The 133549-nt window shown below is 47.0% G+C and overlaps 66 non-coding genes across 66 annotated transcripts; all 66 read left to right on the top strand.

Annotated features, from left to right (window-relative positions):
• The first annotated feature begins 1143 nt into the window (after nucleotides 1–1143).
• Nucleotides 1144–1216, top strand: TRNAV-AAC (transfer RNA valine (anticodon AAC)). The gene has a single exon. It is a non-coding gene; the product is annotated as a tRNA-Val (tRNA).
• Nucleotides 1217–1504: 288 nt separating this feature from the next.
• TRNAL-CAA (transfer RNA leucine (anticodon CAA)) lies at nucleotides 1505–1616 on the top strand. The gene is made up of 2 exons: nucleotides 1505–1542; nucleotides 1571–1616. It is a non-coding gene; the product is annotated as a tRNA-Leu (tRNA).
• A 2365-nt stretch (nucleotides 1617–3981) lies between these two features.
• TRNAV-AAC (transfer RNA valine (anticodon AAC)) lies at nucleotides 3982–4054 on the top strand. The gene has a single exon. It is a non-coding gene; the product is annotated as a tRNA-Val (tRNA).
• A 288-nt stretch (nucleotides 4055–4342) lies between these two features.
• On the top strand, nucleotides 4343–4454 carry TRNAL-CAA (transfer RNA leucine (anticodon CAA)). Its single transcript has 2 exons — nucleotides 4343–4380; nucleotides 4409–4454. It is a non-coding gene; the product is annotated as a tRNA-Leu (tRNA).
• A 2365-nt stretch (nucleotides 4455–6819) lies between these two features.
• TRNAV-AAC (transfer RNA valine (anticodon AAC)) lies at nucleotides 6820–6892 on the top strand. Its single transcript has one exon. It is a non-coding gene; the product is annotated as a tRNA-Val (tRNA).
• A 288-nt stretch (nucleotides 6893–7180) lies between these two features.
• Nucleotides 7181–7292, top strand: TRNAL-CAA (transfer RNA leucine (anticodon CAA)). Its single transcript has 2 exons — nucleotides 7181–7218; nucleotides 7247–7292. It is a non-coding gene; the product is annotated as a tRNA-Leu (tRNA).
• Nucleotides 7293–9657: 2365 nt separating this feature from the next.
• TRNAV-AAC (transfer RNA valine (anticodon AAC)) lies at nucleotides 9658–9730 on the top strand. Its single transcript has one exon. It is a non-coding gene; the product is annotated as a tRNA-Val (tRNA).
• A 288-nt stretch (nucleotides 9731–10018) lies between these two features.
• On the top strand, nucleotides 10019–10130 carry TRNAL-CAA (transfer RNA leucine (anticodon CAA)). Its single transcript has 2 exons — nucleotides 10019–10056; nucleotides 10085–10130. It is a non-coding gene; the product is annotated as a tRNA-Leu (tRNA).
• A 2365-nt stretch (nucleotides 10131–12495) lies between these two features.
• On the top strand, nucleotides 12496–12568 carry TRNAV-AAC (transfer RNA valine (anticodon AAC)). The gene has a single exon. It is a non-coding gene; the product is annotated as a tRNA-Val (tRNA).
• Nucleotides 12569–15332: 2764 nt separating this feature from the next.
• On the top strand, nucleotides 15333–15405 carry TRNAV-AAC (transfer RNA valine (anticodon AAC)). The gene has a single exon. It is a non-coding gene; the product is annotated as a tRNA-Val (tRNA).
• Nucleotides 15406–15693: 288 nt separating this feature from the next.
• On the top strand, nucleotides 15694–15805 carry TRNAL-CAA (transfer RNA leucine (anticodon CAA)). The gene is made up of 2 exons: nucleotides 15694–15731; nucleotides 15760–15805. It is a non-coding gene; the product is annotated as a tRNA-Leu (tRNA).
• Nucleotides 15806–18169: 2364 nt separating this feature from the next.
• Nucleotides 18170–18242, top strand: TRNAV-AAC (transfer RNA valine (anticodon AAC)). Its single transcript has one exon. It is a non-coding gene; the product is annotated as a tRNA-Val (tRNA).
• Nucleotides 18243–18530: 288 nt separating this feature from the next.
• TRNAL-CAA (transfer RNA leucine (anticodon CAA)) lies at nucleotides 18531–18642 on the top strand. Its single transcript has 2 exons — nucleotides 18531–18568; nucleotides 18597–18642. It is a non-coding gene; the product is annotated as a tRNA-Leu (tRNA).
• A 2365-nt stretch (nucleotides 18643–21007) lies between these two features.
• Nucleotides 21008–21080, top strand: TRNAV-AAC (transfer RNA valine (anticodon AAC)). The gene has a single exon. It is a non-coding gene; the product is annotated as a tRNA-Val (tRNA).
• Nucleotides 21081–21368: 288 nt separating this feature from the next.
• TRNAL-CAA (transfer RNA leucine (anticodon CAA)) lies at nucleotides 21369–21480 on the top strand. The gene is made up of 2 exons: nucleotides 21369–21406; nucleotides 21435–21480. It is a non-coding gene; the product is annotated as a tRNA-Leu (tRNA).
• Nucleotides 21481–23845: 2365 nt separating this feature from the next.
• On the top strand, nucleotides 23846–23918 carry TRNAV-AAC (transfer RNA valine (anticodon AAC)). Its single transcript has one exon. It is a non-coding gene; the product is annotated as a tRNA-Val (tRNA).
• Nucleotides 23919–24206: 288 nt separating this feature from the next.
• TRNAL-CAA (transfer RNA leucine (anticodon CAA)) lies at nucleotides 24207–24318 on the top strand. The gene is made up of 2 exons: nucleotides 24207–24244; nucleotides 24273–24318. It is a non-coding gene; the product is annotated as a tRNA-Leu (tRNA).
• A 2365-nt stretch (nucleotides 24319–26683) lies between these two features.
• Nucleotides 26684–26756, top strand: TRNAV-AAC (transfer RNA valine (anticodon AAC)). Its single transcript has one exon. It is a non-coding gene; the product is annotated as a tRNA-Val (tRNA).
• A 288-nt stretch (nucleotides 26757–27044) lies between these two features.
• On the top strand, nucleotides 27045–27156 carry TRNAL-CAA (transfer RNA leucine (anticodon CAA)). Its single transcript has 2 exons — nucleotides 27045–27082; nucleotides 27111–27156. It is a non-coding gene; the product is annotated as a tRNA-Leu (tRNA).
• A 2365-nt stretch (nucleotides 27157–29521) lies between these two features.
• Nucleotides 29522–29594, top strand: TRNAV-AAC (transfer RNA valine (anticodon AAC)). Its single transcript has one exon. It is a non-coding gene; the product is annotated as a tRNA-Val (tRNA).
• Nucleotides 29595–32359: 2765 nt separating this feature from the next.
• Nucleotides 32360–32432, top strand: TRNAV-AAC (transfer RNA valine (anticodon AAC)). The gene has a single exon. It is a non-coding gene; the product is annotated as a tRNA-Val (tRNA).
• Nucleotides 32433–35197: 2765 nt separating this feature from the next.
• Nucleotides 35198–35270, top strand: TRNAV-AAC (transfer RNA valine (anticodon AAC)). Its single transcript has one exon. It is a non-coding gene; the product is annotated as a tRNA-Val (tRNA).
• Nucleotides 35271–38036: 2766 nt separating this feature from the next.
• On the top strand, nucleotides 38037–38109 carry TRNAV-AAC (transfer RNA valine (anticodon AAC)). Its single transcript has one exon. It is a non-coding gene; the product is annotated as a tRNA-Val (tRNA).
• A 2766-nt stretch (nucleotides 38110–40875) lies between these two features.
• Nucleotides 40876–40948, top strand: TRNAV-AAC (transfer RNA valine (anticodon AAC)). Its single transcript has one exon. It is a non-coding gene; the product is annotated as a tRNA-Val (tRNA).
• A 288-nt stretch (nucleotides 40949–41236) lies between these two features.
• TRNAL-CAA (transfer RNA leucine (anticodon CAA)) lies at nucleotides 41237–41348 on the top strand. Its single transcript has 2 exons — nucleotides 41237–41274; nucleotides 41303–41348. It is a non-coding gene; the product is annotated as a tRNA-Leu (tRNA).
• Nucleotides 41349–43713: 2365 nt separating this feature from the next.
• Nucleotides 43714–43786, top strand: TRNAV-AAC (transfer RNA valine (anticodon AAC)). Its single transcript has one exon. It is a non-coding gene; the product is annotated as a tRNA-Val (tRNA).
• A 288-nt stretch (nucleotides 43787–44074) lies between these two features.
• On the top strand, nucleotides 44075–44186 carry TRNAL-CAA (transfer RNA leucine (anticodon CAA)). Its single transcript has 2 exons — nucleotides 44075–44112; nucleotides 44141–44186. It is a non-coding gene; the product is annotated as a tRNA-Leu (tRNA).
• A 2365-nt stretch (nucleotides 44187–46551) lies between these two features.
• Nucleotides 46552–46624, top strand: TRNAV-AAC (transfer RNA valine (anticodon AAC)). Its single transcript has one exon. It is a non-coding gene; the product is annotated as a tRNA-Val (tRNA).
• Nucleotides 46625–49389: 2765 nt separating this feature from the next.
• On the top strand, nucleotides 49390–49462 carry TRNAV-AAC (transfer RNA valine (anticodon AAC)). The gene has a single exon. It is a non-coding gene; the product is annotated as a tRNA-Val (tRNA).
• A 2765-nt stretch (nucleotides 49463–52227) lies between these two features.
• Nucleotides 52228–52300, top strand: TRNAV-AAC (transfer RNA valine (anticodon AAC)). Its single transcript has one exon. It is a non-coding gene; the product is annotated as a tRNA-Val (tRNA).
• A 2765-nt stretch (nucleotides 52301–55065) lies between these two features.
• On the top strand, nucleotides 55066–55138 carry TRNAV-AAC (transfer RNA valine (anticodon AAC)). The gene has a single exon. It is a non-coding gene; the product is annotated as a tRNA-Val (tRNA).
• Nucleotides 55139–57902: 2764 nt separating this feature from the next.
• On the top strand, nucleotides 57903–57975 carry TRNAV-AAC (transfer RNA valine (anticodon AAC)). The gene has a single exon. It is a non-coding gene; the product is annotated as a tRNA-Val (tRNA).
• Nucleotides 57976–58263: 288 nt separating this feature from the next.
• Nucleotides 58264–58375, top strand: TRNAL-CAA (transfer RNA leucine (anticodon CAA)). The gene is made up of 2 exons: nucleotides 58264–58301; nucleotides 58330–58375. It is a non-coding gene; the product is annotated as a tRNA-Leu (tRNA).
• Nucleotides 58376–60740: 2365 nt separating this feature from the next.
• TRNAV-AAC (transfer RNA valine (anticodon AAC)) lies at nucleotides 60741–60813 on the top strand. The gene has a single exon. It is a non-coding gene; the product is annotated as a tRNA-Val (tRNA).
• A 288-nt stretch (nucleotides 60814–61101) lies between these two features.
• Nucleotides 61102–61213, top strand: TRNAL-CAA (transfer RNA leucine (anticodon CAA)). Its single transcript has 2 exons — nucleotides 61102–61139; nucleotides 61168–61213. It is a non-coding gene; the product is annotated as a tRNA-Leu (tRNA).
• Nucleotides 61214–63578: 2365 nt separating this feature from the next.
• Nucleotides 63579–63651, top strand: TRNAV-AAC (transfer RNA valine (anticodon AAC)). The gene has a single exon. It is a non-coding gene; the product is annotated as a tRNA-Val (tRNA).
• Nucleotides 63652–66416: 2765 nt separating this feature from the next.
• TRNAV-AAC (transfer RNA valine (anticodon AAC)) lies at nucleotides 66417–66489 on the top strand. The gene has a single exon. It is a non-coding gene; the product is annotated as a tRNA-Val (tRNA).
• A 2766-nt stretch (nucleotides 66490–69255) lies between these two features.
• TRNAV-AAC (transfer RNA valine (anticodon AAC)) lies at nucleotides 69256–69328 on the top strand. The gene has a single exon. It is a non-coding gene; the product is annotated as a tRNA-Val (tRNA).
• Nucleotides 69329–69616: 288 nt separating this feature from the next.
• TRNAL-CAA (transfer RNA leucine (anticodon CAA)) lies at nucleotides 69617–69728 on the top strand. The gene is made up of 2 exons: nucleotides 69617–69654; nucleotides 69683–69728. It is a non-coding gene; the product is annotated as a tRNA-Leu (tRNA).
• Nucleotides 69729–72093: 2365 nt separating this feature from the next.
• Nucleotides 72094–72166, top strand: TRNAV-AAC (transfer RNA valine (anticodon AAC)). The gene has a single exon. It is a non-coding gene; the product is annotated as a tRNA-Val (tRNA).
• A 2765-nt stretch (nucleotides 72167–74931) lies between these two features.
• TRNAV-AAC (transfer RNA valine (anticodon AAC)) lies at nucleotides 74932–75004 on the top strand. The gene has a single exon. It is a non-coding gene; the product is annotated as a tRNA-Val (tRNA).
• A 2764-nt stretch (nucleotides 75005–77768) lies between these two features.
• TRNAV-AAC (transfer RNA valine (anticodon AAC)) lies at nucleotides 77769–77841 on the top strand. Its single transcript has one exon. It is a non-coding gene; the product is annotated as a tRNA-Val (tRNA).
• A 288-nt stretch (nucleotides 77842–78129) lies between these two features.
• On the top strand, nucleotides 78130–78241 carry TRNAL-CAA (transfer RNA leucine (anticodon CAA)). The gene is made up of 2 exons: nucleotides 78130–78167; nucleotides 78196–78241. It is a non-coding gene; the product is annotated as a tRNA-Leu (tRNA).
• A 2365-nt stretch (nucleotides 78242–80606) lies between these two features.
• Nucleotides 80607–80679, top strand: TRNAV-AAC (transfer RNA valine (anticodon AAC)). Its single transcript has one exon. It is a non-coding gene; the product is annotated as a tRNA-Val (tRNA).
• A 288-nt stretch (nucleotides 80680–80967) lies between these two features.
• On the top strand, nucleotides 80968–81079 carry TRNAL-CAA (transfer RNA leucine (anticodon CAA)). Its single transcript has 2 exons — nucleotides 80968–81005; nucleotides 81034–81079. It is a non-coding gene; the product is annotated as a tRNA-Leu (tRNA).
• A 2365-nt stretch (nucleotides 81080–83444) lies between these two features.
• On the top strand, nucleotides 83445–83517 carry TRNAV-AAC (transfer RNA valine (anticodon AAC)). Its single transcript has one exon. It is a non-coding gene; the product is annotated as a tRNA-Val (tRNA).
• Nucleotides 83518–86282: 2765 nt separating this feature from the next.
• TRNAV-AAC (transfer RNA valine (anticodon AAC)) lies at nucleotides 86283–86355 on the top strand. The gene has a single exon. It is a non-coding gene; the product is annotated as a tRNA-Val (tRNA).
• Nucleotides 86356–89119: 2764 nt separating this feature from the next.
• Nucleotides 89120–89192, top strand: TRNAV-AAC (transfer RNA valine (anticodon AAC)). Its single transcript has one exon. It is a non-coding gene; the product is annotated as a tRNA-Val (tRNA).
• A 288-nt stretch (nucleotides 89193–89480) lies between these two features.
• TRNAL-CAA (transfer RNA leucine (anticodon CAA)) lies at nucleotides 89481–89592 on the top strand. The gene is made up of 2 exons: nucleotides 89481–89518; nucleotides 89547–89592. It is a non-coding gene; the product is annotated as a tRNA-Leu (tRNA).
• Nucleotides 89593–91957: 2365 nt separating this feature from the next.
• On the top strand, nucleotides 91958–92030 carry TRNAV-AAC (transfer RNA valine (anticodon AAC)). The gene has a single exon. It is a non-coding gene; the product is annotated as a tRNA-Val (tRNA).
• Nucleotides 92031–92318: 288 nt separating this feature from the next.
• Nucleotides 92319–92430, top strand: TRNAL-CAA (transfer RNA leucine (anticodon CAA)). Its single transcript has 2 exons — nucleotides 92319–92356; nucleotides 92385–92430. It is a non-coding gene; the product is annotated as a tRNA-Leu (tRNA).
• Nucleotides 92431–94795: 2365 nt separating this feature from the next.
• On the top strand, nucleotides 94796–94868 carry TRNAV-AAC (transfer RNA valine (anticodon AAC)). Its single transcript has one exon. It is a non-coding gene; the product is annotated as a tRNA-Val (tRNA).
• Nucleotides 94869–97633: 2765 nt separating this feature from the next.
• TRNAV-AAC (transfer RNA valine (anticodon AAC)) lies at nucleotides 97634–97706 on the top strand. The gene has a single exon. It is a non-coding gene; the product is annotated as a tRNA-Val (tRNA).
• A 2766-nt stretch (nucleotides 97707–100472) lies between these two features.
• Nucleotides 100473–100545, top strand: TRNAV-AAC (transfer RNA valine (anticodon AAC)). Its single transcript has one exon. It is a non-coding gene; the product is annotated as a tRNA-Val (tRNA).
• Nucleotides 100546–100833: 288 nt separating this feature from the next.
• TRNAL-CAA (transfer RNA leucine (anticodon CAA)) lies at nucleotides 100834–100945 on the top strand. The gene is made up of 2 exons: nucleotides 100834–100871; nucleotides 100900–100945. It is a non-coding gene; the product is annotated as a tRNA-Leu (tRNA).
• Nucleotides 100946–103308: 2363 nt separating this feature from the next.
• Nucleotides 103309–103381, top strand: TRNAV-AAC (transfer RNA valine (anticodon AAC)). Its single transcript has one exon. It is a non-coding gene; the product is annotated as a tRNA-Val (tRNA).
• A 2765-nt stretch (nucleotides 103382–106146) lies between these two features.
• On the top strand, nucleotides 106147–106219 carry TRNAV-AAC (transfer RNA valine (anticodon AAC)). Its single transcript has one exon. It is a non-coding gene; the product is annotated as a tRNA-Val (tRNA).
• A 2766-nt stretch (nucleotides 106220–108985) lies between these two features.
• TRNAV-AAC (transfer RNA valine (anticodon AAC)) lies at nucleotides 108986–109058 on the top strand. Its single transcript has one exon. It is a non-coding gene; the product is annotated as a tRNA-Val (tRNA).
• A 2765-nt stretch (nucleotides 109059–111823) lies between these two features.
• Nucleotides 111824–111896, top strand: TRNAV-AAC (transfer RNA valine (anticodon AAC)). The gene has a single exon. It is a non-coding gene; the product is annotated as a tRNA-Val (tRNA).
• Nucleotides 111897–114660: 2764 nt separating this feature from the next.
• On the top strand, nucleotides 114661–114733 carry TRNAV-AAC (transfer RNA valine (anticodon AAC)). Its single transcript has one exon. It is a non-coding gene; the product is annotated as a tRNA-Val (tRNA).
• Nucleotides 114734–117498: 2765 nt separating this feature from the next.
• On the top strand, nucleotides 117499–117571 carry TRNAV-AAC (transfer RNA valine (anticodon AAC)). The gene has a single exon. It is a non-coding gene; the product is annotated as a tRNA-Val (tRNA).
• A 2765-nt stretch (nucleotides 117572–120336) lies between these two features.
• Nucleotides 120337–120409, top strand: TRNAV-AAC (transfer RNA valine (anticodon AAC)). The gene has a single exon. It is a non-coding gene; the product is annotated as a tRNA-Val (tRNA).
• Nucleotides 120410–123174: 2765 nt separating this feature from the next.
• On the top strand, nucleotides 123175–123247 carry TRNAV-AAC (transfer RNA valine (anticodon AAC)). Its single transcript has one exon. It is a non-coding gene; the product is annotated as a tRNA-Val (tRNA).
• A 2765-nt stretch (nucleotides 123248–126012) lies between these two features.
• On the top strand, nucleotides 126013–126085 carry TRNAV-AAC (transfer RNA valine (anticodon AAC)). Its single transcript has one exon. It is a non-coding gene; the product is annotated as a tRNA-Val (tRNA).
• Nucleotides 126086–128850: 2765 nt separating this feature from the next.
• On the top strand, nucleotides 128851–128923 carry TRNAV-AAC (transfer RNA valine (anticodon AAC)). Its single transcript has one exon. It is a non-coding gene; the product is annotated as a tRNA-Val (tRNA).
• A 2765-nt stretch (nucleotides 128924–131688) lies between these two features.
• Nucleotides 131689–131761, top strand: TRNAV-AAC (transfer RNA valine (anticodon AAC)). Its single transcript has one exon. It is a non-coding gene; the product is annotated as a tRNA-Val (tRNA).
• Nucleotides 131762–133549: the final 1788 nt, after the last annotated feature.

Here is a 133549-nt window from a genome sequence, read left to right as displayed (position 1 = left end):
GTTTCAGGTATGGTTTTAAAATCGCCTTTTGGAATAAAAGGGGTCCTCGTTCCTTTCTTCCAAAGAAAGAGATCGGGTAAGGAGGGTCCAACTTTGAGCTTCATGGACATTGGCCCTTGGTCTGTGCATTCCAGCCCACTACATGCCAAGAAGATTCCTGCAAGCGTGTCTGTTTCTGTAGTGTAGTGGTTATAACGTTCGCTTTACACGCGAAAGGTCCCTGGTTCGAGACCGGGCAGAAAGAGCAGTTTTCTGTTTTTCACACAGTTTGCATTTACTCTCTCAATTTATAGGAAAGCTGAGATAATGGAAGCTGTCTATCCCTCACCAGCGTGACGTACTGTGCTCCAGGGGTATCAGTGACAGCTCAAAAAGAGAAGTGACGATAGTTTGCGCTATTCGTTTGCACGTCCTTGTGTACTGAAGGTTGGGCCTACTTCATGAAAGCAAGGCATGAGAGCAGAAATGGTTTTATTGACCTCACTGAGAGCATACACCTAGAACAAACAAAATGTCTGAAGGATAGAGGCATTTTCATTTCTTGTTCGATGACGGCCATGGAAAAGACAGCAACCATATTGCAGAAGAGAGCAGCATGTGCAGTTGCTTGCTTTGGGTGAAGCATTCACTAACTCGCTGCCAATAACCCCCGGAGCCGGTGCGAAAGGCAACTCTTGTGTGCCTCGGCTCGTTGGTCTAGGGGTATGATTCTCGATTAGGGTGCGAGAGGTCCCGGGTTCAAATCCCGGACGAGCCCTTTTTCAGAGGTAAACATACGAATCCTACTCAAAACTCACAATGCCTGACTATTTCTCATTACACTCGCCGCATTGTTGCACAAAATATTTTGAACCTCATAAGAAACATGGATCACCGTGCTTTTTCTGCCTTCATGCTTAGTCTGTGTGTGTCCCAGGTGATGCTTTCCCAAGCTGTACTTGCTGGCATTTAGGCATCAGATATTTGTCTGTCGATGCCTGCATAAGTCAATTTTTAATACGTCTAATTGCAAGTATGTTGGCTGATATCTCTGCAGTTTTCACACTTGCTCCTCGCTTTCTGAGTGGCTGCTGATACAGCAGAATAGAAGTAGAGAGAACCCTTGAGAGGAACCTTGCTCTAACATTAAAACACAGCAAGTGAGTTTCTGTAGTGCAGTGGTCATCACGTTCGCCTAACACGCGAAAGGTCCCCGGTTCGAGACCGGGCAGAAACACTGTGCATGAGCTGCTTTTATGTGCACCCTCTAAAACTCTATTATCTCAATGCAAGCTTAAGAAGAGGCGGTCCTTGAACCCAGCGAGCCATGGGAAACTTCCTTTACTTTTGCAAGACGAAACAAAGTAATCCGCATCCATCAGTGGTCGCTCTTGTGCCTAGCTTTTTTTTTGTCATGCCATGTTGTATTGTGGGGTCTTTACACTTGTGACATTGCTGTGAACGTTGTAAGTGCAAACATTGGCAGGTGCAGTCAGAAGAGTCAGATCTGTGCACACCCAGGGCTGTCAGGATGGCCGAGTGGTCTAAGGCGCCAGACTCAAGAGAGCTTGATCTTCAGTGCAACTGAGACTTCTGGTCTCCTCATGGAGGCGTGGGTTCAAATCCCACTTCTGACAGGTTTCTTTTACACCCTTAAATCTTCCTGTTTTTTGCAGTGCATTCCCCACACACCACAATCTTTGCACGGACCTGTAACATATGACGAGAAATCCACCAACGATCAGGCTGGGCCCTCAATCACAATTCCATGTATTCCTGGAAGGGACACCTCAGGCACACCTTCCGTTAAATTTGCACTCCATCACACAAACTGCCGTGCTGGTTTCTCATTAAGCAGTTGATCCCATCTTTGTTGTGAGGCTCTCCTGCCACCTTTTGGGCGGAGAAGGCACTGTCCCTGCAACAACACAGGCAGACATGTTCAACAGGGCTTCCTGGTTATGTGGGAGGAGCAGATTGTCATTGGTCCCCCCTTGCGAATTTTAATTTACATAAGGAAGACAGAGAGGTATCTGGGAGTAGGCAGTACACACGGACATTGAACTCTATCTTGTGATTTGCAGCCAATTCTAGATTGAGGCAGGAGGAAAGGAGGTGACTTGCCCAAAAATGGCCATCCTGGGAATTTAGCCACCCTGGGGCTCCCAGGTTAGTGTTTCAGTCCTGCGAGCCACTCATATAAATCTCGCCTGATCGAGCCTGATCGAGCGCTGAGTGAGCGTGTTTGAATCCAAGAATCAAATGCCTCTGTCTTAGGAGCAAGAATTGGCAAGCCCTCCCTTGCATCTGGGGTGGAAGTCTATGGGGCAAGTGTCCAGGACTTGCAGAGGAGTACAAGTGCCAGAAAGTGCCACAGTTCTCATCAGCGCCTTTTTTCTGCTCTCTGGCAGCTAGGATATCGACTGATCCCTTCCTTGCAAGAGTGAAAAAAACAACACCTTGAGAGAAAACATGACTTTTTGTGGTTCACATAGAGAGAGAGCAGCCAAATAGCCCTGCTTTGTTTCTGAAAGACGCATCAGAAATTGCTTAAAATGCCAACTGGGGAATCAGGCTCGTTGGTCTAGGGGTATGATTCTCGCTTCGGGTGCGAGAGGTCCCGGATTCAAATCCCAGACGAGCCCATGCTGTGGAATTATTTTTAGGCTTCTTATTATATAGGGCCATTTCTTCTTTTCAATGCTATAAGACGCCGTGTATGGTGAGAAAGTTCCTTTCCCTCTACGCTATTTCCCACTTTTGGCGTATAGAATTTCAGTGCCGGACTTCTTTGCAACTGCTTTTCTGGGGTGGACCATCAGTGTAGGAAAATTAAATGCAAAGTGTTTTTCTAGTGTGGTTTCAGGTATGGTTTTAAAATCGCCTTTTGGAATAAAAGGGGTCCTCGTTCCTTTCTTCCAAAGAAAGAGATCGGGTAAGGAGGGTCCAACTTTGAGCTTCATGGACATTGGCCCTTGGTCTGTGCATTCCAGCCCACTACATGCCAAGAAGATTCCTGCAAGCGTGTCTGTTTCTGTAGTGTAGTGGTTATAACGTTCGCTTTACACGCGAAAGGTCCCTGGTTCGAGACCGGGCAGAAAGAGCAGTTTTCTGTTTTTCACACAGTTTGCATTTACTCTCTCAATTTATAGGAAAGCTGAGATAATGGAAGCTGTCTATCCCTCACCAGCGTGACGTACTGTGCTCCAGGGGTATCAGTGACAGCTCAAAAAGAGAAGTGACGATAGTTTGCGCTATTCGTTTGCACGTCCTTGTGTACTGAAGGTTGGGCCTACTTCATGAAAGCAAGGCATGAGAGCAGAAATGGTTTTATTGACCTCACTGAGAGCATACACCTAGAACAAACAAAATGTCTGAAGGATAGAGGCATTTTCATTTCTTGTTCGATGACGGCCATGGAAAAGACAGCAACCATATTGCAGAAGAGAGCAGCATGTGCAGTTGCTTGCTTTGGGTGAAGCATTCACTAACTCGCTGCCAATAACCCCCGGAGCCGGTGCGAAAGGCAACTCTTGTGTGCCTCGGCTCGTTGGTCTAGGGGTATGATTCTCGATTAGGGTGCGAGAGGTCCCGGGTTCAAATCCCGGACGAGCCCTTTTTCAGAGGTAAACATACGAATCCTACTCAAAACTCACAATGCCTGACTATTTCTCATTACACTCGCCGCATTGTTGCACAAAATATTTTGAACCTCATAAGAAACATGGATCACCGTGCTTTTTCTGCCTTCATGCTTAGTCTGTGTGTGTCCCAGGTGATGCTTTCCCAAGCTGTACTTGCTGGCATTTAGGCATCAGATATTTGTCTGTCGATGCCTGCATAAGTCAATTTTTAATACGTCTAATTGCAAGTATGTTGGCTGATATCTCTGCAGTTTTCACACTTGCTCCTCGCTTTCTGAGTGGCTGCTGATACAGCAGAATAGAAGTAGAGAGAACCCTTGAGAGGAACCTTGCTCTAACATTAAAACACAGCAAGTGAGTTTCTGTAGTGCAGTGGTCATCACGTTCGCCTAACACGCGAAAGGTCCCCGGTTCGAGACCGGGCAGAAACACTGTGCATGAGCTGCTTTTATGTGCACCCTCTAAAACTCTATTATCTCAATGCAAGCTTAAGAAGAGGCGGTCCTTGAACCCAGCGAGCCATGGGAAACTTCCTTTACTTTTGCAAGACGAAACAAAGTAATCCGCATCCATCAGTGGTCGCTCTTGTGCCTAGCTTTTTTTTTGTCATGCCATGTTGTATTGTGGGGTCTTTACACTTGTGACATTGCTGTGAACGTTGTAAGTGCAAACATTGGCAGGTGCAGTCAGAAGAGTCAGATCTGTGCACACCCAGGGCTGTCAGGATGGCCGAGTGGTCTAAGGCGCCAGACTCAAGAGAGCTTGATCTTCAGTGCAACTGAGACTTCTGGTCTCCTCATGGAGGCGTGGGTTCAAATCCCACTTCTGACAGGTTTCTTTTACACCCTTAAATCTTCCTGTTTTTTGCAGTGCATTCCCCACACACCACAATCTTTGCACGGACCTGTAACATATGACGAGAAATCCACCAACGATCAGGCTGGGCCCTCAATCACAATTCCATGTATTCCTGGAAGGGACACCTCAGGCACACCTTCCGTTAAATTTGCACTCCATCACACAAACTGCCGTGCTGGTTTCTCATGAAGCAGTTGATCCCATCTTTGTTGTGAGGCTCTCCTGCCACCTTTTGGGCGGAGAAGGCACTGTCCCTGCAACAACACAGGCAGACATGTTCAACAGGGCTTCCTGGTTATGTGGGAGGAGCAGATTGTCATTGGTCCCCCCTTGCGAATTTTAATTTACATAAGGAAGACAGAGAGGTATCTGGGAGTAGGCAGTACACACGGACATTGAACTCTATCTTGTGATTTGCAGCCAATTCTAGATTGAGGCAGGAGGAAAGGAGGTGACTTGCCCAAAAATGGCCATCCTGGGAATTTAGCCACCCTGGGGCTCCCAGGTTAGTGTTTCAGTCCTGCGAGCCACTCATATAAATCTCGCCTGATCGAGCCTGATCGAGCGCTGAGTGAGCGTGTTTGAATCCAAGAATCAAATGCCTCTGTCTTAGGAGCAAGAATTGGCAGGCCCTCCCTTGCATCTGGGGTGGAAGTCTATGGGGCAAGTGTCCAGGACTTGCAGAGGAGTACAAGTGCCAGAAAGTGCCACAGTTCTCATCAGCGCCTTTTTTCTGCTCTCTGGCAGCTAGGATATCGACTGATCCCTTCCTTGCAAGAGTGAAAAAAACAACACCTTGAGAGAAAACATGACTTTTTGTGGTTCACATAGAGAGAGAGCAGCCAAATAGCCCTGCTTTGTTTCTGAAAGACGCATCAGAAATTGCTTAAAATGCCAACTGGGGAATCAGGCTCGTTGGTCTAGGGGTATGATTCTCGCTTCGGGTGCGAGAGGTCCCGGATTCAAATCCCAGACGAGCCCATGCTGTGGAATTATTTTTAGGCTTCTTATTATATAGGGCCATTTCTTTTTTTCAATGCTATAAGACGCCGTGTATGGTGAGAAAGTTCCTTTCCCTCTACGCTATTTCCCACTTTTGGCGTATAGAATTTCAGTGCCGGACTTCTTTGCAACTGCTTTTCTGGGGTGGACCATCAGTGTAGGAAAATTAAATGCAAAGTGTTTTTCTAGTGTGGTTTCAGGTATGGTTTTAAAATCGCCTTTTGGAATAAAAGGGGTCCTCGTTCCTTTCTTCCAAAGAAAGAGATCGGGTAAGGAGGGTCCAACTTTGAGCTTCATGGACATTGGCCCTTGGTCTGTGCATTCCAGCCCACTACATGCCAAGAAGATTCCTGCAAGCGTGTCTGTTTCTGTAGTGTAGTGGTTATAACGTTCGCTTTACACGCGAAAGGTCCCTGGTTCGAGACCGGGCAGAAAGAGCAGTTTTCTGTTTTTCACACAGTTTGCATTTACTCTCTCAATTTATAGGAAAGCTGAGATAATGGAAGCTGTCTATCCCTCACCAGCGTGACGTACTGTGCTCCAGGGGTATCAGTGACAGCTCAAAAAGAGAAGTGACGATAGTTTGCGCTATTCGTTTGCACGTCCTTGTGTACTGAAGGTTGGGCCTACTTCATGAAAGCAAGGCATGAGAGCAGAAATGGTTTTATTGACCTCACTGAGAGCATACACCTAGAACAAACAAAATGTCTGAAGGATAGAGGCATTTTCATTTCTTGTTCGATGACGGCCATGGAAAAGACAGCAACCATATTGCAGAAGAGAGCAGCATGTGCAGTTGCTTGCTTTGGGTGAAGCATTCACTAACTCGCTGCCAATAACCCCCGGAGCCGGTGCGAAAGGCAACTCTTGTGTGCCTCGGCTCGTTGGTCTAGGGGTATGATTCTCGATTAGGGTGCGAGAGGTCCCGGGTTCAAATCCCGGACGAGCCCTTTTTCAGAGGTAAACATACGAATCCTACTCAAAACTCACAATGCCTGACTATTTCTCATTACACTCGCCGCATTGTTGCACAAAATATTTTGAACCTCATAAGAAACATGGATCACCGTGCTTTTTCTGCCTTCATGCTTAGTCTGTGTGTGTCCCAGGTGATGCTTTCCCAAGCTGTACTTGCTGGCATTTAGGCATCAGATATTTGTCTGTCGATGCCTGCATAAGTCAATTTTTAATACGTCTAATTGCAAGTATGTTGGCTGATATCTCTGCAGTTTTCACACTTGCTCCTCGCTTTCTGAGTGGCTGCTGATACAGCAGAATAGAAGTAGAGAGAACCCTTGAGAGGAACCTTGCTCTAACATTAAAACACAGCAAGTGAGTTTCTGTAGTGCAGTGGTCATCACGTTCGCCTAACACGCGAAAGGTCCCCGGTTCGAGACCGGGCAGAAACACTGTGCATGAGCTGCTTTTATGTGCACCCTCTAAAACTCTATTATCTCAATGCAAGCTTAAGAAGAGGCGGTCCTTGAACCCAGCGAGCCATGGGAAACTTCCTTTACTTTTGCAAGACGAAACAAAGTAATCCGCATCCATCAGTGGTCGCTCTTGTGCCTAGCTTTTTTTTTGTCATGCCATGTTGTATTGTGGGGTCTTTACACTTGTGACATTGCTGTGAACGTTGTAAGTGCAAACATTGGCAGGTGCAGTCAGAAGAGTCAGATCTGTGCACACCCAGGGCTGTCAGGATGGCCGAGTGGTCTAAGGCGCCAGACTCAAGAGAGCTTGATCTTCAGTGCAACTGAGACTTCTGGTCTCCTCATGGAGGCGTGGGTTCAAATCCCACTTCTGACAGGTTTCTTTTACACCCTTAAATCTTCCTGTTTTTTGCAGTGCATTCCCCACACACCACAATCTTTGCACGGACCTGTAACATATGACGAGAAATCCACCAACGATCAGGCTGGGCCCTCAATCACAATTCCATGTATTCCTGGAAGGGACACCTCAGGCACACCTTCCGTTAAATTTGCACTCCATCACACAAACTGCCGTGCTGGTTTCTCATTAAGCAGTTGATCCCATCTTTGTTGTGAGGCTCTCCTGCCACCTTTTGGGCGGAGAAGGCACTGTCCCTGCAACAACACAGGCAGACATGTTCAACAGGGCTTCCTGGTTATGTGGGAGGAGCAGATTGTCATTGGTCCCCCCTTGCGAATTTTAATTTACATAAGGAAGACAGAGAGGTATCTGGGAGTAGGCAGTACACACGGACATTGAACTCTATCTTGTGATTTGCAGCCAATTCTAGATTGAGGCAGGAGGAAAGGAGGTGACTTGCCCAAAAATGGCCATCCTGGGAATTTAGCCACCCTGGGGCTCCCAGGTTAGTGTTTCAGTCCTGCGAGCCACTCATATAAATCTCGCCTGATCGAGCCTGATCGAGCGCTGAGTGAGCGTGTTTGAATCCAAGAATCAAATGCCTCTGTCTTAGGAGCAAGAATTGGCAAGCCCTCCCTTGCATCTGGGGTGGAAGTCTATGGGGCAAGTGTCCAGGACTTGCAGAGGAGTACAAGTGCCAGAAAGTGCCACAGTTCTCATCAGCGCCTTTTTTCTGCTCTCTGGCAGCTAGGATATCGACTGATCCCTTCCTTGCAAGAGTGAAAAAAACAACACCTTGAGAGAAAACATGACTTTTTGTGGTTCACATAGAGAGAGAGCAGCCAAATAGCCCTGCTTTGTTTCTGAAAGACGCATCAGAAATTGCTTAAAATGCCAACTGGGGAATCAGGCTCGTTGGTCTAGGGGTATGATTCTCGCTTCGGGTGCGAGAGGTCCCGGATTCAAATCCCAGACGAGCCCATGCTGTGGAATTATTTTTAGGCTTCTTATTATATAGGGCCATTTCTTCTTTTCAATGCTATAAGACGCCGTGTATGGTGAGAAAGTTCCTTTCCCTCTACGCTATTTCCCACTTTTGGCGTATAGAATTTCAGTGCCGGACTTCTTTGCAACTGCTTTTCTGGGGTGGACCATCAGTGTAGGAAAATTAAATGCAAAGTGTTTTTCTAGTGTGGTTTCAGGTATGGTTTTAAAATCGCCTTTTGGAATAAAAGGGGTCCTCGTTCCTTTCTTCCAAAGAAAGAGATCGGGTAAGGAGGGTCCAACTTTGAGCTTCATGGACATTGGCCCTTGGTCTGTGCATTCCAGCCCACTACATGCCAAGAAGATTCCTGCAAGCGTGTCTGTTTCTGTAGTGTAGTGGTTATAACGTTCGCTTTACACGCGAAAGGTCCCTGGTTCGAGACCGGGCACAAAGAGCAGTTTTCTGTTTTTCACACAGTTTGCATTTACTCTCTCAATTTATAGGAAAGCTGAGATAATGGAAGCTGTCTATCCCTCACCAGCGTGACGTACTGTGCTCCAGGGGTATCAGTGACAGCTCAAAAAGAGAAGTGACGATAGTTTGCGCTATTCGTTTGCACGTCCTTGTGTACTGAAGGTTGGGCCTAATTCATGAAAGCAAGGCATGAGAGCAGAAATGGTTTTATTGACCTCACTGAGAGCATACACCTAGAACAAACAAAATGTCTGAAGGATAGAGGCATTTTCATTTCTTGTTCGATGACGGCCATGGAAAAGACAGCAACCATATTGCAGAAGAGAGCAGCATGTGCAGTTGCTTGCTTTGGGTGAAGCATTCACTAACTCGCTGCCAATAACCCCCGGAGCCGGTGCGAAAGGCAACTCTTGTGTGCCTCGGCTCGTTGGTCTAGGGGTATGATTCTCAATTAGGGTGCGAGAGGTCCCGGGTTCAAATCCCGGACGAGCCCTTTTTCAGAGGTAAACATACGAATCCTACTCAAAACTCACAATGCCTGACTATTTCTCATTACACTCGCCGCATTGTTGCACAAAATATTTTGAACCTCATAAGAAACATGGATCACCGTGCTTTTTCTGCCTTCATGCTTAGTCTGTGTGTGTCCCAGGTGATGCTTTCCCAAGCTGTACTTGCTGGCATTTAGGCATCAGATATTTGTCTGTCGATGCCTGCATAAGTCAATTTTTAATACGTCTAATTGCAAGTATGTTGGCTGATATCTCTGCAGTTTTCACACTTGCTCCTCGCTTTCTGAGTGGCTAGTGATACAGCAGAATAGAAGTAGAGAGAACCCTTGAGAGGAACCTTGCTCTAACATTAAAACACAGCAAGTGAGTTTCTGTAGTGCAGTGGTCATCACGTTCGCCTAACACGCGAAAGGTCCCCGGTTCGAGACCGGGCAGAAACACTGTGCATGAGCTGCTTTTATGTGCACCCTCTAAAACTCTATTATCTCAATGCAAGCTTAAGAAGAGGCGGTCCTTGAACCCAGCGAGCCATGGGAAACTTCCTTTACTTTTGCAAGACGAAACAAAGTAATCCGCATCCATCAGTGGTCGCTCTTGTGCCTAGCTTTTTTTTTGTCATGCCATGTTGTATTGTGGGGTCTTTACACTTGTGACATTGCTGTGAACGTTGTAAGTGCAAACATTGGCAGGTGCAGTCAGAAGAGTCAGATCTGTGCACACCCAGGGCTGTCAGGATGGCCGAGTGGTCTAAGGCGCCAGACTCAAGAGAGCTTGATCTTCAGTGCAACTGAGACTTCTGGTCTCCTCATGGAGGCGTGGGTTCAAATCCCACTTCTGACAGGTTTCTTTTACACCCTTAAATCTTCCTGTTTTTTGCAGTGCATTCCCCACACACCACAATCTTTGCACGGACCTGTAACATATGACGAGAAATCCACCAACGATCAGGCTGGGCCCTCAATCACAATTCCATGTATTCCTGGAAGGGACACCTCAGGCACACCTTCCGTTAAATTTGCACTCCATCACACAAACTGCCGTGCTGGTTTCTCATTAAGCAGTTGATCCCATCTTTGTTGTGAGGCTCTCCTGCCACCTTTTGGGCGGAGAAGGCACTGTCCCTGCAACAACACAGGCAGACATGTTCAACAGGGCTTCCTGGTTATGTGGGAGGAGCAGATTGTCATTGGTCCCCCCTTGCGAATTTTAATTTACATAAGGAAGACAGAGAGGTATCTGGGAGTAGGCAGTACACACGGACATTGAACTCTATCTTGTGATTTGCAGCCAATTCTAGATTGAGGCAGGAGGAAAGGAGGTGACTTGCCCAAAAATGGCCATCCTGGGAATTTAGCCACCCTGGGGCTCCCAGGTTAGTGTTTCAGTCCTGCGAGCCACTCATATAAATCTCGCCTGATCGAGCCTGATCGAGCGCTGAGTGAGCGTGTTTGAATCCAAGAATCAAATGCCTCTGTCTTAGGAGCAAGAATTGGCAAGCCCTCCCTTGCATCTGGGGTGGAAGTCTATGGGGCAAGTGTCCAGGACTTGCAGAGGAGTACAAGTGCCAGAAAGTGCCACAGTTCTCATCAGCGCCTTTTTTCTGCTCTCTGGCAGCTAGGATATCGACTGATCCCTTCCTTGCAAGAGTGAAAAAAACAACACCTTGAGAGAAAACATGACTTTTTGTGGTTCACATAGAGAGAGAGCAGCCAAATAGCCCTGCTTTGTTTCTGAAAGACGCATCAGAAATTGCTTAAAATGCCAACTGGGGAATCAGGCTCGTTGGTCTAGGGGTATGATTCTCGCTTCGGGTGCGAGAGGTCCCGGATTCAAATCCCAGACGAGCCCATGCTGTGGAATTATTTTTAGGCTTCTTATTATATAGGGCCATTTCTTCTTTTCAATGCTATAAGACGCCGTGTATGGTGAGAAAGTTCCTTTCCCTCTACGCTATTTCCCACTTTTGGCGTATAGAATTTCAGTGCCGGACTTCTTTGCAACTGCTTTTCTGGGGTGGACCATCAGTGTAGGAAAATTAAATGCAAAGTGTTTTTCTAGTGTGGTTTCAGGTATGGTTTTAAAATCGCCTTTTGGAATAAAAGGGGTCCTCGTTCCTTTCTTCCAAAGAAAGAGATCGGGTAAGGAGGGTCCAACTTTGAGCTTCATGGACATTGGCCCTTGGTCTGTGCATTCCAGCCCACTACATGCCAAGAAGATTCCTGCAAGCGTGTCTGTTTCTGTAGTGTAGTGGTTATAACGTTCGCTTTACACGCGAAAGGTCCCTGGTTCGAGACCGGGCACAAAGAGCAGTTTTCTGTTTTTCACACAGTTTGCATTTACTCTCTCAATTTATAGGAAAGCTGAGATAATGGAAGCTGTCTATCCCTCACCAGCGTGACGTACTGTGCTCCAGGGGTATCAGTGACAGCTCAAAAAGAGAAGTGACGATAGTTTGCGCTATTCGTTTGCACGTCCTTGTGTACTGAAGGTTGGGCCTAATTCATGAAAGCAAGGCATGAGAGCAGAAATGGTTTTATTGACCTCACTGAGAGCATACACCTAGAACAAACAAAATGTCTGAAGGATAGAGGCATTTTCACTTCTTGTTCGATGACGGCCATGGAAAAGACAGCAACCATATTGCAGAAGAGAGCAGCATGTGCAGTTGCTTGCTTTGGGTGAAGCATTCACTAACTCGCTGCCAATAACCCCCGGAGCCGGTGCGAAAGGCAACTCTTGTGTGCCTCGGCTCGTTGGTCTAGGGGTATGATTCTCGATTAGGGTGCGAGAGGTCCCGGGTTCAAATCCCGGACGAGCCCTTTTTCAGAGGTAAACATACGAATCCTACTCAAAACTCACAATGCCTGACTATTTCTCATTACACTCGCCGCATTGTTGCACAAAATATTTTGAACCTCATAAGAAACATGGATCACCGTGCTTTTTCTGCCTTCATGCTTAGTCTGTGTGTGTCCCAGGTGATGCTTTCCCAAGCTGTACTTGCTGGCATTTAGGCATCAGATATTTGTCTGTCGATGCCTGCATAAGTCAATTTTTAATACGTCTAATTGCAAGTATGTTGGCTGATATCTCTGCAGTTTTCACACTTGCTCCTCGCTTTCTGAGTGGCTGCTGATACAGCAGAATAGAAGTAGAGAGAACCCTTGAGAGGAACCTTGCTCTAACATTAAAACACAGCAAGTGAGTTTCTGTAGTGCAGTGGTCATCACGTTCGCCTAACACGCGAAAGGTCCCCGGTTCGAGACCGGGCAGAAACACTGTGCATGAGCTGCTTTTATGTGCACCCTCTAAAACTCTATTATCTCAATGCAAGCTTAAGAAGAGGCGGTCCTTGAACCCAGCGAGCCATGGGAAACTTCCTTTACTTTTGCAAGACGAAACAAAGTAATCCGCATCCATCAGTGGTCGCTCTTGTGCCTAGCTTTTTTTTTGTCATGCCATGTTGTATTGTGGGGTCTTTACACTTGTGACATTGCTGTGAACGTTGTAAGTGCAAACATTGGCAGGTGCAGTCAGAAGAGTCAGATCTGTGCACACCCAGGGCTGTCAGGATTGCCGAGTGGTCTAAGGCGCCAGACTCAAGAGAGCTTGATCTTCAGTGCAACTGAGACTTCTGGTCTCCTCATGGAGGCGTGGGTTCAAATCCCACTTCTGACAGGTTTCTTTTACACCCTTAAATCGTCCTGTTTTTTGCAGTGCATTCCCACACACCACAATCTTTGCACGGACCTGTAACATATGACGAGAAATCCAGCAACGATCAGGCTGGGCCCTCAATCACAATTCCATGTATTCCTGGAAGGGACACCTCAGGCACACCTTCAGTTAAATTTGCACTCCATCACACAAACTGCCGTGCTGGTTTCTCATTAAGCAGTTGATCCCATCTTTGTTGTGAGGCTCTCCTGCCACCTTTTGGGCGGAGAAGGCACTGTCCCTGCAACAACACAGGCAGACATGTTCAACAGGGCTTCCTGGTTATGTGGGAGGAGCAGATTGTCATTGGTCCCCCCTTGCGAATTTTAATTTACATAAGGAAGACAGAGAGGTATCTGGGACTAGGCAGTACACACGGACATTGAACTCTATCTTGTGATTTGCAGCCAATTCTAGATTGAGGCAGGAGGAAAGGAGGTGACATGCCCAAAAATGGCCATCCTGGGAATTTAGCCACCCTGGGGCTCCCAGGTTAGTGTTTCAGTCCTGCGAGCCACTCATATAAATCTCGCCTGATCGAGCCTGATCGAGCGCTGAGTGAGCGTGTTTGAATCCAAGAATCAAATGCCTCTGTCTTAGGAGCAAGAATTGGCAGGCCCTCCCTTGCATCTGGGGTGGAAGTCTATGGGGCAAGTGTCCAGGACTTGCAGAGGAGTACAAGTGCCAGAAAGTGCCACAGTTCTCATCAGCGCCTTTTTTCTGCTCTCTGGCAGCTAGGATATCGACTGATCCCTTCCTTGCAAGAGTGAAAAAAACAACACCTTGAGAGAAAACATGACTTTTTGTGGTTCACATAGAGAGAGAGCAGCCAAATAGCCCTGCTTTGTTTCTGAAAGACGCATCGGAAATTGCTTAAAATGCCAACTGGGGAATCAGGCTCGTTGGTCTAGGGGTATGATTCTCGCTTCGGGTGCGAGAGGTCCCGGATTCAAATCCCGGACGAGCCCATGCTGTGGAATTATTTTTAGGCTTCTTATTATATAGGGCCATTTCTTCTTTTCAATGCTATAAGACGCCGTGTATGGTGAGAAAGTTCCTTTCCCTCTACGCTATTTCCCACTTTTGGCGTATAGAATTTCAGTGCCGGACTTCTTTGCAACTGCTTTTCTGGGGTGGACCATCAGTGTAGGAAAATTAAATGCAAAGTGTTTTTCTAGTGTGGTTTCAGGTATGGTTTTAAAATCGCCTTTTGGAATAAAAGGGGTCCTCGTTCCTTTCTTCCAAAGAAAGAGATCGGGTAAGGAGGGTCCAACTTTGAGCTTCATGGACATTGGCCCTTGGTCTGTGCATTCCAGCCCACTACATGCCAAGAAGATTCCTGCAAGCGTGTCTGTTTCTGTAGTGTAGTGGTTATCACGTTCGCTTTACACGCGAAAGGTCCCTGGTTCGAGACCGGGCAGAAAGAGCAGTTTTCTGTTTTTCACACAGTTTGCATTTACTCTCTCAATTTATAGGAAAGCTGAGATAATGGAAGCTGTCTATCCCTCACCAGCGTGACGTACTGTGCTCCAGGGGTATCAGTGACAGCTCAAAAAGAGAAGTGACGATAGTTTGCGCTATTCGTTTGCACGTCCTTGTGTACTGAAGGTTGGGCCTACTTCATGAAAGCAAGGCATGAGAGCAGAAATGGTTTTATTGACCTCACCGAGAGCATACACCTAGAACAAACAAAATGTCTGAAGGATAGAGGCATTTTCATTTCTTGTTCGATGACGGCCATGGAAAAGACAGCAACCATATTGCAGAAGAGAGCAGCATGTGCAGTTGCTTGCTTTGGGTGAAGCATTCACTAACTCGCTGCCAATAACCCCCGGAGCCGGTGCGAAAGGCGACTCTTGTGTGCCTCGGCTCGTTGGTCTAGGGGTATGATTCTCGATTAGGGTGCGAGAGGTCCCGGGTTCAAATCCCGGACGAGCCCTTTTTCAGAGGTAAACATACGAATCCTACTCAAAACTGACAATGCCTGACTATTTCTCATTACACTCGCCGCATTGTTGCACAAAATATTTTGAACCTCATAAGAAACATGGATCACCGTGCTTTTTCTGCCTTCATGCTTAGTCTGTGTGTGTCCCAGGTGATGCTTTCCCAAGCTGTACTTGCTGGCATTTAGGCATCAGATATTTGTCTGTCGATGCCTGCATAAGTCAATTTTTAATACGTCTAATTGCAAGTATGTTGGCTGATATCTCTGCAGTTTTCACACTTGTTCCTCGCTTTCTGAGTGGCTGCTGATACAGCAGAATAGAAGTAGAGAGAACCCTTGAGAGGAACCTTGCTCTAACAGTAAAACACAGCAAGTGAGTTTCTGTAGTGGAGTGGTCATCACGTTCGCCTAACACGCGAAAGGTCCCCGGTTCGAGACCGGGCAGAAACACTGTGCATGAGCTGCTTTTATGTGCACCCTCTAAAACCTTATTATCTCAATGCAAGCTTAAGAAGAGGCGGTCCTTGAACCCAGCGAGCCATGGGAAACTTCCTTTACTTTTGCAAGACGAAACAAAGTAATCCGCATCCATCAGTGGTCGCTCTTGTGCCTAGCTTTTTTTTTGTCATGCCATGTTGTATTGTGGGGTCTTTACACTTGTGACATTGCTGTGAACGTTGTAAGTGCAAACATTGGCAGGTGCAGTCAGAAGAGTCAGATCTGTGCATACCCAGGGCTGTCAGGATGGCCGAGTGGTCTAAGGCGCCAGACTCAAGAGAGCTTGATCTTCAGTGCAACTGAGACTTCTGGTCTCCTCATGGAGGCGTGGGTTCAAATCCCACTTCTGACAGGTTTCTTTTACACCCTTAAATCGTCCTGTTTTTTGCAGTGCATTCCCACACACCACAATCTTTGCACGGACCTGTAACATATGACGAGAAATCCAGCAACGATCAGGCTGGGCCCTCAATCACAATTCCATGTATTCCTGGAAGGGACACCTCAGGCACACCTTCAGTTAAATTTGCACTCCATCACACAAACTGCCGTGCTGGTTTCTCATTAAGCAGTTGATCCCATCTTTGTTGTGAGGCTCTCCTGCCACCTTTTGGGCGGAGAAGGCACTGTCCCTGCAACAACACAGGCAGACATGTTCAACAGGGCTTCCTGGTTATGTGGGAGGAGCAGATTGTCATTGGTCCCCCCTTGCGAATTTTAATTTACATAAGGAAGACAGAGAGGTATCTGGGAGTAGGCAGTACACACGGACATTGAACTCTATCTTGTGATTTGCAGCCAATTCTAGATTGAGGCAGGAGGAAAGGAGGTGACATGCCCAAAAATGGCCATCCTGGGAATTTAGCCACCCTGGGGCTCCCAGGTTAGTGTTTCAGTCCTGCGAGCCACTCATATAAATCTCGCCTGATCGAGCCTGATCGAGCGCTGAGTGAGCGTGTTTGAATCCAAGAATCAAATGCCTCTGTCTTAGGAGCAAGAATTGGCAGGCCCTCCCTTGCATCTGGGGTGGAAGTCTATGGGGCAAGTGTCCAGGACTTGCAGAGGAGTACAAGTGCCAGAAAGTGCCACAGTTCTCATCAGCGCCTTTTTTCTGCTCTCTGGCAGCTAGGATATCGACTGATCCCTTCCTTGCAAGAGTGAAAAAAACAACACCTTGAGAGAAAACATGACTTTTTGTGGTTCACATAGAGAGAGAGCAGCCAAATAGCCCTGCTTTGTTTCTGAAAGACGCATCAGAAATTGCTTAAAATGCCAACTGGGGAATCAGGCTCGTTGGTCTAGGGGTATGATTCTCGCTTCGGGTGCGAGAGGTCCCGGATTCAAATCCCAGACGAGCCCATGCTGTGGAATTATTTTTAGGCTTCTTATTATATAGGGCCATTTCTTTTTTTCAATGCTATAAGACGCCGTGTATGGTGAGAAAGTTCCTTTCCCTCTACGCTATTTCCCACTTTTGGCGTATAGAATTTCAGTGCCGGACTTCTTTGCAACTGCTTTTCTGGGGTGGACCATCAGTGTAGGAAAATTAAATGCAAAGTGTTTTTCTAGTGTGGTTTCAGGTATGGTTTTAAAATCGCCTTTTGGAATAAAAGGGGTCCTCGTTCCTTTCTTCCAAAGAAAGAGATCGGGTAAGGAGGGTCCAACTTTGAGCTTCATGGACATTGGCCCTTGGTCTGTGCATTCCAGCCCACTACATGCCAAGAAGATTCCTGCAAGCGTGTCTGTTTCTGTAGTGTAGTGGTTATAACGTTCGCTTTACACGCGAAAGGTCCCTGGTTCGAGACCGGGCAGAAAGAGCAGTTTTCTGTTTTTCACACAGTTTGCATTTACTCTCTCAATTTATAGGAAAGCTGAGATAATGGAAGCTGTCTATCCCTCACCAGCGTGACGTACTGTGCTCCAGGGGTATCAGTGACAGCTCAAAAAGAGAAGTGACGATAGTTTGCGCTATTCGTTTGCACGTCCTTGTGTACTGAAGGTTGGGCCTACTTCATGAAAGCAAGGCATGAGAGCAGAAATGGTTTTATTGACCTCACTGAGAGCATACACCTAGAACAAACAAAATGTCTGAAGGATAGAGGCATTTTCATTTCTTGTTCGATGACGGCCATGGAAAAGACAGCAACCATATTGCAGAAGAGAGCAGCATGTGCAGTTGCTTGCTTTGGGTGAAGCATTCACTAACTCGCTGCCAATAACCCCCGGAGCCGGTGCGAAAGGCAACTCTTGTGTGCCTCGGCTCGTTGGTCTAGGGGTATGATTCTCGATTAGGGTGCGAGAGGTCCCGGGTTCAAATCCCGGACGAGCCCTTTTTCAGAGGTAAACATACGAATCCTACTCAAAACTCACAATGCCTGACTATTTCTCATTACACTCGCCGCATTGTTGCACAAAATATTTTGAACCTCATAAGAAACATGGATCACCGTGCTTTTTCTGCCTTCATGCTTAGTCTGTGTGTGTCCCAGGTGATGCTTTCCCAAGCTGTACTTGCTGGCATTTAGGCATCAGATATTTGTCTGTCGATGCCTGCATAAGTCAATTTTTAATACGTCTAATTGCAAGTATGTTGGCTGATATCTCTGCAGTTTTCACACTTGCTCCTCGCTTTCTGAGTGGCTGCTGATACAGCAGAATAGAAGTAGAGAGAACCCTTGAGAGGAACCTTGCTCTAACATTAAAACACAGCAAGTGAGTTTCTGTAGTGCAGTGGTCATCACGTTCGCCTAACACGCGAAAGGTCCCCGGTTCGAGACCGGGCAGAAACACTGTGCATGAGCTGCTTTTATGTGCACCCTCTAAAACTCTATTATCTCAATGCAAGCTTAAGAAGAGGCGGTCCTTGAACCCAGCGAGCCATGGGAAACTTCCTTTACTTTTGCAAGACGAAACAAAGTAATCCGCATCCATCAGTGGTCGCTCTTGTGCCTAGCTTTTTTTTTGTCATGCCATGTTGTATTGTGGGGTCTTTACACTTGTGACATTGCTGTGAACGTTGTAAGTGCAAACATTGGCAGGTGCAGTCAGAAGAGTCAGATCTGTGCACACCCAGGGCTGTCAGGATGGCCGAGTGGTCTAAGGCGCCAGACTCAAGAGAGCTTGATCTTCAGTGCAACTGAGACTTCTGGTCTCCTCATGGAGGCGTGGGTTCAAATCCCACTTCTGACAGGTTTCTTTTACACCCTTAAATCTTCCTGTTTTTTGCAGTGCATTCCCCACACACCACAATCTTTGCACGGACCTGTAACATATGACGAGAAATCCACCAACGATCAGGCTGGGCCCTCAATCACAATTCCATGTATTCCTGGAAGGGACACCTCAGGCACACCTTCCGTTAAATTTGCACTCCATCACACAAACTGCCGTGCTGGTTTCTCATTAAGCAGTTGATCCCATCTTTGTTGTGAGGCTCTCCTGCCACCTTTTGGGCGGAGAAGGCACTGTCCCTGCAACAACACAGGCAGACATGTTCAACAGGGCTTCCTGGTTATGTGGGAGGAGCAGATTGTCATTGGTCCCCCCTTGCGAATTTTAATTTACATAAGGAAGACAGAGAGGTATCTGGGAGTAGGCAGTACACACGGACATTGAACTCTATCTTGTGATTTGCAGCCAATTCTAGATTGAGGCAGGAGGAAAGGAGGTGACTTGCCCAAAAATGGCCATCCTGGGAATTTAGCCACCCTGGGGCTCCCAGGTTAGTGTTTCAGTCCTGCGAGCCACTCATATAAATCTCGCCTGATCGAGCCTGATCGAGCGCTGAGTGAGCGTGTTTGAATCCAAGAATCAAATGCCTCTGTCTTAGGAGCAAGAATTGGCAAGCCCTCCCTTGCATCTGGGGTGGAAGTCTATGGGGCAAGTGTCCAGGACTTGCAGAGGAGTACAAGTGCCAGAAAGTGCCACAGTTCTCATCAGCGCCTTTTTTCTGCTCTCTGGCAGCTAGGATATCGACTGATCCCTTCCTTGCAAGAGTGAAAAAAACAACACCTTGAGAGAAAACATGACTTTTTGTGGTTCACATAGAGAGAGAGCAGCCAAATAGCCCTGCTTTGTTTCTGAAAGACGCATCAGAAATTGCTTAAAATGCCAACTGGGGAATCAGGCTCGTTGGTCTAGGGGTATGATTCTCGCATCGGGTGCGAGAGGTCCCGGATTCAAATCCCAGACGAGCCCATGCTGTGGAATTATTTTTAGGCTTCTTATTATATAGGGCCATTTCTTCTTTTCAATGCTATAAGACGCCGTGTATGGTGAGAAAGTTCCTTTCCCTCTACGCTATTTCCCACTTTTGGCGTATAGAATTTCAGTGCCGGACTTCTTTGCAACTGCTTTTCTGGGGTGGACCATCAGTGTAGGAAAATTAAATGCAAAGTGTTTTTCTAGTGTGGTTTCAGGTATGGTTTTAAAATCGCCTTTTGGAATAAAAGGGGTCCTCGTTCCTTTCTTCCAAAGAAAGAGATCGGGTAAGGAGGGTCCAACTTTGAGCTTCATGGACATTGGCCCTTGGTCTGTGCATTCCAGCCCACTACATGCCAAGAAGATTCCTGCAAGCGTGTCTGTTTCTGTAGTGTAGTGGTTATAACGTTCGCTTTACACGCGAAAGGTCCCTGGTTCGAGACCGGGCAGAAAGAGCAGTTTTCTGTTTTTCACACAGTTTGCATTTACTCTCTCAATTTATAGGAAAGCTGAGATAATGGAAGCTGTCTATCCCTCACCAGCGTGACGTACTGTGCTCCAGGGGTATCAGTGACAGCTCAAAAAGAGAAGTGACGATAGTTTGCGCTATTCGTTTGCACGTCCTTGTGTACTGAAGGTTGGGCCTACTTCATGAAAGCAAGGCATGAGAGCAGAAATGGTTTTATTGACCTCACTGAGAGCATACACCTAGAACAAACAAAATGTCTGAAGGATAGAGGCATTTTCATTTCTTGTTCGATGACGGCCATGGAAAAGACAGCAACCATATTGCAGAAGAGAGCAGCATGTGCAGTTGCTTGCTTTGGGTGAAGCATTCACTAACTCGCTGCCAATAACCCCCGGAGCCGGTGCGAAAGGCAACTCTTGTGTGCCTCGGCTCGTTGGTCTAGGGGTATGATTCTCGATTAGGGTGCGAGAGGTCCCGGGTTCAAATCCCGGACGAGCCCTTTTTCAGAGGTAAACATACGAATCCTACTCAAAACTCACAATGCCTGACTATTTCTCATTACACTCGCCGCATTGTTGCACAAAATATTTTGAACCTCATAAGAAACATGGATCACCGTGCTTTTTCTGCCTTCATGCTTAGTCTGTGTGTGTCCCAGGTGATGCTTTCCCAAGCTGTACTTGCTGGCATTTAGGCATCAGATATTTGTCTGTCGATGCCTGCATAAGTCAATTTTTAATACGTCTAATTGCAAGTATGTTGGCTGATATCTCTGCAGTTTTCACACTTGCTCCTCGCTTTCTGAGTGGCTGCTGATACAGCAGAATAGAAGTAGAGAGAACCCTTGAGAGGAACCTTGCTCTAACATTAAAACACAGCAAGTGAGTTTCTGTAGTGCAGTGGTCATCACGTTCGCCTAACACGCGAAAGGTCCCCGGTTCGAGACCGGGCAGAAACACTGTGCATGAGCTGCTTTTATGTGCACCCTCTAAAACTCTATTATCTCAATGCAAGCTTAAGAAGAGGCGGTCCTTGAACCCAGCGAGCCATGGGAAACTTCCTTTACTTTTGCAAGACGAAACAAAGTAATCCGCATCCATCAGTGGTCGCTCTTGTGCCTAGCTTTTTTTTTGTCATGCCATGTTGTATTGTGGGGTCTTTACACTTGTGACATTGCTGTGAACGTTGTAAGTGCAAACATTGGCAGGTGCAGTCAGAAGAGTCAGATCTGTGCACACCCAGGGCTGTCAGGATGGCCGAGTGGTCTAAGGCGCCAGACTCAAGAGAGCTTGATCTTCAGTGCAACTGAGACTTCTGGTCTCCTCATGGAGGCGTGGGTTCAAATCCCACTTCTGACAGGTTTCTTTTACACCCTTAAATCTTCCTGTTTTTTGCAGTGCATTCCCCACACACCACAATCTTTGCACGGACCTGTAACATATGACGAGAAATCCACCAACGATCAGGCTGGGCCCTCAATCACAATTCCATGTATTCCTGGAAGGGACACCTCAGGCACACCTTCCGTTAAATTTGCACTCCATCACACAAACTGCCGTGCTGGTTTCTCATTAAGCAGTTGATCCCATCTTTGTTGTGAGGCTCTCCTGCCACCTTTTGGGCGGAGAAGGCACTGTCCCTGCAACAACACAGGCAGACATGTTCAACAGGGCTTCCTGGTTATGTGGGAGGAGCAGATTGTCATTGGTCCCCCCTTGCGAATTTTAATTTACATAAGGAAGACAGAGAGGTATCTGGGAGTAGGCAGTACACACGGACATTGAACTCTATCTTGTGATTTGCAGCCAATTCTAGATTGAGGCAGGAGGAAAGGAGGTGACTTGCCCAAAAATGGCCATCCTGGGAATTTAGCCACCCTGGGGCTCCCAGGTTAGTGTTTCAGTCCTGCGAGCCACTCATATAAATCTCGCCTGATCGAGCCTGATCGAGCGCTGAGTGAGCGTGTTTGAATCCAAGAATCAAATGCCTCTGTCTTAGGAGCAAGAATTGGCAAGCCCTCCCTTGCATCTGGGGTGGAAGTCTATGGGGCAAGTGTCCAGGACTTGCAGAGGAGTACAAGTGCCAGAAAGTGCCACAGTTCTCATCAGCGCCTTTTTTCTGCTCTCTGGCAGCTAGGATATCGACTGATCCCTTCCTTGCAAGAGTGAAAAAAACAACACCTTGAGAGAAAACATGACTTTTTGTGGTTCACATAGAGAGAGAGCAGCCAAATAGCCCTGCTTTGTTTCTGAAAGACGCATCAGAAATTGCTTAAAATGCCAACTGGGGAATCAGGCTCGTTGGTCTAGGGGTATGATTCTCGCTTCGGGTGCGAGAGGTCCCGGATTCAAATCCCAGACGAGCCCATGCTGTGGAATTATTTTTAGGCTTCTTATTATATAGGGCCATTTCTTCTTTTCAATGCTATAAGACGCCGTGTATGGTGAGAAAGTTCCTTTCCCTCTACGCTATTTCCCACTTTTGGCGTATAGAATTTCAGTGCCGGACTTCTTTGCAACTGCTTTTCTGGGGTGGACCATCAGTGTAGGAAAATTAAATGCAAAGTGTTTTTCTAGTGTGGTTTCAGGTATGGTTTTAAAATCGCCTTTTGGAATAAAAGGGGTCCTCGTTCCTTTCTTCCAAAGAAAGAGATCGGGTAAGGAGGGTCCAACTTTGAGCTTCATGGACATTGGCCCTTGGTCTGTGCATTCCAGCCCACTACATGCCAAGAAGATTCCTGCAAGCGTGTCTGTTTCTGTAGTGTAGTGGTTATAACGTTCGCTTTACACGCGAAAGGTCCCTGGTTCGAGACCGGGCACAAAGAGCAGTTTTCTGTTTTTCACACAGTTTGCATTTACTCTCTCAATTTATAGGAAAGCTGAGATAATGGAAGCTGTCTATCCCTCACCAGCGTGACGTACTGTGCTCCAGGGGTATCAGTGACAGCTCAAAAAGAGAAGTGACGATAGTTTGCGCTATTCGTTTGCACGTCCTTGTGTACTGAAGGTTGGGCCTAATTCATGAAAGCAAGGCATGAGAGCAGAAATGGTTTTATTGACCTCACTGAGAGCATACACCTAGAACAAACAAAATGTCTGAAGGATAGAGGCATTTTCATTTCTTGTTCGATGACGGCCATGGAAAAGACAGCAACCATATTGCAGAAGAGAGCAGCATGTGCAGTTGCTTGCTTTGGGTGAAGCATTCACTAACTCGCTGCCAATAACCCCCGGAGCCGGTGCGAAAGGCAACTCTTGTGTGCCTCGGCTCGTTGGTCTAGGGGTATGATTCTCAATTAGGGTGCGAGAGGTCCCGGGTTCAAATCCCGGACGAGCCCTTTTTCAGAGGTAAACATACGAATCCTACTCAAAACTCACAATGCCTGACTATTTCTCATTACACTCGCCGCATTGTTGCACAAAATATTTTGAACCTCATAAGAAACATGGATCACCGTGCTTTTTCTGCCTTCATGCTTAGTCTGTGTGTGTCCCAGGTGATGCTTTCCCAAGCTGTACTTGCTGGCATTTAGGCATCAGATATTTGTCTGTCGATGCCTGCATAAGTCAATTTTTAATACGTCTAATTGCAAGTATGTTGGCTGATATCTCTGCAGTTTTCACACTTGCTCCTCGCTTTCTGAGTGGCTAGTGATACAGCAGAATAGAAGTAGAGAGAACCCTTGAGAGGAACCTTGCTCTAACATTAAAACACAGCAAGTGAGTTTCTGTAGTGCAGTGGTCATCACGTTCGCCTAACACGCGAAAGGTCCCCGGTTCGAGACCGGGCAGAAACACTGTGCATGAGCTGCTTTTATGTGCACCCTCTAAAACTCTATTATCTCAATGCAAGCTTAAGAAGAGGCGGTCCTTGAACCCAGCGAGCCATGGGAAACTTCCTTTACTTTTGCAAGACGAAACAAAGTAATCCGCATCCATCAGTGGTCGCTCTTGTGCCTAGCTTTTTTTTTGTCATGCCATGTTGTATTGTGGGGTCTTTACACTTGTGACATTGCTGTGAACGTTGTAAGTGCAAACATTGGCAGGTGCAGTCAGAAGAGTCAGATCTGTGCACACCCAGGGCTGTCAGGATGGCCGAGTGGTCTAAGGCGCCAGACTCAAGAGAGCTTGATCTTCAGTGCAACTGAGACTTCTGGTCTCCTCATGGAGGCGTGGGTTCAAATCCCACTTCTGACAGGTTTCTTTTACACCCTTAAATCTTCCTGTTTTTTGCAGTGCATTCCCCACACACCACAATCTTTGCACGGACCTGTAACATATGACGAGAAATCCACCAACGATCAGGCTGGGCCCTCAATCACAATTCCATGTATTCCTGGAAGGGACACCTCAGGCACACCTTCCGTTAAATTTGCACTCCATCACACAAACTGCCGTGCTGGTTTCTCATTAAGCAGTTGATCCCATCTTTGTTGTGAGGCTCTCCTGCCACCTTTTGGGCGGAGAAGGCACTGTCCCTGCAACAACACAGGCAGACATGTTCAACAGGGCTTCCTGGTTATGTGGGAGGAGCAGATTGTCATTGGTCCCCCCTTGCGAATTTTAATTTACATAAGGAAGACAGAGAGGTATCTGGGAGTAGGCAGTACACACGGACATTGAACTCTATCTTGTGATTTGCAGCCAATTCTAGATTGAGGCAGGAGGAAAGGAGGTGACTTGCCCAAAAATGGCCATCCTGGGAATTTAGCCACCCTGGGGCTCCCAGGTTAGTGTTTCAGTCCTGCGAGCCACTCATATAAATCTCGCCTGATCGAGCCTGATCGAGCGCTGAGTGAGCGTGTTTGAATCCAAGAATCAAATGCCTCTGTCTTAGGAGCAAGAATTGGCAAGCCCTCCCTTGCATCTGGGGTGGAAGTCTATGGGGCAAGTGTCCAGGACTTGCAGAGGAGTACAAGTGCCAGAAAGTGCCACAGTTCTCATCAGCGCCTTTTTTCTGCTCTCTGGCAGCTAGGATATCGACTGATCCCTTCCTTGCAAGAGTGAAAAAAACAACACCTTGAGAGAAAACATGACTTTTTGTGGTTCACATAGAGAGAGAGCAGCCAAATAGCCCTGCTTTGTTTCTGAAAGACGCATCAGAAATTGCTTAAAATGCCAACTGGGGAATCAGGCTCGTTGGTCTAGGGGTATGATTCTCGCTTCGGGTGCGAGAGGTCCCGGATTCAAATCCCAGACGAGCCCATGCTGTGGAATTATTTTTAGGCTTCTTATTATATAGGGCCATTTCTTCTTTTCAATGCTATAAGACGCCGTGTATGGTGAGAAAGTTCCTTTCCCTCTACGCTATTTCCCACTTTTGGCGTATAGAATTTCAGTGCCGGACTTCTTTGCAACTGCTTTTCTGGGGTGGACCATCAGTGTAGGAAAATTAAATGCAAAGTGTTTTTCTAGTGTGGTTTCAGGTATGGTTTTAAAATCGCCTTTTGGAATAAAAGGGGTCCTCGTTCCTTTCTTCCAAAGAAAGAGATCGGGTAAGGAGGGTCCAACTTTGAGCTTCATGGACATTGGCCCTTGGTCTGTGCATTCCAGCCCACTACATGCCAAGAAGATTCCTGCAAGCGTGTCTGTTTCTGTAGTGTAGTGGTTATAACGTTCGCTTTACACGCGAAAGGTCCCTGGTTCGAGACCGGGCACAAAGAGCAGTTTTCTGTTTTTCACACAGTTTGCATTTACTCTCTCAATTTATAGGAAAGCTGAGATAATGGAAGCTGTCTATCCCTCACCAGCGTGACGTACTGTGCTCCAGGGGTATCAGTGACAGCTCAAAAAGAGAAGTGACGATAGTTTGCGCTATTCGTTTGCACGTCCTTGTGTACTGAAGGTTGGGCCTAATTCATGAAAGCAAGGCATGAGAGCAGAAATGGTTTTATTGACCTCACTGAGAGCATACACCTAGAACAAACAAAATGTCTGAAGGATAGAGGCATTTTCACTTCTTGTTCGATGACGGCCATGGAAAAGACAGCAACCATATTGCAGAAGAGAGCAGCATGTGCAGTTGCTTGCTTTGGGTGAAGCATTCACTAACTCGCTGCCAATAACCCCCGGAGCCGGTGCGAAAGGCAACTCTTGTGTGCCTCGGCTCGTTGGTCTAGGGGTATGATTCTCGATTAGGGTGCGAGAGGTCCCGGGTTCAAATCCCGGACGAGCCCTTTTTCAGAGGTAAACATACGAATCCTACTCAAAACTCACAATGCCTGACTATTTCTCATTACACTCGCCGCATTGTTGCACAAAATATTTTGAACCTCATAAGAAACATGGATCACCGTGCTTTTTCTGCCTTCATGCTTAGTCTGTGTGTGTCCCAGGTGATGCTTTCCCAAGCTGTACTTGCTGGCATTTAGGCATCAGATATTTGTCTGTCGATGCCTGCATAAGTCAATTTTTAATACGTCTAATTGCAAGTATGTTGGCTGATATCTCTGCAGTTTTCACACTTGCTCCTCGCTTTCTGAGTGGCTGCTGATACAGCAGAATAGAAGTAGAGAGAACCCTTGAGAGGAACCTTGCTCTAACATTAAAACACAGCAAGTGAGTTTCTGTAGTGCAGTGGTCATCACGTTCGCCTAACACGCGAAAGGTCCCCGGTTCGAGACCGGGCAGAAACACTGTGCATGAGCTGCTTTTATGTGCACCCTCTAAAACTCTATTATCTCAATGCAAGCTTAAGAAGAGGCGGTCCTTGAACCCAGCGAGCCATGGGAAACTTCCTTTACTTTTGCAAGACGAAACAAAGTAATCCGCATCCATCAGTGGTCGCTCTTGTGCCTAGCTTTTTTTTTGTCATGCCATGTTGTATTGTGGGGTCTTTACACTTGTGACATTGCTGTGAACGTTGTAAGTGCAAACATTGGCAGGTGCAGTCAGAAGAGTCAGATCTGTGCACACCCAGGGCTGTCAGGATGGCCGAGTGGTCTAAGGCGCCAGACTCAAGAGAGCTTGATCTTCAGTGCAACTGAGACTTCTGGTCTCCTCATGGAGGCGTGGGTTCAAATCCCACTTCTGACAGGTTTCTTTTACACCCTTAAATCTTCCTGTTTTTTGCAGTGCATTCCCCACACACCACAATCTTTGCACGGACCTGTAACATATGACGAGAAATCCACCAACGATCAGGCTGGGCCCTCAATCACAATTCCATGTATTCCTGGAAGGGACACCTCAGGCACACCTTCCGTTAAATTTGCACTCCATCACACAAACTGCCGTGCTGGTTTCTCATTAAGCAGTTGATCCCATCTTTGTTGTGAGGCTCTCCTGCCACCTTTTGGGCGGAGAAGGCACTGTCCCTGCAACAACACAGGCAGACATGTTCAACAGGGCTTCCTGGTTATGTGGGAGGAGCAGATTGTCATTGGTCCCCCCTTGCGAATTTTAATTTACATAAGGAAGACAGAGAGGTATCTGGGAGTAGGCAGTACACACGGACATTGAACTCTATCTTGTGATTTGCAGCCAATTCTAGATTGAGGCAGGAGGAAAGGAGGTGACTTGCCCAAAAATGGCCATCCTGGGAATTTAGCCACCCTGGGGCTCCCAGGTTAGTGTTTCAGTCCTGCGAGCCACTCATATAAATCTCGCCTGATCGAGCCTGATCGAGCGCTGAGTGAGCGTGTTTGAATCCAAGAATCAAATGCCTCTGTCTTAGGAGCAAGAATTGGCAAGCCCTCCCTTGCATCTGGGGTGGAAGTCTATGGGGCAAGTGTCCAGGACTTGCAGAGGAGTACAAGTGCCAGAAAGTGCCACAGTTCTCATCAGCGCCTTTTTTCTGCTCTCTGGCAGCTAGGATATCGACTGATCCCTTCCTTGCAAGAGTGAAAAAAACAACACCTTGAGAGAAAACATGACTTTTTGTGGTTCACATAGAGAGAGAGCAGCCAAATAGCCCTGCTTTGTTTCTGAAAGACGCATCAGAAATTGCTTAAAATGCCAACTGGGGAATCAGGCTCGTTGGTCTAGGGGTATGATTCTCGCTTCGGGTGCGAGAGGTCCCGGATTCAAATCCCGGACGAGCCCATGCTGTGGAATTATTTTTAGGCTTCTTATTATATAGGGCCATTTCTTCTTTTCAATGCTTTAAGACGGCGTGTATGGTGAGAAAGTTCCTTTCCCTCTACGCTATTTCCCACTTTTGGCGTATAGAATTTCAGTGCCGGACTTCTTTGCAACTGCTTTTCTGGGGTGGACCATCAGTGTAGGAAAATTAAATGCAAAGTGTTTTTCTAGTGTGGTTTCAGGTATGGTTTTAAAATCGCCTTTTGGAATAAAAGGGGTCCTCGTTCCTTTCTTCCAAAGAAAGAGATCGGGTAAGGAGGGTCCAACTTTGAGCTTCATGGACATTGGCCCTTGGTCTGTGCATTCCAGCCCACTACATGCCAAGAAGATTCCTGCAAGCGTGTCTGTTTCTGTAGTGTAGTGGTTATCACGTTCGCTTTACACGCGAAAGGTCCCTGGTTCGAGACCGGGCAGAAAGAGCAGTTTTCTGTTTTTCACACAGTTTGCATTTACTCTCTCAATTTATAGGAAATCTGAGATAATGGAAGCTGTCTATCCCTCACCAGCGTGACGTACTGTGCTCCAGGGGTATCAGTGACAGCTCAAAAAGAGAAGTGACGATAGTTTGCGCTATTCGTTTGCACGTCCTTGTGTACTGAAGGTTGGGCCTACTTCATGAAAGCAAGGCATGAGAGCAGAAATGGTTTTATTGACCTCACCGAGAGCATACACCTAGAACAAACAAAAAATCTGAAGGATAGAGGCATTTTCATTTCTTGTTCGATGACGGCCATGGAAAAGACAGCAACCATATTGCAGAAGAGAGCAGCATGTGCAGTTGCTTGCTTTGGGTGAAGCATTCACTAACTCGCTGCCAATAACCCCCGGAGCCAGTGCGAAAGGCGACTCTTGTGTGCCTCGGCTCGTTGGTCTAGGGGTATGATTCTCGATTAGGGTGCGAGAGGTCCCGGGTTCAAATCCCGGACGAGCCCTTTTTCAGAGGTAAACATACGAATCCTACTCAAAACTCACAATGCCTGACTATTTCTCATTACACTCGCCGCATTGTTGCACAAAATATTTTGAACCTCATAAGAAACATGGATCACCGTGCTTTTTCTGCCTTCATGCTTAGTCTGTGTGTGTCCCAGGTGATGCTTTCCCAAGCTGTACTTGCTGGCATTTAGGCATCAGATATTTGTCTGTCGATGCCTGCATAAGTCAATTTTTAATACGTCTAATTGCAAGTATGTTGGCTGATATCTCTGCAGTTTTCACACTTGTTCCTCGCTTTCTGAGTGGCTGCTGATACAGCAGAATAGAAGTAGAGAGAACCCTTGAGAGGAACCTTGCTCTAACAGTAAAACACAGCAAGTGAGTTTCTGTAGTGTAGTGGTCATCACGTTCGCCTAACACGCGAAAGGTCCCCGGTTCGAGACCGGGCAGAAACACTGTGCATGAGCTGCTTTTATGTGCACCCTCTAAAACCTTATTATCTCAATGCAAGCTTAAGAAGAGGCGGTCCTTGAACCCAGCGAGCCATGGGAAACTTCCTTTACTTTTGCAAGACGAAACAAAGTAATCCGCATCCATCAGTGGTCGCTCTTGTGCCTAGCTTTTTTTTTGTCATGCCATGTTGTATTGTGGGGTCTTTACACTTGTGACATTGCTGTGAACGTTGTAAGTGCAAACATTGGCAGGTGCAGTCAGAAGAGTCAGATCTGTGCACACCCAGGGCTGTCAGGATGGCCGAGTGGTCTAAGGCACCAGACTCAAGAGAGCTTGATCTTCAGTGCAACTGAGACTTCTGGTCTCCTCATGGAGGCGTGGGTTCAAATCCCACTTCTGACAGGTTTCTTTTACACCCTTAAATCGTCCTGTTTTTTTCAGTGCATTCCCACACACCACAATCTTTGCACGGACCTGTAACATATGACGAGAAATCCAGCAACGATCAGGCTGGGCCCTCAATCACAATTCCATGTATTCCTGGAAGGGACACCTCAGGCACACCTTCAGTTAAATTTGCACTCCATCACACAAACTGCCGTGCTGGTTTCTCATTAAGCAGTTGATCCCATCTTTGTTGTGAGGCTCTCCTGCCACCTTTTGGGCGGAGAAGGCACTGTCCCTGCAACAACACAGGCAGACATGTTCAACAGGGCTTCCTGGTTATGTGGGAGGAGCAGATTGTCATTGGTCCCCCCTTGCGAATTTTAATTTACATAAGGAAGACAGAGAGGTATCTGGGAGTAGGCAGTACACACGGACATTGAACTCTATCTTGTGATTTGCAGCCAATTCTAGATTGAGGCAGGAGGAAAGGAGGTGACTTGCCCAAAAATGGCCATCCTGGGAATTCAGCCACCCTGGGGCTCCCAGGTTAGTGTTTCAGTCCTGCGAGCCACTCATATAAATCTCGCCTGATCGAGCCTGATCGAGCGCTGAGTGAGCGTGTTTGAATCCAAGAATCAAATGCCTCTGTCTTAGGAGCAAGAATTGGCAGGCCCTCCCTTGCATCTGGGGTGGAAGTCTATGGGGCAAGTGTCCAGGACTTGCAGAGGAGTACAAGTGCCAGAAAGTGCCTGCAGTTCTCATCAGCGCCTTTTTTCTGCTCTCTGGCAGCTAGGATATCGACTGATCCCTTCCTTGCAAGAGTGAAAAAAACAACACCTTGAGAGAAAACATGACTTTTTGTGGTTCACATAGAGAGAGAGCAGCCAAATAGCCCTGCTTTGTTTCTGAAAGACGCATCAGAAATTGCTTAAAATGCCAACTGGGGAATCAGGCTCGTTGGTCTAGGGGTATGATTCTCGCTTCGGGTGCGAGAGGTCCCGGATTCAAATCCCGGACGAGCCCATGCTGTGGAATTCTTTTTAGGCTTCTTATTATATAGGGCCATTTCTTCTTTTCAATGCTATAAGACGGCGTGTATGGTGAGAAAGTTCCTTTCCCTCTACGCTATTTCCCACTTTTGGCGTATAGAATTTCAGTGCCGGACTTCTTTGCAACTGCTTTTCTGGGGTGGACCATCAGTGTAGGAAAATTAAATGCAAAGTGTTTTTCTAGTGTGGTTTCAGGTATGGTTTTAAAATCGCCTTTTGGAATAAAAGGGGTCCTCGTTTCTTTCTTCCAAAGAAAGAGATCGGGTAAGGAGGGTCCAACTTTGAGCTTCATGGACATTGGCCCTTGGTCTGTGCATTCCAGCCCACTACATGCCAAGAAGATTCCTGCAAGCGTGTCTGTTTCTGTAGTGTAGTGGTTATCACGTTCGCTTTACACGCGAAAGGTCCCTGGTTCGAGACCGGGCAGAAAGAGCAGTTTTCTGTTTTTCACACAGTTTGCATTTACTCTCTCAATTTATAGGAAAGCTGAGATAATGGAAGCTGTCTATCCCTCACCAGCGTGACGTACTGTGCTCCAGGGGTATCAGTGACAGCTCAAAAAGAGAAGTGACGATAGTTTGCGCTATTCGTTTGCCCGTCCTTGTGTACTGAAGGTTGGGCCTACTTCATGAAAGCAAGGCATGAGAGCAGAAATGGTTTTATTGACCTCACCGAGAGCATACACCTAGAACAAACAAAAAATCTGAAGGATAGAGGCATTTTCATTTCTTGTTCGATGACGGCCATGGAAAAGACAGCAACCATATTGCAGAAGAGAGCAGCATGTGCAGTTGCTTGCTTTGGGTGAAGCATTCACTAACTCGCTGCCAATAACCCCCGGAGCCGGTGCGAAAGGCGACTCTTGTGTGCCTCGGCTCGTTGGTCTAGGGGTATGATTCTCGATTAGGGTGCGAGAGGTCCCGGGTTCAAATCCCGGACGAGCCCTTTTTCAGAGGTAAACATACGAATCCTACTCAAAACTCACAATGCCTGACTATTTCTCATTACACTCGCCGCATTGTTGCACAAAATATTTTGAACCTCATAAGAAACATGGATCACCGTGCTTTTTCTGCCTTCATGCTTAGTCTGTGTGTGTCCCAGGTGATGCTTTCCCAAGCTGTACTTGCTGGCATTTAGGCATCAGATATTTGTCTGTCGATGCCTGCATAAGTCAATTTTTAATACGTCTAATTGCAAGTATGTTGGCTGATATCTCTGCAGTTTTCACACTTGTTCCTCGCTTTCTGAGTGGCTGCTGATACAGCAGAATAGAAGTAGAGAGAACCCTTGAGAGGAACCTTGCTCTAACAGTAAAACACAGCAAGTGAGTTTCTGTAGTGTAGTGGTCATCACGTTCGCCTAACACGCGAAAGGTCCCCGGTTCGAGACCGGGCAGAAACACTGTGCATGAGCTGCTTTTATGTGCACCCTCTAAAACTCTATTATCTCAATGCAAGCTTAAGAAGAGGCGGTCCTTGAACCCAGCGAGCCATGGGAAACTTCCTTTACTTTTGCAAGACGAAACAAAGTAATCCGCATCCATCAGTGGTCGCTCTTGTGCCTAGCTTTTTTTTTGTCATGCCATGTTGTATTGTGGGGTCTTTACACTTGTGACATTGCTGTGAACGTTGTAAGTGCAAACATTGGCAGGTGCAGTCAGAAGAGTCAGATCTGTGCACACCCAGGGCTGTCAGGATGGCCGAGTGGTCTAAGGCGCCAGACTCAAGAGAGCTTGATTTTCAGTGCAACTGAGACTTCTGGTCTCCTCATGGAGGCGTGGGATCAAATCCCACTTCTGACAGGTTTCTTTTACACCCTTAAATCTTCCTGTTTTTTGCAGTGCATTCCCCACACACCACAATCTTTGCACGGACCTGTAACATATGACGAGAAATCCACCAACGATCAGGCTGGGCCCTCAATCACAATTCCATGTATTCCTGGAAGGGACACCTCAGGCACACCTTCCGTTAAATTTGCACTCCATCACACAAACTGCCGTGCTGGTTTCTCATTAAGCAGTTGATCCCATCTTTGTTGTGAGGCTCTCCTGCCACCTTTTGGGCGGAGAAGGCACTGTCCCTGCAACAACACAGGCAGACATGTTCAACAGGGCTTCCTGGTTATGTGGGAGGAGCAGATTGTCATTGGTCCCCCCTTGCGAATTTTAATTTACATAAGGAAGACAGAGAGGTATCTGGGAGTAGGCAGTACACACGGACATTGAACTCTATCTTGTGATTTGCAGCCAATTCTAGATTGAGGCAGGAGGAAAGGAGGTGACTTGCCCAAAAATGGCCATCCTGGGAATTTAGCCACCCTGGGGCTCCCAGGTTAGTGTTTCAGTCCTGCGAGCCACTCATATAAATCTCGCCTGATCGAGCCTGATCGAGCGCTGAGTGAGCGTGTTTGAATCCAAGAATCAAATGCCTCTGTCTTAGGAGCAAGAATTGGCAAGCCCTCCCTTGCATCTGGGGTGGAAGTCTATGGGGCAAGTGTCCAGGACTTGCAGAGGAGTACAAGTGCCAGAAAGTGCCACAGTTCTCATCAGCGCCTTTTTTCTGCTCTCTGGCAGCTAGGATATCGACTGATCCCTTCCTTGCAAGAGTGAAAAAAACAACACCTTGAGAGAAAACATGACTTTTTGTGGTTCACATAGAGAGAGAGCAGCCAAATAGCCCTGCTTTGTTTCTGAAAGACGCATCAGAAATTGCTTAAAATGCCAACTGGGGAATCAGGCTCGTTGGTCTAGGGGTATGATTCTCGCTTCGGGTGCGAGAGGTCCCGGATTCAAATCCCGGACGAGCCCATGCTGTGGAATTATTTTTAGGCTTCTTATTATATAGGGCCATTTCTTCTTTTCAATGCTATAAGACGGCGTGTATGGTGAGAAAGTTCCTTTCCCTCTACGCTATTTCCCACTTTTGGCGTATAGAATTTCAGTGCCGGACTTCTTTGCAACTGCTTTTCTGGGGTGGACCATCAGTGTAGGAAAATTAAATGCAAAGTGTTTTTCTAGTGTGGTTTCAGGTATGGTTTTAAAATCGCCTTTTGGAATAAAAGGGGTCCTCGTTCCTTTCTTCCAAAGAAAGAGATCGGGTAAGGAGGGTCCAACTTTGAGCTTCATGGACATTGGCCCTTGGTCTGTGCATTCCAGCCCACTACATGCCAAGAAGATTCCTGCAAGCGTGTCTGTTTCTGTAGTGTAGTGGTTATCACGTTCGCTTTACACGCGAAAGGTCCCTGGTTCGAGACCGGGCAGAAAGAGCAGTTTTCTGTTTTTCACACAGTTTGCATTTACTCTCTCAATTTATAGGAAATCTGAGATAATGGAAGCTGTCTATCCCTCACCAGCGTGACGTACTGTGCTCCAGGGGTATCAGTGACAGCTCAAAAAGAGAAGTGACGATAGTTTGCGCTATTCGTTTGCACGTCCTTGTGTACTGAAGGTTGGGCCTACTTCATGAAAGCAAGGCATGAGAGCAGAAATGGTTTTATTGACCTCACCGAGAGCATACACCTAGAACAAACAAAAAATCTGAAGGATAGAGGCATTTTCATTTCTTGTTCGATGACGGCCATGGAAAAGACAGCAACCATATTGCAGAAGAGAGCAGCATGTGCAGTTGCTTGCTTTGGGTGAAGCATTCACTAACTCGCTGCCAATAACCCCCGGAGCCGGTGCGAAAGGCGACTCTTGTGTGCCTCGGCTCGTTGGTCTAGGGGTATGATTCTCGATTAGGGTGCGAGAGGTCCCGGGTTCAAATCCCGGACGAGCCCTTTTTCAGAGGTAAACATACGAATCCTACTCAAAACTCACAATGCCTGACTATTTCTCATTACACTCGCCGCATTGTTGCACAAAATATTTTGAACCTCATAAGAAACATGGATCACCGTGCTTTTTCTGCCTTCATGCTTAGTCTGTGTGTGTCCCAGGTGATGCTTTCCCAAGCTGTACTTGCTGGCATTTAGGCATCAGATATTTGTCTGTCGATGCCTGCATAAGTCAATTTTTAATACGTCTAATTGCAAGTATGTTGGCTGATATCTCTGCAGTTTTCACACTTGTTCCTCGCTTTCTGAGTGGCTGCTGATACAGCAGAATAGAAGTAGAGAGAACCCTTGAGAGGAACCTTGCTCTAACAGTAAAACACAGCAAGTGAGTTTCTGTAGTGTAGTGGTCATCACGTTCGCCTAACACGCGAAAGGTCCCCGGTTCGAGACCGGGCAGAAACACTGTGCATGAGCTGCTTTTATGTGCACCCTCTAAAACTCTATTATCTCAATGCAAGCTTAAGAAGAGGCGGTCCTTGAACCCAGCGAGCCATGGGAAACTTCCTTTACTTTTGCAAGACGAAACAAAGTAATCCGCATCCATCAGTGGTCGCTCTTGTGCCTAGCTTTTTTTTTGTCATGCCATGTTGTATTGTGGGGTCTTTACACTTGTGACATTGCTGTGAACGTTGTAAGTGCAAACATTGGCAGGTGCAGTCAGAAGAGTCAGATCTGTGCACACCCAGGGCTGTCAGGATGGCCGAGTGGTCTAAGGCGCCAGACTCAAGAGAGCTTGATTTTCAGTGCAACTGAGACTTCTGGTCTCCTCATGGAGGCGTGGGATCAAATCCCACTTCTGACAGGTTTCTTTTACACCCTTAAATCTTCCTGTTTTTTGCAGTGCATTCCCCACACACCACAATCTTTGCACGGACCTGTAACATATGACGAGAAATCCACCAACGATCAGGCTGGGCCCTCAATCACAATTCCATGTATTCCTGGAAGGGACACCTCAGGCACACCTTCCGTTAAATTTGCACTCCATCACACAAACTGCCGTGCTGGTTTCTCATTAAGCAGTTGATCCCATCTTTGTTGTGAGGCTCTCCTGCCACCTTTTGGGCGGAGAAGGCACTGTCCCTGCAACAACACAGGCAGACATGTTCAACAGGGCTTCCTGGTTATGTGGGAGGAGCAGATTGTCATTGGTCCCCCCTTGCGAATTTTAATTTACATAAGGAAGACAGAGAGGTATCTGGGAGTAGGCAGTACACACGGACATTGAACTCTATCTTGTGATTTGCAGCCAATTCTAGATTGAGGCAGGAGGAAAGGAGGTGACTTGCCCAAAAATGGCCATCCTGGGAATTCAGCCACCCTGGGGCTCCCAGGTTAGTGTTTCAGTCCTGCGAGCCACTCATATAAATCTCGCCTGATCGAGCCTGATCGAGCGCTGAGTGAGCGTGTTTGAATCCAAGAATCAAATGCCTCTGTCTTAGGAGCAAGAATTGGCAGGCCCTCCCTTGCATCTGGGGTGGAAGTCTATGGGGCAAGTGTCCAGGACTTGCAGAGGAGTACAAGTGCCAGAAAGTGCCTGCAGTTCTCATCAGCGCCTTTTTTCTGCTCTCTGGCAGCTAGGATATCGACTGATCCCTTCCTTGCAAGAGTGAAAAAAACAACACCTTGAGAGAAAACATGACTTTTTGTGGTTCACATAGAGAGAGAGCAGCCAAATAGCCCTGCTTTGTTTCTGAAAGACGCATCAGAAATTGCTTAAAATGCCAACTGGGGAATCAGGCTCGTTGGTCTAGGGGTATGATTCTCGCTTCGGGTGCGAGAGGTCCCGGATTCAAATCCCGGACGAGCCCATGCTGTGGAATTCTTTTTAGGCTTCTTATTATATAGGGCCATTTCTTCTTTTCAATGCTATAAGACGCCGTGTATGGTGAGAAAGTTCCTTTCCCTCTACGCTATTTCCCACTTTTGGCGTATAGAATTTCAGTGCCGGACTTCTTTGCAACTGCTTTTCTGGGGTGGACCATCAGTGTAGGAAAATTAAATGCAAAGTGTTTTTCTAGTGTGGTTTCAGGTATGGTTTTAAAATCGCCTTTTGGAATAAAAGGGGTCCTCGTTCCTTTCTTCCAAAGAAAGAGATCGGGTAAGGAGGGTCCAACTTTGAGCTTCATGGACATTGGCCCTTGGTCTGTGCATTCCAGCCCACTACATGCCAAGAAGATTCCTGCAAGCGTGTCTGTTTCTGTAGTGTAGTGGTTATCACGTTCGCTTTACACGCGAAAGGTCCCTGGTTCGAGACCGGGCAGAAAGAGCAGTTTTCTGTTTTTCACACAGTTTGCATTTACTCTCTCAATTTATAGGAAATCTGAGATAATGGAAGCTGTCTATCCCTCACCAGCGTGACGTACTGTGCTCCAGGGGTATCAGTGACAGCTCAAAAAGAGAAGTGACGATAGTTTGCGCTATTCGTTTGCACGTCCTTGTGTACTGAAGGTTGGGCCTACTTCATGAAAGCAAGGCATGAGAGCAGAAATGGTTTTATTGACCTCACCGAGAGCATACACCTAGAACAAACAAAAAATCTGAAGGATAGAGGCATTTTCATTTCTTGTTCGATGACGGCCATGGAAAAGACAGCAACCATATTGCAGAAGAGAGCAGCATGTGCAGTTGCTTGCTTTGGGTGAAGCATTCACTAACTCGCTGCCAATAACCCCCGGAGCCGGTGCGAAAGGCGACTCTTGTGTGCCTCGGCTCGTTGGTCTAGGGGTATGATTCTCGATTAGGGTGCGAGAGGTCCCGGGTTCAAATCCCGGACGAGCCCTTTTTCAGAGGTAAACATACGAATCCTACTCAAAACTCACAATGCCTGACTATTTCTCATTACACTCGCCGCATTGTTGCACAAAATATTTTGAACCTCATAAGAAACATGGATCACCGTGCTTTTTCTGCCTTCATGCTTAGTCTGTGTGTGTCCCAGGTGATGCTTTCCCAAGCTGTACTTGCTGGCATTTAGGCATCAGATATTTGTCTGTCGATGCCTGCATAAGTCAATTTTTAATACGTCTAATTGCAAGTATGTTGGCTGATATCTCTGCAGTTTTCACACTTGTTCCTCGCTTTCTGAGTGGCTGCTGATACAGCAGAATAGAAGTAGAGAGAACCCTTGAGAGGAACCTTGCTCTAACAGTAAAACACAGCAAGTGAGTTTCTGTAGTGTAGTGGTCATCACGTTCGCCTAACACGCGAAAGGTCCCCGGTTCGAGACCGGGCAGAAACACTGTGCATGAGCTGCTTTTATGTGCACCCTCTAAAACTCTATTATCTCAATGCAAGCTTAAGAAGAGGCGGTCCTTGAACCCAGCGAGCCATGGGAAACTTCCTTTACTTTTGCAAGACGAAACAAAGTAATCCGCATCCATCAGTGGTCGCTCTTGTGCCTAGCTTTTTTTTTGTCATGCCATGTTGTATTGTGGGGTCTTTACACTTGTGACATTGCTGTGAACGTTGTAAGTGCAAACATTGGCAGGTGCAGTCAGAAGAGTCAGATCTGTGCACACCCAGGGCTGTCAGGATGGCCGAGTGGTCTAAGGCGCCAGACTCAAGAGAGCTTGATTTTCAGTGCAACTGAGACTTCTGGTCTCCTCATGGAGGCGTGGGATCAAATCCCACTTCTGACAGGTTTCTTTTACACCCTTAAATCTTCCTGTTTTTTGCAGTGCATTCCCCACACACCACAATCTTTGCACGGACCTGTAACATATGACGAGAAATCCACCAACGATCAGGCTGGGCCCTCAATCACAATTCCATGTATTCCTGGAAGGGACACCTCAGGCACACCTTCCGTTAAATTTGCACTCCATCACACAAACTGCCGTGCTGGTTTCTCATTAAGCAGTTGATCCCATCTTTGTTGTGAGGCTCTCCTGCCACCTTTTGGGCGGAGAAGGCACTGTCCCTGCAACAACACAGGCAGACATGTTCAACAGGGCTTCCTGGTTATGTGGGAGGAGCAGATTGTCATTGGTCCCCCCTTGCGAATTTTAATTTACATAAGGAAGACAGAGAGGTATCTGGGAGTAGGCAGTACACACGGACATTGAACTCTATCTTGTGATTTGCAGCCAATTCTAGATTGAGGCAGGAGGAAAGGAGGTGACTTGCCCAAAAATGGCCATCCTGGGAATTCAGCCACCCTGGGGCTCCCAGGTTAGTGTTTCAGTCCTGCGAGCCACTCATATAAATCTCGCCTGATCGAGCCTGATCGAGCGCTGAGTGAGCGTGTTTGAATCCAAGAATCAAATGCCTCTGTCTTAGGAGCAAGAATTGGCAGGCCCTCCCTTGCATCTGGGGTGGAAGTCTATGGGGCAAGTGTCCAGGACTTGCAGAGGAGTACAAGTGCCAGAAAGTGCCTGCAGTTCTCATCAGCGCCTTTTTTCTGCTCTCTGGCAGCTAGGATATCGACTGATCCCTTCCTTGCAAGAGTGAAAAAAACAACACCTTGAGAGAAAACATGACTTTTTGTGGTTCACATAGAGAGAGAGCAGCCAAATAGCCCTGCTTTGTTTCTGAAAGACGCATCAGAAATTGCTTAAAATGCCAACTGGGGAATCAGGCTCGTTGGTCTAGGGGTATGATTCTCGCTTCGGGTGCGAGAGGTCCCGGATTCAAATCCCGGACGAGCCCATGCTGTGGAATTCTTTTTAGGCTTCTTATTATATAGGGCCATTTCTTCTTTTCAATGCTATAAGACGCCGTGTATGGTGAGAAAGTTCCTTTCCCTCTACGCTATTTCCCACTTTTGGCGTATAGAATTTCAGTGCCGGACTTCTTTGCAACTGCTTTTCTGGGGTGGACCATCAGTGTAGGAAAATTAAATGCAAAGTGTTTTTCTAGTGTGGTTTCAGGTATGGTTTTAAAATCGCCTTTTGGAATAAAAGGGGTCCTCGTTCCTTTCTTCCAAAGAAAGAGATCGGGTAAGGAGGGTCCAACTTTGAGCTTCATGGACATTGGCCCTTGGTCTGTGCATTCCAGCCCACTACATGCCAAGAAGATTCCTGCAAGCGTGTCTGTTTCTGTAGTGTAGTGGTTATCACGTTCGCTTTACACGCGAAAGGTCCCTGGTTCGAGACCGGGCAGAAAGAGCAGTTTTCTGTTTTTCACACAGTTTGCATTTACTCTCTCAATTTATAGGAAAGCTGAGATAATGGAAGCTGTCTATCCCTCACCAGCGTGACGTACTGTGCTCCAGGGGTATCAGTGACAGCTCAAAAAGAGAAGTGACGATAGTTTGCGCTATTCGTTTGCACGTCCTTGTGTACTGAAGGTTGGGCCTACTTCATGAAAGCAAGGCATGAGAGCAGAAATGGTTTTATTGACCTCACCGAGAGCATACACCTAGAACAAACAAAAAATCTGAAGGATAGAGGCATTTTCATTTCTTGTTCGATGACGGCCATGGAAAAGACAGCAACCATATTGCAGAAGAGAGCAGCATGTGCAGTTGCTTGCTTTGGGTGAAGCATTCACTAACTCGCTGCCAATAACCCCCGGAGCCGGTGCGAAAGGCGACTCTTGTGTGCCTCGGCTCGTTGGTCTAGGGGTATGATTCTCGATTAGGGTGCGAGAGGTCCCGGGTTCAAATCCCGGACGAGCCCTTTTTCAGAGGTAAACATACGAATCCTACTCAAAACTCACAATGCCTGACTATTTCTCATTACACTCGCCGCATTGTTGCACAAAATATTTTGAACCTCATAAGAAACATGGATCACCGTGCTTTTTCTGCCTTCATGCTTAGTCTGTGTGTGTCCCAGGTGATGCTTTCCCAAGCTGTACTTGCTGGCATTTAGGCATCAGATATTTGTCTGTCGATGCCTGCATAAGTCAATTTTTAATACGTCTAATTGCAAGTATGTTGGCTGATATCTCTGCAGTTTTCACACTTGTTCCTCGCTTTCTGAGTGGCTGCTGATACAGCAGAATAGAAGTAGAGAGAACCCTTGAGAGGAACCTTGCTCTAACAGTAAAACACAGCAAGTGAGTTTCTGTAGTGTAGTGGTCATCACGTTTGCCTAACACGCGAAAGGTCCCCGGTTCGAGACCGGGCAGAAACACTGTGCATGAGCTGCTTTTATGTGCACCCTCTAAAACTCTATTATCTCAATGCAAGCTTAAGAAGAGGCGGTCCTTGAACCCAGCGAGCCATGGGAAACTTCCTTTACTTTTGCAAGACGAAACAAAGTAATCCGCATCCATCAGTGGTCGCTCTTGTGCCTAGCTTTTTTTTTGTCATGCCATGTTGTATTGTGGGGTCTTTACACTTGTGACATTGCTGTGAACGTTGTAAGTGCAAACATTGGCAGGTGCAGTCAGAAGAGTCAGATCTGTGCACACGCAGGGCTGTCAGGATGGCCGAGTGGTCTAAGGCGCCAGACTCAAGAGAGCTTGATCTTCAGTGCAACTGAGACTTCTGGTCTCCTCATGGAGGCGTGGGTTCAAATCCCACTTCTGACAGGTTTCTTTTACACCCTTAAATCTTCCTGTTTTTTGCAGTGCATTCCCCACACACCACAATCTTTGCACGGACCTGTAACATATGACGAGAAATCCACCAACGATCAGGCTGGGCCCTCAATCACAATTCCATGTATTCCTGGAAGGGACACCTCAGGCACACCTTCCGTTAAATTTGCACTCCATCACACAAACTGCCGTGCTGGTTTCTCATTAAGCAGTTGATCCCATCTTTGTTGTGAGGCTCTCCTGCCACCTTTTGGGCGGAGAAGGCACTGTCCCTGCAACAACACAGGCAGACATGTTCAACAGGGCTTCCTGGTTATGTGGGAGGAGCAGATTGTCATTGGTCCCCCCTTGCGAATTTTAATTTACATAAGGAAGACAGAGAGGTATCTGGGAGTAGGCAGTACACACGGACATTGAACTCTATCTTGTGATTTGCAGCCAATTTTAGATTGAGGCAGGAGGAAAGGAGGTGACTTGCCCAAAAATGGCCATCCTGGGAATTTAGCCACCCTGGGGCTCCCAGGTTAGTGTTTCAGTCCTGCGAGCCACTCATATAAATCTCGCCTGATCGAGCCTGATCGAGCGCTGAGTGAGCGTGTTTGAATCCAAGAATCAAATGCCTCTGTCTTAGGAGCAAGAATTGGCAAGCCCTCCCTTGCATCTGGGGTGGAAGTCTATGGGGCAAGTGTCCAGGACTTGCAGAGGAGTACAAGTGCCAGAAAGTGCCAAAGTTCTCATCAGCGCCTTTTTTCTGCTCTCTGGCAGCTAGGATATCGACTGATCCCTTTCTTGCAAGAGTGAAAAAAACAACACCTTGAGAGAAAACATGACTTTTTGTGGTTCACATAGAGAGAGAGCAGCCAAATAGCCCTGCTTTGTTTCTGAAAGACGCATCAGAAATTGCTTAAAATGCCAACTGGGGAATCAGGCTCGTTGGTCTAGGGGTATGATTCTCGCTTCGGGTGCGAGAGGTCCCGGATTCAAATCCCAGACGAGCCCATGCTGTGGAATTATTTTTAGGCTTCTTATTATATAGGGCCATTTCTTCTTTTCAATGCTATAAGACGCCGTGTATGGTGAGAAAGTTCCTTTCCCTCTACGCTATTTCCCACTTTTGGCGTATAGAATTTCAGTGCCGGACTTCTTTGCAACTGCTTTTCTGGGGTGGACCATCAGTGTAGGAAAATTAAATGCAAAGTGTTTTTCTAGTGTGGTTTCAGGTATGGTTTTAAAATCGCCTTTTGGAATAAAAGGGGTCCTCGTTCCTTTCTTCCAAAGAAAGAGATCGGGTAAGGAGGGTCCAACTTTGAGCTTCATGGACATTGGCCCTTGGTCTGTGCATTCCAGCCCACTACATGCCAAGAAGATTCCTGCAAGCGTGTCTGTTTCTGTAGTGTAGTGGTTATAACGTTCGCTTTACACGCGAAAGGTCCCTGGTTCGAGACCGGGCACAAAGAGCAGTTTTCTGTTTTTCACACAGTTTGCATTTACTCTCTCAATTTATAGGAAAGCTGAGATAATGGAAGCTGTCTATCCCTCACCAGCGTGACGTACTGTGCTCCAGGGGTATCAGTGACAGCTCAAAAAGAGAAGTGACGATAGTTTGCGCTATTCGTTTGCACGTCCTTGTGTACTGAAGGTTGGGCCTAATTCATGAAAGCAAGGCATGAGAGCAGAAATGGTTTTATTGACCTCACTGAGAGCATACACCTAGAACAAACAAAATGTCTGAAGGATAGAGGCATTTTCATTTCTTGTTCGATGACGGCCATGGAAAAGACAGCAACCATATTGCAGAAGAGAGCAGCATGTGCAGTTGCTTGCTTTGGGTGAAGCATTCACTAACTCGCTGCCAATAACCCCCGGAGCCGGTGCGAAAGGCAACTCTTGTGTGCCTCGGCTCGTTGGTCTAGGGGTATGATTCTCGATTAGGGTGCGAGAGGTCCCGGGTTCAAATCCCGGACGAGCCCTTTTTCAGAGGTAAACATACGAATCCTACTCAAAACTCACAATGCCTGACTATTTCTCATTACACTCGCCGCATTGTTGCACAAAATATTTTGAACCTCATAAGAAACATGGATCACCGTGCTTTTTCTGCCTTCATGCTTAGTCTGTGTGTGTCCCAGGTGATGCTTTCCCAAGCTGTACTTGCTGGCATTTAGGCATCAGATATTTGTCTGTCGATGCCTGCATAAGTCAATTTTTAATACGTCTAATTGCATGTATGTTGGCTGATATCTCTGCAGTTTTCACACTTGCTCCTCGCTTTCTGAGTGGCTGCTGATACAGCAGAATAGAAGTAGAGAGAACCCTTGAGAGGAACCTTGCTCTAACATTAAAACACAGCAAGTGAGTTTCTGTAGTGCAGTGGTCATCACGTTCGCCTAACACGCGAAAGGTCCCCGGTTCGAGACCGGGCAGAAACACTGTGCATGAGCTGCTTTTATGTGCACCCTCTAAAACTCTATTATCTCAATGCAAGCTTAAGAAGAGGCGGTCCTTGAACCCAGCGAGCCATGGGAAACTTCCTTTACTTTTGCAAGACGAAACAAAGTAATCCGCATCCATCAGTGGTCGCTCTTGTGCCTAGCTTTTTTTTTGTCATGCCATGTTGTATTGTGGGGTCTTTACACTTGTGACATTGCTGTGAACGTTGTAAGTGCAAACATTGGCAGGTGCAGTCAGAAGAGTCAGATCTGTGCACACCCAGGGCTGTCAGGATGGCCGAGTGGTCTAAGGCGCCAGACTCAAGAGAGCTTGATCTTCAGTGCAACTGAGACTTCTGGTCTCCTCATGGAGGCGTGGGTTCAAATCCCACTTCTGACAGGTTTCTTTTACACCCTTAAATCTTCCTGTTTTTTGCAGTGCATTCCCCACACACCACAATCTTTGCACGGACCTGTAACATATGACGAGAAATCCACCAACGATCAGGCTGGGCCCTCAATCACAATTCCATGTATTCCTGGAAGGGACACCTCAGGCACACCTTCCGTTAAATTTGCACTCCATCACACAAACTGCCGTGCTGGTTTCTCATTAAGCAGTTGATCCCATCTTTGTTGTGAGGCTCTCCTGCCACCTTTTGGGCAGAGAAGGCACTGTCCCTGCAACAACACAGGCAGACATGTTCAACAGGGCTTCCTGGTTATGTGGGAGGAGCAGATTGTCATTGGTCCCCCCTTGCGAATTTTAATTTACATAAGGAAGACAGAGAGGTATCTGGGAGTAGGCAGTACACACGGACATTGAACTCTATCTTGTGATTTGCAGCCAATTCTAGATTGAGGCAGGAGGAAAGGAGGTGACTTGCCCAAAAATGGCCATCCTGGGAATTTAGCCACCCTGGGGCTCCCAGGTTAGTGTTTCAGTCCTGCGAGCCACTCATATAAATCTCGCCTGATCGAGCCTGATCGAGCGCTGAGTGAGCGTGTTTGAATCCAAGAATCAAATGCCTCTGTCTTAGGAGCAAGAATTGGCAAGCCCTCCCTTGCATCTGGGGTGGAAGTCTATGGGGCAAGTGTCCAGGACTTGCAGAGGAGTACAAGTGCCAGAAAGTGCCACAGTTCTCATCAGCGCCTTTTTTCTGCTCTCTGGCAGCTAGGATATCGACTGATCCCTTCCTTGCAAGAGTGAAAAAAACAACACCTTGAGAGAAAACATGACTTTTTGTGGTTCACATAGAGAGAGAGCAGCCAAATAGCCCTGCTTTGTTTCTGAAAGACGCATCAGAAATTGCTTAAAATGCCAACTGGGGAATCAGGCTCGTTGGTCTAGGGGTATGATTCTCGCTTCGGGTGCGAGAGGTCCCGGATTCAAATCCCGGACGAGCCCATGCTGTGGAATTATTTTTAGGCTTCTTATTATATAGGGCCATTTCTTCTTTTCAATGCTATAAGACGGCGTGTATGGTGAGAAAGTTCCTTTCCCTCTACGCTATTTCCCACTTTTGGCGTATAGAATTTCAGTGCCGGACTTCTTTGCAACTGCTTTTCTGGGGTGGACCATCAGTGTAGGAAAATTAAATGCAAAGTGTTTTTCTAGTGTGGTTTCAGGTATGGTTTTAAAATCGCCTTTTGGAATAAAAGGGGTCCTCGTTCCTTTCTTCCAAAGAAAGAGATCGGGTAAGGAGGGTCCAACTTTGAGCTTCATGGACATTGGCCCTTGGTCTGTGCATTCCAGCCCACTACATGCCAAGAAGATTCCTGCAAGCGTGTCTGTTTCTGTAGTGTAGTGGTTATCACGTTCGCTTTACACGCGAAAGGTCCCTGGTTCGAGACCGGGCAGAAAGAGCAGTTTTCTGTTTTTCACACAGTTTGCATTTACTCTCTCAATTTATAGGAAATCTGAGATAATGGAAGCTGTCTATCCCTCACCAGCGTGACGTACTGTGCTCCAGGGGTATCAGTGACAGCTCAAAAAGAGAAGTGACGATAGTTTGCGCTATTCGTTTGCACGTCCTTGTGTACTGAAGGTTGGGCCTACTTCATGAAAGCAAGGCATGAGAGCAGAAATGGTTTTATTGACCTCACCGAGAGCATACACCTAGAACAAACAAAAAATCTGAAGGATAGAGGCATTTTCATTTCTTGTTCGATGACGGCCATGGAAAAGACAGCAACCATATTGCAGAAGAGAGCAGCATGTGCAGTTGCTTGCTTTGGGTGAAGCATTCACTAACTCGCTGCCAATAACCCCCGGAGCCGGTGCGAAAGGCGACTCTTGTGTGCCTCGGCTCGTTGGTCTAGGGGTATGATTCTCGATTAGGGTGCGAGAGGTCCCGGGTTCAAATCCCGGACGAGCCCTTTTTCAGAGGTAAACATACGAATCCTACTCAAAACTCACAATGCCTGACTATTTCTCATTACACTCGCCGCATTGTTGCACAAAATATTTTGAACCTCATAAGAAACATGGATCACCGTGCTTTTTCTGCCTTCATGCTTAGTCTGTGTGTGTCCCAGGTGATGCTTTTCCAAGCTGTACTTGCTGGCATTTAGGCATCAGATATTTGTCTGTCGATGCCTGCATAAGTCAATTTTTAATACGTCTAATTGCAAGTATGTTGGCTGATATCTCTGCAGTTTTCACACTTGTTCCTCGCTTTCTGAGTGGCTGCTGATACAGCAGAATAGAAGTAGAGAGAACCCTTGAGAGGAACCTTGCTCTAACAGTAAAACACAGCAAGTGAGTTTCTGTAGTGTAGTGGTCATCACGTTCGCCTAACACGCGAAAGGTCCCCGGTTCGAGACCGGGCAGAAACACTGTGCATGAGCTGCTTTTATGTGCACCCTCTAAAACCTTATTATCTCTATGCAAGCTTAAGAAGAGGCGGTCCTTGAACCCAGCGAGCCATGGGAAACTTCCTTTACTTTTGCAAGACGAAACAAAGTAATCCGCATCCATCAGTGGTCGCTCTTGTGCCTAGCTTTTTTTTTGTCATGCCATGTTGTATTGTGGGGTCTTTACACTTGTGACATTGCTGTGAACGTTGTAAGTGCAAACATTGGCAGGTGCAGTCAGAAGAGTCAGATCTGTGCACACCCAGGGCTGTCAGGATGGCCGAGTGGTCTAAGGCACCAGACTCAAGAGAGCTTGATCTTCAGTGCAACTGAGACTTCTGGTCTCCTCATGGAGGCGTGGGTTCAAATCCCACTTCTGACAGGTTTCTTTTACACCCTTAAATCGTCCTGTTTTTTTCAGTGCATTCCCACACACCACAATCTTTGCACGGACCTGTAACATATGACGAGAAATCCAGCAACGATCAGGCTGGGCCCTCAATCACAATTCCATGTATTCCTGGAAGGGACACCTCAGGCACACCTTCAGTTAAATTTGCACTCCATCACACAAACTGCCGTGCTGGTTTCTCATTAAGCAGTTGATCCCATCTTTGTTGTGAGGCTCTCCTGCCACCTTTTGGGCGGAGAAGGCACTGTCCCTGCAACAACACAGGCAGACATGTTCAACAGGGCTTCCTGGTTATGTGGGAGGAGCAGATTGTCATTGGTCCCCCCTTGCGAATTTTAATTTACATAAGGAAGACAGAGAGGTATCTGGGAGTAGGCAGTACACACGGACATTGAACTCTATCTTGTGATTTGCAGCCAATTCTAGATTGAGGCAGGAGGAAAGGAGGTGACTTGCCCAAAAATGGCCATCCTGGGAATTCAGCCACCCTGGGGCTCCCAGGTTAGTGTTTCAGTCCTGCGAGCCACTCATATAAATCTCGCCTGATCGAGCCTGATCGAGCGCTGAGTGAGCGTGTTTGAATCCAAGAATCAAATGCCTCTGTCTTAGGAGCAAGAATTGGCAGGCCCTCCCTTGCATCTGGGGTGGAAGTCTATGGGGCAAGTGTCCAGGACTTGCAGAGGAGTACAAGTGCCAGAAAGTGCCTGCAGTTCTCATCAGCGCCTTTTTTCTGCTCTCTGGCAGCTAGGATATCGACTGATCCCTTCCTTGCAAGAGTGAAAAAAACAACACCTTGAGAGAAAACATGACTTTTTGTGGTTCACATAGAGAGAGAGCAGCCAAATAGCCCTGCTTTGTTTCTGAAAGACGCATCAGAAATTGCTTAAAATGCCAACTGGGGAATCAGGCTCGTTGGTCTAGGGGTATGATTCTCGCTTCGGGTGCGAGAGGTCCCGGATTCAAATCCCGGACGAGCCCATGCTGTGGAATTCTTTTTAGGCTTCTTATTATATAGGGCCATTTCTTCTTTTCAATGCTATAAGACGGCGTGTATGGTGAGAAAGTTCCTTTCCCTCTACGCTATTTCCCACTTTTGGCGTATAGAATTTCAGTGCCGGACTTCTTTGCAACTGCTTTTCTGGGGTGGACCATCAGTGTAGGAAAATTAAATGCAAAGTGTTTTTCTAGTGTGGTTTCAGGTATGGTTTTAAAATCGCCTTTTGGAATAAAAGGGGTCCTCGTTTCTTTCTTCCAAAGAAAGAGATCGGGTAAGGAGGGTCCAACTTTGAGCTTCATGGACATTGGCCCTTGGTCTGTGCATTCCAGCCCACTACATGCCAAGAAGATTCCTGCAAGCGTGTCTGTTTCTGTAGTGTAGTGGTTATCACGTTCGCTTTACACGCGAAAGGTCCCTGGTTCGAGACCGGGCAGAAAGAGCAGTTTTCTGTTTTTCACACAGTTTGCATTTACTCTCTCAATTTATAGGAAAGCTGAGATAATGGAAGCTGTCTATCCCTCACCAGCGTGACGTACTGTGCTCCAGGGGTATCAGTGACAGCTCAAAAAGAGAAGTGACGATAGTTTGCGCTATTCGTTTGCACGTCCTTGTGTACTGAAGGTTGGGCCTACTTCATGAAAGCAAGGCATGAGAGCAGAAATGGTTTTATTGACCTCACCGAGAGCATACACCTAGAACAAACAAAAAATCTGAAGGATAGAGGCATTTTCATTTCTTGTTCGATGACGGCCATGGAAAAGACAGCAACCATATTGCAGAAGAGAGCAGCATGTGCAGTTGCTTGCTTTGGGTGAAGCATTCACTAACTCGCTGCCAATAACCCCCGGAGCCGGTGCGAAAGGCGACTCTTGTGTGCCTCGGCTCGTTGGTCTAGGGGTATGATTCTCGATTAGGGTGCGAGAGGTCCCGGGTTCAAATCCCGGACGAGCCCTTTTTCAGAGGTAAACATACGAATCCTACTCAAAACTCACAATGCCTGACTATTTCTCATTACACTCGCCGCATTGTTGCACAAAATATTTTGAACCTCATAAGAAACATGGATCACCGTGCTTTTTCTGCCTTCATGCTTAGTCTGTGTGTGTCCCAGGTGATGCTTTCCCAAGCTGTACTTGCTGGCATTTAGGCATCAGATATTTGTCTGTCGATGCCTGCATAAGTCAATTTTTAATACGTCTAATTGCAAGTATGTTGGCTGATATCTCTGCAGTTTTCACACTTGTTCCTCGCTTTCTGAGTGGCTGCTGATACAGCAGAATAGAAGTAGAGAGAACCCTTGAGAGGAACCTTGCTCTAACAGTAAAGCACAGCAAGTGAGTTTCTGTAGTGTAGTGGTCATCACGTTCGCCTAACACGCGAAAGGTCCCCGGTTCGAGACCGGGCAGAAACACTGTGCATGAGCTGCTTTTATGTGCACCCTCTAAAACTCTATTATCTCAATGCAAGCTTAAGAAGAGGCGGTCCTTGAACCCAGCGAGCCATGGGAAACTTCCTTTACTTTTGCAAGACGAAACAAAGTAATCCGCATCCATCAGTGGTCGCTCTTGTGCCTAGCTTTTTTTTTGTCATGCCATGTTGTATTGTGGGGTCTTTACACTTGTGACATTGCTGTGAACGTTGTAAGTGCAAACATTGGCAGGTGCAGTCAGAAGAGTCAGATCTGTGCACACCCAGGGCTGTCAGGATGGCCGAGTGGTCTAAGGCGCCAGACTCAAGAGAGCTTGATTTTCAGTGCAACTGAGACTTCTGGTCTCCTCATGGAGGCGTGGGATCAAATCCCACTTCTGACAGGTTTCTTTTACACCCTTAAATCTTCCTGTTTTTTGCAGTGCATTCCCCACACACCACAATCTTTGCACGGACCTGTAACATATGACGAGAAATCCACCAACGATCAGGCTGGGCCCTCAATCACAATTCCATGTATTCCTGGAAGGGACACCTCAGGCACACCTTCCGTTAAATTTGCACTCCATCACACAAACTGCCGTGCTGGTTTCTCATTAAGCAGTTGATCCCATCTTTGTTGTGAGGCTCTCCTGCCACCTTTTGGGCGGAGAAGGCACTGTCCCTGCAACAACACAGGCAGACATGTTCAACAGGGCTTCCTGGTTATGTGGGAGGAGCAGATTGTCATTGGTCCCCCCTTGCGAATTTTAATTTACATAAGGAAGACAGAGAGGTATCTGGGAGTAGGCAGTACACACGGACATTGAACTCTATCTTGTGATTTGCAGCCAATTCTAGATTGAGGCAGGAGGAAAGGAGGTGACTTGCCCAAAAATGGCCATCCTGGGAATTTAGCCACCCTGGGGCTCCCAGGTTAGTGTTTCAGTCCTGCGAGCCACTCATATAAATCTCGCCTGATCGAGCCTGATCGAGCGCTGAGTGAGCGTGTTTGAATCCAAGAATCAAATGCCTCTGTCTTAGGAGCAAGAATTGGCAAGCCCTCCCTTGCATCTGGGGTGGAAGTCTATGGGGCAAGTGTCCAGGACTTGCAGAGGAGTACAAGTGCCAGAAAGTGCCACAGTTCTCATCAGCGCCTTTTTTCTGCTCTCTGGCAGCTAGGATATCGACTGATCCCTTCCTTGCAAGAGTGAAAAAAACAACACCTTGAGAGAAAACATGACTTTTTGTGGTTCACATAGAGAGAGAGCAGCCAAATAGCCCTGCTTTGTTTCTGAAAGACGCATCAGAAATTGCTTAAAATGCCAACTGGGGAATCAGGCTCGTTGGTCTAGGGGTATGATTCTCGCTTCGGGTGCGAGAGGTCCCGGATTCAAATCCCGGACGAGCCCATGCTGTGGAATTATTTTTAGGCTTCTTATTATATAGGGCCATTTCTTCTTTTCAATGCTATAAGACGGCGTGTATGGTGAGAAAGTTCCTTTCCCTCTACGCTATTTCCCACTTTTGGCGTATAGAATTTCAGTGCCGGACTTCTTTGCAACTGCTTTTCTGGGGTGGACCATCAGTGTAGGAAAATTAAATGCAAAGTGTTTTTCTAGTGTGGTTTCAGGTATGGTTTTAAAATCGCCTTTTGGAATAAAAGGGGTCCTCGTTCCTTTCTTCCAAAGAAAGAGATCGGGTAAGGAGGGTCCAACTTTGAGCTTCATGGACATTGGCCCTTGGTCTGTGCATTCCAGCCCACTACATGCCAAGAAGATTCCTGCAAGCGTGTCTGTTTCTGTAGTGTAGTGGTGATCACGTTCGCTTTACACGCGAAAGGTCCCTGGTTCGAGACCGGGCAGAAAGAGCAGTTTTCTGTTTTTCACACAGTTTGCATTTACTCTCTCAATTTATAGGAAATCTGAGATAATGGAAGCTGTCTATCCCTCACCAGCGTGACGTACTGTGCTCCAGGGGTATCAGTGACAGCTCAAAAAGAGAAGTGACGATAGTTTGCGCTATTCGTTTGCACGTCCTTGTGTACTGAAGGTTGGGCCTACTTCATGAAAGCAAGGCATGAGAGCAGAAATGGTTTTATTGACCTCACCGAGAGCATACACCTAGAACAAACAAAAAATCTGAAGGATAGAGGCATTTTCATTTCTTGTTCGATGACGGCCATGGAAAAGACAGCAACCATATTGCAGAAGAGAGCAGCATGTGCAGTTGCTTGCTTTGGGTGAAGCATTCACTAACTCGCTGCCAATAACCCCCGTAGCCGGTGCGAAAGGCGACTCTTGTGTGCCTCGGCTCGTTGGTCTAGGGGTATGATTCTCGATTAGGGTGCGAGAGGTCCCGGGTTCAAATCCCGGACGAGCCCTTTTTCAGAGGTAAACATACGAATCCTACTCAAAACTCACAATGCCTGACTATTTCTCATTACACTCGCCGCATTGTTGCACAAAATATTTTGAACCTCATAAGAAACATGGATCACCGTGCTTTTTCTGCCTTCATGCTTAGTCTGTGTGTGTCCCAGGTGATGCTTTCCCAAGCTGTACTTGCTGGCATTTAGGCATCAGATATTTGTCTGTCGATGCCTGCATAAGTCAATTTTTAATACGTCTAATTGCAAGTATGTTGGCTGATATCTCTGCAGTTTTCACACTTGTTCCTCGCTTTCTGAGTGGCTGCTGATACAGCAGAATAGAAGTAGAGAGAACCCTTGAGAGGAACCTTGCTCTAACAGTAAAACACAGCAAGTGAGTTTCTGTAGTGTAGTGGTCATCACGTTCGCCTAACACGCGAAAGGTCCCCGGTTCGAGACCGGGCAGAAACACTGTGCATGAGCTGCTTTTATGTGCACCCTCTAAAACCTTATTATCTCAATGCAAGCTTAAGAAGAGGCGGTCCTTGAACCCAGCGAGCCATGGGAAACTTCCTTTACTTTTGCAAGACGAAACAAAGTAATCCGCATCCATCAGTGGTCGCTCTTGTGCCTAGCTTTTTTTTTGTCATGCCATGTTGTATTGTGGGGTCTTTACACTTGTGACATTGCTGTGAACGTTGTAAGTGCAAACATTGGCAGGTGCAGTCAGAAGAGTCAGATCTGTGCACACCCAGGGCTGTCAGGATGGCCGAGTGGTCTAAGGCACCAGACTCAAGAGAGCTTGATTTTCAGTGCAACTGAGACTTCTGGTCTCCTCATGGAGGCGTGGGATCAAATCCCACTTCTGACAGGTTTCTTTTACACCCTTAAATCTTCCTGTTTTTTGCAGTGCATTCCCCACACACCACAATCTTTGCACGGACCTGTAACATATGACGAGAAATCCACCAACGATCAGGCTGGGCCCTCAATCACAATTCCATGTATTCCTGGAAGGGACACCTCAGGCACACCTTCCGTTAAATTTGCACTCCATCACACAAACTGCCGTGCTGGTTTCTCATTAAGCAGTTGATCCCATCTTTGTTGTGAGGCTCTCCTGCCACCTTTTGGGCGGAGAAGGCACTGTCCCTGCAACAACACAGGCAGACATGTTCAACAGGGCTTCCTGGTTATGTGGGAGGAGCAGATTGTCATTGGTCCCCCCTTGCGAATTTTAATTTACATAAGGAAGACAGAGAGGTATCTGGGAGTAGGCAGTACACACGGACATTGAACTCTATCTTGTGATTTGCAGCCAATTCTAGATTGAGGCAGGAGGAAAGGAGGTGACTTGCCCAAAAATGGCCATCCTGGGAATTTAGCCACCCTGGGGCTCCCAGGTTAGTGTTTCAGTCCTGCGAGCCACTCATATAAATCTCGCCTGATCGAGCCTGATCGAGCGCTGAGTGAGCGTGTTTGAATCCAAGAATCAAATGCCTCTGTCTTAGGAGCAAGAATTGGCAAGCCCTCCCTTGCATCTGGGGTGGAAGTCTATGGGGCAAGTGTCCAGGACTTGCAGAGGAGTACAAGTGCCAGAAAGTGCCACAGTTCTCATCAGCGCCTTTTTTCTGCTCTCTGGCAGCTAGGATATCGACTGATCCCTTCCTTGCAAGAGTGAAAAAAACAACACCTTGAGAGAAAACATGACTTTTTGTGGTTCACATAGAGAGAGAGCAGCCAAATAGCCCTGCTTTGTTTCTGAAAGACGCATCAGAAATTGCTTAAAATGCCAACTGGGGAATCAGGCTCGTTGGTCTAGGGGTATGATTCTCGCTTCGGGTGCGAGAGGTCCCGGATTCAAATCCCGGACGAGCCCATGCTGTGGAATTATTTTTAGGCTTCTTATTATATAGGGCCATTTCTTCTTTTCAATGCTATAAGACGGCGTGTATGGTGAGAAAGTTCCTTTCCCTCTACGCTATTTCCCACTTTTGGCGTATAGAATTTCAGTGCCGGACTTCTTTGCAACTGCTTTTCTGGGGTGGACCATCAGTGTAGGAAAATTAAATGCAAAGTGTTTTTCTAGTGTGGTTTCAGGTATGGTTTTAAAATCGCCTTTTGGAATAAAAGGGGTCCTCGTTCCTTTCTTCCAAAGAAAGAGATCGGGTAAGGAGGGTCCAACTTTGAGCTTCATGGACATTGGCCCTTGGTCTGTGCATTCCAGCCCACTACATGCCAAGAAGATTCCTGCAAGCGTGTCTGTTTCTGTAGTGTAGTGGTGATCACGTTCGCTTTACACGCGAAAGGTCCCTGGTTCGAGACCGGGCAGAAAGAGCAGTTTTCTGTTTTTCACACAGTTTGCATTTACTCTCTCAATTTATAGGAAATCTGAGATAATGGAAGCTGTCTATCCCTCACCAGCGTGACGTACTGTGCTCCAGGGGTATCAGTGACAGCTCAAAAAGAGAAGTGACGATAGTTTGCGCTATTCGTTTGCACGTCCTTGTGTACTGAAGGTTGGGCCTACTTCATGAAAGCAAGGCATGAGAGCAGAAATGGTTTTATTGACCTCACCGAGAGCATACACCTAGAACAAACAAAAAATCTGAAGGATAGAGGCATTTTCATTTCTTGTTCGATGACGGCCATGGAAAAGACAGCAACCATATTGCAGAAGAGAGCAGCATGTGCAGTTGCTTGCTTTGGGTGAAGCATTCACTAACTCGCTGCCAATAACCCCCGTAGCCGGTGCGAAAGGCGACTCTTGTGTGCCTCGGCTCGTTGGTCTAGGGGTATGATTCTCGATTAGGGTGCGAGAGGTCCCGGGTTCAAATCCCGGACGAGCCCTTTTTCAGAGGTAAACATACGAATCCTACTCAAAACTCACAATGCCTGACTATTTCTCATTACACTCGCCGCATTGTTGCACAAAATATTTTGAACCTCATAAGAAACATGGATCACCGTGCTTTTTCTGCCTTCATGCTTAGTCTGTGTGTGTCCCAGGTGATGCTTTCCCAAGCTGTACTTGCTGGCATTTAGGCATCAGATATTTGTCTGTCGATGCCTGCATAAGTCAATTTTTAATACGTCTAATTGCAAGTATGTTGGCTGATATCTCTGCAGTTTTCACACTTGTTCCTCGCTTTCTGAGTGGCTGCTGATACAGCAGAATAGAAGTAGAGAGAACCCTTGAGAGGAACCTTGCTCTAACAGTAAAACACAGCAAGTGAGTTTCTGTAGTGTAGTGGTCATCACGTTCGCCTAACACGCGAAAGGTCCCCGGTTCGAGACCGGGCAGAAACACTGTGCATGAGCTGCTTTTATGTGCACCCTCTAAAACCTTATTATCTCAATGCAAGCTTAAGAAGAGGCGGTCCTTGAACCCAGCGAGCCATGGGAAACTTCCTTTACTTTTGCAAGACGAAACAAAGTAATCCGCATCCATCAGTGGTCGCTCTTGTGCCTAGCTTTTTTTTTGTCATGCCATGTTGTATTGTGGGGTCTTTACACTTGTGACATTGCTGTGAACGTTGTAAGTGCAAACATTGGCAGGTGCAGTCAGAAGAGTCAGATCTGTGCACACCCAGGGCTGTCAGGATGGCCGAGTGGTCTAAGGCACCAGACTCAAGAGAGCTTGATCTTCAGTGCAACTGAGACTTCTGGTCTCCTCATGGAGGCGTGGGTTCAAATCCCACTTCTGACAGGTTTCTTTTACACCCTTAAATCGTCCTGTTTTTTTCAGTGCATTCCCACACACCACAATCTTTGCACGGACCTGTAACATATGACGAGAAATCCAGCAACGATCAGGCTGGGCCCTCAATCACAATTCCATGTATTCCTGGAAGGGACACCTCAGGCACACCTTCAGTTAAATTTGCACTCCATCACACAAACTGCCGTGCTGGTTTCTCATTAAGCAGTTGATCCCATCTTTGTTGTGAGGCTCTCCTGCCACCTTTTGGGCGGAGAAGGCACTGTCCCTGCAACAACACAGGCAGACATGTTCAACAGGGCTTCCTGGTTATGTGGGAGGAGCAGATTGTCATTGGTCCCCCCTTGCGAATTTTAATTTACATAAGGAAGACAGAGAGGTATCTGGGAGTAGGCAGTACACACGGACATTGAACTCTATCTTGTGATTTGCAGCCAATTTTAGATTGAGGCAGGAGGAAAGGAGGTGACTTGCCCAAAAATGGCCATCCTGGGAATTTAGCCACCCTGGGGCTCCCAGGTTAGTGTTTCAGTCCTGCGAGCCACTCATATAAATCTCGCCTGATCGAGCCTGATCGAGCGCTGAGTGAGCGTGTTTGAATCCAAGAATCAAATGCCTCTGTCTTAGGAGCAAGAATTGGCAAGCCCTCCCTTGCATCTGGGGTGGAAGTCTATGGGGCAAGTGTCCAGGACTTGCAGAGGAGTACAAGTGCCAGAAAGTGCCACAGTTCTCATCAGCGCCTTTTTTCTGCTCTCTGGCAGCTAGGATATCGACTGATCCCTTCCTTGCAAGAGTGAAAAAAACAACACCTTGAGAGAAAACATGACTTTTTGTGGTTCACATAGAGAGAGAGCAGCCAAATAGCCCTGCTTTGTTTCTGAAAGACGCATCAGAAATTGCTTAAAATGCCAACTGGGGAATCAGGCTCGTTGGTCTAGGGGTATGATTCTCGCTTCGGGTGCGAGAGGTCCCGGATTCAAATCCCAGACGAGCCCATGCTGTGGAATTATTTTTAGGCTTCTTATTATATAGGGCCATTTCTTCTTTTCAATGCTATAAGACGCCGTGTATGGTGAGAAAGTTCCTTTCCCTCTACGCTATTTCCCACTTTTGGCGTATAGAATTTCAGTGCCGGACTTCTTTGCAACTGCTTTTCTGGGGTGGACCATCAGTGTAGGAAAATTAAATGCAAAGTGTTTTTCTAGTGTGGTTTCAGGTATGGTTTTAAAATCGCCTTTTGGAATAAAAGGGGTCCTCGTTCCTTTCTTCCAAAGAAAGAGATCGGGTAAGGAGGGTCCAACTTTGAGCTTCATGGACATTGGCCCTTGGTCTGTGCATTCCAGCCCACTACATGCCAAGAAGATTCCTGCAAGCGTGTCTGTTTCTGTAGTGTAGTGGTTATAACGTTCGCTTTACACGCGAAAGGTCCCTGGTTCGAGACCGGGCACAAAGAGCAGTTTTCTGTTTTTCACACAGTTTGCATTTACTCTCTCAATTTATAGGAAAGCTGAGATAATGGAAGCTGTCTATCCCTCACCAGCGTGACGTACTGTGCTCCAGGGGTATCAGTGACAGCTCAAAAAGAGAAGTGACGATAGTTTGCGCTATTCGTTTGCACGTCCTTGTGTACTGAAGGTTGGGCCTAATTCATGAAAGCAAGGCATGAGAGCAGAAATGGTTTTATTGACCTCACTGAGAGCATACACCTAGAACAAACAAAATGTCTGAAGGATAGAGGCATTTTCATTTCTTGTTCGATGACGGCCATGGAAAAGACAGCAACCATATTGCAGAAGAGAGCAGCATGTGCAGTTGCTTGCTTTGGGTGAAGCATTCACTAACTCGCTGCCAATAACCCCCGGAGCCGGTGCGAAAGGCAACTCTTGTGTTCCTCGGCTCGTTGGTCTAGGGGTATGATTCTCGATTAGGGTGCGAGAGGTCCCGGGTTCAAATCCCGGACGAGCCCTTTTTCAGAGGTAAACATACGAATCCTACTCAAAACTCACAATGCCTGACTATTTCTCATTACACTCGCCGCATTGTTGCACAAAATATTTTGAACCTCATAAGAAACATGGATCACCGTGCTTTTTCTGCCTTCATGCTTAGTCTGTGTGTGTCCCAGGTGATGCTTTCCCAAGCTGTACTTGCTGGCATTTAGGCATCAGATATTTGTCTGTCGATGCCTGCATAAGTCAATTTTTAATACGTCTAATTGCATGTATGTTGGCTGATATCTCTGCAGTTTTCACACTTGCTCCTCGCTTTCTGAGTGGCTGCTGATACAGCAGAATAGAAGTAGAGAGAACCCTTGAGAGGAACCTTGCTCTAACATTAAAACACAGCAAGTGAGTTTCTGTAGTGCAGTGGTCATCACGTTCGCCTAACACGCGAAAGGTCCCCGGTTCGAGACCGGGCAGAAACACTGTGCATGAGCTGCTTTTATGTGCACCCTCTAAAACTCTATTATCTCAATGCAAGCTTAAGAAGAGGCGGTCCTTGAACCCAGCGAGCCATGGGAAACTTCCTTTACTTTTGCAAGACGAAACAAAGTAATCCGCATCCATCAGTGGTCGCTCTTGTGCCTAGCTTTTTTTTTGTCATGCCATGTTGTATTGTGGGGTCTTTACACTTGTGACATTGCTGTGAACGTTGTAAGTGCAAACATTGGCAGGTGCAGTCAGAAGAGTCAGATCTGTGCACACCCAGGGCTGTCAGGATGGCCGAGTGGTCTAAGGCGCCAGACTCAAGAGAGCTTGATCTTCAGTGCAACTGAGACTTCTGGTCTCCTCATGGAGGCGTGGGTTCAAATCCCACTTCTGACAGGTTTCTTTTACACCCTTAAATCTTCCTGTTTTTTGCAGTGCATTCCCCACACACCACAATCTTTGCACGGACCTGTAACATATGACGAGAAATCCACCAACGATCAGGCTGGGCCCTCAATCACAATTCCATGTATTCCTGGAAGGGACACCTCAGGCACACCTTCCGTTAAATTTGCACTCCATCACACAAACTGCCGTGCTGGTTTCTCATTAAGCAGTTGATCCCATCTTTGTTGTGAGGCTCTCCTGCCACCTTTTGGGCAGAGAAGGCACTGTCCCTGCAACAACACAGGCAGACATGTTCAACAGGGCTTCCTGGTTATGTGGGAGGAGCAGATTGTCATTGGTCCCCCCTTGCGAATTTTAATTTACATAAGGAAGACAGAGAGGTATCTGGGAGTAGGCAGTACACACGGACATTGAACTCTATCTTGTGATTTGCAGCCAATTCTAGATTGAGGCAGGAGGAAAGGAGGTGACTTGCCCAAAAATGGCCATCCTGGGAATTTAGCCACCCTGGGGCTCCCAGGTTAGTGTTTCAGTCCTGCGAGCCACTCATATAAATCTCGCCTGATCGAGCCTGATCGAGCGCTGAGTGAGCGTGTTTGAATCCAAGAATCAAATGCCTCTGTCTTAGGAGCAAGAATTGGCAAGCCCTCCCTTGCATCTGGGGTGGAAGTCTATGGGGCAAGTGTCCAGGACTTGCAGAGGGGTACAAGTGCCAGAAAGTGCCACAGTTCTCATCAGCGCCTTTTTTCTGCTCTCTGGCAGCTAGGATATCGACTGATCCCTTCCTTGCAAGAGTGAAAAAAACAACACCTTGAGAGAAAACATGACTTTTTGTGGTTCACATAGAGAGAGAGCAGCCAAATAGCCCTGCTTTGTTTCTGAAAGACGCATCAGAAATTGCTTAAAATGCCAACTGGGGAATCAGGCTCGTTGGTCTAGGGGTATGATTCTCGCTTCGGGTGCGAGAGGTCCCGGATTCAAATCCCGGACGAGCCCATGCTGTGGAATTATTTTTAGGCTTCTTATTATATAGGGCCATTTCTTCTTTTCAATGCTATAAGACGCCGTGTATGGTGAGAAAGTTCCTTTCCCTCTACGCTATTTCCCACTTTTGGCGTATAGAATTTCAGTGCCGGACTTCTTTGCAACTGCTTTTCTGGGGTGGACCATCAGTGTAGGAAAATTAAATGCAAAGTGTTTTTCTAGTGTGGTTTCAGGTATGGTTTTAAAATCGCCTTTTGGAATAAAAGGGGTCCTCGTTCCTTTCTTCCAAAGAAAGAGATCGGGTAAGGAGGGTCCAACTTTGAGCTTCATGGACATTGGCCCTTGGTCTGTGCATTCCAGCCCACTACATGCCAAGAAGATTCCTGCAAGCGTGTCTGTTTCTGTAGTGTAGTGGTTATAACGTTCGCTTTACACGCGAAAGGTCCCTGGTTCGAGACCGGGCACAAAGAGCAGTTTTCTGTTTTTCACACAGTTTGCATTTACTCTCTCAATTTATAGGAAAGCTGAGATAATGGAAGCTGTCTATCCCTCACCAGCGTGACGTACTGTGCTCCAGGGGTATCAGTGACAGCTCAAAAAGAGAAGTGACGATAGTTTGCGCTATTCGTTTGCACGTCCTTGTGTACTGAAGGTTGGGCCTAATTCATGAAAGCAAGGCATGAGAGCAGAAATGGTTTTATTGACCTCACTGAGAGCATACACCTAGAACAAACAAAATGTCTGAAGGATAGAGGCATTTTCATTTCTTGTTCGATGACGGCCATGGAAAAGACAGCAACCATATTGCAGAAGAGAGCAGCATGTGCAGTTGCTTGCTTTGGGTGAAGCATTCACTAACTCGCTGCCAATAACCCCCGGAGCCGGTGCGAAAGGCAACTCTTGTGTGCCTCGGCTCGTTGGTCTAGGGGTATGATTCTCGATTAGGGTGCGAGAGGTCCCGGGTTCAAATCCCGGACGAGCCCTTTTTCAGAGGTAAACATACGAATCCTACTCAAAACTCACAATGCCTGACTATTTCTCATTACACTCGCCGCATTGTTGCACAAAATATTTTGAACCTCATAAGAAACATGGATCACCGTGCTTTTTCTGCCTTCATGCTTAGTCTGTGTGTGTCCCAGGTGATGCTTTCCCAAGCTGTACTTGCTGGCATTTAGGCATCAGATATTTGTCTGTCGATGCCTGCATAAGTCAATTTTTAATACGTCTAATTGCATGTATGTTGGCTGATATCTCTGCAGTTTTCACACTTGCTCCTCGCTTTCTGAGTGGCTGCTGATACAGCAGAATAGAAGTAGAGAGAACCCTTGAGAGGAACCTTGCTCTAACATTAAAACACAGCAAGTGAGTTTCTGTAGTGCAGTGGTCATCACGTTCGCCTAACACGCGAAAGGTCCCCGGTTCGAGACCGGGCAGAAACACTGTGCATGAGCTGCTTTTATGTGCACCCTCTAAAACTCTATTATCTCAATGCAAGCTTAAGAAGAGGCGGTCCTTGAACCCAGCGAGCCATGGGAAACTTCCTTTACTTTTGCAAGACGAAACAAAGTAATCCGCATCCATCAGTGGTCGCTCTTGTGCCTAGCTTTTTTTTTGTCATGCCATGTTGTATTGTGGGGTCTTTACACTTGTGACATTGCTGTGAACGTTGTAAGTGCAAACATTGGCAGGTGCAGTCAGAAGAGTCAGATCTGTGCACACCCAGGGCTGTCAGGATGGCCGAGTGGTCTAAGGCGCCAGACTCAAGAGAGCTTGATCTTCAGTGCAACTGAGACTTCTGGTCTCCTCATGGAGGCGTGGGTTCAAATCCCACTTCTGACAGGTTTCTTTTACACCCTTAAATCTTCCTGTTTTTTGCAGTGCATTCCCCACACACCACAATCTTTGCACGGACCTGTAACATATGACGAGAAATCCACCAACGATCAGGCTGGGCCCTCAATCACAATTCCATGTATTCCTGGAAGGGACACCTCAGGCACACCTTCCGTTAAATTTGCACTCCATCACACAAACTGCCGTGCTGGTTTCTCATTAAGCAGTTGATCCCATCTTTGTTGTGAGGCTCTCCTGCCACCTTTTGGGCAGAGAAGGCACTGTCCCTGCAACAACACAGGCAGACATGTTCAACAGGGCTTCCTGGTTATGTGGGAGGAGCAGATTGTCATTGGTCCCCCCTTGCGAATTTTAATTTACATAAGGAAGACAGAGAGGTATCTGGGAGTAGGCAGTACACACGGACATTGAACTCTATCTTGTGATTTGCAGCCAATTCTAGATTGAGGCAGGAGGAAAGGAGGTGACTTGCCCAAAAATGGCCATCCTGGGAATTTAGCCACCCTGGGGCTCCCAGGTTAGTGTTTCAGTCCTGCGAGCCACTCATATAAATCTCGCCTGATCGAGCCTGATCGAGCGCTGAGTGAGCGTGTTTGAATCCAAGAATCAAATGCCTCTGTCTTAGGAGCAAGAATTGGCAAGCCCTCCCTTGCATCTGGGGTGGAAGTCTATGGGGCAAGTGTCCAGGACTTGCAGAGGAGTACAAGTGCCAGAAAGTGCCACAGTTCTCATCAGCGCCTTTTTTCTGCTCTCTGGCAGCTAGGATATCGACTGATCCCTTCCTTGCAAGAGTGAAAAAAACAACACCTTGAGAGAAAACATGACTTTTTGTGGTTCACATAGAGAGAGAGCAGCCAAATAGCCCTGCTTTGTTTCTGAAAGACGCATCAGAAATTGCTTAAAATGCCAACTGGGGAATCAGGCTCGTTGGTCTAGGGGTATGATTCTCGCTTCGGGTGCGAGAGGTCCCGGATTCAAATCCCGGACGAGCCCATGCTGTGGAATTATTTTTAGGCTTCTTATTATATAGGGCCATTTCTTCTTTTCAATGCTATAAGACGGCGTGTATGGTGAGAAAGTTCCTTTCCCTCTACGCTATTTCCCACTTTTGGCGTATAGAATTTCAGTGCCGGACTTCTTTGCAACTGCTTTTCTGGGGTGGACCATCAGTGTAGGAAAATTAAATGCAAAGTGTTTTTCTAGTGTGGTTTCAGGTATGGTTTTAAAATCGCCTTTTGGAATAAAAGGGGTCCTCGTTCCTTTCTTCCAAAGAAAGAGATCGGGTAAGGAGGGTCCAACTTTGAGCTTCATGGACATTGGCCCTTGGTCTGTGCATTCCAGCCCACTACATGCCAAGAAGATTCCTGCAAGCGTGTCTGTTTCTGTAGTGTAGTGGTTATCACGTTCGCTTTACACGCGAAAGGTCCCTGGTTCGAGACCGGGCAGAAAGAGCAGTTTTCTGTTTTTCACACAGTTTGCATTTACTCTCTCAATTTATAGGAAATCTGAGATAATGGAAGCTGTCTATCCCTCACCAGCGTGACGTACTGTGCTCCAGGGGTATCAGTGACAGCTCAAAAAGAGAAGTGACGATAGTTTGCGCTATTCGTTTGCACGTCCTTGTGTACTGAAGGTTGGGCCTACTTCATGAAAGCAAGGCATGAGAGCAGAAATGGTTTTATTGACCTCACCGAGAGCATACACCTAGAACAAACAAAAAATCTGAAGGATAGAGGCATTTTCATTTCTTGTTCGATGACGGCCATGGAAAAGACAGCAACCATATTGCAGAAGAGAGCAGCATGTGCAGTTGCTTGCTTTGGGTGAAGCATTCACTAACTCGCTGCCAATAACCCCCGGAGCCGGTGCGAAAGGCGACTCTTGTGTGCCTCGGCTCGTTGGTCTAGGGGTATGATTCTCGATTAGGGTGCGAGAGGTCCCGGGTTCAAATCCCGGACGAGCCCTTTTTCAGAGGTAAACATACGAATCCTACTCAAAACTCACAATGCCTGACTATTTCTCATTACACTCGCCGCATTGTTGCACAAAATATTTTGAACCTCATAAGAAACATGGATCACCGTGCTTTTTCTGCCTTCATGCTTAGTCTGTGTGTGTCCCAGGTGATGCTTTCCCAAGCTGTACTTGCTGGCATTTAGGCATCAGATATTTGTCTGTCGATGCCTGCATAAGTCAATTTTTAATACGTCTAATTGCAAGTATGTTGGCTGATATCTCTGCAGTTTTCACACTTGTTCCTCGCTTTCTGAGTGGCTGCTGATACAGCAGAATAGAAGTAGAGAGAACCCTTGAGAGGAACCTTGCTCTAACAGTAAAACACAGCAAGTGAGTTTCTGTAGTGTAGTGGTCATCACGTTCGCCTAACACGCGAAAGGTCCCCGGTTCGAGACCGGGCAGAAACACTGTGCATGAGCTGCTTTTATGTGCACCCTCTAAAACCTTATTATCTCAATGCAAGCTTAAGAAGAGGCGGTCCTTGAACCCAGCGAGCCATGGGAAACTTCCTTTACTTTTGCAAGACGAAACAAAGTAATCCGCATCCATCAGTGGTCGCTCTTGTGCCTAGCTTTTTTTTTGTCATGCCATGTTGTATTGTGGGGTCTTTACACTTGTGACATTGCTGTGAACGTTGTAAGTGCAAACATTGGCAGGTGCAGTCAGAAGAGTCAGATCTGTGCACACCCAGGGCTGTCAGGATGGCCGAGTGGTCTAAGGCACCAGACTCAAGAGAGCTTGATCTTCAGTGCAACTGAGACTTCTGGTCTCCTCATGGAGGCGTGGGTTCAAATCCCACTTCTGACAGGTTTCTTTTACACCCTTAAATCGTCCTGTTTTTTTCAGTGCATTCCCACACACCACAATCTTTGCACGGACCTGTAACATATGACGAGAAATCCAGCAACGATCAGGCTGGGCCCTCAATCACAATTCCATGTATTCCTGGAAGGGACACCTCAGGCACACCTTCAGTTAAATTTGCACTCCATCACACAAACTGCCGTGCTGGTTTCTCATTAAGCAGTTGATCCCATCTTTGTTGTGAGGCTCTCCTGCCACCTTTTGGGCGGAGAAGGCACTGTCCCTGCAACAACACAGGCAGACATGTTCAACAGGGCTTCCTGGTTATGTGGGAGGAGCAGATTGTCATTGGTCCCCCCTTGCGAATTTTAATTTACATAAGGAAGACAGAGAGGTATCTGGGAGTAGGCAGTACACACGGACATTGAACTCTATCTTGTGATTTGCAGCCAATTCTAGATTGAGGCAGGAGGAAAGGAGGTGACTTGCCCAAAAATGGCCATCCTGGGAATTCAGCCACCCTGGGGCTCCCAGGTTAGTGTTTCAGTCCTGCGAGCCACTCATATAAATCTCGCCTGATCGAGCCTGATCGAGCGCTGAGTGAGCGTGTTTGAATCCAAGAATCAAATGCCTCTGTCTTAGGAGCAAGAATTGGCAGGCCCTCCCTTGCATCTGGGGTGGAAGTCTATGGGGCAAGTGTCCAGGACTTGCAGAGGAGTACAAGTGCCAGAAAGTGCCTGCAGTTCTCATCAGCGCCTTTTTTCTGCTCTCTGGCAGCTAGGATATCGACTGATCCCTTCCTTGCAAGAGTGAAAAAAACAACACCTTGAGAGAAAACATGACTTTTTGTGGTTCACATAGAGAGAGAGCAGCCAAATAGCCCTGCTTTGTTTCTGAAAGACGCATCAGAAATTGCTTAAAATGCCAACTGGGGAATCAGGCTCGTTGGTCTAGGGGTATGATTCTCGCTTCGGGTGCGAGAGGTCCCGGATTCAAATCCCGGACGAGCCCATGCTGTGGAATTCTTTTTAGGCTTCTTATTATATAGGGCCATTTCTTCTTTTCAATGCTATAAGACGGCGTGTATGGTGAGAAAGTTCCTTTCCCTCTACGCTATTTCCCACTTTTGGCGTATAGAATTTCAGTGCCGGACTTCTTTGCAACTGCTTTTCTGGGGTGGACCATCAGTGTAGGAAAATTAAATGCAAAGTGTTTTTCTAGTGTGGTTTCAGGTATGGTTTTAAAATCGCCTTTTGGAATAAAAGGGGTCCTCGTTTCTTTCTTCCAAAGAAAGAGATCGGGTAAGGAGGGTCCAACTTTGAGCTTCATGGACATTGGCCCTTGGTCTGTGCATTCCAGCCCACTACATGCCAAGAAGATTCCTGCAAGCGTGTCTGTTTCTGTAGTGTAGTGGTTATCACGTTCGCTTTACACGCGAAAGGTCCCTGGTTCGAGACCGGGCAGAAAGAGCAGTTTTCTGTTTTTCACACAGTTTGCATTTACTCTCTCAATTTATAGGAAAGCTGAGATAATGGAAGCTGTCTATCCCTCACCAGCGTGACGTACTGTGCTCCAGGGGTATCAGTGACAGCTCAAAAAGAGAAGTGACGATAGTTTGCGCTATTCGTTTGCACGTCCTTGTGTACTGAAGGTTGGGCCTACTTCATGAAAGCAAGGCATGAGAGCAGAAATGGTTTTATTGACCTCACCGAGAGCATACACCTAGAACAAACAAAAAATCTGAAGGATAGAGGCATTTTCATTTCTTGTTCGATGACGGCCATGGAAAAGACAGCAACCATATTGCAGAAGAGAGCAGCATGTGCAGTTGCTTGCTTTGGGTGAAGCATTCACTAACTCGCTGCCAATAACCCCCGGAGCCGGTGCGAAAGGCGACTCTTGTGTGCCTCGGCTCGTTGGTCTAGGGGTATGATTCTCGATTAGGGTGCGAGAGGTCCCGGGTTCAAATCCCGGACGAGCCCTTTTTCAGAGGTAAACATACGAATCCTACTCAAAACTCACAATGCCTGACTATTTCTCATTACACTCGCCGCATTGTTGCACAAAATATTTTGAACCTCATAAGAAACATGGATCACCGTGCTTTTTCTGCCTTCATGCTTAGTCTGTGTGTGTCCCAGGTGATGCTTTCCCAAGCTGTACTTGCTGGCATTTAGGCATCAGATATTTGTCTGTCGATGCCTGCATAAGTCAATTTTTAATACGTCTAATTGCAAGTATGTTGGCTGATATCTCTGCAGTTTTCACACTTGTTCCTCGCTTTCTGAGTGGCTGCTGATACAGCAGAATAGAAGTAGAGAGAACCCTTGAGAGGAACCTTGCTCTAACAGTAAAACACAGCAAGTGAGTTTCTGTAGTGTAGTGGTCATCACGTTCGCCTAACACGCGAAAGGTCCCCGGTTCGAGACCGGGCAGAAACACTGTGCATGAGCTGCTTTTATGTGCACCCTCTAAAACTCTATTATCTCAATGCAAGCTTAAGAAGAGGCGGTCCTTGAACCCAGCGAGCCATGGGAAACTTCCTTTACTTTTGCAAGACGAAACAAAGTAATCCGCATCCATCAGTGGTCGCTCTTGTGCCTAGCTTTTTTTTTGTCATGCCATGTTGTATTGTGGGGTCTTTACACTTGTGACATTGCTGTGAACGTTGTAAGTGCAAACATTGGCAGGTGCAGTCAGAAGAGTCAGATCTGTGCACACCCAGGGCTGTCAGGATGGCCGAGTGGTCTAAGGCGCCAGACTCAAGAGAGCTTGATTTTCAGTGCAACTGAGACTTCTGGTCTCCTCATGGAGGCGTGGGATCAAATCCCACTTCTGACAGGTTTCTTTTACACCCTTAAATCTTCCTGTTTTTTGCAGTGCATTCCCCACACACCACAATCTTTGCACGGACCTGTAACATATGACGAGAAATCCACCAACGATCAGGCTGGGCCCTCAATCACAATTCCATGTATTCCTGGAAGGGACACCTCAGGCACACCTTCCGTTAAATTTGCACTCCATCACACAAACTGCCGTGCTGGTTTCTCATTAAGCAGTTGATCCCATCTTTGTTGTGAGGCTCTCCTGCCACCTTTTGGGCGGAGAAGGCACTGTCCCTGCAACAACACAGGCAGACATGTTCAACAGGGCTTCCTGGTTATGTGGGAGGAGCAGATTGTCATTGGTCCCCCCTTGCGAATTTTAATTTACATAAGGAAGACAGAGAGGTATCTGGGAGTAGGCAGTACACACGGACATTGAACTCTATCTTGTGATTTGCAGCCAATTCTAGATTGAGGCAGGAGGAAAGGAGGTGACTTGCCCAAAAATGGCCATCCTGGGAATTCAGCCACCCTGGGGCTCCCAGGTTAGTGTTTCAGTCCTGCGAGCCACTCATATAAATCTCGCCTGATCGAGCCTGATCGAGCGCTGAGTGAGCGTGTTTGAATCCAAGAATCAAATGCCTCTGTCTTAGGAGCAAGAATTGGCAGGCCCTCCCTTGCATCTGGGGTGGAAGTCTATGGGGCAAGTGTCCAGGACTTGCAGAGGAGTACAAGTGCCAGAAAGTGCCTGCAGTTCTCATCAGCGCCTTTTTTCTGCTCTCTGGCAGCTAGGATATCGACTGATCCCTTCCTTGCAAGAGTGAAAAAAACAACACCTTGAGAGAAAACATGACTTTTTGTGGTTCACATAGAGAGAGAGCAGCCAAATAGCCCTGCTTTGTTTCTGAAAGTCGCATCAGAAATTGCTTAAAATGCCAACTGGGGAATCAGGCTCCTTGGTCTAGGGGTATGATTCTCGCTTCGGGTGCGAGAGGTCCCGGATTCAAATCCCGGACGAGCCCATGCTGTGGAATTCTTTTTAGGCTTCTTATTATATAGGGCCATTTCTTCTTTTCAATGCTATAAGACGGCGTGTATGGTGAGAAAGTTCCTTTCCCTCTACGCTATTTCCCACTTTTGGCGTATAGAATTTCAGTGCCGGACTTCTTTGCAACTGCTTTTCTGGGGTGGACCATCAGTGTAGGAAAATTAAATGCAAAGTGTTTTTCTAGTGTGGTTTCAGGTATGGTTTTAAAATCGCCTTTTGGAATAAAAGGGGTCCTCGTTCCTTTCTTCCAAAGAAAGAGATCGGGTAAGGAGGGTCCAACTTTGAGCTTCATGGACATTGGCCCTTGGTCTGTGCATTCCAGCCCACTACATGCCAAGAAGATTCCTGCAAGCGTGTCTGTTTCTGTAGTGTAGTGGTTATCACGTTCGCTTTACACGCGAAAGGTCCCTGGTTCGAGACCGGGCAGAAAGAGCAGTTTTCTGTTTTTCACACAGTTTGCATTTACTCTCTCAATTTATAGGAAAGCTGAGATAATGGAAGCTGTCTATCCCTCACCAGCGTGACGTACTGTGCTCCAGGGGTATCAGTGACAGCTCAAAAAGAGAAGTGACGATAGTTTGCGCTATTCGTTTGCACGTCCTTGTGTACTGAAGGTTGGGCCTACTTCATGAAAGCAAGGCATGAGAGCAGAAATGGTTTTATTGACCTCACCGAGAGCATACACCTAGAACAAACAAAAAATCTGAAGGATAGAGGCATTTTCATTTCTTGTTCGATGACGGCCATGGAAAAGACAGCAACCATATTGCAGAAGAGAGCAGCATGTGCAGTTGCTTGCTTTGGGTGAAGCATTCACTAACTCGCTGCCAATAACCCCCGGAGCCGGTGCGAAAGGCGACTCTTGTGTGCCTCGGCTCGTTGGTCTAGGGGTATGATTCTCGATTAGGGTGCGAGAGGTCCCGGGTTCAAATCCCGGACGAGCCCTTTTTCAGAGGTAAACATACGAATCCTACTCAAAACTCACAATGCCTGACTATTTCTCATTACACTCGCCGCATTGTTGCACAAAATATTTTGAACCTCATAAGAAACATGGATCACCGTGCTTTTTCTGCCTTCATGCTTAGTCTGTGTGTGTCCCAGGTGATGCTTTCCCAAGCTGTACTTGCTGGCATTTAGGCATCAGATATTTGTCTGTCGATGCCTGCATAAGTCAATTTTTAATACGTCTAATTGCAAGTATGTTGGCTGATATCTCTGCAGTTTTCACACTTGTTCCTCGCTTTCTGAGTGGCTGCTGATACAGCAGAATAGAAGTAGAGAGAACCCTTGAGAGGAACCTTGCTCTAACAGTAAAACACAGCAAGTGAGTTTCTGTAGTGTAGTGGTCATCACGTTCGCCTAACACGCGAAAGGTCCCCGGTTCGAGACCGGGCAGAAACACTGTGCATGAGCTGCTTTTATGTGCACCCTCTAAAACTCTATTATCTCAATGCAAGCTTAAGAAGAGGCGGTCCTTGAACCCAGCGAGCCATGGGAAACTTCCTTTACTTTTGCAAGACGAAACAAAGTAATCCGCATCCATCAGTGGTCGCTCTTGTGCCTAGCTTTTTTTTTGTCATGCCATGTTGTATTGTGGGGTCTTTACACTTGTGACATTGCTGTGAACGTTGTAAGTGCAAACATTGGCAGGTGCAGTCAGAAGAGTCAGATCTGTGCACACCCAGGGCTGTCAGGATGGCCGAGTGGTCTAAGGCGCCAGACTCAAGAGAGCTTGATCTTCAGTGCAACTGAGACTTCTGGTCTCCTCATGGAGGCGTGGGTTCAAATCCCACTTCTGACAGGTTTCTTTTACACCCTTAAATCTTCCTGTTTTTTGCAGTGCATTCCCCACACACCACAATCTTTGCACGGACCTGTAACATATGACGAGAAATCCACCAACGATCAGGCTGGGCCCTCAATCACAATTCCATGTATTCCTGGAAGGGACACCTCAGGCACACCTTCCGTTAAATTTGCACTCCATCACACAAACTGCCGTGCTGGTTTCTCATTAAGCAGTTGATCCCATCTTTGTTGTGAGGCTCTCCTGCCACCTTTTGGGCGGAGAAGGCACTGTCCCTGCAACAACACAGGCAGACATGTTCAACAGGGCTTCCTGGTTATGTGGGAGGAGCAGATTGTCATTGGTCCCCCCTTGCGAATTTTAATTTACATAAGGAAGACAGAGAGGTATCTGGGAGTAGGCAGTACACACGGACATTGAACTCTATCTTGTGATTTGCAGCCAATTTTAGATTGAGGCAGGAGGAAAGGAGGTGACTTGCCCAAAAATGGCCATCCTGGGAATTTAGCCACCCTGGGGCTCCCAGGTTAGTGTTTCAGTCCTGCGAGCCACTCATATAAATCTCGCCTGATCGAGCCTGATCGAGCGCTGAGTGAGCGTGTTTGAATCCAAGAATCAAATGCCTCTGTCTTAGGAGCAAGAATTGGCAAGCCCTCCCTTGCATCTGGGGTGGAAGTCTATGGGGCAAGTGTCCAGGACTTGCAGAGGAGTACAAGTGCCAGAAAGTGCCACAGTTCTCATCAGCGCCTTTTTTCTGCTCTCTGGCAGCTAGGATATCGACTGATCCCTTCCTTGCAAGAGTGAAAAAAACAACACCTTGAGAGAAAACATGACTTTTTGTGGTTCACATAGAGAGAGAGCAGCCAAATAGCCCTGCTTTGTTTCTGAAAGACGCATCAGAAATTGCTTAAAATGCCAACTGGGGAATCAGGCTCGTTGGTCTAGGGGTATGATTCTCGCTTCGGGTGCGAGAGGTCCCGGATTCAAATCCCGGACGAGCCCATGCTGTGGAATTATTTTTAGGCTTCTTATTATATAGGGCCATTTCTTCTTTTCAATGCTATAAGACGGCGTGTATGGTGAGAAAGTTCCTTTCCCTCTACGCTATTTCCCACTTTTGGCGTATAGAATTTCAGTGCCGGACTTCTTTGCAACTGCTTTTCTGGGGTGGACCATCAGTGTAGGAAAATTAAATGCAAAGTGTTTTTCTAGTGTGGTTTCAGGTATGGTTTTAAAATCGCCTTTTGGAATAAAAGGGGTCCTCGTTCCTTTCTTCCAAAGAAAGAGATCGGGTAAGGAGGGTCCAACTTTGAGCTTCATGGACATTGGCCCTTGGTCTGTGCATTCCAGCCCACTACATGCCAAGAAGATTCCTGCAAGCGTGTCTGTTTCTGTAGTGTAGTGGTGATCACGTTCGCTTTACACGCGAAAGGTCCCTGGTTCGAGACCGGGCAGAAAGAGCAGTTTTCTGTTTTTCACACAGTTTGCATTTACTCTCTCAATTTATAGGAAATCTGAGATAATGGAAGCTGTCTATCCCTCACCAGCGTGACGTACTGTGCTCCAGGGGTATCAGTGACAGCTCAAAAAGAGAAGTGACGATAGTTTGCGCTATTCGTTTGCACGTCCTTGTGTACTGAAGGTTGGGCCTACTTCATGAAAGCAAGGCATGAGAGCAGAAATGGTTTTATTGACCTCACCGAGAGCATACACCTAGAACAAACAAAAAATCTGAAGGATAGAGGCATTTTCATTTCTTGTTCGATGACGGCCATGGAAAAGACAGCAACCATATTGCAGAAGAGAGCAGCATGTGCAGTTGCTTGCTTTGGGTGAAGCATTCACTAACTCGCTGCCAATAACCCCCGTAGCCGGTGCGAAAGGCGACTCTTGTGTGCCTCGGCTCGTTGGTCTAGGGGTATGATTCTCGATTAGGGTGCGAGAGGTCCCGGGTTCAAATCCCGGACGAGCCCTTTTTCAGAGGTAAACATACGAATCCTACTCAAAACTCACAATGCCTGACTATTTCTCATTACACTCGCCGCATTGTTGCACAAAATATTTTGAACCTCATAAGAAACATGGATCACCGTGCTTTTTCTGCCTTCATGCTTAGTCTGTGTGTGTCCCAGGTGATGCTTTCCCAAGCTGTACTTGCTGGCATTTAGGCATCAGATATTTGTCTGTCGATGCCTGCATAAGTCAATTTTTAATACGTCTAATTGCAAGTATGTTGGCTGATATCTCTGCAGTTTTCACACTTGTTCCTCGCTTTCTGAGTGGCTGCTGATACAGCAGAATAGAAGTAGAGAGAACCCTTGAGAGGAACCTTGCTCTAACAGTAAAACACAGCAAGTGAGTTTCTGTAGTGTAGTGGTCATCACGTTCGCCTAACACGCGAAAGGTCCCCGGTTCGAGACCGGGCAGAAACACTGTGCATGAGCTGCTTTTATGTGCACCCTCTAAAACCTTATTATCTCAATGCAAGCTTAAGAAGAGGCGGTCCTTGAACCCAGCGAGCCATGGGAAACTTCCTTTACTTTTGCAAGACGAAACAAAGTAATCCGCATCCATCAGTGGTCGCTCTTGTGCCTAGCTTTTTTTTTGTCATGCCATGTTGTATTGTGGGGTCTTTACACTTGTGACATTGCTGTGAACGTTGTAAGTGCAAACATTGGCAGGTGCAGTCAGAAGAGTCAGATCTGTGCACACCCAGGGCTGTCAGGATGGCCGAGTGGTCTAAGGCACCAGACTCAAGAGAGCTTGATTTTCAGTGCAACTGAGACTTCTGGTCTCCTCATGGAGGCGTGGGATCAAATCCCACTTCTGACAGGTTTCTTTTACACCCTTAAATCTTCCTGTTTTTTGCAGTGCATTCCCCACACACCACAATCTTTGCACGGACCTGTAACATATGACGAGAAATCCACCAACGATCAGGCTGGGCCCTCAATCACAATTCCATGTATTCCTGGAAGGGACACCTCAGGCACACCTTCCGTTAAATTTGCACTCCATCACACAAACTGCCGTGCTGGTTTCTCATTAAGCAGTTGATCCCATCTTTGTTGTGAGGCTCTCCTGCCACCTTTTGGGCGGAGAAGGCACTGTCCCTGCAACAACACAGGCAGACATGTTCAACAGGGCTTCCTGGTTATGTGGGAGGAGCAGATTGTCATTGGTCCCCCCTTGCGAATTTTAATTTACATAAGGAAGACAGAGAGGTATCTGGGAGTAGGCAGTACACACGGACATTGAACTCTATCTTGTGATTTGCAGCCAATTCTAGATTGAGGCAGGAGGAAAGGAGGTGACTTGCCCAAAAATGGCCATCCTGGGAATTTAGCCACCCTGGGGCTCCCAGGTTAGTGTTTCAGTCCTGCGAGCCACTCATATAAATCTCGCCTGATCGAGCCTGATCGAGCGCTGAGTGAGCGTGTTTGAATCCAAGAATCAAATGCCTCTGTCTTAGGAGCAAGAATTGGCAAGCCCTCCCTTGCATCTGGGGTGGAAGTCTATGGGGCAAGTGTCCAGGACTTGCAGAGGAGTACAAGTGCCAGAAAGTGCCACAGTTCTCATCAGCGCCTTTTTTCTGCTCTCTGGCAGCTAGGATATCGACTGATCCCTTCCTTGCAAGAGTGAAAAAAACAACACCTTGAGAGAAAACATGACTTTTTGTGGTTCACATAGAGAGAGAGCAGCCAAATAGCCCTGCTTTGTTTCTGAAAGACGCATCAGAAATTGCTTAAAATGCCAACTGGGGAATCAGGCTCGTTGGTCTAGGGGTATGATTCTCGCTTCGGGTGCGAGAGGTCCCGGATTCAAATCCCGGACGAGCCCATGCTGTGGAATTATTTTTAGGCTTCTTATTATATAGGGCCATTTCTTCTTTTCAATGCTATAAGACGGCGTGTATGGTGAGAAAGTTCCTTTCCCTCTACGCTATTTCCCACTTTTGGCGTATAGAATTTCAGTGCCGGACTTCTTTGCAACTGCTTTTCTGGGGTGGACCATCAGTGTAGGAAAATTAAATGCAAAGTGTTTTTCTAGTGTGGTTTCAGGTATGGTTTTAAAATCGCCTTTTGGAATAAAAGGGGTCCTCGTTCCTTTCTTCCAAAGAAAGAGATCGGGTAAGGAGGGTCCAACTTTGAGCTTCATGGACATTGGCCCTTGGTCTGTGCATTCCAGCCCACTACATGCCAAGAAGATTCCTGCAAGCGTGTCTGTTTCTGTAGTGTAGTGGTGATCACGTTCGCTTTACACGCGAAAGGTCCCTGGTTCGAGACCGGGCAGAAAGAGCAGTTTTCTGTTTTTCACACAGTTTGCATTTACTCTCTCAATTTATAGGAAATCTGAGATAATGGAAGCTGTCTATCCCTCACCAGCGTGACGTACTGTGCTCCAGGGGTATCAGTGACAGCTCAAAAAGAGAAGTGACGATAGTTTGCGCTATTCGTTTGCACGTCCTTGTGTACTGAAGGTTGGGCCTACTTCATGAAAGCAAGGCATGAGAGCAGAAATGGTTTTATTGACCTCACCGAGAGCATACACCTAGAACAAACAAAAAATCTGAAGGATAGAGGCATTTTCATTTCTTGTTCGATGACGGCCATGGAAAAGACAGCAACCATATTGCAGAAGAGAGCAGCATGTGCAGTTGCTTGCTTTGGGTGAAGCATTCACTAACTCGCTGCCAATAACCCCCGTAGCCGGTGCGAAAGGCGACTCTTGTGTGCCTCGGCTCGTTGGTCTAGGGGTATGATTCTCGATTAGGGTGCGAGAGGTCCCGGGTTCAAATCCCGGACGAGCCCTTTTTCAGAGGTAAACATACGAATCCTACTCAAAACTCACAATGCCTGACTATTTCTCATTACACTCGCCGCATTGTTGCACAAAATATTTTGAACCTCATAAGAAACATGGATCACCGTGCTTTTTCTGCCTTCATGCTTAGTCTGTGTGTGTCCCAGGTGATGCTTTCCCAAGCTGTACTTGCTGGCATTTAGGCATCAGATATTTGTCTGTCGATGCCTGCATAAGTCAATTTTTAATACGTCTAATTGCAAGTATGTTGGCTGATATCTCTGCAGTTTTCACACTTGTTCCTCGCTTTCTGAGTGGCTGCTGATACAGCAGAATAGAAGTAGAGAGAACCCTTGAGAGGAACCTTGCTCTAACAGTAAAACACAGCAAGTGAGTTTCTGTAGTGTAGTGGTCATCACGTTCGCCTAACACGCGAAAGGTCCCCGGTTCGAGACCGGGCAGAAACACTGTGCATGAGCTGCTTTTATGTGCACCCTCTAAAACCTTATTATCTCAATGCAAGCTTAAGAAGAGGCGGTCCTTGAACCCAGCGAGCCATGGGAAACTTCCTTTACTTTTGCAAGACGAAACAAAGTAATCCGCATCCATCAGTGGTCGCTCTTGTGCCTAGCTTTTTTTTTGTCATGCCATGTTGTATTGTGGGGTCTTTACACTTGTGACATTGCTGTGAACGTTGTAAGTGCAAACATTGGCAGGTGCAGTCAGAAGAGTCAGATCTGTGCACACCCAGGGCTGTCAGGATGGCCGAGTGGTCTAAGGCACCAGACTCAAGAGAGCTTGATCTTCAGTGCAACTGAGACTTCTGGTCTCCTCATGGAGGCGTGGGTTCAAATCCCACTTCTGACAGGTTTCTTTTACACCCTTAAATCGTCCTGTTTTTTTCAGTGCATTCCCACACACCACAATCTTTGCACGGACCTGTAACATATGACGAGAAATCCAGCAACGATCAGGCTGGGCCCTCAATCACAATTCCATGTATTCCTGGAAGGGACACCTCAGGCACACCTTCAGTTAAATTTGCACTCCATCACACAAACTGCCGTGCTGGTTTCTCATTAAGCAGTTGATCCCATCTTTGTTGTGAGGCTCTCCTGCCACCTTTTGGGCGGAGAAGGCACTGTCCCTGCAACAACACAGGCAGACATGTTCAACAGGGCTTCCTGGTTATGTGGGAGGAGCAGATTGTCATTGGTCCCCCCTTGCGAATTTTAATTTACATAAGGAAGACAGAGAGGTATCTGGGAGTAGGCAGTACACACGGACATTGAACTCTATCTTGTGATTTGCAGCCAATTTTAGATTGAGGCAGGAGGAAAGGAGGTGACTTGCCCAAAAATGGCCATCCTGGGAATTTAGCCACCCTGGGGCTCCCAGGTTAGTGTTTCAGTCCTGCGAGCCACTCATATAAATCTCGCCTGATCGAGCCTGATCGAGCGCTGAGTGAGCGTGTTTGAATCCAAGAATCAAATGCCTCTGTCTTAGGAGCAAGAATTGGCAAGCCCTCCCTTGCATCTGGGGTGGAAGTCTATGGGGCAAGTGTCCAGGACTTGCAGAGGAGTACAAGTGCCAGAAAGTGCCACAGTTCTCATCAGCGCCTTTTTTCTGCTCTCTGGCAGCTAGGATATCGACTGATCCCTTCCTTGCAAGAGTGAAAAAAACAACACCTTGAGAGAAAACATGACTTTTTGTGGTTCACATAGAGAGAGAGCAGCCAAATAGCCCTGCTTTGTTTCTGAAAGACGCATCAGAAATTGCTTAAAATGCCAACTGGGGAATCAGGCTCGTTGGTCTAGGGGTATGATTCTCGCTTCGGGTGCGAGAGGTCCCGGATTCAAATCCCAGACGAGCCCATGCTGTGGAATTATTTTTAGGCTTCTTATTATATAGGGCCATTTCTTCTTTTCAATGCTATAAGACGCCGTGTATGGTGAGAAAGTTCCTTTCCCTCTACGCTATTTCCCACTTTTGGCGTATAGAATTTCAGTGCCGGACTTCTTTGCAACTGCTTTTCTGGGGTGGACCATCAGTGTAGGAAAATTAAATGCAAAGTGTTTTTCTAGTGTGGTTTCAGGTATGGTTTTAAAATCGCCTTTTGGAATAAAAGGGGTCCTCGTTCCTTTCTTCCAAAGAAAGAGATCGGGTAAGGAGGGTCCAACTTTGAGCTTCATGGACATTGGCCCTTGGTCTGTGCATTCCAGCCCACTACATGCCAAGAAGATTCCTGCAAGCGTGTCTGTTTCTGTAGTGTAGTGGTTATAACGTTCGCTTTACACGCGAAAGGTCCCTGGTTCGAGACCGGGCACAAAGAGCAGTTTTCTGTTTTTCACACAGTTTGCATTTACTCTCTCAATTTATAGGAAAGCTGAGATAATGGAAGCTGTCTATCCCTCACCAGCGTGACGTACTGTGCTCCAGGGGTATCAGTGACAGCTCAAAAAGAGAAGTGACGATAGTTTGCGCTATTCGTTTGCACGTCCTTGTGTACTGAAGGTTGGGCCTAATTCATGAAAGCAAGGCATGAGAGCAGAAATGGTTTTATTGACCTCACTGAGAGCATACACCTAGAACAAACAAAATGTCTGAAGGATAGAGGCATTTTCATTTCTTGTTCGATGACGGCCATGGAAAAGACAGCAACCATATTGCAGAAGAGAGCAGCATGTGCAGTTGCTTGCTTTGGGTGAAGCATTCACTAACTCGCTGCCAATAACCCCCGGAGCCGGTGCGAAAGGCAACTCTTGTGTTCCTCGGCTCGTTGGTCTAGGGGTATGATTCTCGATTAGGGTGCGAGAGGTCCCGGGTTCAAATCCCGGACGAGCCCTTTTTCAGAGGTAAACATACGAATCCTACTCAAAACTCACAATGCCTGACTATTTCTCATTACACTCGCCGCATTGTTGCACAAAATATTTTGAACCTCATAAGAAACATGGATCACCGTGCTTTTTCTGCCTTCATGCTTAGTCTGTGTGTGTCCCAGGTGATGCTTTCCCAAGCTGTACTTGCTGGCATTTAGGCATCAGATATTTGTCTGTCGATGCCTGCATAAGTCAATTTTTAATACGTCTAATTGCATGTATGTTGGCTGATATCTCTGCAGTTTTCACACTTGCTCCTCGCTTTCTGAGTGGCTGCTGATACAGCAGAATAGAAGTAGAGAGAACCCTTGAGAGGAACCTTGCTCTAACATTAAAACACAGCAAGTGAGTTTCTGTAGTGCAGTGGTCATCACGTTCGCCTAACACGCGAAAGGTCCCCGGTTCGAGACCGGGCAGAAACACTGTGCATGAGCTGCTTTTATGTGCACCCTCTAAAACTCTATTATCTCAATGCAAGCTTAAGAAGAGGCGGTCCTTGAACCCAGCGAGCCATGGGAAACTTCCTTTACTTTTGCAAGACGAAACAAAGTAATCCGCATCCATCAGTGGTCGCTCTTGTGCCTAGCTTTTTTTTTGTCATGCCATGTTGTATTGTGGGGTCTTTACACTTGTGACATTGCTGTGAACGTTGTAAGTGCAAACATTGGCAGGTGCAGTCAGAAGAGTCAGATCTGTGCACACCCAGGGCTGTCAGGATGGCCGAGTGGTCTAAGGCGCCAGACTCAAGAGAGCTTGATCTTCAGTGCAACTGAGACTTCTGGTCTCCTCATGGAGGCGTGGGTTCAAATCCCACTTCTGACAGGTTTCTTTTACACCCTTAAATCTTCCTGTTTTTTGCAGTGCATTCCCCACACACCACAATCTTTGCACGGACCTGTAACATATGACGAGAAATCCACCAACGATCAGGCTGGGCCCTCAATCACAATTCCATGTATTCCTGGAAGGGACACCTCAGGCACACCTTCCGTTAAATTTGCACTCCATCACACAAACTGCCGTGCTGGTTTCTCATTAAGCAGTTGATCCCATCTTTGTTGTGAGGCTCTCCTGCCACCTTTTGGGCAGAGAAGGCACTGTCCCTGCAACAACACAGGCAGACATGTTCAACAGGGCTTCCTGGTTATGTGGGAGGAGCAGATTGTCATTGGTCCCCCCTTGCGAATTTTAATTTACATAAGGAAGACAGAGAGGTATCTGGGAGTAGGCAGTACACACGGACATTGAACTCTATCTTGTGATTTGCAGCCAATTCTAGATTGAGGCAGGAGGAAAGGAGGTGACTTGCCCAAAAATGGCCATCCTGGGAATTTAGCCACCCTGGGGCTCCCAGGTTAGTGTTTCAGTCCTGCGAGCCACTCATATAAATCTCGCCTGATCGAGCCTGATCGAGCGCTGAGTGAGCGTGTTTGAATCCAAGAATCAAATGCCTCTGTCTTAGGAGCAAGAATTGGCAAGCCCTCCCTTGCATCTGGGGTGGAAGTCTATGGGGCAAGTGTCCAGGACTTGCAGAGGGGTACAAGTGCCAGAAAGTGCCACAGTTCTCATCAGCGCCTTTTTTCTGCTCTCTGGCAGCTAGGATATCGACTGATCCCTTCCTTGCAAGAGTGAAAAAAACAACACCTTGAGAGAAAACATGACTTTTTGTGGTTCACATAGAGAGAGAGCAGCCAAATAGCCCTGCTTTGTTTCTGAAAGACGCATCAGAAATTGCTTAAAATGCCAACTGGGGAATCAGGCTCGTTGGTCTAGGGGTATGATTCTCGCTTCGGGTGCGAGAGGTCCCGGATTCAAATCCCGGACGAGCCCATGCTGTGGAATTATTTTTAGGCTTCTTATTATATAGGGCCATTTCTTCTTTTCAATGCTATAAGACGCCGTGTATGGTGAGAAAGTTCCTTTCCCTCTACGCTATTTCCCACTTTTGGCGTATAGAATTTCAGTGCCGGACTTCTTTGCAACTGCTTTTCTGGGGTGGACCATCAGTGTAGGAAAATTAAATGCAAAGTGTTTTTCTAGTGTGGTTTCAGGTATGGTTTTAAAATCGCCTTTTGGAATAAAAGGGGTCCTCGTTCCTTTCTTCCAAAGAAAGAGATCGGGTAAGGAGGGTCCAACTTTGAGCTTCATGGACATTGGCCCTTGGTCTGTGCATTCCAGCCCACTACATGCCAAGAAGATTCCTGCAAGCGTGTCTGTTTCTGTAGTGTAGTGGTTATAACGTTCGCTTTACACGCGAAAGGTCCCTGGTTCGAGACCGGGCACAAAGAGCAGTTTTCTGTTTTTCACACAGTTTGCATTTACTCTCTCAATTTATAGGAAAGCTGAGATAATGGAAGCTGTCTATCCCTCACCAGCGTGACGTACTGTGCTCCAGGGGTATCAGTGACAGCTCAAAAAGAGAAGTGACGATAGTTTGCGCTATTCGTTTGCACGTCCTTGTGTACTGAAGGTTGGGCCTAATTCATGAAAGCAAGGCATGAGAGCAGAAATGGTTTTATTGACCTCACTGAGAGCATACACCTAGAACAAACAAAATGTCTGAAGGATAGAGGCATTTTCATTTCTTGTTCGATGACGGCCATGGAAAAGACAGCAACCATATTGCAGAAGAGAGCAGCATGTGCAGTTGCTTGCTTTGGGTGAAGCATTCACTAACTCGCTGCCAATAACCCCCGGAGCCGGTGCGAAAGGCAACTCTTGTGTGCCTCGGCTCGTTGGTCTAGGGGTATGATTCTCGATTAGGGTGCGAGAGGTCCCGGGTTCAAATCCCGGACGAGCCCTTTTTCAGAGGTAAACATACGAATCCTACTCAAAACTCACAATGCCTGACTATTTCTCATTACACTCGCCGCATTGTTGCACAAAATATTTTGAACCTCATAAGAAACATGGATCACCGTGCTTTTTCTGCCTTCATGCTTAGTCTGTGTGTGTCCCAGGTGATGCTTTCCCAAGCTGTACTTGCTGGCATTTAGGCATCAGATATTTGTCTGTCGATGCCTGCATAAGTCAATTTTTAATACGTCTAATTGCATGTATGTTGGCTGATATCTCTGCAGTTTTCACACTTGCTCCTCGCTTTCTGAGTGGCTGCTGATACAGCAGAATAGAAGTAGAGAGAACCCTTGAGAGGAACCTTGCTCTAACATTAAAACACAGCAAGTGAGTTTCTGTAGTGCAGTGGTCATCACGTTCGCCTAACACGCGAAAGGTCCCCGGTTCGAGACCGGGCAGAAACACTGTGCATGAGCTGCTTTTATGTGCACCCTCTAAAACTCTATTATCTCAATGCAAGCTTAAGAAGAGGCGGTCCTTGAACCCAGCGAGCCATGGGAAACTTCCTTTACTTTTGCAAGACGAAACAAAGTAATCCGCATCCATCAGTGGTCGCTCTTGTGCCTAGCTTTTTTTTTGTCATGCCATGTTGTATTGTGGGGTCTTTACACTTGTGACATTGCTGTGAACGTTGTAAGTGCAAACATTGGCAGGTGCAGTCAGAAGAGTCAGATCTGTGCACACCCAGGGCTGTCAGGATGGCCGAGTGGTCTAAGGCGCCAGACTCAAGAGAGCTTGATCTTCAGTGCAACTGAGACTTCTGGTCTCCTCATGGAGGCGTGGGTTCAAATCCCACTTCTGACAGGTTTCTTTTACACCCTTAAATCTTCCTGTTTTTTGCAGTGCATTCCCCACACACCACAATCTTTGCACGGACCTGTAACATATGACGAGAAATCCACCAACGATCAGGCTGGGCCCTCAATCACAATTCCATGTATTCCTGGAAGGGACACCTCAGGCACACCTTCCGTTAAATTTGCACTCCATCACACAAACTGCCGTGCTGGTTTCTCATTAAGCAGTTGATCCCATCTTTGTTGTGAGGCTCTCCTGCCACCTTTTGGGCAGAGAAGGCACTGTCCCTGCAACAACACAGGCAGACATGTTCAACAGGGCTTCCTGGTTATGTGGGAGGAGCAGATTGTCATTGGTCCCCCCTTGCGAATTTTAATTTACATAAGGAAGACAGAGAGGTATCTGGGAGTAGGCAGTACACACGGACATTGAACTCTATCTTGTGATTTGCAGCCAATTCTAGATTGAGGCAGGAGGAAAGGAGGTGACTTGCCCAAAAATGGCCATCCTGGGAATTTAGCCACCCTGGGGCTCCCAGGTTAGTGTTTCAGTCCTGCGAGCCACTCATATAAATCTCGCCTGATCGAGCCTGATCGAGCGCTGAGTGAGCGTGTTTGAATCCAAGAATCAAATGCCTCTGTCTTAGGAGCAAGAATTGGCAAGCCCTCCCTTGCATCTGGGGTGGAAGTCTATGGGGCAAGTGTCCAGGACTTGCAGAGGAGTACAAGTGCCAGAAAGTGCCACAGTTCTCATCAGCGCCTTTTTTCTGCTCTCTGGCAGCTAGGATATCGACTGATCCCTTCCTTGCAAGAGTGAAAAAAACAACACCTTGAGAGAAAACATGACTTTTTGTGGTTCACATAGAGAGAGAGCAGCCAAATAGCCCTGCTTTGTTTCTGAAAGACGCATCAGAAATTGCTTAAAATGCCAACTGGGGAATCAGGCTCGTTGGTCTAGGGGTATGATTCTCGCTTCGGGTGCGAGAGGTCCCGGATTCAAATCCCGGACGAGCCCATGCTGTGGAATTATTTTTAGGCTTCTTATTATATAGGGCCATTTCTTCTTTTCAATGCTATAAGACGGCGTGTATGGTGAGAAAGTTCCTTTCCCTCTACGCTATTTCCCACTTTTGGCGTATAGAATTTCAGTGCCGGACTTCTTTGCAACTGCTTTTCTGGGGTGGACCATCAGTGTAGGAAAATTAAATGCAAAGTGTTTTTCTAGTGTGGTTTCAGGTATGGTTTTAAAATCGCCTTTTGGAATAAAAGGGGTCCTCGTTCCTTTCTTCCAAAGAAAGAGATCGGGTAAGGAGGGTCCAACTTTGAGCTTCATGGACATTGGCCCTTGGTCTGTGCATTCCAGCCCACTACATGCCAAGAAGATTCCTGCAAGCGTGTCTGTTTCTGTAGTGTAGTGGTTATCACGTTCGCTTTACACGCGAAAGGTCCCTGGTTCGAGACCGGGCAGAAAGAGCAGTTTTCTGTTTTTCACACAGTTTGCATTTACTCTCTCAATTTATAGGAAATCTGAGATAATGGAAGCTGTCTATCCCTCACCAGCGTGACGTACTGTGCTCCAGGGGTATCAGTGACAGCTCAAAAAGAGAAGTGACGATAGTTTGCGCTATTCGTTTGCACGTCCTTGTGTACTGAAGGTTGGGCCTACTTCATGAAAGCAAGGCATGAGAGCAGAAATGGTTTTATTGACCTCACCGAGAGCATACACCTAGAACAAACAAAAAATCTGAAGGATAGAGGCATTTTCATTTCTTGTTCGATGACGGCCATGGAAAAGACAGCAACCATATTGCAGAAGAGAGCAGCATGTGCAGTTGCTTGCTTTGGGTGAAGCATTCACTAACTCGCTGCCAATAACCCCCGGAGCCGGTGCGAAAGGCGACTCTTGTGTGCCTCGGCTCGTTGGTCTAGGGGTATGATTCTCGATTAGGGTGCGAGAGGTCCCGGGTTCAAATCCCGGACGAGCCCTTTTTCAGAGGTAAACATACGAATCCTACTCAAAACTCACAATGCCTGACTATTTCTCATTACACTCGCCGCATTGTTGCACAAAATATTTTGAACCTCATAAGAAACATGGATCACCGTGCTTTTTCTGCCTTCATGCTTAGTCTGTGTGTGTCCCAGGTGATGCTTTCCCAAGCTGTACTTGCTGGCATTTAGGCATCAGATATTTGTCTGTCGATGCCTGCATAAGTCAATTTTTAATACGTCTAATTGCAAGTATGTTGGCTGATATCTCTGCAGTTTTCACACTTGTTCCTCGCTTTCTGAGTGGCTGCTGATACAGCAGAATAGAAGTAGAGAGAACCCTTGAGAGGAACCTTGCTCTAACAGTAAAACACAGCAAGTGAGTTTCTGTAGTGTAGTGGTCATCACGTTCGCCTAACACGCGAAAGGTCCCCGGTTCGAGACCGGGCAGAAACACTGTGCATGAGCTGCTTTTATGTGCACCCTCTAAAACCTTATTATCTCAATGCAAGCTTAAGAAGAGGCGGTCCTTGAACCCAGCGAGCCATGGGAAACTTCCTTTACTTTTGCAAGACGAAACAAAGTAATCCGCATCCATCAGTGGTCGCTCTTGTGCCTAGCTTTTTTTTTGTCATGCCATGTTGTATTGTGGGGTCTTTACACTTGTGACATTGCTGTGAACGTTGTAAGTGCAAACATTGGCAGGTGCAGTCAGAAGAGTCAGATCTGTGCACACCCAGGGCTGTCAGGATGGCCGAGTGGTCTAAGGCACCAGACTCAAGAGAGCTTGATCTTCAGTGCAACTGAGACTTCTGGTCTCCTCATGGAGGCGTGGGTTCAAATCCCACTTCTGACAGGTTTCTTTTACACCCTTAAATCGTCCTGTTTTTTTCAGTGCATTCCCACACACCACAATCTTTGCACGGACCTGTAACATATGACGAGAAATCCAGCAACGATCAGGCTGGGCCCTCAATCACAATTCCATGTATTCCTGGAAGGGACACCTCAGGCACACCTTCAGTTAAATTTGCACTCCATCACACAAACTGCCGTGCTGGTTTCTCATTAAGCAGTTGATCCCATCTTTGTTGTGAGGCTCTCCTGCCACCTTTTGGGCGGAGAAGGCACTGTCCCTGCAACAACACAGGCAGACATGTTCAACAGGGCTTCCTGGTTATGTGGGAGGAGCAGATTGTCATTGGTCCCCCCTTGCGAATTTTAATTTACATAAGGAAGACAGAGAGGTATCTGGGAGTAGGCAGTACACACGGACATTGAACTCTATCTTGTGATTTGCAGCCAATTCTAGATTGAGGCAGGAGGAAAGGAGGTGACTTGCCCAAAAATGGCCATCCTGGGAATTCAGCCACCCTGGGGCTCCCAGGTTAGTGTTTCAGTCCTGCGAGCCACTCATATAAATCTCGCCTGATCGAGCCTGATCGAGCGCTGAGTGAGCGTGTTTGAATCCAAGAATCAAATGCCTCTGTCTTAGGAGCAAGAATTGGCAGGCCCTCCCTTGCATCTGGGGTGGAAGTCTATGGGGCAAGTGTCCAGGACTTGCAGAGGAGTACAAGTGCCAGAAAGTGCCTGCAGTTCTCATCAGCGCCTTTTTTCTGCTCTCTGGCAGCTAGGATATCGACTGATCCCTTCCTTGCAAGAGTGAAAAAAACAACACCTTGAGAGAAAACATGACTTTTTGTGGTTCACATAGAGAGAGAGCAGCCAAATAGCCCTGCTTTGTTTCTGAAAGACGCATCAGAAATTGCTTAAAATGCCAACTGGGGAATCAGGCTCGTTGGTCTAGGGGTATGATTCTCGCTTCGGGTGCGAGAGGTCCCGGATTCAAATCCCGGACGAGCCCATGCTGTGGAATTCTTTTTAGGCTTCTTATTATATAGGGCCATTTCTTCTTTTCAATGCTATAAGACGGCGTGTATGGTGAGAAAGTTCCTTTCCCTCTACGCTATTTCCCACTTTTGGCGTATAGAATTTCAGTGCCGGACTTCTTTGCAACTGCTTTTCTGGGGTGGACCATCAGTGTAGGAAAATTAAATGCAAAGTGTTTTTCTAGTGTGGTTTCAGGTATGGTTTTAAAATCGCCTTTTGGAATAAAAGGGGTCCTCGTTTCTTTCTTCCAAAGAAAGAGATCGGGTAAGGAGGGTCCAACTTTGAGCTTCATGGACATTGGCCCTTGGTCTGTGCATTCCAGCCCACTACATGCCAAGAAGATTCCTGCAAGCGTGTCTGTTTCTGTAGTGTAGTGGTTATCACGTTCGCTTTACACGCGAAAGGTCCCTGGTTCGAGACCGGGCAGAAAGAGCAGTTTTCTGTTTTTCACACAGTTTGCATTTACTCTCTCAATTTATAGGAAAGCTGAGATAATGGAAGCTGTCTATCCCTCACCAGCGTGACGTACTGTGCTCCAGGGGTATCAGTGACAGCTCAAAAAGAGAAGTGACGATAGTTTGCGCTATTCGTTTGCACGTCCTTGTGTACTGAAGGTTGGGCCTACTTCATGAAAGCAAGGCATGAGAGCAGAAATGGTTTTATTGACCTCACCGAGAGCATACACCTAGAACAAACAAAAAATCTGAAGGATAGAGGCATTTTCATTTCTTGTTCGATGACGGCCATGGAAAAGACAGCAACCATATTGCAGAAGAGAGCAGCATGTGCAGTTGCTTGCTTTGGGTGAAGCATTCACTAACTCGCTGCCAATAACCCCCGGAGCCGGTGCGAAAGGCGACTCTTGTGTGCCTCGGCTCGTTGGTCTAGGGGTATGATTCTCGATTAGGGTGCGAGAGGTCCCGGGTTCAAATCCCGGACGAGCCCTTTTTCAGAGGTAAACATACGAATCCTACTCAAAACTCACAATGCCTGACTATTTCTCATTACACTCGCCGCATTGTTGCACAAAATATTTTGAACCTCATAAGAAACATGGATCACCGTGCTTTTTCTGCCTTCATGCTTAGTCTGTGTGTGTCCCAGGTGATGCTTTCCCAAGCTGTACTTGCTGGCATTTAGGCATCAGATATTTGTCTGTCGATGCCTGCATAAGTCAATTTTTAATACGTCTAATTGCAAGTATGTTGGCTGATATCTCTGCAGTTTTCACACTTGTTCCTCGCTTTCTGAGTGGCTGCTGATACAGCAGAATAGAAGTAGAGAGAACCCTTGAGAGGAACCTTGCTCTAACAGTAAAACACAGCAAGTGAGTTTCTGTAGTGTAGTGGTCATCACGTTCGCCTAACACGCGAAAGGTCCCCGGTTCGAGACCGGGCAGAAACACTGTGCATGAGCTGCTTTTATGTGCACCCTCTAAAACCTTATTATCTCAATGCAAGCTTAAGAAGAGGCGGTCCTTGAACCCAGCGAGCCATGGGAAACTTCCTTTACTTTTGCAAGACGAAACAAAGTAATCCGCATCCATCAGTGGTCGCTCTTGTGCCTAGCTTTTTTTTTGTCATGCCATGTTGTATTGTGGGGTCTTTACACTTGTGACATTGCTGTGAACGTTGTAAGTGCAAACATTGGCAGGTGCAGTCAGAAGAGTCAGATCTGTGCACACCCAGGGCTGTCAGGATGGCCGAGTGGTCTAAGGCACCAGACTCAAGAGAGCTTGATCTTCAGTGCAACTGAGACTTCTGGTCTCCTCATGGAGGCGTGGGTTCAAATCCCACTTCTGACAGGTTTCTTTTACACCCTTAAATCGTCCTGTTTTTTTCAGTGCATTCCCACACACCACAATCTTTGCACGGACCTGTAACATATGACGAGAAATCCAGCAACGATCAGGCTGGGCCCTCAATCACAATTCCATGTATTCCTGGAAGGGACACCTCAGGCACACCTTCAGTTAAATTTGCACTCCATCACACAAACTGCCGTGCTGGTTTCTCATTAAGCAGTTGATCCCATCTTTGTTGTGAGGCTCTCCTGCCACCTTTTGGGCGGAGAAGGCACTGTCCCTGCAACAACACAGGCAGACATGTTCAACAGGGCTTCCTGGTTATGTGGGAGGAGCAGATTGTCATTGGTCCCCCCTTGCGAATTTTAATTTACATAAGGAAGACAGAGAGGTATCTGGGAGTAGGCAGTACACACGGACATTGAACTCTATCTTGTGATTTGCAGCCAATTTTAGATTGAGGCAGGAGGAAAGGAGGTGACTTGCCCAAAAATGGCCATCCTGGGAATTTAGCCACCCTGGGGCTCCCAGGTTAGTGTTTCAGTCCTGCGAGCCACTCATATAAATCTCGCCTGATCGAGCCTGATCGAGCGCTGAGTGAGCGTGTTTGAATCCAAGAATCAAATGCCTCTGTCTTAGGAGCAAGAATTGGCAAGCCCTCCCTTGCATCTGGGGTGGAAGTCTATGGGGCAAGTGTCCAGGACTTGCAGAGGAGTACAAGTGCCAGAAAGTGCCACAGTTCTCATCAGCGCCTTTTTTCTGCTCTCTGGCAGCTAGGATATCGACTGATCCCTTCCTTGCAAGAGTGAAAAAAACAACACCTTGAGAGAAAACATGACTTTTTGTGGTTCACATAGAGAGAGAGCAGCCAAATAGCCCTGCTTTGTTTCTGAAAGACGCATCAGAAATTGCTTAAAATGCCAACTGGGGAATCAGGCTCGTTGGTCTAGGGGTATGATTCTCGCTTCGGGTGCGAGAGGTCCCGGATTCAAATCCCAGACGAGCCCATGCTGTGGAATTATTTTTAGGCTTCTTATTATATAGGGCCATTTCTTCTTTTCAATGCTATAAGACGCCGTGTATGGTGAGAAAGTTCCTTTCCCTCTACGCTATTTCCCACTTTTGGCGTATAGAATTTCAGTGCCGGACTTCTTTGCAACTGCTTTTCTGGGGTGGACCATCAGTGTAGGAAAATTAAATGCAAAGTGTTTTTCTAGTGTGGTTTCAGGTATGGTTTTAAAATCGCCTTTTGGAATAAAAGGGGTCCTCGTTCCTTTCTTCCAAAGAAAGAGATCGGGTAAGGAGGGTCCAACTTTGAGCTTCATGGACATTGGCCCTTGGTCTGTGCATTCCAGCCCACTACATGCCAAGAAGATTCCTGCAAGCGTGTCTGTTTCTGTAGTGTAGTGGTTATAACGTTCGCTTTACACGCGAAAGGTCCCTGGTTCGAGACCGGGCACAAAGAGCAGTTTTCTGTTTTTCACACAGTTTGCATTTACTCTCTCAATTTATAGGAAAGCTGAGATAATGGAAGCTGTCTATCCCTCACCAGCGTGACGTACTGTGCTCCAGGGGTATCAGTGACAGCTCAAAAAGAGAAGTGACGATAGTTTGCGCTATTCGTTTGCACGTCCTTGTGTACTGAAGGTTGGGCCTAATTCATGAAAGCAAGGCATGAGAGCAGAAATGGTTTTATTGACCTCACTGAGAGCATACACCTAGAACAAACAAAATGTCTGAAGGATAGAGGCATTTTCATTTCTTGTTCGATGACGGCCATGGAAAAGACAGCAACCATATTGCAGAAGAGAGCAGCATGTGCAGTTGCTTGCTTTGGGTGAAGCATTCACTAACTCGCTGCCAATAACCCCCGGAGCCGGTGCGAAAGGCAACTCTTGTGTTCCTCGGCTCGTTGGTCTAGGGGTATGATTCTCGATTAGGGTGCGAGAGGTCCCGGGTTCAAATCCCGGACGAGCCCTTTTTCAGAGGTAAACATACGAATCCTACTCAAAACTCACAATGCCTGACTATTTCTCATTACACTCGCCGCATTGTTGCACAAAATATTTTGAACCTCATAAGAAACATGGATCACCGTGCTTTTTCTGCCTTCATGCTTAGTCTGTGTGTGTCCCAGGTGATGCTTTCCCAAGCTGTACTTGCTGGCATTTAGGCATCAGATATTTGTCTGTCGATGCCTGCATAAGTCAATTTTTAATACGTCTAATTGCATGTATGTTGGCTGATATCTCTGCAGTTTTCACACTTGCTCCTCGCTTTCTGAGTGGCTGCTGATACAGCAGAATAGAAGTAGAGAGAACCCTTGAGAGGAACCTTGCTCTAACATTAAAACACAGCAAGTGAGTTTCTGTAGTGCAGTGGTCATCACGTTCGCCTAACACGCGAAAGGTCCCCGGTTCGAGACCGGGCAGAAACACTGTGCATGAGCTGCTTTTATGTGCACCCTCTAAAACTCTATTATCTCAATGCAAGCTTAAGAAGAGGCGGTCCTTGAACCCAGCGAGCCATGGGAAACTTCCTTTACTTTTGCAAGACGAAACAAAGTAATCCGCATCCATCAGTGGTCGCTCTTGTGCCTAGCTTTTTTTTTGTCATGCCATGTTGTATTGTGGGGTCTTTACACTTGTGACATTGCTGTGAACGTTGTAAGTGCAAACATTGGCAGGTGCAGTCAGAAGAGTCAGATCTGTGCACACCCAGGGCTGTCAGGATGGCCGAGTGGTCTAAGGCGCCAGACTCAAGAGAGCTTGATCTTCAGTGCAACTGAGACTTCTGGTCTCCTCATGGAGGCGTGGGTTCAAATCCCACTTCTGACAGGTTTCTTTTACACCCTTAAATCTTCCTGTTTTTTGCAGTGCATTCCCCACACACCACAATCTTTGCACGGACCTGTAACATATGACGAGAAATCCACCAACGATCAGGCTGGGCCCTCAATCACAATTCCATGTATTCCTGGAAGGGACACCTCAGGCACACCTTCCGTTAAATTTGCACTCCATCACACAAACTGCCGTGCTGGTTTCTCATTAAGCAGTTGATCCCATCTTTGTTGTGAGGCTCTCCTGCCACCTTTTGGGCAGAGAAGGCACTGTCCCTGCAACAACACAGGCAGACATGTTCAACAGGGCTTCCTGGTTATGTGGGAGGAGCAGATTGTCATTGGTCCCCCCTTGCGAATTTTAATTTACATAAGGAAGACAGAGAGGTATCTGGGAGTAGGCAGTACACACGGACATTGAACTCTATCTTGTGATTTGCAGCCAATTCTAGATTGAGGCAGGAGGAAAGGAGGTGACTTGCCCAAAAATGGCCATCCTGGGAATTTAGCCACCCTGGGGCTCCCAGGTTAGTGTTTCAGTCCTGCGAGCCACTCATATAAATCTCGCCTGATCGAGCCTGATCGAGCGCTGAGTGAGCGTGTTTGAATCCAAGAATCAAATGCCTCTGTCTTAGGAGCAAGAATTGGCAAGCCCTCCCTTGCATCTGGGGTGGAAGTCTATGGGGCAAGTGTCCAGGACTTGCAGAGGGGTACAAGTGCCAGAAAGTGCCACAGTTCTCATCAGCGCCTTTTTTCTGCTCTCTGGCAGCTAGGATATCGACTGATCCCTTCCTTGCAAGAGTGAAAAAAACAACACCTTGAGAGAAAACATGACTTTTTGTGGTTCACATAGAGAGAGAGCAGCCAAATAGCCCTGCTTTGTTTCTGAAAGACGCATCAGAAATTGCTTAAAATGCCAACTGGGGAATCAGGCTCGTTGGTCTAGGGGTATGATTCTCGCTTCGGGTGCGAGAGGTCCCGGATTCAAATCCCGGACGAGCCCATGCTGTGGAATTATTTTTAGGCTTCTTATTATATAGGGCCATTTCTTCTTTTCAATGCTATAAGACGCCGTGTATGGTGAGAAAGTTCCTTTCCCTCTACGCTATTTCCCACTTTTGGCGTATAGAATTTCAGTGCCGGACTTCTTTGCAACTGCTTTTCTGGGGTGGACCATCAGTGTAGGAAAATTAAATGCAAAGTGTTTTTCTAGTGTGGTTTCAGGTATGGTTTTAAAATCGCCTTTTGGAATAAAAGGGGTCCTCGTTCCTTTCTTCCAAAGAAAGAGATCGGGTAAGGAGGGTCCAACTTTGAGCTTCATGGACATTGGCCCTTGGTCTGTGCATTCCAGCCCACTACATGCCAAGAAGATTCCTGCAAGCGTGTCTGTTTCTGTAGTGTAGTGGTTATAACGTTCGCTTTACACGCGAAAGGTCCCTGGTTCGAGACCGGGCACAAAGAGCAGTTTTCTGTTTTTCACACAGTTTGCATTTACTCTCTCAATTTATAGGAAAGCTGAGATAATGGAAGCTGTCTATCCCTCACCAGCGTGACGTACTGTGCTCCAGGGGTATCAGTGACAGCTCAAAAAGAGAAGTGACGATAGTTTGCGCTATTCGTTTGCACGTCCTTGTGTACTGAAGGTTGGGCCTAATTCATGAAAGCAAGGCATGAGAGCAGAAATGGTTTTATTGACCTCACTGAGAGCATACACCTAGAACAAACAAAATGTCTGAAGGATAGAGGCATTTTCATTTCTTGTTCGATGACGGCCATGGAAAAGACAGCAACCATATTGCAGAAGAGAGCAGCATGTGCAGTTGCTTGCTTTGGGTGAAGCATTCACTAACTCGCTGCCAATAACCCCCGGAGCCGGTGCGAAAGGCAACTCTTGTGTGCCTCGGCTCGTTGGTCTAGGGGTATGATTCTCGATTAGGGTGCGAGAGGTCCCGGGTTCAAATCCCGGACGAGCCCTTTTTCAGAGGTAAACATACGAATCCTACTCAAAACTCACAATGCCTGACTATTTCTCATTACACTCGCCGCATTGTTGCACAAAATATTTTGAACCTCATAAGAAACATGGATCACCGTGCTTTTTCTGCCTTCATGCTTAGTCTGTGTGTGTCCCAGGTGATGCTTTCCCAAGCTGTACTTGCTGGCATTTAGGCATCAGATATTTGTCTGTCGATGCCTGCATAAGTCAATTTTTAATACGTCTAATTGCATGTATGTTGGCTGATATCTCTGCAGTTTTCACACTTGCTCCTCGCTTTCTGAGTGGCTGCTGATACAGCAGAATAGAAGTAGAGAGAACCCTTGAGAGGAACCTTGCTCTAACATTAAAACACAGCAAGTGAGTTTCTGTAGTGCAGTGGTCATCACGTTCGCCTAACACGCGAAAGGTCCCCGGTTCGAGACCGGGCAGAAACACTGTGCATGAGCTGCTTTTATGTGCACCCTCTAAAACTCTATTATCTCAATGCAAGCTTAAGAAGAGGCGGTCCTTGAACCCAGCGAGCCATGGGAAACTTCCTTTACTTTTGCAAGACGAAACAAAGTAATCCGCATCCATCAGTGGTCGCTCTTGTGCCTAGCTTTTTTTTTGTCATGCCATGTTGTATTGTGGGGTCTTTACACTTGTGACATTGCTGTGAACGTTGTAAGTGCAAACATTGGCAGGTGCAGTCAGAAGAGTCAGATCTGTGCACACCCAGGGCTGTCAGGATGGCCGAGTGGTCTAAGGCGCCAGACTCAAGAGAGCTTGATCTTCAGTGCAACTGAGACTTCTGGTCTCCTCATGGAGGCGTGGGTTCAAATCCCACTTCTGACAGGTTTCTTTTACACCCTTAAATCTTCCTGTTTTTTGCAGTGCATTCCCCACACACCACAATCTTTGCACGGACCTGTAACATATGACGAGAAATCCACCAACGATCAGGCTGGGCCCTCAATCACAATTCCATGTATTCCTGGAAGGGACACCTCAGGCACACCTTCCGTTAAATTTGCACTCCATCACACAAACTGCCGTGCTGGTTTCTCATTAAGCAGTTGATCCCATCTTTGTTGTGAGGCTCTCCTGCCACCTTTTGGGCAGAGAAGGCACTGTCCCTGCAACAACACAGGCAGACATGTTCAACAGGGCTTCCTGGTTATGTGGGAGGAGCAGATTGTCATTGGTCCCCCCTTGCGAATTTTAATTTACATAAGGAAGACAGAGAGGTATCTGGGAGTAGGCAGTACACACGGACATTGAACTCTATCTTGTGATTTGCAGCCAATTCTAGATTGAGGCAGGAGGAAAGGAGGTGACTTGCCCAAAAATGGCCATCCTGGGAATTTAGCCACCCTGGGGCTCCCAGGTTAGTGTTTCAGTCCTGCGAGCCACTCATATAAATCTCGCCTGATCGAGCCTGATCGAGCGCTGAGTGAGCGTGTTTGAATCCAAGAATCAAATGCCTCTGTCTTAGGAGCAAGAATTGGCAAGCCCTCCCTTGCATCTGGGGTGGAAGTCTATGGGGCAAGTGTCCAGGACTTGCAGAGGAGTACAAGTGCCAGAAAGTGCCACAGTTCTCATCAGCGCCTTTTTTCTGCTCTCTGGCAGCTAGGATATCGACTGATCCCTTCCTTGCAAGAGTGAAAAAAACAACACCTTGAGAGAAAACATGACTTTTTGTGGTTCACATAGAGAGAGAGCAGCCAAATAGCCCTGCTTTGTTTCTGAAAGACGCATCAGAAATTGCTTAAAATGCCAACTGGGGAATCAGGCTCGTTGGTCTAGGGGTATGATTCTCGCTTCGGGTGCGAGAGGTCCCGGATTCAAATCCCGGACGAGCCCATGCTGTGGAATTATTTTTAGGCTTCTTATTATATAGGGCCATTTCTTCTTTTCAATGCTATAAGACGGCGTGTATGGTGAGAAAGTTCCTTTCCCTCTACGCTATTTCCCACTTTTGGCGTATAGAATTTCAGTGCCGGACTTCTTTGCAACTGCTTTTCTGGGGTGGACCATCAGTGTAGGAAAATTAAATGCAAAGTGTTTTTCTAGTGTGGTTTCAGGTATGGTTTTAAAATCGCCTTTTGGAATAAAAGGGGTCCTCGTTCCTTTCTTCCAAAGAAAGAGATCGGGTAAGGAGGGTCCAACTTTGAGCTTCATGGACATTGGCCCTTGGTCTGTGCATTCCAGCCCACTACATGCCAAGAAGATTCCTGCAAGCGTGTCTGTTTCTGTAGTGTAGTGGTTATCACGTTCGCTTTACACGCGAAAGGTCCCTGGTTCGAGACCGGGCAGAAAGAGCAGTTTTCTGTTTTTCACACAGTTTGCATTTACTCTCTCAATTTATAGGAAATCTGAGATAATGGAAGCTGTCTATCCCTCACCAGCGTGACGTACTGTGCTCCAGGGGTATCAGTGACAGCTCAAAAAGAGAAGTGACGATAGTTTGCGCTATTCGTTTGCACGTCCTTGTGTACTGAAGGTTGGGCCTACTTCATGAAAGCAAGGCATGAGAGCAGAAATGGTTTTATTGACCTCACCGAGAGCATACACCTAGAACAAACAAAAAATCTGAAGGATAGAGGCATTTTCATTTCTTGTTCGATGACGGCCATGGAAAAGACAGCAACCATATTGCAGAAGAGAGCAGCATGTGCAGTTGCTTGCTTTGGGTGAAGCATTCACTAACTCGCTGCCAATAACCCCCGGAGCCGGTGCGAAAGGCGACTCTTGTGTGCCTCGGCTCGTTGGTCTAGGGGTATGATTCTCGATTAGGGTGCGAGAGGTCCCGGGTTCAAATCCCGGACGAGCCCTTTTTCAGAGGTAAACATACGAATCCTACTCAAAACTCACAATGCCTGACTATTTCTCATTACACTCGCCGCATTGTTGCACAAAATATTTTGAACCTCATAAGAAACATGGATCACCGTGCTTTTTCTGCCTTCATGCTTAGTCTGTGTGTGTCCCAGGTGATGCTTTCCCAAGCTGTACTTGCTGGCATTTAGGCATCAGATATTTGTCTGTCGATGCCTGCATAAGTCAATTTTTAATACGTCTAATTGCAAGTATGTTGGCTGATATCTCTGCAGTTTTCACACTTGTTCCTCGCTTTCTGAGTGGCTGCTGATACAGCAGAATAGAAGTAGAGAGAACCCTTGAGAGGAACCTTGCTCTAACAGTAAAACACAGCAAGTGAGTTTCTGTAGTGTAGTGGTCATCACGTTCGCCTAACACGCGAAAGGTCCCCGGTTCGAGACCGGGCAGAAACACTGTGCATGAGCTGCTTTTATGTGCACCCTCTAAAACCTTATTATCTCAATGCAAGCTTAAGAAGAGGCGGTCCTTGAACCCAGCGAGCCATGGGAAACTTCCTTTACTTTTGCAAGACGAAACAAAGTAATCCGCATCCATCAGTGGTCGCTCTTGTGCCTAGCTTTTTTTTTGTCATGCCATGTTGTATTGTGGGGTCTTTACACTTGTGACATTGCTGTGAACGTTGTAAGTGCAAACATTGGCAGGTGCAGTCAGAAGAGTCAGATCTGTGCACACCCAGGGCTGTCAGGATGGCCGAGTGGTCTAAGGCACCAGACTCAAGAGAGCTTGATCTTCAGTGCAACTGAGACTTCTGGTCTCCTCATGGAGGCGTGGGTTCAAATCCCACTTCTGACAGGTTTCTTTTACACCCTTAAATCGTCCTGTTTTTTTCAGTGCATTCCCACACACCACAATCTTTGCACGGACCTGTAACATATGACGAGAAATCCAGCAACGATCAGGCTGGGCCCTCAATCACAATTCCATGTATTCCTGGAAGGGACACCTCAGGCACACCTTCAGTTAAATTTGCACTCCATCACACAAACTGCCGTGCTGGTTTCTCATTAAGCAGTTGATCCCATCTTTGTTGTGAGGCTCTCCTGCCACCTTTTGGGCGGAGAAGGCACTGTCCCTGCAACAACACAGGCAGACATGTTCAACAGGGCTTCCTGGTTATGTGGGAGGAGCAGATTGTCATTGGTCCCCCCTTGCGAATTTTAATTTACATAAGGAAGACAGAGAGGTATCTGGGAGTAGGCAGTACACACGGACATTGAACTCTATCTTGTGATTTGCAGCCAATTCTAGATTGAGGCAGGAGGAAAGGAGGTGACTTGCCCAAAAATGGCCATCCTGGGAATTCAGCCACCCTGGGGCTCCCAGGTTAGTGTTTCAGTCCTGCGAGCCACTCATATAAATCTCGCCTGATCGAGCCTGATCGAGCGCTGAGTGAGCGTGTTTGAATCCAAGAATCAAATGCCTCTGTCTTAGGAGCAAGAATTGGCAGGCCCTCCCTTGCATCTGGGGTGGAAGTCTATGGGGCAAGTGTCCAGGACTTGCAGAGGAGTACAAGTGCCAGAAAGTGCCTGCAGTTCTCATCAGCGCCTTTTTTCTGCTCTCTGGCAGCTAGGATATCGACTGATCCCTTCCTTGCAAGAGTGAAAAAAACAACACCTTGAGAGAAAACATGACTTTTTGTGGTTCACATAGAGAGAGAGCAGCCAAATAGCCCTGCTTTGTTTCTGAAAGACGCATCAGAAATTGCTTAAAATGCCAACTGGGGAATCAGGCTCGTTGGTCTAGGGGTATGATTCTCGCTTCGGGTGCGAGAGGTCCCGGATTCAAATCCCGGACGAGCCCATGCTGTGGAATTCTTTTTAGGCTTCTTATTATATAGGGCCATTTCTTCTTTTCAATGCTATAAGACGGCGTGTATGGTGAGAAAGTTCCTTTCCCTCTACGCTATTTCCCACTTTTGGCGTATAGAATTTCAGTGCCGGACTTCTTTGCAACTGCTTTTCTGGGGTGGACCATCAGTGTAGGAAAATTAAATGCAAAGTGTTTTTCTAGTGTGGTTTCAGGTATGGTTTTAAAATCGCCTTTTGGAATAAAAGGGGTCCTCGTTTCTTTCTTCCAAAGAAAGAGATCGGGTAAGGAGGGTCCAACTTTGAGCTTCATGGACATTGGCCCTTGGTCTGTGCATTCCAGCCCACTACATGCCAAGAAGATTCCTGCAAGCGTGTCTGTTTCTGTAGTGTAGTGGTTATCACGTTCGCTTTACACGCGAAAGGTCCCTGGTTCGAGACCGGGCAGAAAGAGCAGTTTTCTGTTTTTCACACAGTTTGCATTTACTCTCTCAATTTATAGGAAAGCTGAGATAATGGAAGCTGTCTATCCCTCACCAGCGTGACGTACTGTGCTCCAGGGGTATCAGTGACAGCTCAAAAAGAGAAGTGACGATAGTTTGCGCTATTCGTTTGCACGTCCTTGTGTACTGAAGGTTGGGCCTACTTCATGAAAGCAAGGCATGAGAGCAGAAATGGTTTTATTGACCTCACCGAGAGCATACACCTAGAACAAACAAAAAATCTGAAGGATAGAGGCATTTTCATTTCTTGTTCGATGACGGCCATGGAAAAGACAGCAACCATATTGCAGAAGAGAGCAGCATGTGCAGTTGCTTGCTTTGGGTGAAGCATTCACTAACTCGCTGCCAATAACCCCCGGAGCCGGTGCGAAAGGCGACTCTTGTGTGCCTCGGCTCGTTGGTCTAGGGGTATGATTCTCGATTAGGGTGCGAGAGGTCCCGGGTTCAAATCCCGGACGAGCCCTTTTTCAGAGGTAAACATACGAATCCTACTCAAAACTCACAATGCCTGACTATTTCTCATTACACTCGCCGCATTGTTGCACAAAATATTTTGAACCTCATAAGAAACATGGATCACCGTGCTTTTTCTGCCTTCATGCTTAGTCTGTGTGTGTCCCAGGTGATGCTTTCCCAAGCTGTACTTGCTGGCATTTAGGCATCAGATATTTGTCTGTCGATGCCTGCATAAGTCAATTTTTAATACGTCTAATTGCAAGTATGTTGGCTGATATCTCTGCAGTTTTCACACTTGTTCCTCGCTTTCTGAGTGGCTGCTGATACAGCAGAATAGAAGTAGAGAGAACCCTTGAGAGGAACCTTGCTCTAACAGTAAAACACAGCAAGTGAGTTTCTGTAGTGTAGTGGTCATCACGTTCGCCTAACACGCGAAAGGTCCCCGGTTCGAGACCGGGCAGAAACACTGTGCATGAGCTGCTTTTATGTGCACCCTCTAAAACTCTATTATCTCAATGCAAGCTTAAGAAGAGGCGGTCCTTGAACCCAGCGAGCCATGGGAAACTTCCTTTACTTTTGCAAGACGAAACAAAGTAATCCGCATCCATCAGTGGTCGCTCTTGTGCCTAGCTTTTTTTTTGTCATGCCATGTTGTATTGTGGGGTCTTTACACTTGTGACATTGCTGTGAACGTTGTAAGTGCAAACATTGGCAGGTGCAGTCAGAAGAGTCAGATCTGTGCACACCCAGGGCTGTCAGGATGGCCGAGTGGTCTAAGGCGCCAGACTCAAGAGAGCTTGATTTTCAGTGCAACTGAGACTTCTGGTCTCCTCATGGAGGCGTGGGATCAAATCCCACTTCTGACAGGTTTCTTTTACACCCTTAAATCTTCCTGTTTTTTGCAGTGCATTCCCCACACACCACAATCTTTGCACGGACCTGTAACATATGACGAGAAATCCACCAACGATCAGGCTGGGCCCTCAATCACAATTCCATGTATTCCTGGAAGGGACACCTCAGGCACACCTTCCGTTAAATTTGCACTCCATCACACAAACTGCCGTGCTGGTTTCTCATTAAGCAGTTGATCCCATCTTTGTTGTGAGGCTCTCCTGCCACCTTTTGGGCGGAGAAGGCACTGTCCCTGCAACAACACAGGCAGACATGTTCAACAGGGCTTCCTGGTTATGTGGGAGGAGCAGATTGTCATTGGTCCCCCCTTGCGAATTTTAATTTACATAAGGAAGACAGAGAGGTATCTGGGAGTAGGCAGTACACACGGACATTGAACTCTATCTTGTGATTTGCAGCCAATTCTAGATTGAGGCAGGAGGAAAGGAGGTGACTTGCCCAAAAATGGCCATCCTGGGAATTCAGCCACCCTGGGGCTCCCAGGTTAGTGTTTCAGTCCTGCGAGCCACTCATATAAATCTCGCCTGATCGAGCCTGATCGAGCGCTGAGTGAGCGTGTTTGAATCCAAGAATCAAATGCCTCTGTCTTAGGAGCAAGAATTGGCAGGCCCTCCCTTGCATCTGGGGTGGAAGTCTATGGGGCAAGTGTCCAGGACTTGCAGAGGAGTACAAGTGCCAGAAAGTGCCTGCAGTTCTCATCAGCGCCTTTTTTCTGCTCTCTGGCAGCTAGGATATCGACTGATCCCTTCCTTGCAAGAGTGAAAAAAACAACACCTTGAGAGAAAACATGACTTTTTGTGGTTCACATAGAGAGAGAGCAGCCAAATAGCCCTGCTTTGTTTCTGAAAGACGCATCAGAAATTGCTTAAAATGCCAACTGGGGAATCAGGCTCGTTGGTCTAGGGGTATGATTCTCGCTTCGGGTGCGAGAGGTCCCGGATTCAAATCCCGGACGAGCCCATGCTGTGGAATTCTTTTTAGGCTTCTTATTATATAGGGCCATTTCTTCTTTTCAATGCTATAAGACGGCGTGTATGGTGAGAAAGTTCCTTTCCCTCTACGCTATTTCCCACTTTTGGCGTATAGAATTTCAGTGCCGGACTTCTTTGCAACTGCTTTTCTGGGGTGGACCATCAGTGTAGGAAAATTAAATGCAAAGTGTTTTTCTAGTGTGGTTTCAGGTATGGTTTTAAAATCGCCTTTTGGAATAAAAGGGGTCCTCGTTCCTTTCTTCCAAAGAAAGAGATCGGGTAAGGAGGGTCCAACTTTGAGCTTCATGGACATTGGCCCTTGGTCTGTGCATTCCAGCCCACTACATGCCAAGAAGATTCCTGCAAGCGTGTCTGTTTCTGTAGTGTAGTGGTTATCACGTTCGCTTTACACGCGAAAGGTCCCTGGTTCGAGACCGGGCAGAAAGAGCAGTTTTCTGTTTTTCACACAGTTTGCATTTACTCTCTCAATTTATAGGAAAGCTGAGATAATGGAAGCTGTCTATCCCTCACCAGCGTGACGTACTGTGCTCCAGGGGTATCAGTGACAGCTCAAAAAGAGAAGTGACGATAGTTTGCGCTATTCGTTTGCACGTCCTTGTGTACTGAAGGTTGGGCCTACTTCATGAAAGCAAGGCATGAGAGCAGAAATGGTTTTATTGACCTCACCGAGAGCATACACCTAGAACAAACAAAAAATCTGAAGGATAGAGGCATTTTCATTTCTTGTTCGATGACGGCCATGGAAAAGACAGCAACCATATTGCAGAAGAGAGCAGCATGTGCAGTTGCTTGCTTTGGGTGAAGCATTCACTAACTCGCTGCCAATAACCCCCGGAGCCGGTGCGAAAGGCGACTCTTGTGTGCCTCGGCTCGTTGGTCTAGGGGTATGATTCTCGATTAGGGTGCGAGAGGTCCCGGGTTCAAATCCCGGACGAGCCCTTTTTCAGAGGTAAACATACGAATCCTACTCAAAACTCACAATGCCTGACTATTTCTCATTACACTCGCCGCATTGTTGCACAAAATATTTTGAACCTCATAAGAAACATGGATCACCGTGCTTTTTCTGCCTTCATGCTTAGTCTGTGTGTGTCCCAGGTGATGCTTTCCCAAGCTGTACTTGCTGGCATTTAGGCATCAGATATTTGTCTGTCGATGCCTGCATAAGTCAATTTTTAATACGTCTAATTGCAAGTATGTTGGCTGATATCTCTGCAGTTTTCACACTTGTTCCTCGCTTTCTGAGTGGCTGCTGATACAGCAGAATAGAAGTAGAGAGAACCCTTGAGAGGAACCTTGCTCTAACAGTAAAACACAGCAAGTGAGTTTCTGTAGTGTAGTGGTCATCACGTTCGCCTAACACGCGAAAGGTCCCCGGTTCGAGACCGGGCAGAAACACTGTGCATGAGCTGCTTTTATGTGCACCCTCTAAAACTCTATTATCTCAATGCAAGCTTAAGAAGAGGCGGTCCTTGAACCCAGCGAGCCATGGGAAACTTCCTTTACTTTTGCAAGACGAAACAAAGTAATCCGCATCCATCAGTGGTCGCTCTTGTGCCTAGCTTTTTTTTTGTCATGCCATGTTGTATTGTGGGGTCTTTACACTTGTGACATTGCTGTGAACGTTGTAAGTGCAAACATTGGCAGGTGCAGTCAGAAGAGTCAGATCTGTGCACACCCAGGGCTGTCAGGATGGCCGAGTGGTCTAAGGCGCCAGACTCAAGAGAGCTTGATCTTCAGTGCAACTGAGACTTCTGGTCTCCTCATGGAGGCGTGGGTTCAAATCCCACTTCTGACAGGTTTCTTTTACACCCTTAAATCTTCCTGTTTTTTGCAGTGCATTCCCCACACACCACAATCTTTGCACGGACCTGTAACATATGACGAGAAATCCACCAACGATCAGGCTGGGCCCTCAATCACAATTCCATGTATTCCTGGAAGGGACACCTCAGGCACACCTTCCGTTAAATTTGCACTCCATCACACAAACTGCCGTGCTGGTTTCTCATTAAGCAGTTGATCCCATCTTTGTTGTGAGGCTCTCCTGCCACCTTTTGGGCGGAGAAGGCACTGTCCCTGCAACAACACAGGCAGACATGTTCAACAGGGCTTCCTGGTTATGTGGGAGGAGCAGATTGTCATTGGTCCCCCCTTGCGAATTTTAATTTACATAAGGAAGACAGAGAGGTATCTGGGAGTAGGCAGTACACACGGACATTGAACTCTATCTTGTGATTTGCAGCCAATTTTAGATTGAGGCAGGAGGAAAGGAGGTGACTTGCCCAAAAATGGCCATCCTGGGAATTTAGCCACCCTGGGGCTCCCAGGTTAGTGTTTCAGTCCTGCGAGCCACTCATATAAATCTCGCCTGATCGAGCCTGATCGAGCGCTGAGTGAGCGTGTTTGAATCCAAGAATCAAATGCCTCTGTCTTAGGAGCAAGAATTGGCAAGCCCTCCCTTGCATCTGGGGTGGAAGTCTATGGGGCAAGTGTCCAGGACTTGCAGAGGAGTACAAGTGCCAGAAAGTGCCACTGTTCTCATCAGCGCCTTTTTTCTGCTCTCTGGCAGCTAGGATATCGACTGATCCCTTCCTTGCAAGAGTGAAAAAAACAACACCTTGAGAGAAAACATGACTTTTTGTGGTTCACATAGAGAGAGAGCAGCCAAATAGCCCTGCTTTGTTTCTGAAAGACGCATCAGAAATTGCTTAAAATGCCAACTGGGGAATCAGGCTCGTTGGTCTAGGGGTATGATTCTCGCTTCGGGTGCGAGAGGTCCCGGATTCAAATCCCGGACGAGCCCATGCTGTGGAATTATTTTTAGGCTTCTTATTATATAGGGCCATTTCTTCTTTTCAATGCTATAAGACGGCGTGTATGGTGAGAAAGTTCCTTTCCCTCTACGCTATTTCCCACTTTTGGCATATAGAATTTCAGTGCCGGACTTCTTTGCAACTGCTTTTCTGGGGTGGACCATCAGTGTAGGAAAATTAAATGCAAAGTGTTTTTCTAGTGTGGTTTCAGGTATGGTTTTAAAATCGCCTTTTGGAATAAAAGGGGTCCTCGTTCCTTTCTTCCAAAGAAAGAGATCGGGTAAGGAGGGTCCAACTTTGAGCTTCATGGACATTGGCCCTTGGTCTGTGCATTCCAGCCCACTACATGCCAAGAAGATTCCTGCAAGTGTGTCTGTTTCTGTAGTGTAGTGGTTATCACGTTCGCTTTACACGCGAAAGGTCCCTGGTTCGAGACCGGGCAGAAAGAGCAGTTTTCTGTTTTTCACACAGTTTGCATTTACTCTCTCAATTTATAGGAAAGCTGAGATAATGGAAGCTGTCTATCCCTCACCAGCGTGACGTACTGTGCTCCAGGGGTATCAGTGACAGCTCAAAAAGAGAAGTGACGATAGTTTGCGCTATTCGTTTGCACGTCCTTGTGTACTGAAGGTTGGGCCTACTTCATGAAAGCAAGGCATGAGAGCAGAAATGGTTTTATTGACCTCACCGAGAGCATACACCTAGAACAAACAAAAAATCTGAAGGATAGAGGCATTTTCATTTCTTGTTCGATGACGGCCATGGAAAAGACAGCAACCATATTGCAGAAGAGAGCAGCATGTGCAGTTGCTTGCTTTGGGTGAAGCATTCACTAACTCGCTGCCAATAACCCCCGGAGCCGGTGCGAAAGGCGACTCTTGTGTGCCTCGGCTCGTTGGTCTAGGGGTATGATTCTCGATTAGGGTGCGAGAGGTCCCGGGTTCAAATCCCGGACGAGCCCTTTTTCAGAGGTAAACATACGAATCCTACTCAAAACTCACAATGCCTGACTATTTCTCATTACACTCGCCGCAGTTGCACAAAATATTTTGAACCTCATAAGAAACATGGATCACCGTGCTTTTTCTGCCTTCATGCTTAGTCTGTGTGTGTCCCAGGTGATGCTTTCCCAAGCTGTACTTGCTGGCATTTAGGCATCAGATATTTGTCTGTCGATGCCTGCATAAGTCAATTTTTAATACGTCTAATTGCAAGTATGTTGGCTGATATCTCTGCAGTTTTCACACTTGTTCCTCGCTTTCTGAGTGGCTGCTGATACAGCAGAATAGAAGTAGAGAGAACCCTTGAGAGGAACCTTGCTCTAACAGTAAAACACAGCAAGTGAGTTTCTGTAGTGTAGTGGTCATCATGTTCGCCTAACACGCGAAAGGTCCCCGGTTCGAGACCGGGCAGAAACACTGTGCATGAGCTGCTTTTATGTGCACCCTCTAAAACCTTATTATCTCAATGCAAGCTTAAGAAGAGGCGGTCCTTGAACCCAGCGAGCCATGGGAAACTTCCTTTACTTTTGCAAGACGAAACAAAGTAATCCGCATCCATCAGTGGTCGCACTTGTGCCTAGCTTTTTTTTTGTCCTGCCATGTTGTATTGTGGGGTCTTTACACTTGTGACATTGCTGTGAACGTTGTAAGTGCAAACATTGGCAGGTGCAGTCAGAAGAGTCAGATCTGTGCACACCCAGGGCTGTCAGGATGGCCGAGTGGTCTAAGGCACCAGACTCAAGAGAGCTTGATCTTCAGTGCAACTGAGACTTCTGGTCTCCTCATGGAGGCGTGGGTTCAAATCCCACTTTTGACAGGTTTCTTTTACACCCTTAAATCGTCCTGTTTTTTGCAGTGCATTCCCACACACCACAATCTTTGCACGGACCTGTAACATATGACGAGAAATCCAGCAACGATCAGGCTGGGCCCTCAATCACAATTCCATGTATTCCTGGAAGGGACACCTCAGGCACACCTTCAGTTAAATTTGCACTCCATCACACAAACTGCCGTGCTGGTTTCTCATTAAGCAGTTGATCCCATCTTTGTTGTGAGGCTCTCCTGCCACCTTTTGGGCGGAGAAGGCACTGTCCCTGCAACAACACAGGCAGACATGTTCAACAGGGCTTCCTGGTTATGTGGGAGGAGCAGATTGTCATTGGTCCCCCCTTGCGAATTTTAATTTACATAAGGAAGACAGAGAGGTATCTGGGAGTAGGCAGTACACACGGACATTGAACTCTATCTTGTGATTTGCAGCCAATTCTAGATTGAGGCAGGAGGAAAGGAGGTGACTTGCCCAAAAATGGCCATCCTGGGAATTCAGCCACCCTGGGGCTCCCAGGTTAGTGTTTCAGTCCTGCGAGCCACTCATATAAATCTCGCCTGATCGAGCCTGATCGAGCGCTGAGTGAGCGTGTTTGAATCCAAGAATCAAATGCCTCTGTCTTAGGAGCAAGAATTGGCAGGCCCTCCCTTGCATCTGGGGTGGAAGTCTATGGGGCAAGTGTCCAGGACTTGCAGAGGAGTACAAGTGCCAGAAAGTGCCTGCAGTTCTCATCAGCGCCTTTTTTCTGCTCTCTGGCAGCTAGGATATCGACTGATCCCTTCCTTGCAAGAGTGAAAAAAACAACACCTTGAGAGAAAACATGACTTTTTGTGGTTCACATAGAGAGAGAGCAGCCAAATAGCCCTGCTTTGTTTCTGAAAGACGCATCAGAAATTGCTTAAAATGCCAACTGGGGAATCAGGCTCGTTGGTCTAGGGGTATGATTCTCGCTTCGGGTGCGAGAGGTCCCGGATTCAAATCCCGGACGAGCCCATGCTGTGGAATTCTTTTTAGGCTTCTTATTATATAGGGCCATTTCTTCTTTTCAATGCTATAAGACGGCGTGTATGGTGAGAAAGTTCCTTTCCCTCTACGCTATTTCCCACTTTTGGCGTATAGAATTTCAGTGCCGGACTTCTTTGCAACTGCTTTTCTGGGGTGGACCATCAGTGTAGGAAAATTAAATGCAAAGTGTTTTTCTAGTGTGGTTTCAGGTATGGTTTTAAAATCGCCTTTTGGAATAAAAGGGGTCCTCGTTCCTTTCTTCCAAAGAAAGAGATCGGGTAAGGAGGGTCCAACTTTGAGCTTCATGGACATTGGCCCTTGGTCTGTGCATTCCAGCCCACTACATGCCAAGAAGATTCCTGCAAGCGTGTCTGTTTCTGTAGTGTAGTGGTTATCACGTTCGCTTTACACGCGAAAGGTCCCTGGTTCGAGACCGGGCAGAAAGAGCAGTTTTCTGTTTTTCACACAGTTTGCATTTACTCTCTCAATTTATAGGAAAGCTGAGATAATGGAAGCTGTCTATCCCTCACCAGCGTGACGTACTGTGCTCCAGGGGTATCAGTGACAGCTCAAAAAGAGAAGTGACGATAGTTTGCGCTATTCGTTTGCACGTCCTTGTGTACTGAAGGTTGGGCCTACTTCATGAAAGCAAGGCATGAGAGCAGAAATGGTTTTATTGACCTCACCGAGAGCATACACCTAGAACAAACAAAAAATCTGAAGGATAGAGGCATTTTCATTTCTTGTTCGATGACGGCCATGGAAAAGACAGCAACCATATTGCAGAAGAGAGCAGCATGTGCAGTTGCTTGCTTTGGGTGAAGCATTCACTAACTCGCTGCCAATAACCCCCGGAGCCGGTGCGAAAGGCGACTCTTGTGTGCCTCGGCTCGTTGGTCTAGGGGTATGATTCTCGATTAGGGTGCGAGAGGTCCCGGGTTCAAATCCCGGACGAGCCCTTTTTCAGAGGTAAACATACGAATCCTACTCAAAACTCACAATGCCTGACTATTTCTCATTACACTCGCCGCATTGTTGCACAAAATATTTTGAACCTCATAAGAAACATGGATCACCGTGCTTTTTCTGCCTTCATGCTTAGTCTGTGTGTGTCCCAGGTGATGCTTTCCCAAGCTGTACTTGCTGGCATTTAGGCATCAGATATTTGTCTGTCGATGCCTGCATAAGTCAATTTTTAATACGTCTAATTGCAAGTATGTTGGCTGATATCTCTGCAGTTTTCACACTTGTTCCTCGCTTTCTGAGTGGCTGCTGATACAGCAGAATAGAAGTAGAGAGAACCCTTGAGAGGAACCTTGCTCTAACAGTAAAACACAGCAAGTGAGTTTCTGTAGTGTAGTGGTCATCACGTTCGCCTAACACGCGAAAGGTCCCCGGTTCGAGACCGGGCAGAAACACTGTGCATGAGCTGCTTTTATGTGCACCCTCTAAAACTCTATTATCTCAATGCAAGCTTAAGAAGAGGCGGTCCTTGAACCCAGCGAGCCATGGGAAACTTCCTTTACTTTTGCAAGACGAAACAAAGTAATCCGCATCCATCAGTGGTCGCTCTTGTGCCTAGCTTTTTTTTTGTCATGCCATGTTGTATTGTGGGGTCTTTACACTTGTGACATTGCTGTGAACGTTGTAAGTGCAAACATTGGCAGGTGCAGTCAGAAGAGTCAGATCTGTGCACACCCAGAGCTGTCAGGATGGCCGAGTGGTCTAAGGCGCCAGACTCAAGAGAGCTTGATTTTCAGTGCAACTGAGACTTCTGGTCTCCTCATGGAGGCGTGGGATCAAATCCCACTTCTGACAGGTTTCTTTTACACCCTTAAATCTTCCTGTTTTTTGCAGTGCATTCCCCACACACCACAATCTTTGCACGGACCTGTAACATATGACGAGAAATCCACCAACGATCAGGCTGGGCCCTCAATCACAATTCCATGTATTCCTGGAAGGGACACCTCAGGCACACCTTCCGTTAAATTTGCACTCCATCACACAAACTGCCGTGCTGGTTTCTCATTAAGCAGTTGATCCCATCTTTGTTGTGAGGCTCTCCTGCCACCTTTTGGGCGGAGAAGGCACTGTCCCTGCAACAACACAGGCAGACATGTTCAACAGGGCTTCCTGGTTATGTGGGAGGAGCAGATTGTCATTGGTCCCCCCTTGCGAATTTTAATTTACATAAGGAAGACAGAGAGGTATCTGGGAGTAGGCAGTACACACGGACATTGAACTCTATCTTGTGATTTGCAGCCAATTCTAGATTGAGGCAGGAGGAAAGGAGGTGACTTGCCCAAAAATGGCCATCCTGGGAATTCAGCCACCCTGGGGCTCCCAGGTTAGTGTTTCAGTCCTGCGAGCCACTCATATAAATCTCGCCTGATCGAGCCTGATCGAGCGCTGAGTGAGCGTGTTTGAATCCAAGAATCAAATGCCTCTGTCTTAGGAGCAAGAATTGGCAGGCCCTCCCTTGCATCTGGGGTGGAAGTCTATGGGGCAAGTGTCCAGGACTTGCAGAGGAGTACAAGTGCCAGAAAGTGCCTGCAGTTCTCATCAGCGCCTTTTTTCTGCTCTCTGGCAGCTAGGATATCGACTGATCCCTTCCTTGCAAGAGTGAAAAAAACAACACCTTGAGAGAAAACATGACTTTTTGTGGTTCACATAGAGAGAGAGCAGCCAAATAGCCCTGCTTTGTTTCTGAAAGACGCATCAGAAATTGCTTAAAATGCCAACTGGGGAATCAGGCTCGTTGGTCTAGGGGTATGATTCTCGCTTCGGGTGCGAGAGGTCCCGGATTCAAATCCCGGACGAGCCCATGCTGTGGAATTCTTTTTAGGCTTCTTATTATATAGGGCCATTTCTTCTTTTCAATGCTATAAGACGGCGTGTATGGTGAGAAAGTTCCTTTCCCTCTACGCTATTTCCCACTTTTGGCGTATAGAATTTCAGTGCCGGACTTCTTTGCAACTGCTTTTCTGGGGTGGACCATCAGTGTAGGAAAATTAAATGCAAAGTGTTTTTCTAGTGTGGTTTCAGGTATGGTTTTAAAATCGCCTTTTGGAATAAAAGGGGTCCTCGTTCCTTTCTTCCAAAGAAAGAGATCGGGTAAGGAGGGTCCAACTTTGAGCTTCATGGACATTGGCCCTTGGTCTGTGCATTCCAGCCCACTACATGCCAAGAAGATTCCTGCAAGCGTGTCTGTTTCTGTAGTGTAGTGGTTATCACGTTCGCTTTACACGCGAAAGGTCCCTGGTTCGAGACCGGGCAGAAAGAGCAGTTTTCTGTTTTTCACACAGTTTGCATTTACTCTCTCAATTTATAGGAAAGCTGAGATAATGGAAGCTGTCTATCCCTCACCAGCGTGACGTACTGTGCTCCAGGGGTATCAGTGACAGCTCAAAAAGAGAAGTGACGATAGTTTGCGCTATTCGTTTGCACGTCCTTGTGTACTGAAGGTTGGGCCTACTTCATGAAAGCAAGGCATGAGAGCAGAAATGGTTTTATTGACCTCACCGAGAGCATACACCTAGAACAAACAAAAAATCTGAAGGATAGAGGCATTTTCATTTCTTGTTCGATGACGGCCATGGAAAAGACAGCAACCATATTGCAGAAGAGAGCAGCATGTGCAGTTGCTTGCTTTGGGTGAAGCATTCACTAACTCGCTGCCAATAACCCCCGGAGCCGGTGCGAAAGGCGACTCTTGTGTGCCTCGGCTCGTTGGTCTAGGGGTATGATTCTCGATTAGGGTGCGAGAGGTCCCGGGTTCAAATCCCGGACGAGCCCTTTTTCAGAGGTAAACATACGAATCCTACTCAAAACTCACAATGCCTGACTATTTCTCATTACACTCGCCGCATTGTTGCACAAAATATTTTGAACCTCATAAGAAACATGGATCACCGTGCTTTTTCTGCCTTCATGCTTAGTCTGTGTGTGTCCCAGGTGATGCTTTCCCAAGCTGTACTTGCTGGCATTTAGGCATCAGATATTTGTCTGTCGATGCCTGCATAAGTCAATTTTTAATACGTCTAATTGCAAGTATGTTGGCTGATATCTCTGCAGTTTTCACACTTGTTCCTCGCTTTCTGAGTGGCTGCTGATACAGCAGAATAGAAGTAGAGAGAACCCTTGAGAGGAACCTTGCTCTAACAGTAAAACACAGCAAGTGAGTTTCTGTAGTGTAGTGGTCATCACGTTCGCCTAACACGCGAAAGGTCCCCGGTTCGAGACCGGGCAGAAACACTGTGCATGAGCTGCTTTTATGTGCACCCTCTAAAACCTTATTATCTCAATGCAAGCTTAAGAAGAGGCGGTCCTTGAACCCAGCGAGCCATGGGAAACTTCCTTTACTTTTGCAAGACGAAACAAAGTAATCCGCATCCATCAGTGGTCGCACTTGTGCCTAGCTTTTTTTTTGTCCTGCCATGTTGTATTGTGGGGTCTTTACACTTGTGACATTGCTGTGAACGTTGTAAGTGCAAACATTGGCAGGTGCAGTCAGAAGAGTCAGATCTGTGCACACCCAGGGCTGTCAGGATGGCCGAGTGGTCTAAGGCACCAGACTCAAGAGAGCTTGATCTTCAGTGCAACTGAGACTTCTGGTCTCCTCATGGAGGCGTGGGTTCAAATCCCACTTTTGACAGGTTTCTTTTACACCCTTAAATCGTCCTGTTTTTTGCAGTGCATTCCCACACACCACAATCTTTGCACGGACCTGTAACATATGACGAGAAATCCAGCAACGATCAGGCTGGGCCCTCAATCACAATTCCATGTATTCCTGGAAGGGACACCTCAGGCACACCTTCAGTTAAATTTGCACTCCATCACACAAACTGCCGTGCTGGTTTCTCATTAAGCAGTTGATCCCATCTTTGTTGTGAGGCTCTCCTGCCACCTTTTGGGCGGAGAAGGCACTGTCCCTGCAACAACACAGGCAGACATGTTCAACAGGGCTTCCTGGTTATGTGGGAGGAGCAGATTGTCATTGGTCCCCCCTTGCGAATTTTAATTTACATAAGGAAGACAGAGAGGTATCTGGGAGTAGGCAGTACACACGGACATTGAACTCTATCTTGTGATTTGCAGCCAATTCTAGATTGAGGCAGGAGGAAAGGAGGTGACTTGCCCAAAAATGGCCATCCTGGGAATTCAGCCACCCTGGGGCTCCCAGGTTAGTGTTTCAGTCCTGCGAGCCACTCATATAAATCTCGCCTGATCGAGCCTGATCGAGCGCTGAGTGAGCGTGTTTGAATCCAAGAATCAAATGCCTCTGTCTTAGGAGCAAGAATTGGCAGGCCCTCCCTTGCATCTGGGGTGGAAGTCTATGGGGCAAGTGTCCAGGACTTGCAGAGGAGTACAAGTGCCAGAAAGTGCCTGCAGTTCTCATCAGCGCCTTTTTTCTGCTCTCTGGCAGCTAGGATATCGACTGATCCCTTCCTTGCAAGAGTGAAAAAAACAACACCTTGAGAGAAAACATGACTTTTTGTGGTTCACATAGAGAGAGAGCAGCCAAATAGCCCTGCTTTGTTTCTGAAAGACGCATCAGAAATTGCTTAAAATGCCAACTGGGGAATCAGGCTCGTTGGTCTAGGGGTATGATTCTCGCTTCGGGTGCGAGAGGTCCCGGATTCAAATCCCGGACGAGCCCATGCTGTGGAATTCTTTTTAGGCTTCTTATTATATAGGGCCATTTCTTCTTTTCAATGCTATAAGACGGCGTGTATGGTGAGAAAGTTCCTTTCCCTCTACGCTATTTCCCACTTTTGGCGTATAGAATTTCAGTGCCGGACTTCTTTGCAACTGCTTTTCTGGGGTGGACCATCAGTGTAGGAAAATTAAATGCAAAGTGTTTTTCTAGTGTGGTTTCAGGTATGGTTTTAAAATCGCCTTTTGGAATAAAAGGGGTCCTCGTTCCTTTCTTCCAAAGAAAGAGATCGGGTAAGGAGGGTCCAACTTTGAGCTTCATGGACATTGGCCCTTGGTCTGTGCATTCCAGCCCACTACATGCCAAGAAGATTCCTGCAAGCGTGTCTGTTTCTGTAGTGTAGTGGTTATCACGTTCGCTTTACACGCGAAAGGTCCCTGGTTCGAGACCGGGCAGAAAGAGCAGTTTTCTGTTTTTCACACAGTTTGCATTTACTCTCTCAATTTATAGGAAAGCTGAGATAATGGAAGCTGTCTATCCCTCACCAGCGTGACGTACTGTGCTCCAGGGGTATCAGTGACAGCTCAAAAAGAGAAGTGACGATAGTTTGCGCTATTCGTTTGCACGTCCTTGTGTACTGAAGGTTGGGCCTACTTCATGAAAGCAAGGCATGAGAGCAGAAATGGTTTTATTGACCTCACCGAGAGCATACACCTAGAACAAACAAAAAATCTGAAGGATAGAGGCATTTTCATTTCTTGTTCGATGACGGCCATGGAAAAGACAGCAACCATATTGCAGAAGAGAGCAGCATGTGCAGTTGCTTGCTTTGGGTGAAGCATTCACTAACTCGCTGCCAATAACCCCCGGAGCCGGTGCGAAAGGCGACTCTTGTGTGCCTCGGCTCGTTGGTCTAGGGGTATGATTCTCGATTAGGGTGCGAGAGGTCCCGGGTTCAAATCCCGGACGAGCCCTTTTTCAGAGGTAAACATACGAATCCTACTCAAAACTCACAATGCCTGACTATTTCTCATTACACTCGCCGCATTGTTGCACAAAATATTTTGAACCTCATAAGAAACATGGATCACCGTGCTTTTTCTGCCTTCATGCTTAGTCTGTGTGTGTCCCAGGTGATGCTTTCCCAAGCTGTACTTGCTGGCATTTAGGCATCAGATATTTGTCTGTCGATGCCTGCATAAGTCAATTTTTAATACGTCTAATTGCAAGTATGTTGGCTGATATCTCTGCAGTTTTCACACTTGTTCCTCGCTTTCTGAGTGGCTGCTGATACAGCAGAATAGAAGTAGAGAGAACCCTTGAGAGGAACCTTGCTCTAACAGTAAAACACAGCAAGTGAGTTTCTGTAGTGTAGTGGTCATCACGTTCGCCTAACACGCGAAAGGTCCCCGGTTCGAGACCGGGCAGAAACACTGTGCATGAGCTGCTTTTATGTGCACCCTCTAAAACCTTATTATCTCAATGCAAGCTTAAGAAGAGGCGGTCCTTGAACCCAGCGAGCCATGGGAAACTTCCTTTACTTTTGCAAGACGAAACAAAGTAATCCGCATCCATCAGTGGTCGCACTTGTGCCTAGCTTTTTTTTTGTCCTGCCATGTTGTATTGTGGGGTCTTTACACTTGTGACATTGCTGTGAACGTTGTAAGTGCAAACATTGGCAGGTGCAGTCAGAAGAGTCAGATCTGTGCACACCCAGGGCTGTCAGGATGGCCGAGTGGTCTAAGGCACCAGACTCAAGAGAGCTTGATCTTCAGTGCAACTGAGACTTCTGGTCTCCTCATGGAGGCGTGGGTTCAAATCCCACTTTTGACAGGTTTCTTTTACACCCTTAAATCGTCCTGTTTTTTGCAGTGCATTCCCACACACCACAATCTTTGCACGGACCTGTAACATATGACGAGAAATCCAGCAACGATCAGGCTGGGCCCTCAATCACAATTCCATGTATTCCTGGAAGGGACACCTCAGGCACACCTTCAGTTAAATTTGCACTCCATCACACAAACTGCCGTGCTGGTTTCTCATTAAGCAGTTGATCCCATCTTTGTTGTGAGGCTCTCCTGCCACCTTTTGGGCGGAGAAGGCACTGTCCCTGCAACAACACAGGCAGACATGTTCAACAGGGCTTCCTGGTTATGTGGGAGGAGCAGATTGTCATTGGTCCCCCCTTGCGAATTTTAATTTACATAAGGAAGACAGAGAGGTATCTGGGAGTAGGCAGTACACACGGACATTGAACTCTATCTTGTGATTTGCAGCCAATTCTAGATTGAGGCAGGAGGAAAGGAGGTGACTTGCCCAAAAATGGCCATCCTGGGAATTCAGCCACCCTGGGGCTCCCAGGTTAGTGTTTCAGTCCTGCGAGCCACTCATATAAATCTCGCCTGATCGAGCCTGATCGAGCGCTGAGTGAGCGTGTTTGAATCCAAGAATCAAATGCCTCTGTCTTAGGAGCAAGAATTGGCAGGCCCTCCCTTGCATCTGGGGTGGAAGTCTATGGGGCAAGTGTCCAGGACTTGCAGAGGAGTACAAGTGCCAGAAAGTGCCACAGTTCTCATCAGCGCCTTTTTTCTGCTCTCTGGCAGCTAGGATATCGACTGATCCCTTCCTTGCAAGAGTGAAAAAAACAACACCTTGAGAGAAAACATGACTTTTTGTGGTTCACATAGAGAGAGAGCAGCCAAATAGCCCTGCTTTGTTTCTGAAAGACGCATCAGAAATTGCTTAAAATGCCAACTGGGGAATCAGGCTCGTTGGTCTAGGGGTATGATTCTCGCTTCGGGTGCGAGAGGTCCCGGATTCAAATCCCGGACGAGCCCATGCTGTGGAATTCTTTTTAGGCTTCTTATTATATAGGGCCATTTCTTCTTTTCAATGCTATAAGACGGCGTGTATGGTGAGAAAGTTCCTTTCCCTCTACGCTATTTCCCACTTTTGGCGTATAGAATTTCAGTGCCGGACTTCTTTGCAACTGCTTTTCTGGGGTGGACCATCAGTGTAGGAAAATTAAATGCAAAGTGTTTTTCTAGTGTGGTTTCAGGTATGGTTTTAAAATCGCCTTTTGGAATAAAAGGGGTCCTCGTTCCTTTCTTCCAAAGAAAGAGATCGGGTAAGGAGGGTCCAACTTTGAGCTTCATGGACATTGGCCCTTGGTCTGTGCATTCCAGCCCACTACATGCCAAGAAGATTCCTGCAAGCGTGTCTGTTTCTGTAGTGTAGTGGTTATCACGTTCGCTTTACACGCGAAAGGTCCCTGGTTCGAGACCGGGCAGAAAGAGCAGTTTTCTGTTTTTCACACAGTTTGCATTTACTCTCTCAATTTATAGGAAAGCTGAGATAATGGAAGCTGTCTATCCCTCACCAGCGTGACGTACTGTGCTCCAGGGGTATCAGTGACAGCTCAAAAAGAGAAGTGACGATAGTTTGCGCTATTCGTTTGCACGTCCTTGTGTACTGAAGGTTGGGCCTACTTCATGAAAGCAAGGCATGAGAGCAGAAATGGTTTTATTGACCTCACCGAGAGCATACACCTAGAACAAACAAAAAATCTGAAGGATAGAGGCATTTTCATTTCTTGTTCGATGACGGCCATGGAAAAGACAGCAACCATATTGCAGAAGAGAGCAGCATGTGCAGTTGCTTGCTTTGGGTGAAGCATTCACTAACTCGCTGCCAATAACCCCCGGAGCCGGTGCGAAAGGCGACTCTTGTGTGCCTCGGCTCGTTGGTCTAGGGGTATGATTCTCGATTAGGGTGCGAGAGGTCCCGGGTTCAAATCCCGGACGAGCCCTTTTTCAGAGGTAAACATACGAATCCTACTCAAAACTCACAATGCCTGACTATTTCTCATTACACTCGCCGCATTGTTGCACAAAATATTTTGAACCTCATAAGAAACATGGATCACCGTGCTTTTTCTGCCTTCATGCTTAGTCTGTGTGTGTCCCAGGTGATGCTTTCCCAAGCTGTACTTGCTGGCATTTAGGCATCAGATATTTGTCTGTCGATGCCTGCATAAGTCAATTTTTAATACGTCTAATTGCAAGTATGTTGGCTGATATCTCTGCAGTTTTCACACTTGTTCCTCGCTTTCTGAGTGGCTGCTGATACAGCAGAATAGAAGTAGAGAGAACCCTTGAGAGGAACCTTGCTCTAACAGTAAAACACAGCAAGTGAGTTTCTGTAGTGTAGTGGTCATCACGTTCGCCTAACACGCGAAAGGTCCCCGGTTCGAGACCGGGCAGAAACACTGTGCATGAGCTGCTTTTATGTGCACCCTCTAAAACCTTATTATCTCAATGCAAGCTTAAGAAGAGGCGGTCCTTGAACCCAGCGAGCCATGGGAAACTTCCTTTACTTTTGCAAGACGAAACAAAGTAATCCGCATCCATCAGTGGTCGCACTTGTGCCTAGCTTTTTTTTTGTCATGCCATGTTGTATTGTGGGGTCTTTACACTTGTGACATTGCTGTGAACGTTGTAAGTGCAAACATTGGCAGGTGCAGTCAGAAGAGTCAGATCTGTGCACACCCAGGGCTGTCAGGATGGCCGAGTGGTCTAAGGCACCAGACTCAAGAGAGCTTGATCTTCAGTGCAACTGAGACTTCTGGTCTCCTCATGGAGGCGTGGGTTCAAATCCCACTTTTGACAGGTTTCTTTTACACCCTTAAATCGTCCTGTTTTTTGCAGTGCATTCCCACACACCACAATCTTTGCACGGACCTGTAACATATGACGAGAAATCCAGCAACGATCAGGCTGGGCCCTCAATCACAATTCCATGTATTCCTGGAAGGGACACCTCAGGCACACCTTCAGTTAAATTTGCACTCCATCACACAAACTGCCGTGCTGGTTTCTCATTAAGCAGTTGATCCCATCTTTGTTGTGAGGCTCTCCTGCCACCTTTTGGGCGGAGAAGGCACTGTCCCTGCAACAACACAGGCAGACATGTTCAACAGGGCTTCCTGGTTATGTGGGAGGAGCAGATTGTCATTGGTCCCCCCTTGCGAATTTTAATTTACATAAGGAAGACAGAGAGGTATCTGGGAGTAGGCAGTACACACGGACATTGAACTCTATCTTGTGATTTGCAGCCAATTCTAGATTGAGGCAGGAGGAAAGGAGGTGACTTGCCCAAAAATGGCCATCCTGGGAATTCAGCCACCCTGGGGCTCCCAGGTTAGTGTTTCAGTCCTGCGAGCCACTCATATAAATCTCGCCTGATCGAGCCTGATCGAGCGCTGAGTGAGCGTGTTTGAATCCAAGAATCAAATGCCTCTGTCTTAGGAGCAAGAATTGGCAGGCCCTCCCTTGCATCTGGGGTGGAAGTCTATGGGGCAAGTGTCCAGGACTTGCAGAGGAGTACAAGTGCCAGAAAGTGCCTGCAGTTCTCATCAGCGCCTTTTTTCTGCTCTCTGGCAGCTAGGATATCGACTGATCCCTTCCTTGCAAGAGTGAAAAAAACAACACCTTGAGAGAAAACATGACTTTTTGTGGTTCACATAGAGAGAGAGCAGCCAAATAGCCCTGCTTTGTTTCTGAAAGACGCATCAGAAATTGCTTAAAATGCCAACTGGGGAATCAGGCTCGTTGGTCTAGGGGTATGATTCTCGCTTCGGGTGCGAGAGGTCCCGGATTCAAATCCCGGACGAGCCCATGCTGTGGAATTCTTTTTAGGCTTCTTATTATATAGGGCCATTTCTTCTTTTCAATGCTATAAGACGGCGTGTATGGTGAGAAAGTTCCTTTCCCTCTACGCTATTTCCCACTTTTGGCGTATAGAATTTCAGTGCCGGACTTCTTTGCAACTGCTTTTCTGGGGTGGACCATCAGTGTAGGAAAATTAAATGCAAAGTGTTTTTCTAGTGTGGTTTCAGGTATGGTTTTAAAATCGCCTTTTGGAATAAAAGGGGTCCTCGTTCCTTTCTTCCAAAGAAAGAGATCGGGTAAGGAGGGTCCAACTTTGAGCTTCATGGACATTGGCCCTTGGTCTGTGCATTCCAGCCCACTACATGCCAAGAAGATTCCTGCAAGCGTGTCTGTTTCTGTAGTGTAGTGGTTATCACGTTCGCTTTACACGCGAAAGGTCCCTGGTTCGAGACCGGGCAGAAAGAGCAGTTTTCTGTTTTTCACACAGTTTGCATTTACTCTCTCAATTTATAGGAAAGCTGAGATAATGGAAGCTGTCTATCCCTCACCAGCGTGACGTACTGTGCTCCAGGGGTATCAGTGACAGCTCAAAAAGAGAAGTGACGATAGTTTGCGCTATTCGTTTGCACGTCCTTGTGTACTGAAGGTTGGGCCTACTTCATGAAAGCAAGGCATGAGAGCAGAAATGGTTTTATTGACCTCACCGAGAGCATACACCTAGAACAAACAAAAAATCTGAAGGATAGAGGCATTTTCATTTCTTGTTCGATGACGGCCATGGAAAAGACAGCAACCATATTGCAGAAGAGAGCAGCATGTGCAGTTGCTTGCTTTGGGTGAAGCATTCACTAACTCGCTGCCAATAACCCCCGGAGCCGGTGCGAAAGGCGACTCTTGTGTGCCTCGGCTCGTTGGTCTAGGGGTATGATTCTCGATTAGGGTGCGAGAGGTCCCGGGTTCAAATCCCGGACGAGCCCTTTTTCAGAGGTAAACATACGAATCCTACTCAAAACTCACAATGCCTGACTATTTCTCATTACACTCGCCGCATTGTTGCACAAAATATTTTGAACCTCATAAGAAACATGGATCACCGTGCTTTTTCTGCCTTCATGCTTAGTCTGTGTGTGTCCCAGGTGATGCTTTCCCAAGCTGTACTTGCTGGCATTTAGGCATCAGATATTTGTCTGTCGATGCCTGCATAAGTCAATTTTTAATACGTCTAATTGCAAGTATGTTGGCTGATATCTCTGCAGTTTTCACACTTGTTCCTCGCTTTCTGAGTGGCTGCTGATACAGCAGAATAGAAGTAGAGAGAACCCTTGAGAGGAACCTTGCTCTAACAGTAAAACACAGCAAGTGAGTTTCTGTAGTGTAGTGGTCATCACGTTCGCCTAACACGCGAAAGGTCCCCGGTTCGAGACCGGGCAGAAACACTGTGCATGAGCTGCTTTTATGTGCACCCTCTAAAACCTTATTATCTCAATGCAAGCTTAAGAAGAGGCGGTCCTTGAACCCAGCGAGCCATGGGAAACTTCCTTTACTTTTGCAAGACGAAACAAAGTAATCCGCATCCATCAGTGGTCGCACTTGTGCCTAGCTTTTTTTTTGTCATGCCATGTTGTATTGTGGGGTCTTTACACTTGTGACATTGCTGTGAACGTTGTAAGTGCAAACATTGGCAGGTGCAGTCAGAAGAGTCAGATCTGTGCACACCCAGGGCTGTCAGGATGGCCGAGTGGTCTAAGGCACCAGACTCAAGAGAGCTTGATCTTCAGTGCAACTGAGACTTCTGGTCTCCTCATGGAGGCGTGGGTTCAAATCCCACTTCTGACAGGTTTCTTTTACACCCTTAAATCGTCCTGTTTTTTGCAGTGCATTCCCACACACCACAATCTTTGCACGGACCTGTAACATATGACGAGAAATCCAGCAACGATCAGGCTGGGCCCTCAATCACAATTCCATGTATTCCTGGAAGGGACACCTCAGGCACACCTTCAGTTAAATTTGCACTCCATCACACAAACTGCCGTGCTGGTTTCTCATTAAGCAGTTGATCCCATCTTTGTTGTGAGGCTCTCCTGCCACCTTTTGGGCGGAGAAGGCACTGTCCCTGCAACAACACAGGCAGACATGTTCAACAGGGCTTCCTGGTTATGTGGGAGGAGCAGATTGTCATTGGTCCCCCCTTGCGAATTTTAATTTACATAAGGAAGACAGAGAGGTATCTGGGAGTAGGCAGTACACACGGACATTGAACTCTATCTTGTGATTTGCAGCCAATTCTAGATTGAGGCAGGAGGAAAGGAGGTGACTTGCCCAAAAATGGCCATCCTGGGAATTCAGCCACCCTGGGGCTCCCAGGTTAGTGTTTCAGTCCTGCGAGCCACTCATATAAATCTCGCCTGATCGAGCCTAATCGAGCGCTGAGTGAGCGTGTTTGAATCCAAGAATCAAATGCCTCTGTCTTAGGAGCAAGAATTGGCAGGCCCTCCCTTGCATCTGGGGTGGAAGTCTATGGGGCAAGTGTCCAGGACTTGCAGAGGAGTACAAGTGCCAGAAAGTGCCTGCAGTTCTCATCAGCGCCTTTTTTCTGCTCTCTGGCAGCTAGGATATCGACTGATCCCTTCCTTGCAAGAGTGAAAAAAACAACACCTTGAGAGAAAACATGACTTTTTGTGGTTCACATAGAGAGAGAGCAGCCAAATAGCCCTGCTTTGTTTCTGAAAGACGCATCAGAAATTGCTTAAAATGCCAACTGGGGAATCAGGCTCGTTGGTCTAGGGGTATGATTCTCGCTTCGGGTGCGAGAGGTCCCGGATTCAAATCCCGGACGAGCCCATGCTGTGGAATTCTTTTTAGGCTTCTTATTATATAGGGCCATTTCTTCTTTTCAATGCTATAAGACGGCGTGTATGGTGAGAAAGTTCCTTTCCCTCTACGCTATTTCCCACTTTTGGCGTATAGAATTTCAGTGCCGGACTTCTTTGCAACTGCTTTTCTGGGGTGGACCATCAGTGTAGGAAAATTAAATGCAAAGTGTTTTTCTAGTGTGGTTTCAGGTATGGTTTTAAAATCGCCTTTTGGAATAAAAGGGGTCCTCGTTCCTTTCTTCCAAAGAAAGAGATCGGGTAAGGAGGGTCCAACTTTGAGCTTCATGGACATTGGCCCTTGGTCTGTGCATTCCAGCCCACTACATGCCAAGAAGATTCCTGCAAGCGTGTCTGTTTCTGTAGTGTAGTGGTTATCACGTTCGCTTTACACGCGAAAGGTCCCTGGTTCGAGACCGGGCAGAAAGAGCAGTTTTCTGTTTTTCACACAGTTTGCATTTACTCTCTCAATTTATAGGAAAGCTGAGATAATGGAAGCTGTCTATCCCTCACCAGCGTGACGTACTGTGCTCCAGGGGTATCAGTGACAGCTCAAAAAGAGAAGTGACGATAGTTTGCGCTATTCGTTTGCACGTCCTTGTGTACTGAAGGTTGGGCCTACTTCATGAAAGCAAGGCATGAGAGCAGAAATGGTTTTATTGACCTCACCGAGAGCATACACCTAGAACAAACAAAAAATCTGAAGGATAGAGGCATTTTCATTTCTTGTTCGATGACGGCCATGGAAAAGACAGCAACCATATTGCAGAAGAGAGCAGCATGTGCAGTTGCTTGCTTTGGGTGAAGCATTCACTAACTCGCTGCCAATAACCCCCGGAGCCGGTGCGAAAGGCGACTCTTGTGTGCCTCGGCTCGTTGGTCTAGGGGTATGATTCTCGATTAGGGTGCGAGAGGTCCCGGGTTCAAATCCCGGACGAGCCCTTTTTCAGAGGTAAACATACGAATCCTACTCAAAACTCACAATGCCTGACTATTTCTCATTACACTCGCCGCATTGTTGCACAAAATATTTTGAACCTCATAAGAAACATGGATCACCGTGCTTTTTCTGCCTTCATGCTTAGTCTGTGTGTGTCCCAGGTGATGCTTTCCCAAGCTGTACTTGCTGGCATTTAGGCATCAGATATTTGTCTGTCGATGCCTGCATAAGTCAATTTTTAATACGTCTAATTGCAAGTATGTTGGCTGATATCTCTGCAGTTTTCACACTTGTTCCTCGCTTTCTGAGTGGCTGCTGATACAGCAGAATAGAAGTAGAGAGAACCCTTGAGAGGAACCTTGCTCTAACAGTAAAACACAGCAAGTGAGTTTCTGTAGTGTAGTGGTCATCACGTTCGCCTAACACGCGAAAGGTCCCCGGTTCGAGACCGGGCAGAAACACTGTGCATGAGCTGCTTTTATGTGCACCCTCTAAAACTCTATTATCTCAATGCAAGCTTAAGAAGAGGCGGTCCTTGAACCCAGCGAGCCATGGGAAACTTCCTTTACTTTTGCAAGACGAAACAAAGTAATCCGCATCCATCAGTGGTCGCTCTTGTGCCTAGCTTTTTTTTTGTTATGCCATGTTGTATTGTGGGGTCTTTACACTTGTGACATTGCTGTGAACGTTGTAAGTGCAAACATTGGCAGGTGCAGTCAGAAGAGTCAGATCTGTGCACACCCAGGGCTGTCAGGATGGCCGAGTGGTCTAAGGCGCCAGACTCAAGAGAGCTTGATCTTCAGTGCAACTGAGACTTCAGGTCTCCTCATGGAGGCGTGGGTTCAAATCCCACTTCTGACAGGTTTCTTTTACACCCTTAAATCTTCCTGTTTTTTGCAGTGCATTCCCCACACACCACAATCTTTGCACGGACCTGTAACATATGACGAGAAATCCACCAACGATCAGGCTGGGCCCTCAATCACAATTCCATGTATTCCTGGAAGGGACACCTCAGGCACACCTTCCGTTAAATTTGCACTCCATCACACAAACTGCCGTGCTGGTTTCTCATTAAGCAGTTGATCCCATCTTTGTTGTGAGGCTCTCCTGCCACCTTTTGGGCGGAGAAGGCACTGTCCCTGCAACAACACAGGCAGACATGTTCAACAGGGCTTCCTGGTTATGTGGGAGGAGCAGATTGTCATTGGTCCCCCCTTGCGAATTTTAATTTACATAAGGAAGACAGAGAGGTATCTGGGAGTAGGCAGTACACACGGACATTGAACTCTATCTTGTGATTTCTAGCCAATTCTAGATTGAGGCAGGAGGAAAGGAGGTGACTTGCCCAAAAATGGCCATCCTGGGAATTTAGCCACCCTGGGGCTCCCAGGTTAGTGTTTCAGTCCTGCGAGCCACTCATATAAATCTCGCCTGATCGAGCCTGATCGAGCGCTGAGTGAGCGTGTTTGAATCCAAGAATCAAATGCCTCTGTCTTAGGAGCAAGAATTGGCAAGCCCTCCCTTGCATCTGGGGTGGAAGTCTATGGGGCAAGTGTCCAGGACTTGCAGAGGAGTACAAGTGCCAGAAAGTGCCACAGTTCTCATCAGCGCCTTTTTTCTGCTCTCTGGCAGCTAGGATATCGACTGATCCCTTCCTTGCAAGAGTGAAAAAAACAACACCTTGAGAGAAAACATGACTTTTTGTGGTTCACATAGAGAGAGAGCAGCCAAATAGCCCTGCTTTGTTTCTGAAAGACGCATCAGAAATTGCTTAAAATGCCAACTGGGGAATCAGGCTCGTTGGTCTAGGGGTATGATTCTCGCTTCGGGTGCGAGAGGTCCCGGATTCAAATCCCGGATGAGCCCATGCTGTGGAATTATTTTTAGGCTTCTTATTATATAGGGCCATTTCTTCTTTTCAATGCTATAAGACGGCGTGTATGGTGAGAATGTTCCTTTCCCTCTACGCTATTTCCCACTTTTGGCGTATAGAATTTCAGTGCCGGACTTCTTTGCAACTGCTTTTCTGGGGTGGACCATCAGTGTAGGAAAATTAAATGCAAAGTGTTTTTCTAGTGTGGTTTCAGGTATGGTTTTAAAATCGCCTTTTGGAATAAAAGGGGTCCTCGTTCCTTTCTTCCAAAGAAAGAGATCGGGTAAGGAGGGTCCAACTTTGAGCTTCATGGACATTGGCCCTTGGTCTGTGCATTCCAGCCCACTACATGCCAAGAAGATTCCTGCAAGCGTGTCTGTTTCTGTAGTGTAGTGGTTATCACGTTCGCTTTACACGCGAAAGGTCCCTGGTTCGAGACCGGGCAGAAAGAGCAGTTTTCTGTTTTTCACACAGTTTGCATTTACTCTCTCAATTTATAGGAAAGCTGAGATAATGGAAGCTGTCTATCCCTCACCAGCGTGACGTACTGTGCTCCAGGGGTATCAGTGACAGCTCAAAAAGAGAAGTGACGATAGTTTGCGCTATTCGTTTGCACGTCCTTGTGTACTGAAGGTTGGGCCTACTTCATGAAAGCAAGGCATGAGAGCAGAAATGGTTTTATTGACCTCACCGAGAGCATACACCTAGAACAAACAAAAAATCTGAAGGATAGAGGCATTTTCATTTCTTGTTCGATGACGGCCATGGAAAAGACAGCAACCATATTGCAGAAGAGAGCAGCATGTGCAGTTGCTTGCTTTGGGTGAAGCATTCACTAACTCGCTGCCAATAACCCCCGGAGCCGGTGCGAAAGGCGACTCTTGTGTGCCTCGGCTCGTTGGTCTAGGGGTATGATTCTCGATTAGGGTGCGAGAGGTCCCGGGTTCAAATCCCGGACGAGCCCTTTTTCAGAGGTAAACATACGAATCCTACTCAAAACTCACAATGCCTGACTATTTCTCATTACACTCGCCGCATTGTTGCACAAAATATTTTGAACCTCATAAGAAACATGGATCACCGTGCTTTTTCTGCCTTCATGCTTAGTCTGTGTGTGTCCCAGGTGATGCTTTCCCAAGCTGTACTTGCTGGCATTTAGGCATCAGATATTTGTCTGTCGATGCCTGCATAAGTCAATTTTTAATACGTCTAATTGCAAGTATGTTGGCTGATATCTCTGCAGTTTTCACACTTGTTCCTCGCTTTCTGAGTGGCTGCTGATACAGCAGAATAGAAGTAGAGAGAACCCTTGAGAGGAACCTTGCTCTAACAGTAAAACACAGCAAGTGAGTTTCTGTAGTGTAGTGGTCATCACGTTCGCCTAACACGCGAAAGGTCCCCGGTTCGAGACCGGGCAGAAACACTGTGCATGAGCTGCTTTTATGTGCACCCTCTAAAACCTTATTATCTCAATGCAAGCTTAAGAAGAGGCGGTCCTTGAACCCAGCGAGCCATGGGAAACTTCCTTTACTTTTGCAAGACGAAACAAAGTAATCCGCATCCATCAGTGGTCGCACTTGTGCCTAGCTTTTTTTTTGTCATGCCATGTTGTATTGTGGGGTCTTTACACTTGTGACATTGCTGTGAACGTTGTAAGTGCAAACATTGGCAGGTGCAGTCAGAAGAGTCAGATCTGTGCACACCCAGGGCTGTCAGGATGGCCGAGTGGTCTAAGGCACCAGACTCAAGAGAGCTTGATCTTCAGTGCAACTGAGACTTCTGGTCTCCTCATGGAGGCGTGGGTTCAAATCCCACTTTTGACAGGTTTCTTTTACACCCTTAAATCGTCCTGTTTTTTGCAGTGCATTCCCACACACCACAATCTTTGCACGGACCTGTAACATATGACGAGAAATCCAGCAACGATCAGGCTGGGCCCTCAATCACAATTCCATGTATTCCTGGAAGGGACACCTCAGGCACACCTTCAGTTAAATTTGCACTCCATCACACAAACTGCCGTGCTGGTTTCTCATTAAGCAGTTGATCCCATCTTTGTTGTGAGGCTCTCCTGCCACCTTTTGGGCGGAGAAGGCACTGTCCCTGCAACAACACAGGCAGACATGTTCAACAGGGCTTCCTGGTTATGTGGGAGGAGCAGATTGTCATTGGTCCCCCCTTGCGAATTTTAATTTACATAAGGAAGACAGAGAGGTATCTGGGAGTAGGCAGTACACACGGACATTGAACTCTATCTTGTGATTTGCAGCCAATTCTAGATTGAGGCAGGAGGAAAGGAGGTGACTTGCCCAAAAATGGCCATCCTGGGAATTCAGCCACCCTGGGGCTCCCAGGTTAGTGTTTCAGTCCTGCGAGCCACTCATATAAATCTCGCCTGATCGAGCCTGATCGAGCGCTGAGTGAGCGTGTTTGAATCCAAGAATCAAATGCCTCTGTCTTAGGAGCAAGAATTGGCAGGCCCTCCCTTGCATCTGGGGTGGAAGTCTATGGGGCAAGTGTCCAGGACTTGCAGAGGAGTACAAGTGCCAGAAAGTGCCTGCAGTTCTCATCAGCGCCTTTTTTCTGCTCTCTGGCAGCTAGGATATCGACTGATCCCTTCCTTGCAAGAGTGAAAAAAACAACACCTTGAGAGAAAACATGACTTTTTGTGGTTCACATAGAGAGAGAGCAGCCAAATAGCCCTGCTTTGTTTCTGAAAGACGCATCAGAAATTGCTTAAAATGCCAACTGGGGAATCAGGCTCGTTGGTCTAGGGGTATGATTCTCGCTTCGGGTGCGAGAGGTCCCGGATTCAAATCCCGGACGAGCCCATGCTGTGGAATTCTTTTTAGGCTTCTTATTATATAGGGCCATTTCTTCTTTTCAATGCTATAAGACGGCGTGTATGGTGAGAAAGTTCCTTTCCCTCTACGCTATTTCCCACTTTTGGCGTATAGAATTTCAGTGCCGGACTTCTTTGCAACTGCTTTTCTGGGGTGGACCATCAGTGTAGGAAAATTAAATGCAAAGTGTTTTTCTAGTGTGGTTTCAGGTATGGTTTTAAAATCGCCTTTTGGAATAAAAGGGGTCCTCGTTCCTTTCTTCCAAAGAAAGAGATCGGGTAAGGAGGGTCCAACTTTGAGCTTCATGGACATTGGCCCTTGGTCTGTGCATTCCAGCCCACTACATGCCAAGAAGATTCCTGCAAGCGTGTCTGTTTCTGTAGTGTAGTGGTTATCACGTTCGCTTTACACGCGAAAGGTCCCTGGTTCGAGACCGGGCAGAAAGAGCAGTTTTCTGTTTTTCACACAGTTTGCATTTACTCTCTCAATTTATAGGAAAGCTGAGATAATGGAAGCTGTCTATCCCTCACCAGCGTGACGTACTGTGCTCCAGGGGTATCAGTGACAGCTCAAAAAGAGAAGTGACGATAGTTTGCGCTATTCGTTTGCACGTCCTTGTGTACTGAAGGTTGGGCCTACTTCATGAAAGCAAGGCATGAGAGCAGAAATGGTTTTATTGACCTCACCGAGAGCATACACCTAGAACAAACAAAAAATCTGAAGGATAGAGGCATTTTCATTTCTTGTTCGATGACGGCCATGGAAAAGACAGCAACCATATTGCAGAAGAGAGCAGCATGTGCAGTTGCTTGCTTTGGGTGAAGCATTCACTAACTCGCTGCCAATAACCCCCGGAGCCGGTGCGAAAGGCGACTCTTGTGTGCCTCGGCTCGTTGGTCTAGGGGTATGATTCTCGATTAGGGTGCGAGAGGTCCCGGGTTCAAATCCCGGACGAGCCCTTTTTCAGAGGTAAACATACGAATCCTACTCAAAACTCACAATGCCTGACTATTTCTCATTACACTCGCCGCATTGTTGCACAAAATATTTTGAACCTCATAAGAAACATGGATCACCGTGCTTTTTCTGCCTTCATGCTTAGTCTGTGTGTGTCCCAGGTGATGCTTTCCCAAGCTGTACTTGCTGGCATTTAGGCATCAGATATTTGTCTGTCGATGCCTGCATAAGTCAATTTTTAATACGTCTAATTGCAAGTATGTTGGCTGATATCTCTGCAGTTTTCACACTTGTTCCTCGCTTTCTGAGTGGCTGCTGATACAGCAGAATAGAAGTAGAGAGAACCCTTGAGAGGAACCTTGCTCTAACAGTAAAACACAGCAAGTGAGTTTCTGTAGTGTAGTGGTCATCACGTTCGCCTAACACGCGAAAGGTCCCCGGTTCGAGACCGGGCAGAAACACTGTGCATGAGCTGCTTTTATGTGCACCCTCTAAAACCTTATTATCTCAATGCAAGCTTAAGAAGAGGCGGTCCTTGAACCCAGCGAGCCATGGGAAACTTCCTTTACTTTTGCAAGACGAAACAAAGTAATCCGCATCCATCAGTGGTCGCACTTGTGCCTAGCTTTTTTTTTGTCATGCCATGTTGTATTGTGGGGTCTTTACACTTGTGACATTGCTGTGAACGTTGTAAGTGCAAACATTGGCAGGTGCAGTCAGAAGAGTCAGATCTGTGCACACCCAGGGCTGTCAGGATGGCCGAGTGGTCTAAGGCACCAGACTCAAGAGAGCTTGATCTTCAGTGCAACTGAGACTTCTGGTCTCCTCATGGAGGCGTGGGTTCAAATCCCACTTCTGACAGGTTTCTTTTACACCCTTAAATCGTCCTGTTTTTTGCAGTGCATTCCCACACACCACAATCTTTGCACGGACCTGTAACATATGACGAGAAATCCAGCAACGATCAGGCTGGGCCCTCAATCACAATTCCATGTATTCCTGGAAGGGACACCTCAGGCACACCTTCAGTTAAATTTGCACTCCATCACACAAACTGCCGTGCTGGTTTCTCATTAAGCAGTTGATCCCATCTTTGTTGTGAGGCTCTCCTGCCACCTTTTGGGCGGAGAAGGCACTGTCCCTGCAACAACACAGGCAGACATGTTCAACAGGGCTTCCTGGTTATGTGGGAGGAGCAGATTGTCATTGGTCCCCCCTTGCGAATTTTAATTTACATAAGGAAGACAGAGAGGTATCTGGGAGTAGGCAGTACACACGGACATTGAACTCTATCTTGTGATTTGCAGCCAATTCTAGATTGAGGCAGGAGGAAAGGAGGTGACTTGCCCAAAAATGGCCATCCTGGGAATTCAGCCACCCTGGGGCTCCCAGGTTAGTGTTTCAGTCCTGCGAGCCACTCATATAAATCTCGCCTGATCGAGCCTAATCGAGCGCTGAGTGAGCGTGTTTGAATCCAAGAATCAAATGCCTCTGTCTTAGGAGCAAGAATTGGCAGGCCCTCCCTTGCATCTGGGGTGGAAGTCTATGGGGCAAGTGTCCAGGACTTGCAGAGGAGTACAAGTGCCAGAAAGTGCCTGCAGTTCTCATCAGCGCCTTTTTTCTGCTCTCTGGCAGCTAGGATATCGACTGATCCCTTCCTTGCAAGAGTGAAAAAAACAACACCTTGAGAGAAAACATGACTTTTTGTGGTTCACATAGAGAGAGAGCAGCCAAATAGCCCTGCTTTGTTTCTGAAAGACGCATCAGAAATTGCTTAAAATGCCAACTGGGGAATCAGGCTCGTTGGTCTAGGGGTATGATTCTCGCTTCGGGTGCGAGAGGTCCCGGATTCAAATCCCGGACGAGCCCATGCTGTGGAATTCTTTTTAGGCTTCTTATTATATAGGGCCATTTCTTCTTTTCAATGCTATAAGACGGCGTGTATGGTGAGAAAGTTCCTTTCCCTCTACGCTATTTCCCACTTTTGGCGTATAGAATTTCAGTGCCGGACTTCTTTGCAACTGCTTTTCTGGGGTGGACCATCAGTGTAGGAAAATTAAATGCAAAGTGTTTTTCTAGTGTGGTTTCAGGTATGGTTTTAAAATCGCCTTTTGGAATAAAAGGGGTCCTCGTTCCTTTCTTCCAAAGAAAGAGATCGGGTAAGGAGGGTCCAACTTTGAGCTTCATGGACATTGGCCCTTGGTCTGTGCATTCCAGCCCACTACATGCCAAGAAGATTCCTGCAAGCGTGTCTGTTTCTGTAGTGTAGTGGTTATCACGTTCGCTTTACACGCGAAAGGTCCCTGGTTCGAGACCGGGCAGAAAGAGCAGTTTTCTGTTTTTCACACAGTTTGCATTTACTCTCTCAATTTATAGGAAAGCTGAGATAATGGAAGCTGTCTATCCCTCACCAGCGTGACGTACTGTGCTCCAGGGGTATCAGTGACAGCTCAAAAAGAGAAGTGACGATAGTTTGCGCTATTCGTTTGCACGTCCTTGTGTACTGAAGGTTGGGCCTACTTCATGAAAGCAAGGCATGAGAGCAGAAATGGTTTTATTGACCTCACCGAGAGCATACACCTAGAACAAACAAAAAATCTGAAGGATAGAGGCATTTTCATTTCTTGTTCGATGACGGCCATGGAAAAGACAGCAACCATATTGCAGAAGAGAGCAGCATGTGCAGTTGCTTGCTTTGGGTGAAGCATTCACTAACTCGCTGCCAATAACCCCCGGAGCCGGTGCGAAAGGCGACTCTTGTGTGCCTCGGCTCGTTGGTCTAGGGGTATGATTCTCGATTAGGGTGCGAGAGGTCCCGGGTTCAAATCCCGGACGAGCCCTTTTTCAGAGGTAAACATACGAATCCTACTCAAAACTCACAATGCCTGACTATTTCTCATTACACTCGCCGCATTGTTGCACAAAATATTTTGAACCTCATAAGAAACATGGATCACCGTGCTTTTTCTGCCTTCATGCTTAGTCTGTGTGTGTCCCAGGTGATGCTTTCCCAAGCTGTACTTGCTGGCATTTAGGCATCAGATATTTGTCTGTCGATGCCTGCATAAGTCAATTTTTAATACGTCTAATTGCAAGTATGTTGGCTGATATCTCTGCAGTTTTCACACTTGTTCCTCGCTTTCTGAGTGGCTGCTGATACAGCAGAATAGAAGTAGAGAGAACCCTTGAGAGGAACCTTGCTCTAACAGTAAAACACAGCAAGTGAGTTTCTGTAGTGTAGTGGTCATCACGTTCGCCTAACACGCGAAAGGTCCCCGGTTCGAGACCGGGCAGAAACACTGTGCATGAGCTGCTTTTATGTGCACCCTCTAAAACTCTATTATCTCAATGCAAGCTTAAGAAGAGGCGGTCCTTGAACCCAGCGAGCCATGGGAAACTTCCTTTACTTTTGCAAGACGAAACAAAGTAATCCGCATCCATCAGTGGTCGCTCTTGTGCCTAGCTTTTTTTTTGTTATGCCATGTTGTATTGTGGGGTCTTTACACTTGTGACATTGCTGTGAACGTTGTAAGTGCAAACATTGGCAGGTGCAGTCAGAAGAGTCAGATCTGTGCACACCCAGGGCTGTCAGGATGGCCGAGTGGTCTAAGGCGCCAGACTCAAGAGAGCTTGATCTTCAGTGCAACTGAGACTTCAGGTCTCCTCATGGAGGCGTGGGTTCAAATCCCACTTCTGACAGGTTTCTTTTACACCCTTAAATCTTCCTGTTTTTTGCAGTGCATTCCCCACACACCACAATCTTTGCACGGACCTGTAACATATGACGAGAAATCCACCAACGATCAGGCTGGGCCCTCAATCACAATTCCATGTATTCCTGGAAGGGACACCTCAGGCACACCTTCCGTTAAATTTGCACTCCATCACACAAACTGCCGTGCTGGTTTCTCATTAAGCAGTTGATCCCATCTTTGTTGTGAGGCTCTCCTGCCACCTTTTGGGCGGAGAAGGCACTGTCCCTGCAACAACACAGGCAGACATGTTCAACAGGGCTTCCTGGTTATGTGGGAGGAGCAGATTGTCATTGGTCCCCCCTTGCGAATTTTAATTTACATAAGGAAGACAGAGAGGTATCTGGGAGTAGGCAGTACACACGGACATTGAACTCTATCTTGTGATTTCTAGCCAATTCTAGATTGAGGCAGGAGGAAAGGAGGTGACTTGCCCAAAAATGGCCATCCTGGGAATTTAGCCACCCTGGGGCTCCCAGGTTAGTGTTTCAGTCCTGCGAGCCACTCATATAAATCTCGCCTGATCGAGCCTGATCGAGCGCTGAGTGAGCGTGTTTGAATCCAAGAATCAAATGCCTCTGTCTTAGGAGCAAGAATTGGCAAGCCCTCCCTTGCATCTGGGGTGGAAGTCTATGGGGCAAGTGTCCAGGACTTGCAGAGGAGTACAAGTGCCAGAAAGTGCCACAGTTCTCATCAGCGCCTTTTTTCTGCTCTCTGGCAGCTAGGATATCGACTGATCCCTTCCTTGCAAGAGTGAAAAAAACAACACCTTGAGAGAAAACATGACTTTTTGTGGTTCACATAGAGAGAGAGCAGCCAAATAGCCCTGCTTTGTTTCTGAAAGACGCATCAGAAATTGCTTAAAATGCCAACTGGGGAATCAGGCTCGTTGGTCTAGGGGTATGATTCTCGCTTCGGGTGCGAGAGGTCCCGGATTCAAATCCCGGATGAGCCCATGCTGTGGAATTATTTTTAGGCTTCTTATTATATAGGGCCATTTCTTCTTTTCAATGCTATAAGACGGCGTGTATGGTGAGAATGTTCCTTTCCCTCTACGCTATTTCCCACTTTTGGCGTATAGAATTTCAGTGCCGGACTTCTTTGCAACTGCTTTTCTGGGGTGGACCATCAGTGTAGGAAAATTAAATGCAAAGTGTTTTTCTAGTGTGGTTTCAGGTATGGTTTTAAAATCGCCTTTTGGAATAAAAGGGGTCCTCGTTCCTTTCTTCCAAAGAAAGAGATCGGGTAAGGAGGGTCCAACTTTGAGCTTCATGGACATTGGCCCTTGGTCTGTGCATTCCAGCCCACTACATGCCAAGAAGATTCCTGCAAGCGTGTCTGTTTCTGTAGTGTAGTGGTTATCACGTTCGCTTTACACGCGAAAGGTCCCTGGTTCGAGACCGGGCAGAAAGAGCAGTTTTCTGTTTTTCACACAGTTTGCATTTACTCTCTCAATTTATAGGAAAGCTGAGATAATGGAAGCTGTCTATCCCTCACCAGCGTGACGTACTGTGCTCCAGGGGTATCAGTGACAGCTCAAAAAGAGAAGTGACGATAGTTTGCGCTATTCGTTTGCACGTCCTTGTGTACTGAAGGTTGGGCCTACTTCATGAAAGCAAGGCATGAGAGCAGAAATGGTTTTATTGACCTCACCGAGAGCATACACCTAGAACAAACAAAAAATCTGAAGGATAGAGGCATTTTCATTTCTTGTTCGATGACGGCCATGGAAAAGACAGCAACCATATTGCAGAAGAGAGCAGCATGTGCAGTTGCTTGCTTTGGGTGAAGCATTCACTAACTCGCTGCCAATAACCCCCGGAGCCGGTGCGAAAGGCGACTCTTGTGTGCCTCGGCTCGTTGGTCTAGGGGTATGATTCTCGATTAGGGTGCGAGAGGTCCCGGGTTCAAATCCCGGACGAGCCCTTTTTCAGAGGTAAACATACGAATCCTACTCAAAACTCACAATGCCTGACTATTTCTCATTACACTCGCCGCATTGTTGCACAAAATATTTTGAACCTCATAAGAAACATGGATCACCGTGCTTTTTCTGCCTTCATGCTTAGTCTGTGTGTGTCCCAGGTGATGCTTTCCCAAGCTGTACTTGCTGGCATTTAGGCATCAGATATTTGTCTGTCGATGCCTGCATAAGTCAATTTTTAATACGTCTAATTGCAAGTATGTTGGCTGATATCTCTGCAGTTTTCACACTTGTTCCTCGCTTTCTGAGTGGCTGCTGATACAGCAGAATAGAAGTAGAGAGAACCCTTGAGAGGAACCTTGCTCTAACAGTAAAACACAGCAAGTGAGTTTCTGTAGTGTAGTGGTCATCATGTTCGCCTAACACGCGAAAGGTCCCTGGTTCGAGACCGGGCAGAAACACTGTGCATGAGCTGCTTTTATGTGCACCCTCTAAAACCTTATTATCTCAATGCAAGCTTAAGAAGAGGCGGTCCTTGAACCCAGCGAGCCATGGGAAACTTCCTTTACTTTTGCAAGACGAAACAAAGTAATCCGCATCCATCAGTGGTCGCACTTGTGCCTAGCTTTTTTTTTGTCCTGCCATGTTGTATTGTGGGGTCTTTACACTTGTGACATTGCTGTGAACGTTGTAAGTGCAAACATTGGCAGGTGCAGTCAGAAGAGTCAGATCTGTGCACACCCAGGGCTGTCAGGATGGCCGAGTGGTCTAAGGCACCAGACTCAAGAGAGCTTGATCTTCAGTGCAACTGAGACTTCTGGTCTCCTCATGGAGGCGTGGGTTCAAATCCCACTTCTGACAGGTTTCTTTTACACCCTTAAATCGTCCTGTTTTTTGCAGTGCATTCCCACACACCACAATCTTTGCACGGACCTGTAACATATGACGAGAAATCCAGCAACGATCAGGCTGGGCCCTCAATCACAATTCCATGTATTCCTGGAAGGGACACCTCAGGCACACCTTCAGTTAAATTTGCACTCCATCACACAAACTGCCGTGCTGGTTTCTCATTAAGCAGTTGATCCCATCTTTGTTGTGAGGCTCTCCTGCCACCTTTTGGGCGGAGAAGGCACTGTCCCTGCAACAACACAGGCAGACATGTTCAACAGGGCTTCCTGGTTATGTGGGAGGAGCAGATTGTCATTGGTCCCCCCTTGCGAATTTTAATTTACATAAGGAAGACAGAGAGGTATCTGGGAGTAGGCAGTACACACGGACATTGAACTCTATCTTGTGATTTGCAGCCAATTCTAGATTGAGGCAGGAGGAAAGGAGGTGACTTGCCCAAAAATGGCCATCCTGGGAATTCAGCCACCCTGGGGCTCCCAGGTTAGTGTTTCAGTCCTGCGAGCCACTCATATAAATCTCGCCTGATCGAGCCTAATCGAGCGCTGAGTGAGCGTGTTTGAATCCAAGAATCAAATGCCTCTGTCTTAGGAGCAAGAATTGGCAGGCCCTCCCTTGCATCTGGGGTGGAAGTCTATGGGGCAAGTGTCCAGGACTTGCAGAGGAGTACAAGTGCCAGAAAGTGCCTGCAGTTCTCATCAGCGCCTTTTTTCTGCTCTCTGGCAGCTAGGATATCGACTGATCCCTTCCTTGCAAGAGTGAAAAAAACAACACCTTGAGAGAAAACATGACTTTTTGTGGTTCACATAGAGAGAGAGCAGCCAAATAGCCCTGCTTTGTTTCTGAAAGACGCATCAGAAATTGCTTAAAATGCCAACTGGGGAATCAGGCTCGTTGGTCTAGGGGTATGATTCTCGCTTCGGGTGCGAGAGGTCCCGGATTCAAATCCCGGACGAGCCCATGCTGTGGAATTATTTTTAGGCTTCTTATTATATAGGGCCATTTCTTCTTTTCAATGCTATAAGACGGCGTGTATGGTGAGAAAGTTCCTTTCCCTCTACGCTATTTCCCACTTTTGGCGTATAGAATTTCAGTGCCGGACTTCTTTGCAACTGCTTTTCTGGGGTGGACCATCAGTGTAGGAAAATTAAATGCAAAGTGTTTTTCTAGTGTGGTTTCAGGTATGGTTTTAAAATCGCCTTTTGGAATAAAAGGGGTCCACGTTCCTTTCTTCCAAAGAAAGAGATCGGGTAAGGAGGGTCCAACTTTGAGCTTCATGGACATTGGCCCTTGGTCTGTGCATTCCAGCCCACTACATGCCAAGAAGATTCCTGCAAGCG

This window comes from Triturus cristatus, chromosome 10, assembly GCF_964204655.1.
Source record: "Triturus cristatus chromosome 10, aTriCri1.1, whole genome shotgun sequence".
NCBI classification, from domain to species: domain Eukaryota; kingdom Metazoa; phylum Chordata; class Amphibia; order Caudata; family Salamandridae; genus Triturus; species Triturus cristatus.
This window is presented reverse-complemented; position numbering and strand designations above follow the sequence as displayed.